The 141,100-nt window shown below is 44.3% G+C and overlaps 1 protein-coding gene across 1 annotated transcript; it reads right to left on the reverse strand.

Moving 5' to 3' along the window:
• Positions 1-26,555: 26,555 nt before the first annotated feature.
• Positions 26,556-116,005, reverse strand: opn4xa (opsin 4xa). The gene is made up of 10 exons (XM_046368157.1): positions 115,774-116,005; positions 77,452-77,599; positions 42,382-42,515; positions 41,962-42,165; positions 41,605-41,776; positions 40,095-40,256; positions 36,686-36,793; positions 34,641-34,815; positions 27,865-28,014; positions 26,556-27,489 (listed from the first exon to the last, which is right to left on the reverse strand). The coding sequence occupies exons 2-10, from the start codon at positions 77,595-77,597 to the stop codon at positions 27,103-27,105; spliced, it is 1,638 nt and encodes a 545-aa protein (XP_046224113.1). The 5' UTR covers positions 77,598-77,599; positions 115,774-116,005; the 3' UTR covers positions 26,556-27,102.
• Between the last annotated feature and the right edge of the window lie 25,095 nt (positions 116,006-141,100).

Below are 141,100 nucleotides of genomic sequence, written 5' to 3' on the forward strand. Positions count from 1 at the left end.
ACTGATGGAGACCAAAGTCTAAAATGGGGCATGAACATTGGCACTCTGTTCAATCAGGTGGAGGTAGACAGTGAAGTGGTAGACTACAAAAAGCAGAGTGAAGAGAGCATGTACTTGCCCTGGTCTGTAAATACCCTTGTGGCATAATTGGGTTTGGAAGAGAGAGTTTCTTGAGTGTATTTTACCCCCTTTTCCTCCCCAATTTCAATCTTGTTTCATCGCTGCAACTCCTCAACGGTCGAGTCATGCATCCTCCGAAACATGACCCGGCAAACCACACTTCTTAACACCCGCCTTCTTAACCCAGAACCCAGCCACACCAATGTGTCGGAGGAAACACTGTTCACCTGACAACCAAGGTCACCCTGCAGGGGCTCATCCCGCCACAAGGAGTCGCTAGAGCACGAAGAGCCCTCGGCCAAACCCTCCCTAATCCGGACGACGCTGGGCCAATTGTGCGCTGCTCTATGGGACTCCCAATCACGGCCGGTTGTAATACAGCCCGGGATCGAACCTGAGTCTGTAGTGACGCCTCTAGCACTGTGATGCAGTGCCTTAGACCGCTGCACCACTCAGGAGGCTCAAAGAAGAGAGGTTTTGAACCCACCGAGCTTCATTCCGTTCGTGAACTGCTCCATTGGCACACTTCTGTTTATAGAAGAGGAGATATGGATATAGGGCGAACGCGCATTACGGTGCATCAGACAGATAAAGGTAACGCAAAACTCATTAAAATGGCCGGCGCAGGATCCCCCTCCAACTGCAACAGGAAGCCGCAGACTACATTGACCCAATGCTATATCATGGCATCATCCGCCCCTCAGGTAGCTCTTGGGCAGCCCCTGTTGTTCTGGTTTAAAAAAGCGATGGAACTTGATGCTTCTGTGCTGATTACCAAAGACTCAATGATGTCACTGGGAAAGATGCTTACCCACTCCTAAGAATTGACAATGCTCTTGACAGTTTGAACAAGGCTTGCTGGTTCTCCACCCTCGACCTAACCATTGGCTACTGGCAGTGTTGTACCAGACAGGACCTGTTTGAATTCAACGTCCTAGCAGATTCACAGTGGACCACCTGTTTAGTTGATTTGGATGATATTATTGTGTTCTGTCATACCTACAAGAATATCGCTGTCTGGATGCAGTTCTTTCCAAGCTGCGCCAGGCCAATCTCAAGGTCAAACCCTCCAAGTGCAATCTCTTTTCCTCTCAAGTACAGTATCTGGGCCACATGACCTCAGCTGAAGGCGGGATGGCAGATCATGCCAAGGTAGAAGCTGTAAGGCGGTGGCCCGTTCCTAAGAACTTTACATATGTATGGAGTTTGGTGGGGCATCTTTGCATTAGCGGGTTGGCTGAAATATCTGGCCCACTGCACTAGCTTAATGATAAAGGATGACTGTCAAAACTGCCAGTGGGCATTCATTCAGTTGAAAGTTAGTCTACCTACTCCACCAGTCTTGTCCTACCCAGATCCTCACAAGACAGTGATCCGAGTTACTGATGCTAGCAATGAAGGAATAGGAGCTGTACTATCCCAAGAAGAGGGAGGATTGGAGCATGTGGAAGCATATGCTATTCGAGCTCTGACAAAGCAAGAAGTCAATTATGCTACAACCAAAAATAAGTTACTTTCACAAAATACTTGAAACATGACCTCTTAGGCAAAGAGTTCATTTTGCGTACCAACCACAACTCCCTACGATGGTTGCACTACTTCCAAGATTTAGAAGTGCAGCTAGCTCGGTGGGTGAGACAGTTGGCCAATTTTCAGTATAAGATTGTGCACCACCTCAGAAAGCAGCATTTGAATGCAGACGCCTGTATTCTCTGCCATGTTGCGTCAAGCCCCCACTCTGATCAGTGCCCTGTGATTCATGCATTGAGACATGTCAACCAGCTGGCAGGCCTAGAACAGGAAGCAGGGCTGGGGGTGACTTGGTACAGGCCCAACAAGAAGATGCGGAAATAAGTACATCATAGTAGTCAGAGACTATTTCTCAAAATGGACACAGGCATTTCCTCTTCCCAACCATTAAGCCTACTCCATCACCAAGGTTTTGGCAGAGGAGTGGATTTCACTCAGATCAGGGAAGCAATTGTGAATCCAATCTTTTGAACTTGGACTTTCTTCTACCGTATTTCATGATGGTCTATCGCAGTAGTGTTCTTGCAAGGACCAGGTTTTCCCGATACAAATTGCTGTTTGGTCAAGACATTGTGACCTGTTTCAGGAAACCAGGCGTGTGTCGCAAGTTACGACTTCACAGGGGAGCCATTTTAACGTTTTTAAATGATCTTTTATCAAAATGCGTTTTTTATTTTCTTCAGAAATGCCTTTTGGAACATGTAAACTTTCATGTGCCTTAATAACAAACGTGTATACCATCTGTAAATATGAATACAATTGTTAAATTACGAGCCTTGTTGGGTAAGCCACAGAAAAAGCCTGCAACCTTCCCACTAGCCATGATTGGCTGAGATAATGAGTGGGCTGGACATGAAGAGAGAGGAGTTTGGATTGGTCTGCCATATAGGGGCTTCTGTCTATTTGAGTTGGTCAGTCTGTGTTGGTAATCATGTCGATCGCTGCTTTTGTTATGTATTGTGTAGTGGAGCTGCATAAGTTTTGCTCTCCACTTTCTGGAGGATTGACTTTTAAAATCAGTGGAATTAGAGTATCATAGCTAAAGAGATGGAGAAAACACCTGTCTCTGAATTATATCTTCAAACTAAGGGCAACCATGGCATGGCATCCGTGACAGGGAGACGCTTCTATTATGCATGATGATGTCTGGCATTAGCTAGCTACATTTTCAGATATTACACGTTTCTAATTTTGACAGAAAGTGATTTCATTTCAAGCTAAAGTGTTGAATATGACCGGTGTCAGTAAACGTCGGCAAAAAAGCGTAATGAAATTGTTGGCTGCAGAGCTGGTTAGGCAGTTTTCATGTTATCCAGAGGTAAACAAATCATTGGCCAGAGCGTCAAATGTGCACTATGAATGCTTCGAGAGCGAAACTAGATGGGTGGGGCTAATGCTTAAGATGGTGTGGACGATGCTTAATGGGTGTAGACAAAAAAATAGCTTTTCACTAGATACAAAAACATTCAAAGGACATTTTCTCAAAACTGAGTTTACAAGTTGATCAACTTTCAAAGCATAATTACTTTCTCATTGTTCCTAAAAAAAATGCAGTGTATGGTATACCATTTTGTAGCTCTGAGTCTCTACTTTTATCCAATGTAAAAGTCACAATTTCAAATTTTGCTGTATAAGATCGAATCCAGGTGGTGAGTTCTTCCAGTCAATGTGATGCTAGACATAGATCACAGTGGACAAGTTGACACCTGTGAATATATATCGAGGCTGGTTGACACTTTGGGGACAGTGAAAAGACACCAAGCTAGAGCCTCTGGTCAACAGAAAGCTAACTTTGATTTTAGGGACAATTGTCAATATTGTTCTGTGGGTGACATTGGTTTGGGTTTGAAATAAGGCTAGGAAGTGGGGGTATGTCGTAGTTAGAGGCACTACAAAGGCACTTTCAAAGTGCTAGAGCGGGTTTCAGATGTCCTTTATCAGATAGCACTGGCGGATGGAGGTCCCGAAACTGTGGTGCATTTCAATCAACTTAAACCCTTTGTTCCTTGTTAGTTTGCTGGGGGGGAGAGAGATTTAGCAACTCCTGCCCAACCACCCCAGGCCTTCCTGCCATCCGGAATTCCTTCCAAACCACTCATTCTTGAATTTTCCATTTCCAACATGTTGTGCAATGTTTATGTTCAATGACCGATATCTATCATTTCTCTTCATTTGACAAGGATTAAAAAGGATTTGCCAATAGATTGTCAACCACAGAACACTGAACCAATCACGGTGCAACGCTCCATATTTTTGTCTGCTGGCTTGCCCCACCAACACCACAGAAAGCACTGAGCTAGGCTGAAACGCCTGTATTTTGGAGCTGCCTTACTCAAGAAAACAAAAAAGAGACAATGTTTATAATGCAGTTTACAAACTGATATGTGACACATATGCATTGTCCCTTTTTGGCGCGTTATCACATTTAATAGCCTGTGTGCCTTACACCTTCCATGGGTCATTTTAACAACTCCTGATTGGGCTACAGACTAAAGGAATTTAGCAGGTTGCCTGGAATTTCATGCACGCTGTCTGATGAAATCATGTATTTAATAAAGATCAATGTGTTGAGTTTTGGTGTGTCCTATCCTTTGATGCTGGACCCTACCGGTCAAATGAAGATGGTGGCAGCATCAGGCCACTCTGCTCAATCCAATACTTTCCCCACATCTCGGGAGATCTAGCGAGCTTCATAACAATACATATTGAATTTTGAAGTCTCCAGTTGAGTGTCCACAAAGCCACGGTATGTTATGAGGTTATACAGAAACAAAACACAGCTTGAGTGAGAGTGTGATTCACCAAGTGAAATATTCCCATTGATTTTATCAAAGAAGTATGCGGTGGGCGTTTCTGTGATGTCAGTCGGTGACAGTGTATCAAATTGTTGAGTTGCATCAGTGGGTGCTGATGTCATTCTTTCCATTGCATGCCTGCAGGGGAGTGAGAGGCTCATGCCAGCAGATGGCTAGGGGTTTATTTCAACCACAATGGAAATGGTAACATCTGAGAATGTCCTGTCTGACTGAGTAAAAATAGACCAGGAATGATGTTTAAAGCAGGACTAATGCATGTTTTGCATGTGAGGTACCCGTGCTTTGTTCAGTGCAGTGTTGCATGACTGGATGGCTTTACTGTTGCCAATTGGCCTCAGTATCAGGCTAGAAAGGTGTTGTGAGATGCTGAAAATAGGATCAGTCTCTTGTCATTAGGACTATTCTTTGTAATAATTTCAAGCTGGCAACCCAAAGGTTTTCAAGTAACTAAGATTTTGTATTTTCTCATTTCCAGTCATAAGCTGACAGTTACCAACCACAGATGAGGACCTATCACACACGTTTCCTCTTGCCGTTAGTTGAGCTCTTGGTTGAGGGACCTGTGTAAATGTGCAGTTTGTGCCCTCTGGTGGTCAAATAGAAAACATACACATTTGTATTTCTTCTTCAAGGCACAGTATTTCGAGACTGAAATTAACCCCACCAAACAAACAAACAAACTAGGATCGCAGGCAGTAGTTTTAAAGTCAGAGAAATCCTTGTGATCTTAGTTCAGGGGTTCCCAAAAATGTTTGGCCCAATCCCCCATTTTGATATCTGAAAAGTTTTCTCGACCCCAACCATTTTTTTAATAGCTATGGTAGTCAATTGAAACACATTGTAACAGTATTTCTGATTCTCGCCTCAACTCACCATCACACACTTGTATGTGGGCCTATGACAGCCAATTGCGAATTAGTCTGCCATAATGTCTCTTATCTCACCACCACTGATACTTGATGCATGAACCCGTCGGATATTCTGAAAGTCAGGTGGCGCGGTCGACAGTGGGCACCTCACCTCTGCTGTCGTATACAACCTGGATCGATATTTGGTTTTAATGCAAACTAGAGCAATTTAATCAGCTTCACACCGATCGTTCGTTTTATGATGCTTTCAAGACAAATAAGACGTCGGAAAAATACGAGGTCAAGTCGAAAAGTGGGGGCTTTAGAAAGAGGCCTCAGTTCCAAAATTGGAATTCTGAGATGGATTTTCCCCAGTCTGATTTATTTTTTATCCGATTTCTCAGTTATTGAACGCACTGAAGTGGGAGATTTCTGAGTTCCCAGTTATTTTGAACACGGTATTAATGCTCAGAGGGAGACGGCAGGGTTTTCCTTTTGAGTAAGGAACTCAAATTAATCAGTAGTGACCCGTGAACCCTTGTCTGCAGCCTTCGATTTCACTTACCGACATGTCAACTGAGCCATGATCACAGTCAAACGGATTGAGAAGTAGGTTCCAATGTGCTCTCCCAAGCGTTGGAGGTGAGCAGTCGACACTTACAGATGCTGATTTCTGTTAGAAACATGCACAGCCGAGGGAAGGGGGCATGGTTCTATTTTGAAGACCCTGTCAATAATAATAATTTCCTCTGAATCCACTGATTCGGTCACTAATCTGTAGAATATTTTATTATTTGGTCAGCATGCTTTCGTTCAGTTGATCAAATATGTATGTTACATAGGCAAGGAGACACATATTTTCATGACAGAGTCAACACTCCATTGTGAATGACAACAGTTTTTCTCTCAATGCGAAACATCTTTCCAACTTTCCCCCTCGACAACCACCAAGCCTCTGTGTGAAATATACTGAACAAAAAATATAAACGAAACATGTAAAGTATTGGTCCCATGTTCCATATGCTGAAATAAAAGATCCCAGAAATGTGCCATATGCACAAAAAGTTTATTTCTCCAAAATGTGTTTACGTCGCTGTTAGTGAGCATTTCTCCTTTGCCAAGATAATCCATCCACCTGACAGGAGTGAATAGCATCCCCCGAAATGTATAGCGAACAAAAGTCAATGCATGAGAATCACGGCCCACAACGCTAACGTCCATTTGGAGAGCATACGCTGGGGAGTTTGGGTCGTTCAGTCAGTGTCCTCTTGATTGCTAGCAATATCATACATTCTTAGTTTAACAGTGTTATCTGACAAAAGTATTTATGTGAGTTTCTGTGCCTCTGCCTCCCCACACATTGATTTCACCATATCAATTGCTTCTGGTAATATCAAAGTCTCCGCAATAGTGCGTGGTTTCATAGCGTAGCGGGCCAAGCCATTCACCGTGGGAATGAATGATTCTAGGGCGGCCTTTTCCCATGATCTGTTAGAATTGTATCTTTTAGATTTGAATCATTTGATTTTTTTTATATGAACCACATTACAATGATTTTGAGATACTCTGATTGAGGAGTTATGCTGCAATGTCAACGGACTATATATTTTCTTCCCACACAGCAATACCAACAATGCCCTGAACTGTATAAACTGAAAGGAGGAAGAAGCACACCCTGACACTGCTGACCCACTACTTTACATAACCTCTCGTTAAAGGCCAGAGCCATATAACCTATGAATATATATATATATATATATATTTTAACCTTTATTTAACCAGGCAAGTCAGTTAAGAACATATTCTTATTTTCAATGACAGCCTGGGAACAGTGGGTTAACTGCCTGTTCAGGGGCAGAACGACAGATTTGTACCTTGTCAGCTCGGGGGTTTGAACTCGCAACCTTCCGGTTACTAGTCCAATGCTCTAACCACTAGGCTACGCTGCCCCATATTCATGATTAGGGCACATAAAGAAGTGCCTGGTGAGGCTCAATAGAGCTTGTTGTTTTCATCTTATTTTACCTTCAATGCAGATGTGCCTTCTTTCTCTGCTTCTTTGCTCTAAATAGTACATTTTGTACATTTTTTCTGCACCTGTGAAGGGATTTATACACATTGTTTACAAGCAGTGAAGACCACAACCCTCAGAGTACACCCTTGGAGATATTCAACGGCAGTGCTTAAACTATTAAAATAATCCAGGTATAATAGTTTTGTCTTAAAATGTAATTCAGCAGGTTCTAGGCGTTTAAAGTGCCTGCCATCAAGTCGAACTACGAGTCACACCCTCAAAGGAAATTGAGAACCAAACATCAAATCAAATCAAATCAAATGTTATTTGTCACATACACATGGTTAGCAGATGTTAATGTGAGTGTAGCGAAATGCTTGTACTTCTAGTTCCGACAATGCAGTAATAACCAACAAGTAATCTAACTAACAATTCCAAAACTACTGTCTTATACACACAAGTGTAAGGGGATAAAGAATATGTACATAAGGATATATGAATGAGTGATGGTACAGAGCAGCATACAGTAGATGGTATCGAGTACAGTATATACATATGAGATGAGTATGTAGACAAAGTAAACAAAGTGGCATAGTTAAAGTGGCTAGTGATACATGTATTACATAAGGATGCAGTCGATGATGTAGAGTACAGAATATACGTATGCATATGAGATGAATAATGTAGGGTAAGTAACATTATATAAGGTAGCATTGTTTAAAGTGGCTAGTGATATATTTACATCATTTCCCATCAATTCCCATTATTAAAGTGGCTGGAGTTGAGTCAGTGTCAGTGTCAGTGTGTTGGCAGCAGCCACTCAATGTTAGTGGTGGCTGTTTAACAGTCTGATGGCCTTGAGATAGAAGCTGTTTTTCAGTCTCTCGGTCCCAGCTTTGATGCACCTGTACTGACCTCGCCTTCTGGATGATAGCGGGGTGAACAGGCAGTGGCTCGGGTGGTTGATGTCCTTGATGATCTTTATGGCCTTCCTGTAACATCGGGTGGTGTAGGTGTCCTGGAGGGCAGGTAGTTTGCCCCCGGTAATGCGTTGTGAAGACCTCACTACCCTCTGGAGAGCCTTACGGTTGTGGGCGGAGCAGTTGCCGTACCAGGCGGTGATACAGCCCGCCAGGATGCTCTCGATTGTGCATCTGTAGAAGTTTGTGAATGCTTTTGGTGACAAGCCAAATTTCTTCAGCCTCCTGAGGTTGAAGAGGCGCTGCTGCGCCTTCTTCACGATGCTGTCTGTGTGAGTGGACCAATTCAGTTTGTCTGTGATGTGTATGCCGAGGAACTTAAAACTTGTTACCCTCTCCACTACTGTTCCATTGATGTGGATGGGGGGTGTTCTCTCTGCCGTTTCCTGAAGTCCACAATCATCTCCTTAGTTTTGTTGACATTGAGTGTGAGGTTATTTTCCTGACACCACACTCCGAGGGCCCTCACCTCCTCCCTGTAGGCCGTCTCGTCATTGTTGGTAATCAAGCCTACCACTGTTGTGTCGTCCGCAAACTTGATGATTGAGTTGGAGGCGTGCGTGGCCACGCAGTCGTGGGTGAACAGGGAGTACAGGAGAGGGCTCAGAACGCACCCTTGTGGGGCCCCAGTGTTGAGGATCAGTGGGGTGGAGATGTTGTTGCCTACCCTCACCACGTGGGGGCGGCCCGTCAGGAAGTCCAGTACCCAGTTGCACAGGGAGGAGTCGAGACCCAGGGTCTCGAGCTTGATGACGAGCTTGGAGGGTACTATGGTGTTGAATGCCGAGCTGTAGTCGATGAACAGCATTCTCACATAGGTATTCCTCTTGTCCAGATGGGTTAGGGCAGTGTGCAGTGTGGTTGAGATTGCATCGTCTGTGGACCTATTTGGGCGGTAAGCAAATTGGAGTGGGTCTAGGGTGTCAGGTAGGGTGGAGGTGATATGGTTCTTGACTAGTCTCTCAAAGCACTTCATGATGACGGAAGTGAGTGCTACGGGGCGGTAGTCGTTTAGCTCAGTTACCTTAGCTTTCTTGGGAACAGGAACAATGGTGGCCCTCTTGAAGCATGTGGGAACAGCAGACTGGTATAGGGATTGATTGAATATGTCCGTAAACACACCAGCCAGCTGGTCTGCGCATGCTCTGAGGGCGCGGCTGGGGATGCCGTCTGGGCCTGCAGCCTTGCGAGGGTTAACACGTTTAAATGTCTTACTCACCTCGGCTGCAGTGAAGGAGAGTCCGCATGTTTTCGTTGCAGGCCGTGTCAGTGGCACTGTATTGTCCTCAAAGCGGGCAAAAAAGTTATTTAGTCTGCCTGGGAGCAAGACATCCTGGTCCGTGACTGGGCTGGATTTCTTCTTGTAGTCCGTGATTGACTGTAGACCCTGCCACATGCCTCTTGTGTCTGAGCCGTTGAATTGAGATTCTACTTTGTCTCTGTACTGATGCTTAGCTTGTTTTATAGCCTTGCGGAGGGAATAGCTGCACTGTTTGTATTCGGTCATGTTACCAGTCACCTAGCCCTGATTAAAAGCAGTGGTTCGCGCTTTCAGTTTCACGCGAATGCTGCCATCAATCCACGGTTTCTGGTTAGGGAATGTTTTAATCGTTGCTGTAATGCTCCGGGTGTCGTGGGTGTGGAGTCAAATGCAGGAGACAGAGTTCAATGCTGTGCGTCTTTACTAGCACCAACGCACCACAGGGTGCTCACAAAAGTAACGTTGCCAAACACAGGGGAAAAAGTACAATGGAAAAAATCACGACTAGGCACTAAGCACGTACCTCTACAACAGAGCCGAAGGTTTACAATGAAATAATCCCGCACAACAACCAGGCGGGCCGGCTGTCTAATAAAGACAAACTAATTAAACATGAACAGGTGCTACCACTAAACATACAAGGAGGGGGAGGAAAAACAATCAGTGGCAGCTAATAGGCCGGTGATGACGACCGCCGAGCGCCACCCGCCCGGGAAGGGGAAACACCCTCGGTCGGACTCGTGACAGTACCCCCCCTCTGACGCGCGGCTCCCGCAGCGCGCCGACACCGGCCTCGAGGTCGCCCCGGAGGACGAGGTGCAGGGCGATCCGGATGGAGGCGATGGAAATCCCTCAACATGGATGGATCCAAGATGTCCCCCACCGATACCCAGCACCTCTCCTCCGGACCGTACCCCTCCCAGTCCACGAGGTACTGCAGGCCCCTCACCCGGCGTCTTGAGTCCAGAATGGCCCGGATCGTGTACGCCGGGGTCCCCTCGATGTCCAGAAGGGGGGGAGGGACCTCCGGTACCTCACTGTCCTGCAGGGGACCAGCTACCACCGGCCTGAGGAGAGACACATGAAACGAGGGGTTAATACGATAATAGGAAGGGAGTTGTAATCGATAACACACCTCGTTTATTCTCCTCAGAACTTTAAAGGGCCCTACACACATGCGGACCCAGCTTCCGGCAGGGCAAGCGGAGAGGTAGGTTTCGGGTCGAGAGCCAGACCCTGTCCCCCGGTACAAACACGGGGGCCTCACTTCGGTGGCGGTCAGCACTCCTCTTCTGCCGTCCACTCGCTTGTCGTAGAGATTCCTGGACGGCCCTCCAGGTCTCCTTGGAGCGCTGTACCCATTCCTCCACCGCAGGAGCCTCGGTCTGGCTCGGATGCCATGGTGCCAGGACCGGCTGGTACCCCAACACACACTGAAAAGGGGACACGTTAGTAGAGGAGTGGCGTAGTGAGTTCTGAGCCATTTCAGCCCAGGGAATGTATCGTGCCCACTCCCCTGGCCGATCCTGGCAATACGACCGCAGAAACCTACCCACCTCCTGGTTCATTCTCTCCACCTGTCCATTACTCTCGGGGTGATAACCGGAGGTCAGGCTGACAGAGACCCCCAAGCGTTCCATGAACGCTCTCCATACCCGAGACGTGAATTGGGGGCCCCGATCAGAAACGATGTCCTCCGGCACCCCGTAGTGCCGAAAGACATGGGTAAATAATGCCTCCGCAGTCTGCAGGGCTGTAGGGATACCGGGCAACGGGAGGAGACGGCAGGACTTAGAAAACCGATCCACAATCACTAGAACCGCGGTGTTCCCCTGAGACGGCGGGAGATCGGTCAGGAAATCTATGGACAGATGTGACCATGGCCGCTGTGGAACGGGGAGGGGTTGTAGCTTCCCTCTAGGAAGGTGCCTAGGAGCCTTACTCTGAGCGCACACTGAGCAAGAGGAGACATAACCCTTAACGTCCTTAACCAACGTAGGCCACCAATACCTCCCCTGAAGGCTCCCCACTGTCCTCGTCACCCCAGGGTGACCCGAGGAGGGTAGGACGTGAGCCCACCGAATCAGTTTGTCCCGAACACCAAGCGGCACGTACCTTCGCCCCGCTGGACACTGAGGAGGCGCGGGTTCAGCCCGTAACGCCCGCTCGATGTCCGAGTCCACCTCCCATACCACTGGGGCTACCAGCTTTGAGGCGGGAAGGATGGGAGTAGGTTCGGTGGACCCATCCTCGGTGTCATAAAGGCGGGACAGTGCGTCTGCCTTCACGTTCTGGGAGCCCGGTCTATAAGACAAAGTAAACCGGAACCGGGTGAAGAATATGGCCCACCTTGCCTGACGTGGGTTAAGTCTCCTAGCTGCCCGAATATACTCCAGATTCTGGTGTTCGGTCCAGATGAGAAAAGGGTGCTTAGCCCCCTCAAGCCAGTGTCTCCACACCTTCAGAGCTCTAACCACCACTAGCAACTCCCGGTCCCCCACATCATAGTTACGCTCCGCTGGGCTGAGCTTCCTTGAGAAGAAAGCGCAGGGGCGGAGTTTTGGTGGCGTACCAGAGCGCTGTGATAGCACGGCACCCACCCCAGCCTCGGACGCGTCCACCTCCTCTATGAATGCTAGAGAGGGGTCCGGATGCGCCAACACGGGCGCATCAGTGAACAGCAACTTCAACTTGTTGAATGCTCTGTCCGCCTCTGCTGACCACTGCAACCGCACTGGGCCCCCCTTCAGCAGTGAGGTAATGGGAGCCGCTATCTGGCCAAAACCCCGGATAAACCTCCGGTAGTAGTTGGCAAAACCCAAAAACCGCTGCACCTCCTTTACCGTGGTTGGAGTCAGCCAATTACGCATGGCCCTAATGCGGTCACCCTCCATCACCACCCCCGAGGTGGAAATGCGATATCCCAGAAAAGAGACGGCTCGTTTAGAGAACACGCATTTCTCAGCCTTGACGTATAGGTCATGCTCCAGCAGTCTACCAAGCACTTTGCGCACCAGAGACACATGCGCGGTGTGAGTGGCCGAGTAGATCAGAATGTCATCGATATAAACAACCACTCCCTGCCCGCACAGGTCCCTGAGAATCTCGTCTACAAAGGATTGGAAAACGGCTGGAGCATTCTTTAACCCATACGGCATGACGAGGTACTCATAGTGGCCGGATGTAGTACTAAATGCGGTTTTCCACTCATCTCCCTTCCGAATACGCACCAGACTATACGCGCTCCTGAGATCCAGTTTTGTGAAGAACTGCGCTCCGTGGAACGATTCCACCGCCGTAGCGATGAAAGGTAGAGGGTAACTATACCCCACTGTGATGGCGTTTAGACCTCTATAATCGATACACGGACGCAAGCCTCCCTCCTTTTTCCTCACAAAAAAGAAACTCGAGGAGATGGGTGAAATGGAGGGCCGAATGTACCCCTGTCCCAGCGACTCCGTGACATATGTCTCCATTGCCAACGTTTCCTCCTGGGACAGCGGGTACACGTGACTCTTGGGAAGCGCAGCGTCCACCTGGAGATCTATCGTACAATCCCTTCCCGGTCGATAAGGTGGTAATTTAGTCGCTTTCACTTTACTGAAAGCGATTGCCAAATCGGCATACTCGGGGGGAATGCACACCGTGGAACCATGGTCTGGACTCTCCACCGACGTGGCACCGATGGAAACTCCCAAACACCTTCCAGAACACTCCTCTGACCACCCCTGGAGAACCCCCTGTCTCCATGAAATTTTAGGATTGTGCCGGGCCAGCCAGGGAGTCCCCAGCACCACTGGAAACGCAGGCGAATCAATAATAAAAAAACTGATACGCTCCCTATGATTCCCCTGCGTCACCATGTCCAGTGGGACCGTGGTCTCCCTGACCATCCCTGACCCTAATGGCCGGCTATCTAGGGAGTGCACGGGGAAAGGAGAATCTATCGGCACCAGCGGAACCCCTAACTTAAGGGCGAGTCCGCGATCCATAAAGTTCCCAGCTGCGCCTGAATCGACTAGCGCCCTATGCTGGGAAGAGGGAAAAAAGTGAAGGAAAGAGATTAAGACAAACATATGGCCAACAAGGGGTTCTGGGTGAGTATGATGCTGACTCACCTGGGGTGACCGAGAAGCGTTCCGCCTGCCATCTCTACTCCCAGACGGACCCCCCCAGCACCGATCAGACGTGTGCCCTCTCCGACCACAGTTGGTGCAGGGCAGGCCACCTCCTCCGGTACCCCTCGGCGTAGCCCCTCCCAACTCCATGGGAATGGGAGCGGAGGGGCTGGGTGGTGGAACGCACAGAACCCTCTCTGAACGCCCGCGGGCAGCCAGCAGATTATCCAGTCAAATGGACATGTCGATCAGCTGATCCAGTGACAGAGTGGTGTCCCGACACGCTAACTCCCGGCGGACGTCCTCTCGGAGACTACACCTGTAGTGGTCCATAAGGGCCCTGTCGTTCCACCCAGAACCGGCTGCCAAGGTCCGGAACTCCAGCGCGTAATCCTGGGCGCTCCTCTTCTCCTGCCTGAGATGAAATAGTCGTTCTCCCACCGCTCGGCCATCTAGAGGGTGATCAAACACGGCACGGAAGCGGCAGGAAAACTCTGTGTAGTGCTCCCGCGCTGAGTCTGGGCCATTCCAGACTGCGTTCGCCCACTCCAGAGCACGACCCGTGAGGCAGGAGATGAGGACACTCACCCTCTCTGCTCCTGAGGGAGTGGGTCTGATGGTGGCCAGGTATAGCTCCAGCTGAAGCAGAAACCCCTGGCAACCCGCCGCCGCTCCATCATAAGCCCTCGGTAGCGTGAGACGGAGGGTGCTGGAGTCGGGAGATGGGGAGTCCGGAACCGTGGGTGCCGAAGGTGGAGAGAGGAGACCACTCCTCTCCCATCTTTCCATTCTCTCCATCACTTGATCCATCGCGGATCCGATCCGATGGAGGACGGTGGTGTGGTGGAGAACCCGTTCCTCCATCGATGGGAGAGGGTTGGCTGCTGCTCCTGCTGACTCCGTCAATCTGATAGGTGCGGGATTCTGTAATGCTCCGGGTGTCGTGGGTGTGGAGTCAAATGCAGGAGACAGAGTTCAATGCTGTGCGTCTTTACTAGCACCAACGCACCACAGGGTGCTCACAAAAGTAACATTCCCAAACACAGGGGAAAAAGTACAATGGAAAAAATCACGACTAGGCACTAAGCACGTACCTCTACAACAGAGCCGAAGGTTTACAATGAAATAATCCCGCACAACAACCAGGCGGGCCGGCTGTCTAATAAAGACAAACTAATTAAACATGAACAGGTGCTACCACTAAACATACAAGGAGGGGGAGGAAAAACAATCAGTGGCAGCTAATAGGCCGGTGATGACGACCGCCGAGCGCCACCCGCCCGGGAAGGGGAAACACCCTCGGTCGGACTCGTGACAGTTGCTATGGGAACGACATCTTCAACGCACGTTCTAATGAACATGGAGATGGACCTAATTTATTGGAAGAGCTCAAGGACTTACATGTAAATGTAAGGAGGATCTTCAAAGAGGCTAATGGAGTGGAGCTGGGGGTAACCTGGGGCTAGGAAGAGAGTAACAGGGGAAGTGTTTACATTTACATTTACATTTAAGTCATTTAGCAGACGCTCTTATCCAGAGCGACTTACAAATTGGTGCATTCACCTTATGACATCCAGTGGGACAGTCACTTAACAATAGTGCATCTAAAACTTAGGGGGGGTGGGGTGAGAGGGATTACTTATCCTATCCTAGGTATTCCTTAAAGAGGTGGGGTTTCAGGTGTCTCCGGAAGGTGGTGATTGACTCCGCTGTCCTGGCGTCGTGAGGGAGTTTGTTCCACCATTGGGGGGCCAGGGCAGCGAACAGTTTTGACTGGGCTGAGCGGGAGCTGTACTTCCTCAGTGGTAGGGAGGCGAGCAGGCCAGAGGTGGATGAACGCAGTGCCCTTGTTTGGGTGTAGGGCCTGATCAGAGCCTGGAGGTACTGAGGTGCCGTTCCCCTCACAGCTCCGTAGGCAAGCACCATGGTCTTGTAGCGGATGCGAGCTTCAACTGGAAGCCAGTGGAGAGAGCGGAGGAGCGGGGTGACGTGAGAGAACTTGGGAAGGTTGAACACCAGACGGGCTGCGGCGTTCTGGATGAGTTGAAGGGGTTTAATGGCACAGGCAGGGAGCCCAGCCAACAGCGAGTTGCAGTAATCCAGACGGGAGATGACAAGTGCCTGGATGAGGACCTGCGCCGCTTCCTGTGTGAGGCAGGGTCGTACTCTGCGGATGTTGTAGAGCATGAACCTACAGGAACGGGCCACCGCCTTGATGTTGGTTGAGAACGACAGGGTGTTGTCCAGGATCACGCCAAGGTTCTTGGCGCTCTGGGAGGAGGACACAATGGAGTTGTCAACCGTGATGGCGAGATCATGGAACGGGCAGTCCTTCCCCGGGAGGAAGAGCAGCTCCGTCTTGCCGAGGTTCAGCTTGAGGTGGTGATCCGTCATCCACACTGATATGTCTGCCAGACATGCAGAGATGCGATTCGCCACCTGGTCATCAGAAGGGGGAAAGGAGAAGATTAATTGTGTGTCGTCTGCATAGCAATGATAAGAGAGACCATGTGAGGTTATGACAGAGCCAAGTGACTTGGTGTATAGCGAGAATAGGAGAGGGCCAAGAACAGAGCCCTGGGGGACACCAGTGGTGAGAGCGCGTGGTGAGGAGACAGATTCTCGCCATGCCACCTGGTAGGAGCGACCTGTCAGGTAGGACGCAATCCAAGCGTGGGCCGCGCCGGAGATGCCCAACTCGGAGAGGGTGGAGAGGAGGATCTGATGGTTCACAGTATCGAAGGCAGCCGATAGATCTAGAAGGATGAGAGCAGAGGAGAGAGAGTTAGCTTTAGCAGTGCGGAGCGCCTCCGTGATACAGAGGAGAGCAGTCTCAGTTGAATGACTAGTCTTGAAACCTGACTGATTTGGATCAAGAAGGTCATTCAGAGAGAGATAGCAGGAGAGCTGGCCAAGGACGGCACGTTCAAGAGTTTTGGAGAGAAAAGAAAGAAGGGATACTGGTCTGTAATTGTTGACATCGGAGGGATCGAGTGTAGGTTTTTTCAGAAGGGGTGCAACTCTCGCTCTCTTGAAGACGGAAGGGACGTAGCCAGCGGTCAGGGATGAGTTGATGAGCGAGGTGAGGTAAGGGAGAAGGTCTCCGGAAATGGTCTGGAGAAGAGAGGAGGGGATAGGGTCAAGCGGGCAGGTTGTTGGGCGGCCGGCCGTCACAAGACGCGAGATTTCATCTGGAGAGAGAGGGGAGAAAGAGGTCAGAGCACAGGGTAGGGCAGTGTGAGCAGAACCAGCGGTGTCGTTTGACTTAGCAAACGAGGATCGGATGTCGTCGACCTTCTTTTCAAAATGGTTGACGAAGTCATCTGCAGAGAGGGAGGAGGGGGGAGGGGGCGGAGGATTCAGGAGGGAGGAGAAGGTGGCAAAGAGCTTCCTAGGGTTAGAGGCAGATGCTTGGAATTTAGCGTGGTAGAAAGTGGCTTTAGCAGCAGAGACAGAGGAGGAAAATGTAGAGAGGAGGGAGTGAAAGGATGCCAGGTCCGCAGGGAGGCGAGTTTTCCTCCATTTCCGCTCAGCTGCCCGGAGCCCTGTTCTGTGAGCTCGCAATGAGTCATCGAGCCACGGAGCGGGGAGGGAGGACCGAGCCGGCCTGGAGGATAGGGGACATAGAGAGTCAAGGGATGCAGAGAGGGAGGAGAGGAGGGTTGAGGAGGCAGAATCAGGAGATAGGTGGGAGAAGGTTTGAGCGGAGGGAAGAGATGATAGGATGGAAGAGGAGAGAGTAGCGGGGGAGAGAGAGCGAAGGTTGGGACGGCGCGATACCATCCGAGTAGGGGCAGTGTGGGAGGTGTTGGATGAGAGCGAGAGGGAAAAGGATACAAGGCAGTGGTCGGAGACTTGGAGGGGAGTTGCAATGAGGTTAGTGGAAGAACAGCATCTAGTAAAGATGAGGTCGAGCGTATTGCCTGCCTTGTGAGTAGGGGGGAAGGTGAGAGGGTGAGGTCAAAAGAGGAGAGGAGTGGAAAGAAGGAGGTAGAGAGGAAAGAGTCAAAGGTAGACGTGGGGAGGTTAAAGTCGCCCAGAACTGTGAGAGGTGAGCCGTCCTCAGGAAAGGAGCTTATCAAGGCATCAAGCTCATTGATGAACTCTCCGAGGGAACCTGGAGGGCGATAAATGATAAGGATGTTAAGCTTGAAAGGGCTAGTAACTGTGACAGCATGGAATTCAAAGGAGGCGATAGACAGATGGGTAGGGGAAAGAGAGAATGACCACTTGGGAGAGATGAGGATCCCGGTGCCACCACCCCGCTGACCAGACGCTCTCGGGGTGTGCGAGAACACGTGGGCGGACGAAGAGAGAGCAGTAGGAGTAGCAGTGTTGTCTGTGGTGATCCATGTTTCCGTCAGTGCCAAGAAGTCGAGGGACTGGAGGGAGGCATAGGCTGAGATGAACTCTGCCTTGTTGACCGCAGATTGGCAGTTCCAGAGGCTACCGGAGACCTGGAACTCCACGTGGGTCGTGCGCGCTGGGACCACCAGAGTAGGATGGCCGCGGCCACGCGGTGAGGAGCGTTTGTATGGTCTGTGCAGAGAGGAGAGAACAGGGATAAACAGACACATAGTTGACAGGCTACAGAAGAGGCTACGCTAATGCAAAGGAGATTGGAATGACAAGTGGACTACACGTCTCGAATGTTCAGAAAGTTAAGCTACGTAGCAAGAATCATATTGACTAAAATGATTAAAATGATACAGTACTGCTGAAGTAGGCCAGCTGGCAGTGGGTGCGTTGTTGACACTACACTAATCAAGTCGTTCCGTTGAGTGTAATAGTTTCTGCAGTGTTGCTATTCGGGGCTAGCAGGCTAGCTAGCAGTGTTGTTTACGTTACGTTGCGTTAAAAGAACGACAATAGATGGCTAGCGAACCTAGAAAATCGCTCTAGACTACACAATTATCTTTGATACAAAGACGGCTATGTAGCTAGCTAAGTAGCTAGCTACGATCAAACAAATCAAACCGTTGTACTGTAATGAAATGAAGTGAAAATGTGATACTACCTGTGAATGCGACCGGGTAGTTGAGTTCTATACAGAAGACGTTGGCTAGCGTTGGCTAGCTAGCAGAGTCACCTACGTTAAGGACGACAAATAGCTGGCTAGCTAACCTCGGTAAATGGCTAGCTAACCTCGGTAAATTAAGATAATCACTCTAAGACTACACACTCTAAACCTAAACAACACAATTATCTTGGATACGATGATACGAAGACAGCAAAGACAGCTATGTAGCTAGCTAACACTAAACTAATCAAGTCGTTCAGTTGAGTGTAATAGTTTCTCCAGTGCAGCTAATCAGTGGACGTTAGCTAGCTGGCTAGTGAAGACTACGTTAGGACGGCGAAATACGATAATTACGCAATTATCTTTGATACAAAGACGGCTATGTAGCTAGCTGAGAAGAAATTGCTAAGATAAGACAAATCAAACCGTTGTGATATAATGAAATATAATGAAAAAGTTATACTACCCGTGGGAGCGTGGGAGCGAAGTGCAGATGCAGTGCAGGTGATGTGCACTGAAATAGAGGATCCGCTCAGAAGTTTGAGGAAGTATCCAGGGGATCATGTACTGTTATGAGTTGAGATTCAGGTCATCAGCTGATAAAGTCATGCTTTAACCGCAGGGGTGCAAAGGGCAGCATTTTTGTATTTTTTCAGCTGATTGCTCCTACAGCATAACTGATCAATGACACCCAGTGGAGAGAGAGTGAGAGAGAGAGAGTTCACTCACCTGGTCCTGGTCCAAAACATCAGCAGACTACTCTAAATGTTAAGAGAAAAGTCACTACCCAAAAACCTCTGCTCTAAAGGAATGTATTTATAGTTCAACCTTATTGCTGGAAAAGAGAGTCGTAACCTTCATCGCTGTTGTACTGTACTTTCATTAAAGATCTAGACAGAGATTAGCAACAGGCACACTTACTGTACAGTATAGAGGCCATAGCACAGTAATATCTGGAAATAAAAGCACTGCATGATCGGTGTTACATCATTTCTATGGTAGTGCTGCATTAGCATCAGCAATCGTTCCAAGTAGTTTTACCTAGATAAATGTGCTTAATCCCGAAGAAGATCAATGATTAATGTGCACGCAGCTCAGCATTTATTCAGTATCGCTCAGCAGTGATTCACATTTATCGAACATGATTCAGGAACAGGTGTCTCATATAATGTATGGTGTAATTACATAACTGTATACGCTGTAAAGTACTCAGGAAATTCTGGAGCAAGAAGTTCAAAGAAGTTCAGAGAATTTAGATGAGAAGGTGCCTTGCTGTGTCATGCCTCAAATCGGTTAGTCTTGTGTACCATGTACTTGAAAGAATTTCAAGGAAGTAGACATGGGTGCAATTTGAGTTTATGCAGTAGAAGTATTGCCTCATCTACAATTGCACATATCCTATAGGTAAAGATACCCAAACAAATATCCCTAGAGTTCTGTTAAGGGAATTTTGATCAATAATGACTAATTATGTATACATTTCAATCAGGACTGACTAATCAGAATACTATTATATTACTGTATATGTATGAATTTTCTTTATAATCCTAGTACTGAATATAATGTGCGTAAATATAATCAAGAATTAGAACAATGACTGTCTGTTCCTTGGTAGAAATGAATGAACTCATAGCCAGACTGGCTAGAAGGCTTATCTACACAGGCAGACCTTGGCTCGGTCGTATATTATCTAAATTAGGATAGATGTGGGAAGGCTTGAGAACTATACAGTCTTTGTACCAGTGTCAAGAAGAGACGGAACAGTTAGAAAACGCTGACGTCATTTTCAGTTTATAACCTGTGGTAAAATGTATCATGGGCAGTACTCTCGAGAATAAACGCTGCTGGTTGATTTTAAAGACTGGTCTCTGACCATTTTATACAAATAAGAGTCTTACAAATTCTTATGAATTGACAGAGTGTTTCATTTTAATTGGGTATTAATACATAGAGGAATTTAATTCCTGTAACAAGTTCCCTTCCAAAATATGAATTCCAAAATATGAATACGATTAAGGTTCGATCAGGGTTATTCCGGGTTTGGTATAGAAACCCCCACCCCTCTTCTCAAAGCCCATATACAGTAGCAGAAGCACCATGCCAATTTGGGGGCACAGGGGCACGTACCACCTCAGATTTGTCCTGTTTTATATGAAATACATTAATTGTTGTTGTTTCTCTGTAGTACCATTAACCACTGAGCAGTTTTATGAAGTTGGCTTTAGCCCAGATACACTACATGACCAAAAGTCATGACCGAACATCTCTTTCCAAAATCATGGGCATTAATATGGAGTTGGTCCCCCCTTTTCTGCTATAGTAGCCTCTACTCTGCTTGGAAAGCTTTGTACTCGATTTTGGAACATTGCTGAGGGGACTTGCTTCCATTCAGCCACAAGAGCATTAATGAGGTCGGGCACTGATGTTGGGCGATTAGGCCTGGCTCACAGTCGGCGTTCCTATTCATCACAAATGTGTTTGAATGGGGTTTAGGTCAGGGCTCTGTGCAAGCCAGTCAAGTTCTTCCACCCCAATCTCGACAAACCAGTTCTGTATGGACCTCGCTTTGTGCACTGGGGCAATGTCATGCTGAAACAGGAAAGGGCTTTCCACAAAATGGTGCTACAAAGTTGGAAGCACATAATTGTCTAGAATGTCTTGTGTGCTGTAGTGTTAAGATTTCCCTTCACTGGAACTAAGGGGCCTAGCCCGAACCATGAAAAACAGCCACAGACCATTATTCCTCTTCCACCAAACTTTACAGTTAGCACTATGCATTTTGGCAGGTAGCATTCTCCTGGCATCCACCAAACCCAGATTCGTCTGTCGGACTGCCAGATGGTGAAGTGAGATTCACCACTCCAGAGAATGTGTTTCCACTGCTCCAGAGTTTTTTGACGAACTGACTTGTTAGAAAGGTGACATCCTATAACGGTGTAAGGCCATTCTACTACCAATATGTGTCTATGGAGATTGCATGGTTGTGTGCTCAGTGTTATACACCTGTTAGCAACGGGTGTGGCTGAAATATCAAAACCCACTAATTTGAAGGGGTGTCCAAATTCCCAATCTCTCAACTTCATAACTAGCTACCAGGAAGCCATTTCAGGCTATCAATCAAGTTAGAGTAGCTAGCTTGTCTATATTAGCTGGCATGCCTATTGGCAAGGTTGGTATACTTTAGAAAAGCAAGCAATTACTAAACTGAATAAAGACTCACATTTCTCTCAATCTTGTACCCAGATTTTAGCAGAGAAGCATATTTAGTTTCTTTAATAAAAAAATAAACACCAGTCAGGAGGATACAGACAGCTCAAGAGGTATGCTTAGATAAAAAATAAACATATATATATATTTTTTTACATAGAATTAAGCATAGTGATTATGGCTCTAGATTGTAAAATTCTCCAATTTGGGACCCACCCCCCAGCCATCATGTCATTTGCTCCCCTTCAGATTTTGGGGTTTATGACACCCCTACCATGTAGTAAACTCAGCAAAAAAAGAAACGTCCCTTTTTCAGGACCCTTTCTTTCAAAGATAATTAGTAAAAATCAAAATAACTTCACAGAGCTTAATTGTGAAGGGTTTAAAGACTGTTTCCCTTGCTTGTTCAAACAACCATAAAAATTAAAGAACATGCACCTGTGGAACGGTCATTAAGACACTAACAGCTTACAGACGGTAGGCAATTTAAGGTCACAGTTATGAAAACTTAGGACACTAAAGAGGCCTTTCTACTGACTGAAAAACAGCAAAAGAAAGATGCCCAGTGTCCCTGCTCATCTGCGTGAACGTGCTTTAGGCATGCTGCAAGGAGGCATAAGGACTGCAGATGTGGCCAGAGCAATAAATTGCAATGTCCGTACTATGAGACGCTTAAGACAGCGCTACAGGGAGACAGGACGGACAGCTGATCGTCCTCGCAGTGGAAGACCACGTGTAACACCTGCACAGGATCGGTACATCCGAACTTCACACCGGCGGGACAGATACAGGATGGCAACAACAACTGAACAGGAACGCACAATCCCTCCATCAGTGCTCAGACTGTCCGCAATAGGCTGAGAGAGGCTGGACTGAGGGCTTGTAGGCCTGTTGTAAGGCAGGTCCTCACCAGACATCACCTGCAACAACATCGCCTATGGGCACAAACCCACCGTCGCTGAACCAGACAGGACTGGCAAAAAGAGATCTTCACTGACGAGTTGCGGTTTTGTCTCACCAGGGGTAATGGTCGGATTCGCGTTTATCGTCGAAGGAATGAGCTTTACACCGAGGCCGGTACTCTGGAGCGGGATCGATTTGGAGGTGCAGGGTCCGTCATGGTCTGGGGCGGTGTGTCACAGCATCATCGGACTGAGCTTGTTGTCATTGCAGGCAATCTCAACGCTGTGTGTTACAGGGAAGGCATCCTTCTCACTCATGTGGTACCCTTCCTGCAGGCTCATCCTGACATGACAATGCCACCAGCCATACTGCTCGTTCTGTGCATGATTTCCTGCAAGACAGGAATTTCAGTGTTCTGCCATGGCCAACGAAGAGCCCGGATCTCAATCCCATTGATCACGTCTGGGATCTGTTGGATCAGAGGGTGAGGGCTAGGGCCATTCCCCTCAGAAATGTCTGGGAACTTGCAGTCTGGGAACTTGCAGGCGCCTTGGTGGAAGAGTGGGGTAACATCTCACAGCAAGAACTGGCAAATCTGGTGCAGTTCATGAGGAGGAGATGCATTGCAGTACTTAATGCAGCTGGTGGCCACACCAGATACCGACTGTTACTTTTTTTTGGACCCCCCCTTTGTTCAGGGACACATTATTCCATTTCTGTTAGTCACATGTCTGTGGAACATGTTCAGTTTATGTCTCAGCTGTTGAATCTTGTTATGTTCATACAAATATTTACACATGTGAAGTTTGCTGAAAATAAACACAGTTGACAGTGAGAGGACGTTTCTTTTTTTTGCTGAGTTTATAAACCCATCAAGTAATAGGACTCTCATACCTACAGGAAATACAAGATTATGTGCACATACAACACAACATACAGTACTTGTGACAGATGATAAAGACATTCTCTACATTCCACGGGGGCTTACAAACCCAGTCGTAGACTGTTGGGGGGAAAATGAAGTGTCCATTAAAAACAGTCTAATCACGCACAAATACAACTGAAACATTTCAATAATGATTGTTTTTTTTCCCAAAGGTTAAATCACAGGAAATTACTAAATGTTATACACCCTAAGTAAAGTGTAGCGTATGTAAAAGTAACAGTGCTTGAGTCTAGATTATTTGGATTGGGCAGCATCATTTGGTTTGAATCAAGTTTGTCTTTTGGCTTATTGATTTCTGGTGAATCAGTTGGTCCTCTACCGATGTGCTGGTTGGTTTTTAGAATGTGCACATTCAGAATGAACCTTTGGGTTGGGCACCAAAAAGCAAGTCCATCCCAGTCTTTACAGTGTCTGTATGTATGTCCTGGTGTGGTGATGGTAGCTACTACGTAGGCTATAGCAGTAAAGCACAACCTACTCTGTGGCCTGCTGTAGGAGACACAATTATTTCTTTGTCATAAGACATAAGATCATACATAAGACAAACACATATACTTGGATAGAAGTGTGTCAAGATCATACAGTAAATCGTACATCCTCTGAAAGTTGTGAAAAAGTTAGTATCTGATTGGCTACACACAAAGACCAGATGATTGGCTATAGCTAAAAATACTTTAAAGTACTAAAGTCGTTTTCTGTGGTATCTGGACTTTAATTTACTATTAATATTTTTAACAACTTCTACTTCTACTTCACTACATTCCTAAAGAAAATCATGTACTTTCTACTCCATTCATTTTCCCTGACTTGAATGCTTAAAATGGTGCAATTCACACACTTATCAAGAGAACATCCTTGGTCATCTCTACTGCCTCTGATCTGCTTCCTTTGTAAATGATGTCAGAGTGTTTGAGTGTGCCCCCTGCTATACATACATTAAACAAGAAAATGGTGCTATCTGCTTTGCTTTATATAAGGAATTTGAAATGATCTATACTTGTACTTTTGATACTTAAGTATATTTTAGCAATTACATTTACTTTTGATACGTAAGTATATTTAAAACCAAATACTTTTACTCAAGTAGTATTTTACTGGGTGATTTTCACTTTAACTTGAGTCATTTTCTATTAAAGTGTCTTTACTTTTACTCAAATATAACAATTGTGTACTTTTCCCACCACTGCTGGCTACACACAGTTGCGACTGCGAGAACAGTAGTGATTACAGCTGATTGTATTTAACAGACATTGTAAAGGTGTTCCTTTAAATTGGACAGTAGCTTACATACAGTATAATTCTGTATTTCATATTACAGTACACTTACTTTAATATAAATATGGTATCAAAGCAAGTACTGCCCAATGACACACAGTACAATACTGTAAATTGACTGTATTATACTGTTTAAAAAGTATGTGCTACCATAATCGGAACAAATTAATGAATGGATGAATGAAATTCATCGAGGGGAGGGGTTTGTATTTCACAGTGTTTTACTGTAATTACAAGGGATTGGTACAAGCAGGTTGGTTGCTAGGTATATTTAAGCAATAAGAGGAAGAAGAGGTGTGGTATAATGCCAATATACCTCGGCTAAGGCAAAGGATCGTGGACTACAGGAAAAGGCGGGCCGAACAGGCCCCCATTAACATCAACGGGGCTGGAGTGGAGATTCAAGTTCCTTGGTGTCCACATCACCAACAAACTATCATTGTCCAAACACACCAAGACAGTCATGAAGAGGGCACAACAAAACCTTTTCCCCCTCAGGAGACTGAAAAGATTTGGCATTGGTCCCCAGATCCTCAAAAAGTTATACAGCTGCACCATTGAGAGCATCCTGACCGGTTGCAACACGACCTGGTATGGTAACGGCTCGGCATCTGACCGTAAGTCGCTACAGAGGGTAGTGCGAATGGCCCAGTACATCACTGGGGCCAAGCTTCATGCCATCCACGACCTATATAATAGGCGGTGTCAGAGGAAAGCCCATAAAATTGTCAGAGACTTCAGTCACCCAAGTCAAAGACCGTTTTCTCTGCCACCGCAAAGGCAAGCGGTACCGGAGCTCCATGTCTAGGACCAAAAGGCTCCTTAACAGCTTCTACCCCCAGCCCATAAGACTGCTGAACTATTGATCAAATGGCCACCGGATCAAATGGCCACCGGACCTCCTTATTTCTAATATAAACTGGTTACCAACGTAATTAGAGCAGTAAAAATAAATGTTTTGTCATAACCATGGTATATGGTCTGATATACCATGGCTGTCAGCCAATCAGCATTCAGGGATCGAACCACCCAGTTTATAATGATAAATATTTGGTGTTTTACATTACTTGCACTTCTGGAGGCCTTAACAAAGGCTTCCAAACTGGCAGCAACTACAGGACAAAACAGACCAAAAGGACATGGCAAAATGCTCAACCATTTAAGGTTTAAAGATGCACTATGCAGAAATCGCACCACCATTTCCTGGTTGCAAAAATTCTAATAGTTTGTTTTGTCATATAAACTGAAATTAGGCAAACAAGTATATTGTATATAGAATCACTGTACCATCTAAACTGCTGTGAAATATATTTTCCATAACCAAAACTATTGTATTTTCAGCTGTTTGAAGCTGGTATACAAAACCGAAAGTAAAATATTCAAAAACACAATTTATGAACAGGAAGCATAGAAATAACACACATATAACAGATCTACCACTTCTTAGACATGCTTTCAATGAGAATGACAAATCTATAAAATACATTTCTCTGTGAATTTGGTCAGGTTGCCCAAAAAGTTACAAATTGCAGCTATAATCTGGCCCCTGTACAAGTTGTAGGGACACTATAACCACATATTAGTTAAATTGGTGCAGCATTCTCACTCACGGGTGCAACAAAAATATATTTTTACAAGGCACACCTCAAAATATGTTAATGAGACAGAAACAGCAGTGCTGTGCACCCACCAGTGGTCAAAAGGTTTTTTGTACAGATGGAACGCTCCAAAGATACTGTACGGTACTGTATTCTGTGGGGTGGAATTACAGTACCATTCGAAATACAGCAACTCTTTCCTTGCCCACAACATTTTCCCACAATGCACCACAATTTACAGTATGCTGCAGAAAAATGTTTCAGATTATTTTACTGTTGATAATACCCAAAATGTGCATATAATTTACAGTTTTCAGTTACAGTGTATGTGTAACTTCCTTGGACCATAACAATCCTCACTTGCTCTCCTCACTTGCTTGTCTGTATTGTACAGTAATGTGACAGTAACACATCCACACATCATGCATACACCACAAAACCTTCAGACAGACTCAACAGGGGTGTTTCAGGAGAGGAATTTCTCTACCGACTCCAGCAGTTCAGTGGAGCAGTTTAAACTCTGCAGGCCCAGTAGCAAGTTCTTCTCACGGGTCTGTGCTCCATGCTCCTCCCCCTTATAGTCCCCCGTCGTCTCTGACGAGGGGATGATGATGATCTGGGAAACATTAGAGTGTCTGTGTTTGTTGTGGATCAGGGTCCTGGGGATCCTAAGGGGTGCGGCCGGCTCCACCTCAAGGGCTGACTGGGGGACTCTGTCCTGGGCCTTCTCCTTGTCCTGCTCCTGCCACCCCTTTCCAGCCTCCTCTCTGGTCATAAGGAGGGGCACAGTGGCCATGTTGACAGATTCAGACACCAGGTCGTGGTCACAGCTGCTCAGTGAGCCCCTCTCACACTATGAGAGCACCAAAATAAATGGGTCATGAATTACATTTTTACCATCCTTATAATTTTCAAGTGGTGACTTCTCAACTATATAACATTTTGAAAAACTCCTGTCTATGCCTCTGTTCCATTGCAAATGATTGCAAATTGCGTAAATAATGTATAAATAAATAAATGCATAATGTTAAAGCACCTGTGAACCTGAGTATACCAGGTACCAGCTGTTATTTAAATGTTGTATTACACTGTCATCCTGACAGATTCGTTTCATGTTCAGAAAAAGCATTACAGCGCCCCCCAAATGTGTATTTGAGTGACAGTTCGCCACAGAAACCGTGCAAAGTTCTACCCAGCCACCAACTCCTAGCTGGAACTCCAACCTTACCTTTTCCTGACTGTTGCTGTTCCTTATCTTGGCCCGCTGCTGGGATGACTGTCTGCACTCCTTCACCCTCAGAGCTCCAGAGGAGTGGCTGATTCTCAGAGACTGGCCCTGCTGGTCCATGGGGTCCAGCTCGACATCACTCCTCATCAGCTGTGGAGTTTACACACAATACGGGTCCAAGTCAGCCAGGTTCAAGTCATCCAGGTACAAGTCAGCCAGGTCCAAGTCATCCAGGTCCAAGTCAGCCAGGTCCAAGTCATCTAGGTCCAAGTCAGCCAGGTCCAAGTCATCCAGGTCCAGGTCATCCAGGTCCAAGTCATCCAGGTCCAAGTCAGCCAGGTCCAAGTCATCCAGGTCCAAGTCAGCCAGGTCCAAGTCATCCAGGTCCAAGTCATCCAGGTCCAAGTCAACCAAGTCATCCAGGTCCAAATCATCCAGGTCCAAGTCAGCCAGGTCCAAGTCATCCAGGTCCAAGTCATCCAGGTTCAAGTCAGCCAGGTTCAAGTCAGCCAGGTCCAAGTCATCCAGGTCCAAGTCATCCAGGTTCAAGTCAGCCAGGTTCAAGTCAGCCAGGTCCAAGTCATCCAGGTCCAAGTCAGCCAGGTCCAAGTCATCCAGGTCCAAGTCAACCAAGTCATCCAGGTCCAAGTCAACCAAGTCATCCAGGTCCAAGTCAACCAAGTCATCCAGGTCCAAGTCAACCAGGTCCAAGTCATCCAGGTCCAAGTCATCCAGGTTCAAGTCAGCCAGGTTCAAGTCAGCCAGGCCCAAGTCATCCAGGTCCAAGTCATCCAGGCCCAAGTCATCCAGGTCCAAGTCATCCCGGTCCAAGTCAGCCAGGTCCAAGTCAGCCAGGTCCAAGTCATCCAGGTCCAAGTCAACCAAGTCATCCAGGTCCAAGTCATCCAGGTCCAAGTCAACCAAGTAATACAGGTTCAAGTCAGCCAGGTCCAAGTCATGCAGGTCATCCAGGTCCAAGTCATCCAGGTCCAAGTCAACCAAGTCATCCAGGTCCAAGTCATCCAGGTCCAAGTCAGCCAGGTCCAAGTCAGCCATGTCAAAGTCATCCAGGTCCAAGTCAGACGGGTCCAAGTCAGCCAGGTCCAAGTCAGCCAGGTCCAAGTCAACCAAGTCATCCAGGTCCAAGTCAGCCAGGTCCAAGTCAACCAAGTCATCCAGGTCCAAGTCAGCCAGGTCCAAGTCAGCCAGGTCCAAGTCAGCCAGGTCCAAGTCAACCAAGTCATCCAGGTCCAAGTCATCCAGGTCCAAGTCAGCCAGGTCCAAGTCAGCCAGGTACAAGTCAGCCAGGTCCAAGTCAACCAGTTTTTTTGGGTGGGTCCTTTGTGTTTGGACAGAACTGTAGGAGGTTCAGTAGGTCCATATGTAGGAGGTCCAGGATATAGACCTCCTGCTGTTCAGCTGTGATTGTGCAGACTTAGCACTACAGTAGTGCTGAATCTGCCCAGGGCACCCTCCCCAGACCAGTGGACCACTGGACACACAGCTCTGAAGGGGCTCAGAAGGACACCCATTTCCCCTACAGACCTCTCCGATGGGTCCACAACAGCAAACACATACCGCATCAGAGCATCATACCCAGAGCTCCTGGTGTGCTGCTGGATGCATGTGTGTGTTAGCCAGTTAGTCAAGAGCCCTGGGGTGTGTCAGGGAGTTGTCTTGGCACCTAGAAGGCATTTTGGTCTTTGTCCTCACTCAGCAGCTGAGCTCTAATTCAGCATGTAAACACAAAGTAAAGTTATTGTGTGTTACACCAATGACGCATGAGACACGTCATAATGCTGGAATCCATAGCGATAAAACTGCCATGTCTTTTTGCTATATTACAACAAAGACGTTACTTCAAACTAAAGCACTGTTTTTCTCCTCAGACATCATTACACGCGAGATAGAACAGCAGACTTTACATCCTTTTTTTTTACCATGAAGCTGGATGTTCATCTCAAAACAAAAACAGTAACATATGTGCCTGGGGCAGCCTATGGGGCTATTTCACCTTTCGCAGCTTTAATCAGTTTAGGAGAATACATCTTAATACTGCTCCATTATATGGTATTTGTCTTGTGATATTGTTTACATAGTAATGTAGTGAAAAGATCTCACACGTGATGGTTTAGTCCAGTTCTCTCTAGAGCAGGTATTCCCAAACTGGGGTATGTGTACCCCCAGGGGTACGCACAATGCTTCCGGGGGTAGGCCAAATAAAAATGTGAACGATTTTTTTCATTTTTTTCCCCTTCACATTTTCAAACAGTACATTTATATTTTCCAACGGGGTTATACATTTGGGTGAGTTTTTAAAAATCGCCTGAGTAGCCTCGTTTTACTGCCAAAAATCAAATGAAACCATCTAGTGTTCAGCGAAATAACAAGACAATGTAAAATACAGGTATCCTAGTCAAATAATAGCAGGGCGCTGAAATGTTGCGCAATTTTTAACAGAATGTTCGAAAAAGTAGAGGGTCGACTGAAGAGGTTAATGAACGTTTGAGTTTTAATGAGTGCTATTAGCATTTAGCGTAGCGCATTTGCATTTCCAGATGGCTAGATGGCACGCCTGCGTGTCGGGTGCGCTTAAGAGGTTAACAAGGACAACACACAGGTCTTTCCATCATTGTATGATTTTTTTGTGTGCAAATGAACTCAAGCTTACGGACAATGTCAAACGTGATATACACTGCAGTGAAGCACTCAAGTGAGTTGGGTGCGCAATTACGCAGGTAATTTCCCGAAAGAGACGACACAAACAACTGGATTCGTTATCGGTTTCATGCCCCGCCACCAGTCCACTTACCGATATCTGAACAAGAGAGCCTCAACGAAATTGCAACAAGCGGTTCTGTGAAAAAGTAATTTAATCAGAAGCCACTGCCAGATTTCTGGATAGGGCTGCGCTCAGAGTATCCTGCCTTGGCAAATCGCGTGACCCTCATTAGCATGAAAACTAAATACAGGCACAGACTGTGTGGAAAAGGATTTAAGATTGAGACTCTCTCCAATACAACCCAACATTGCAGAGTTATGTGTATACTTTCAAGCATACCCTTCTCATTAACTTGTGGTGAGTTATTCACAATTTTCAATGAACAAATAAAGTTTTATATGTAAGATGGCTAAATAAAGAGCTAAATTATTGATTATTATTTGTGCCCTGGTCTTATAAGAGCTCTTTGTCACTTCCCATGAGCCGGGTTGTGACAAAAACTCACACGCATTCTTATGTTTAATAATGTATCGTATAGTGTGTTTGTGGCTGGCTTACAATTATGGCTAAAAATGACATTTGAGAGTGATCTGACCCTGGTGCTAGAGGGGGTACAGCTGGAGGTTGAATGTTTGAAGGGGTACAGGACTATAAAACGTTTGGGAACCACTGCTCTAGAGCACTGTGCTTTACAATGTTTTTCTTTTTTGTGATCAACATTTTAATACATTTTCTCAGAAACATACTTACAAAATAACAGATTGCAGTACAGAATGCAGTACATTGTTGCATTTGAATGTTTCTGTTTTTGTAGACTTGACTCCAGCCTTTGTGTATGCCTGGCAACATGAGACATCTATTCTCTATACTCTACCTCTACCCTCAACCCCTCCACTACTACGACCCACCCCTCTACCTCTACCCTCAACCCCTCCACTCCTACCACCCACTCCTCTACCTCTACCCTCAACCCCTCCACTCCTACCACCCACTCCTCTACCTCTACCCTCAACCCCTCCACTCCTACCACCCACTCCTCTACCTCTACCCTCAACCCCTCTACCTCTACCACCCACTCCTCTACCTCTACCCTCAACCCCTCCACTCCTACCACCCACTCCTCTACCTCTACCCTCAACCCCTCCACTCCTACCACCCACTCCTCTACCTCTACCCTCAACCCCTCTACCTCTACCACCCACTCCTCTACCCTCAACCCCTCTACCTCTACCCGCCACTCCTCTACCTCGACCCTCAACCCCTCCACTCCTACCACCGACTCCTCTACCTCTACCCTCAACCCCTCCACTCCTACCACCCACTCCTCTACCTCTAACCTCAACCCCACCACTCCTACCACCCACTCCTCTACCTCTACCCGCCACTCCTCTAAACTAAACTAAACCACTCTACCTCCACCCTGCACCCCTCTACCTCTACCCTCCACCCCTCTACCTCTACCCTCAACCCCTCTACCCCTACCACCCACTCCTCTCTCTCTACCCTCTACCCCTCCACTCCTACCACCCACTCCTCTACCTCTACCCTCAACCCCTCCACTCCTACCACCTACTCCTCTATCTCTACCTCTACCCTCACCCCTCCACTCCTACCACCCACTCCTCTACCTCTACCCTCAACCCCTCCACTCCTACCACCCACTCCTCTACCTCTATCCTCAACCCCTCCACTCCTACCACCCACTCCTCTACCTCTACCCTCAACCCCTCCACTCCTACCACCCACTCCTCTACCTCTAAACTCAACCCCTCCACTCCTACCACCCACTCCTCTACCTCTACCCTCAACCCCTCCACTCCTACCACCCACTCCTCTACCTCTATCCTCAACCCCTCCACTCCTACCACCCACTCCATTACCTCTACCCTCAACCACTCCACTCCTACCACCCACTCCTCTACACTAAACCACTCTACCTCTATCCTCAACCCCTCCACTCCTACCACCCACTCCTCTACCTCTACCCTCAACCCGACCACACCTACCACCCACTCCTCTACCTCTACTCTCAACCCCTCCACTCCTACCACCCACTCCTCTACCTCTACCCTCAACTCCTCCACTCCTACCACGCACTCCTCTATCTCTACCCTCAACCCCTCCACTCCTACCACCCACTCCTCTAACTCTACCCTCAACCCCTCCACTCCTACCACCCACTCCTCTACCTCTAAACTCAACCCCTCCACTCCTACCACCCACCCACTCCTCTACCTCTACCCTCAACCCCTCCACTCCTACCACCCACTCCTCTACCTCTACCCTCAACCCCTCCACTCCTACCACCCACTCCTCTACCTCTAAACTCAACCCCTCCACTCCTACCACCCACTCCTCTACCTCTACCCTCAACCCCTCCACTCCTACCACCCACTCCTCTACCTCTACCCTCAACCCCTCCACTCCTACCACCCACTCCTCTACCCCTACCCTCAACCCCTCCACTCCTACCACCCACTCCTCTACCTCTACCCTCAACCCCACCACTCCTACCACCCACTCCTCTACACTAAACCACTCTACCTCTATCCTCAACCCCTCCACTCCTACCACCCACTCCTCTACCTCTACCCGCCACTCCTCTAAACTAAACTAAACCACTTTACCTCTACCCTCAACCCCTCCACTCCTACCACCCACTCCTCTACACTAAACCACTCTACCTCTATCCTCAACCCCTCCACTCCTACCACCCACTCCTCTACCTCTACCCTCAACCCCTCCACTCCACTCCAACCACCCACTCCTCTACCTCTACCCTCAACCCCTCCACCCCTACCACCCACTCCTCTACCTCTACCCTCAACCCCTCCACTCCTACCATGCACTCCTCTACCCTCAACCCCTCCACTCCTACCACCCACTCCTCTACCTCTACCCTCAACCCCTCCACTCCTACCACCCACTCCTCTACCTCTAAACTCAACCCCTCCACTCCTACCACCCACTCCTCTACCTCTACCCTCAACCCCTCCACTCCTACCATCCACTCCTCTACCTCTAAACTCAACCCCTCCACTCCTACCACCCACTCCTCTACCTCTACCCTCAACCCCTCCACTCCTTACCACCCACTCCTCTACCTCTACCCTCAACCCCTCCACTCCTACCACCCACTCCTCTACCCTTACCCTCAACCCCTCCACTCCTACCACCCACTCCTCTACCTCTACCCTCAACCCCTCCACTCCTACCACCCACCCACCCACTCCTCTACCTCTACCCTCAACCCCACCACTCCTACCACCCACTCCTCTACCTCTACCCGCCACTCCTCTAAACTAAACTAAACCACTCTACCTCTACCCTCAACCCCTCCACTCCTACCACCCACTCCTCTACACTAAACCACTCTACCTCTATCCTCAACCCCTCCACTCCTACCACCCACTCCTCTACCTCTACCCTCAACCCCTCCACTCCAACCACCCACTCCTCTACCTCTACCCTCAACCCCTCCACTCCTACCACCCACTCCTCTATCTCTACCCGCCACTCCTCTAAACTAAACCACTCTACCTCTACCCTCCACCCCTCTACCTCTACCCTCAACCCCTCTACCCCTACTACCCACTCCTCTACCTCTACCCTCAACTCCTCCACTCCTACCACCCACTCCTCTACACTAAACCACTCTACCTCGACCCTCAACCCCTCCACTCCTACCACCCACTCCTCTACCTCAACCCTCAACCACTCCACTCCTACCACCCACTCCTCTATCTCTACCCTCAACCCATCCACTCCTACCACCCACCCCTCTACCTCTACCCTCCTCCCCTCTACCCATACCCACCACCCCTCTACCCCTACCCTCCACCCCTCTCCTCTACCCCTACCTTCCACCCCTCTCCTACACTCCTCCACCCCTACACTCCACCCCACTCCTACACACCTCTACCCCTACCCTCCACCCCTCTCCTACACTCCTCTACCCTCCACCCCTCTACCTTACACCACTCTACCCTCTACCCCTACCACCCCTCTACCCCCCAACCCTACCCTCCAACCCCACAGAAGCACACTAACTCACTGTGTCTTCGGTGGACATAGAGGACACTCTATGGAACTTTGTCCTGGAGGTGGAGGACTGTCTGCTGAGCATGGAGTCCCTGAAGGAGGACTCACTGTTGGACACAGAGATAAGGTCCTTCCTAGGGGTCTGGGCCAGGCAGTGCAGACAGGGAACCTTCTCTGCCAGAGTGTCTCTGTATGGGAGAGTCAACAAAAAAGAAAGGAAAGGAGAGGGTAAAAGGAGGAGAGAGGCAAGAGGAAGGAGGGATACAACATCAAGCATATAGTACACCAAATCTCCCTATTGTCATCACCAACGTCAGATGTAACAAGTCAGTTGTTATACAGTGCATTCGGAAAGTATTCAGACCCCTTGACTTTTCCCACATTTTGTTACATCACAGCCTTATTCCAAAACGGATTACATAAATGTTTTTCCTCATTAATCTACACACAATACCACATAATGACAAAGCGACAACAGGTTTTTAGAAATTGTTGCCAATGAAAAACAAAACGAAAACAGAAATACCTTCTTTTTGTAAGTATTCAGACCCTTTGCTAGAAGACTCGAAATTGAGCTCAGGTGCATCCTGTTTCAATTGATCATCTTTGTGATGTCTCTATGACTTGATTGGAGTCCACCTGTGGTAAATTCAATTGATTGGACAGGATTTGGAAAGGCACACACCTGTCTATATAAGGTCCCACAGTTGACCGTGCATGTCAGAGCAAAAACCAAGCCACAAGGTCGAAGGAATTGTCCTTAGAGCTCCGAGACAGGATTGTGTCGAGGCACAGATCTGGGGAAGGGTACCAAAATATTTACGCAGTATTGAAGGTCCCAAAGAACCCAGTGGCCTCCATCATTCTTAAATGGAAGAAGTTTGGAACCACAAAGACTCTTCCAAGAGCTGTCCGCCTGGCCAAACTGAGCAATCAGGGGAGAAGGGCTTTGGTCAGGGACGTGACCAAGAACCCGATGGTCACTCTAACAGAGCTACTCTGTGGAGATGAGAGAATCTTCCAAAAGGACAACAAACTCTGCAGCACTCCATCAATCAGGTTTTTATGGTAGAATGGCCAGATGGAAGCCACTCCTCAGTAGACAGCCTGCTTGAAGTTTGCCAAAAGGCACCTAAAGGACTCTCAGACCATGAGAAATAAGATTATCTGGTCTGATGAAACCAAAATTGAGCGGTCCCTTTGGTAAAGCATGCTGGAGGCAGCATCATGCTGTGGGGGTGTTTTTCAGTGGCAGGGACTGGGAGACTAGTTAGGATCGAGGGAAACATTAACAGAGCCAAGTACAAAGATTCTTGATGAAAACCTGCTCCAGAGCTGTCAGGACCTCAGACTGGGGTGAAGGTTCACCTTACAGCAGAACAATGCATGAGTAGCTTCGGGACAAGTCTCTGAATGTCCTCTGAGTGGCCCATTCAGAGCCCGGACTTGAACACGTTCGAACATCTCTGGAGAGACCTGAAAATAGCTTGTGAGGATCTGCAGAGAAGAATGGGAGAACCTCCCCAAATACAGGTGTGCCAAGCTTGTAGCGTCATACCCAAGAAGAATCGAGGCTGTAATCGTTGCCAAAGGTGCTTCAACAAAGTATGCACACATGACTGTAAGTCGCTTTGGATAAAAGCGTCTGCTAAATGGCATATATTATTATTATTATTATTATTATTATTATTACTGATTAAAGGGTCTGAATACTTATGTAAATGTGATGTTTCAGTTTATTTGTAAACCTTTTTTTACCTGTTTTTGCTTTGTCATTATGGGGTATTGTGTGTAGGTTAATGAGGGGGCGGGGGACTATTTAATACATTTTAGAATAAAGCTGTAATGTAACAAAATGTGGAAAAAGTCGTAGGGGTCTGAGTACTTTCATAATGCCCCGTAGGAGTCCAATCTGGACGGTCAAGCCCAATCACACCAAAGGATCCCTTAGGGCAACTTGCCAAAACAACCGTAGGTTATGAACGGTTAGGAAAGTAGATAAAATGGTGTTTTGAGTTCTAACCTAGGAGAGGGACACATTAAGACGACTATACTCACCGGTATTTGGAGTGGATGATGGCATAGATGAAGGGGTTATAGATGGCTGAGGCTTTGGCTATGACAGCAGGGACGGCCTTGGAGTAGGGACTGAGGGCACTTCCATAGCTGAAAGGAGAGCTAACATTTAGAGGAGACTACAAGCCTCACAGATAAAGTAATCAAACCTCCTCAGGTCTTACGGACATTTGGCAGTAACTTGTTTTGCTCTGCTTCCACCCTCTAAATAGAAGACTGGAGTCTGAACTCTGTGTTTGTTCAGTATGTCAGCGGATGGTCAGTCAGTGGGTGTCTGTTTGCACTGCCTGCCTAGTTGGCTCCTGTGCAGCCTGTTCGTATGGCTCGGCAGTGACCCAAAGGTGTTGTGGAGTGAGCAGGCGGAATCATATGCTTGATTATCCCTCCTCTCCGACAGACTGCACTCCATCACTTCACATCCACTCTCTTCACCTCTACTCTCGCTGCAGTACGTACAGTACATTCCCCACACAAAACTCAAAAAAACATCTATTTAAACTGTCTCTGACCCTGACAGCGTTTAAAAACTCTCAAAACAGACTCTCACCTCGTCAACCCATAGGTGCCTGCCATTCCGAACCAATCCAAGCCTCACTTTAAAATCATTTGTGGGATTCGGAATGAATGTATCCCATATTTTTCTGCATTAACCAAAGATCTGCAGTAACTACAGTCCAATCCTCAACTTCATATCTGAATCAACAGTCAGAAAAACATTTTCAAGACCCCTGATCCTTCATAATGTCCAGATCACATGCCCTCTAACCATTGCTCAAGCATCTCCACAACTAGATCTGGGCTTCATAAAGCATCTCAGAGGAGAAGTGATGATGTAGTATTAAGTTTCAAGTTTTAATTTACACATTCATTAGCTATTTAGCAGTCTTATCGCATGAGGACAGAAGCAGTTCAGAAGCCTGTTGGTGTCAGACTTGATGCACCGGTACTGCTTGCTTGCCATGAGGAAGCAGAGCGAACAGTCTATGGCTTGGTTGGTTGGAGTCTAACGATCGATGTGGATGGGGGCTTGCTCGCCCCCTCGTTTCCTGTAGTCCACGATCGGCTCCTTGGTCTTACTGACGTTGAGGAGAGGTTGTGGTTCCCGGGCCCACACTTCCAGGTCAGCGACGTCCCTTTAGGCTGTCTCATCGTCGCTGATGATCAGGCCTACCACAGTTGTGTTGCCAGAACTTTCAGTCCCAGGGACCTAAACTTGGTGACGAGTTTGGAGAGGACAATGGTGTTGAACGCTGAGCTGTAGTCAATGGATAGCATTCTCACATATATACGTATTCCTCTTATCTAGGTGGGTGAGGGTAGTGTGGAGTGCAATTGAGATTGTGTCGTCTATGGATCTGTCGGGGCGATATGCAAATTAAGTGGGTCTAGGGTGTCTTGGATGAGGGAGTTGATGTGTGCATAACCAGCCTCTCAAAGTACTTCATGATTACAAATTAGTTCTTTGGAACAGGAATGATGGTGGTCATGGGGATTACAGACTGGGACGAGGAGAGGTTGAAAATGACTGTGAATATACTTGCCAGCTGTTCTGCACATGCTCTGACAACAAACCCTGGAATACCATAGGGCCCGCGGCCTTGCGGGTATAGACCTGAATAAAGACTTTACTCACGTCGGCCTCAGAGAGCACGATCACCCTATCTTCCGGGTTGGTGGTGGCTCTCACACCCGACACATGTTATTGTCAAAGGGTGTATAAGTTTCTCTGGTAGAGCGGCATCGTTGGGCAGATCATGGCTGGGTCTTCCTTTGTAATCCATAATGGACTGTAGTCCCCGCCACGCTCGGCGGGTGTCGGAGCCTGTGTAATATGATTCCACCTTATTCCCATATTGTCCTTTTGCACATTTGATGACTCTGCCGTAGCCTCAGGGTTGTCTGCCGTAGCCTCAGGGTTGTCTGCCGTAGCCTCAGGGTTGTCTGCCGTAGCCTCAGGGTTGTCTGCCGTAGCCTCAGGGTTGTCTGCCGTAGCCTCAGGGTTGTCTGCGATAGCCTCAGGGTTGTCTGCCGTAGCCTCAGGGTTGTCTGCCGTAGCCTCAGGGTTGTCTGCCGTAGCCTCAGGGTTGTCTGCGATAGCCCTGTGCGCGGTAGCCCTATACGTTAGTTTAGCTCCAACCTCAGTGTTAATCCAGGGCTTTTGATTGGGTAAGCAGCAAACCTTAACTGTGGGGACAACGTCGCTTATGCATTTCCTAATGAAGCTGGTGATGGAGGTGGTTAGCTCATTGACGTTATCGGCAGAGTCCTGAAACACAGTCCTGGAACATAATCTCTGATTCTGGAGACCATTTCTCAGTGGAGCGAGTCACAAGTAATTCCTGTTTGAGATTCTGCTTGCAGACAGGTAGCAGGAGTACGGAGCCAATATCTGATTTGCCGAATGGTGGACAAGAGAGGGCCTTGTATGCTTGCTTGTAGGTAGAATAACAGTGGTCTAGGACTTTATCGCCGTTAGTCGTGAGGGAGACGTGTTGATGGAAGTTGGGCATCACGTCTCTTAAGGACACGGAATTAATATCACCCATAACCAGAAGAGCAGCTTCTGGATGTTTTCCTGCTTGGTTATACTGTAGCCTCGTACACTTTATTAAGTGCCAGCTTGTTATTTTTATGTCCTGAGGTGGAATGCATACAACAGTCATGATAACAGCTGAAAACTCCCTCGGGAGGTTAAATGGTCAGCATTTGACCATCAGGTATTCCAAGACGGGTGAACAATGGGCACTTCCATCACGCTTGAGTCAGCACACCAGTTGTTGTTGAGAAAGAGGCAAACCCCTCCCCCCTCGATTTCCCTGACTCCTCTTCCTGTCGGCACGGTAAATGAGGAATCCATCGAGTTGGATAGCCATGGGGGGGGGGGTGTCCGGATTGGAGGTTATCCATCTTATTATCAAGTGACTCTACATTGGCCAGTAGAATGGGCAGAGGAGGTGGCCAGTTCACCCTTCACCTTCATCTCTCCAGGATCCCCCCTCTTGCCTCTGTAACGTCTGCATTTCCTCTTGGCCCGTAAATTGGGTCGGATCTAGAGAAAGAGCCCAGGGCAGATGAGTTGAAGTTGAAGCCGGAATTGAGGTAAATAACGGCAGATCTGATGTTCAAAAGTTCTTGTCGGGTCGTAAGAAAGGAAAAAATTAAGTAGAAATTAACAACAAAAGAATCACAAAATAGCAAAGTTGGATTGGCGCTTGCAAAACGGCCGCCACCCAGGACAGCGCCATATTTCATCAGATACCCCCGTCCATGTAATCGTATTCATAATTATCGAAAAACAGGCAAAACTGATCCTAGATCAGCCCTCCTACTGAGACACTTTGTGATATGGGAACTGAACCCCATTCAAATTCATATGTAACACCATAGTTACCCAGCCCAGGCGATGAGGGTGACGCAGGCGTAGGGAGACCAGGACATCACATACACGATGATGACTACAAAGGCAATCTTGGCCAGCTTCCACTCAGTCTTGATGGACTGCTGCTGGATCAGGGTGGACTTCCTTACCTGACTGCCCAGCTTCTCCATGTCTCTGTGGGTATCGGAGAGGGGATGTTCAGGGTGTCAGAGGAAGATAAACAATGAGATGGCCCCATCATCTGGATCTGTGTTTTGATGGTGTGTGTGAGTGCATATGAGTGTGTGTATGCGTGTTTGTGTCCATGCGTGTGTGTGTGTATATATAAGTACAGTATACAGTTGAAGTCAGAAGTTTACATAAACCTTAGTCAAATACATTTAAACTCAGTTTCTCACAATTCCTGACATTTAATCCGAGTAAAGATTCCCTGTCTTTAACTTCCTGACTGATGTCCTGAGATGTTACTTCAATATATCCACATAGGTTTCCCTCCTCATGATGCCATCTATTTTGTGAAGTGCACCAGTCCCTCCTGCAGCAAAGCACCCCCACAACATGATGCTGCCACACCTGTGCTTCACGGTTAGGATGGTGTTCTTCGGCTTACAAGCCTCCCCCTTTTTCCTCCAAACATAATGATGGTCATTATGGCCAAACAGTTCTATTTTTGTTTCATCAGACCAGAGGACATTTCTCCAAAAAGTGCGATATTTGTCCCCATGTGCAGTTGCAAACCAGTCTGGCTTTTTTCATGGTGGTTTTGGAGCAGTGGCTTCTTCCTTGCTAAGCGGCCTTTCAGATTATGTCGACATAGGACTCGTTTTACTGTGGATATAGATACTTTTGTACCTGTTTCCTCCAGCATCTTCAGAAGATCCTTTTCTGTCATTCTGGGATTGATTTGCACTTTTCGCACCAAAGTATGTTCATCTCTAGGTGACAGAACGCGTCTCCTTTCTGAGCGGTATGACGGCTGCGTGGTCCCATGGTGTTCATACTGGAGTACTATTGTTTATACAGATGAACGTGGTACCTTCAGGCATTTGGAAATTGCTCCCAAGGATGAACCAGACTTGTAGAGGTCTACATTTTTTTCAGAGGTCTTGGCTGATTTCTTTTGGTTTTCCAATGATGTCAAGCAACGAGGCACTGAGTTTGAAGGTAGGTCTTCCACAGGTACACCTCCAATTGACTCAAATTATGTCAATTAGCCCATCAGAAACTTCTGAAGCCATGACATCATTTTCTGGAATTTTCCAAGCTGTTTAAAGGCACAGTCAACTTAGTGTATGTAAACTTCTGACCCACTGGAATTGTGATACAGTGAATTATAAGTGAAGTAATCTGTCTGTAAACAATTGTTGGAGAAATTACTTGCGTCATGCACAAATTAGATGTCCTAACCGACTTGCCAAAACTATACAATAAATTTGTGGAGTGGTTTAATTGACTCCAACCTAAGTGTATGTAGTATTCCGACTTCAACTGTATGTCTATGTGTGTGAATGTACCAACTGACCTACTACCGGTGCGTATGGCCAGGAACATGCAGAGGTAGCAGTAAGAGATGATACCCAGAGGGATGAAGAACACAAAGACGCAGAGCATTAGAGTGTAGCTCCTATTGGCTGGTGTGGAAGTCACATAATCCCACGTACAGGATGTCATCAGGCCCTCCGGGATATAGGAACCTGGATAGGAACAATGGTTTAAATGGTTGCTAGCCTGGTCCCAGATGTGTTTGGGCTTTTGCCAACTCCACTGGTGTCATTGTCTAGCAAAACATGGTATGACAATTCCATAAGGAGTTGGCAAGAGAGTAGAAACAGTCAGAAAACTGGCACCCAAAAGGGCGGTGTTAGTGGAGGGAACTCACTCCACCCCATGAGAGGCGCCAGGCTCCAGGCCAGCGAGTAGAGCCAGACTATGACGATGACGACGGAGGTGCGGCGTTTAGAGGTCCAGTGGAGGGCCTGCAGTGGCTTGGTGATGACGATGTAGCGGTCAATGGAGATAGCCAGCAGGTTGATCATGGAGGTGATCCCAAATAAGGCCCCACAGAAGGCGTACATCTTACAGCCTGAGCATAAATCATTTCAAGGAGACAGATAACAGAAATCTTACAATCTTAGTAATCTCAGAGATGGAATTTCCACAGAATTACTTTGGTGAGTGTTTTTGTACGGTGTGTACAGCATAATTCATCTCAAAATACCAATGTAGCTGAAGCCTTCAATTATGACAATTGATCTGATGCGGTTATTTTACCACATTTATGGAATGAAGGTAAAAGTACCTGTTTCTCCAAACACCCACTCCTTGTAGAGACAGTTGACAAAGAAAATGGGGGACTGTGTGACGGCCATGAGGAAGTCACTCACTGCCAGGTTCATGATGAAATAGTTGGGAGGCGTCCGAAGCTTCTTGTTACTGAAATATAGAACAAATAAACATATGCAGTGTTTGTTTAAAAAATGTTTTATTCATTGTTATTAGCTTACCGGTCATTTAAGATTCTACCTTTCACTTTATTACTAAAGCTTAATAATTATCAAAGAATAGTTTCTATCCAGATAATGAAATAAAGATCAGGTCAGAAAGCAACGATGCGATGCTGCACTTTCACGTTAGTTCAAAGTGAAACCACTAATTTAAGGAGAATTTCCCCTCTCTGATGCAAAAACTCAAGGCAAACATACAATTTTGGAGAACTCTCCCAATTTCTCTGCTCAGGAAGAATTAATGCCATTAAAATGGACTTCCTCCCACAACTGCTCTACCTATATCAGAACATCCCAGTATTCATACCTAAATCCTCTCATAAACAACTGGACTCAATTATCAATCCTTTCATCTGGGATTATACAACACACAGGATAGGTAAAAAACACCTCTGTAAATCCAAGATGGAAGGAGGATTGTCTCTCCCAAAATGTTATATTTTATTACTGGGCCGCTAACCTCCGCGTTGTTACGTTTTTTTTGTATGACGCACCTCCGTCATCCAGCTGGTTTAGTATGGAGCTTGAGGAGTGTCACCCCTTCTCTATTGGCGCTGTGATTCTGTCTCCTGTCAATCTGGAGATGTCACTTTATTGTAACAGTCCTATTATACATAGCACAGTCCGAATCTGGAAGCAAATTAAAGTCCACTTTGAGCTCAGACCAATGTCATTCATGCTCCCTGTCGCCAGGAATCCCTCCTTTGCCCCTTCTAACCTTGATAACACCTTTGAGCGATGGGGAGAGTTGGGGATAAGTACCATAGGGGATTTATACATAGAAGGGACCTTTGCTTCCTTTGAGTTGCTGAGGGAAACGTATAATCTTCCCAGAAGTAACTTTTTCAGATACCTACAAATTAGAGACTATGTTAGAAAACACCTCCCAACATTTGGGAATGCTAAACCTTCCATGTTTGACGGATGCATAAAAATATGCCCCACCTCAGATAAACTGATATCTCGTCTATATGATGCTTTTCAATCTGTTAGCACACCTTCTACAGATGCCATTAAGGCAAAATGGGAGGAAGAACTAGGGACTGACATTTGGGTGGCAGACTGGGAAGAGAGCTGGAAGTATATCCACACATGCTCCATTAACTCCAGACATGGTCTCATACAATTCAAGGTATTACACAGATTGCACTATTCCAAAACTAAACTGCATAGGATATGTCCTGATACATCCTCTACATGTGATAAATGTCAGGCTACGCAGGGTACACTACTCCACTGCTTTGCCCTATGCTCTAGCTTGTATGGTTATTGGTGTGGAATTTTTAGGATCCTCTCTGAAGTTCTGGAGACTTCAATAGACCAAGACCCACCTCTGATAATCCTGATTCCCTAAACGGATTAACCAGCCCCCAAAAACAACTAATCTCTTACAGTCTCATTTCGGCAAAAAAAAAAAAATCTTGTTGTTTTGGAAAAGGAGGGAAGCGCCCTCTACTAAATTATGGCAAACACTGTACACTTAGAAAGAATTAGATATATTCTGAACAATAAATGATCAACATTTGATCAAATCTGGCAGCCTTTCCTCTCCTACTTGGACCAGTCGACGCTGTGAATATGTACTTTTTAACGCACTCTAAATTGTAATGTTTTAATCTACCTTTGAGCAGCATGTGCTGGCCTCGCCACCCGGGCAGTCGGGAGGGGAATAGGGGGGAATAAGTGGGGGGTGGCATCTGCCCTCTTTCTTTCTACCTGTCCTTGTTCTGTATGTCGTGTTTTGTATTATCTGTTTTGTACCCAGAACTCTGGGTCTTGTTGTTCCTGTCTGCTCTTTTATGTTTAGATAAGAATTGTATACCTGTCTTTTATACCTAGACACCATTCTTGTGTGTGGTTAATAAACATATTTGAAACCCTGTCTCAGGATAGGTGGTTGAAGATATCCCTCTCGTGGTGTGGGGTCTCCAGTATTTATGCTATAGTTTATGTGTCGGGGGGGGGGGGGGGCACTATGGTCAGTCTGTTATAGATGGAACATTTCTCCTGTCTTATCCGGTGTCCTGTGTGAATAAAGTCTCTCTCACTCTCACACTCACACACTCACACACAGCCCTAGGACCATGCCTCATGACAACCTGGCTTGATGACTCCTTGCTGTCCGGCCATGGCAACCCACATTGTCCACCTGGTCGTGCTGCTGCTCCAGTTTCAACTGTTCTGCCTGTGGCTATGGAACCCTGACCTGTTCACCGGACATGCTACCTGTCCCAGACCTGCTGTTTTCAACTCTCTAGAGACAGCAGGAGCGGTAGAGATACTCTGAATGATCGGCTATGAAAAGCCAACTGACATTTACTCCTGAGGTGCTGACCTATTACACCCTCTACAATCACTGTAATTATTATTATTTGGCCCTGCTGGTCATTTATGAACATTTGAACATCTTGGCCATGTTCTTTTATAATCTCCACCCGGCACAGCCAGAAGAGGACTGGCCACCACTCATAGCCTTGTTCCTCTCTAGGTTTCTTTCTAGGTTCCGGCCTTTCTAGGGAGTTTTTCCACTTGCATTTGCTGTTTGGAGTTTTAGGCTGGGTTTCTGTACAGCACTTTGTGACATCAGCTGATGTAAGAAGGGCTATATAAATTCATTTGATTGATTGATTGATACTCTCACTTTACATCTCCGAAACCAACGTTTCCCACTTTCTGCCAACAATTGTAATTCAGTATGTAGAGTCTGAGTGGGTGAATTATCATTACATGCATGCATGACTGTTATTTTGATTACAGTTTCCCATTAATCCCACCACAAACACAATTCGGCATAAGTGATGTTCAGCGATCAGCCATCACCTGCTGACAGCCAGCCCCCTCCTCCTCCCTACCAGACCAATCCCTCGCTCTCGCCTTGCCTCGCTCAGAGTCCATGCATTCACTATTATCCCCTCCTAGCAGCATGGGTCATCCCCTACCTAGAAATACCTCCCATTTTCCAAGAAACTAGACAGGCTCACAGCATGAGGGGAAATCAGACCGGTCAGCCCAATACAAATACAGAGGGTCAATCAAAGAGAGTATTTCAAGAAATGTCCCATGGCATGAAAACAATCCCTGATTTGGCTTGGGTGAGTGAGTGCCCTCTGCCCTCCCCACTGTGAACATGGCCTTATTTTGTACAAATCAAAGAGGAGATGTGATCCAATCACCTCAATGGTCTCCACAGCCATCTTTCTCACAAAGGAACCCACGGCCTGTCGGTCACTCACACATTACTCACAGAGAGGACTTTGGTGTTTGGTGTTTAGAAAAGTAATAATGCTGTCAAGCCTACTCCTGCTCCCTCCCTCCGGCGCTCGACGTCGCCAGTCTTCTAACCACCGGCCATGGCAACCCACATTGCTTACACCTGGCAACTATCATTGCGCTCCACTGCTCCCTATCGTTAGGCACACCTAGATTTCATCACCAAACTGATTACTCTCCCTTCATATAGCCCTCACCAACCTCAGTCATCAGGCAGTATTGGTTCTGTTATCATGTCCAGACACTGCGCTTGTTTTGTAACGCGTTGGTTTTGTTATTAAACTCACCAGCTGCAGCTGCTTCTTGACTCCTTGCATCTTTGTTACAGAATACTGCCTCAGAAATGATGGAAGCAGCAGATAATTACACCATCTTCCAGAAGGTCGAGGAACAGGGTCATCTAGTCCACAACCACCTTGACTACAGTGCTCTCTATTTTTTCCTATCAGACGGGAGCCCCCACTACCTAGAGGTCCAAGGTTGTCCCAATCATTTCCCTGCTGTGGAGTGGGCTACAGCCGCCTGGGAGAGAGGAGGAGCTGGGTTCCTATGAGATGTTCTGTTCAGTGCGGTCTTCAACCATCCTCCAGAGGGCAGAGAGGGAGGTGAGCAACTTTTCCAACTCTGGCAGGGTGCCCAGACTGCTGCAGTGTATGTCATAACCTTTCGGACTGTGGCAGCCTTCGGCTGATGGAATGAGCCGGCTCTCCAAACTCTATTCCTCAGTTGACTGGGCAAAGAGGTCCAGACGGAGTTGGGATGACCACATGTCCTTTGATGCTCTCATAGCGATGGCCATCCGTCTGGATAACCTTCTTCGGGAGCGTCGTGTCCCCCTCGCCACTCACCTCCCTCCTTTGGTTGTCCTGAGGCAGAGCCTGAACCCATGTAGGTGGGGGCCACACACCTCTACGTGGTAGAGGGTAACACCACGATCCTGGTTGTTGTGGATCGGTTTTCTAAGTCCTGTCGTCTCCTCCCTTTGCCCGGTCTCCCTACGGCCCTACAGACTGCGGAGGCCCTGTTTACTCACGTCTTCCTTGCACTACGGGGTGCCTAGTTTCTGATCGGGGTCCCCAGTTCACGTCCCGGGCTTGGTGGGCGTTCATTGAGCGTCTGGGGGTCTCGGTCAGCCTGACCTCTGGTTTTCACCCCGAGAGTAATGGGCAGGTGGAGAGGGTAAACGAGGATGTGGGTAGGTACAGTGCCTTGCGAAAGTATTCGGCCCCCTTGAACTTTGCAACCTTTTGCCACATTTCAGGCTTCAAACATAAAGATATAAAACTGTATTTTTTTGTGAAGAATCAACAACAAGTGGGACACAATCATGAAGTGGAACAACATTTATTGGATATTTCAAACTTTTTTAACAAATCAAAAACTGAAAAAACGAGGCGGTCTTCTGGTCAGACTCCGGAGACGGGCACACCATGCACCACTCCCTAGCATTCTTCTTGCCAATGTCCAGTCTCTTGACAACAAGGTTGATGAAATCCGAGCAAGGGTAGCATTCCAGAGGGACATCAGAGACTGTAACGTTCTTTGCTTCACGGAAACATGGCTCACTGGAGAGACGCTATCCGAGGCGGTGCAGCCAACGGGTTTCTCCACGCATTGCGCCGACAGAAACAGACATCTTTCTGGTAAGAAGAGGGGCGGGGGCGTATGCCTTATGGCTAACGAGACATGGTGTGATGAAAGAAACATACAGGAACTCAAATCCTTCTGTTCACCTGATTTAGAATTCCTCACAATCAAATGTAGACCGCATTATCTACCAAGAGAATTCTCTTTGATTATAATCACAGCCGTATATATCCCCCCACCCCCCAAGCAGACACATCGATGGCTCTGAACAAACTTTATTTAACTCTTTGCAAACTGGAAACCATTTATCCGGAGGCTGCATCAACAACCCGGTCGCATTCCCTTCGCTCCACAGGTAGTATCACATTTTCATTTCATTTCATTACAGTACAACGGTTTGATTTGTTTGATCGTAGCTAGCTACATAGCCGTCTTTGTATCAAAGATAATTGTGTAGTCTAGAGCGACTTTCTAGGTTAGCTAGCCAGCTATTGTCGTTCTTTTAACGCAACGTAACGTAATCAACACTGCTAGCTAGCCAGTTAGCCCCCGAATGGCAGCACTGTAGAAACTATTACACTCAACGGAACGACTTGATTAGTGTAGTGTCAACAACGCAGCCACTGCCAGCTAGCCTACAAAGTCAACAACGCAGCCACTGCCAGCTAGCCTACTTCAGCAGCTGTATCATTTTAATCATTTTAGTCAATAAGATTCTTGCTACGTAAGCTTAAATTTCTGAACATTCGAGACGTGTAGTCCACTTGTCATTCCAATCTCCTTTGCATTAGCGTAGCCTCTTCTGTAGCCTGTCAAATATGTGTCTGTCTATCCCTGTTCTCTCCTCTCTGCACAGACCATACAAACGCTCCACACCGCGTGGCCGCGGCCACCCTAATCTGGTGGTCCCAGCGCGCACGACCCACGTGGAGTTCCAGGTCTCCGGTAGCCTCTGGAACTGCCGATCTGCGGCCAACAAGGCAGAGTTCATCTCAGCCTATGCCTCCCTCCAGTCCCTCGACTTCTTGGCACTGACGGAAACATGGATCACCACAGATAACACTGCTACTCCCACTGCTCTCTCTTCATCCGCCCACGTGTTCTCGCACACCCCGAGAGCTTCTGGTCAGCGGGGTGGTGGCACCGGGATCCTCATCTCTCCCAAGTGGTCATTCTCTCTTTCTCCCCTTACCCATCTGTCTATCGCCTCCTTTGAATTCCATGCTGTCACAGTTACCAGCCCTTTCATTTACATTTACATTTAAGTCATTTAGCAGACGCTCTTATCCAGAGCGACTTACAAATTGGTGCATTCACCTTATGACATCCAGTGGGACAGTCGTGTTAACAATAGTGCATCTAAAACTTAGGGGGTGGGGTGAGAGGGATTACTTAACCTATCCTAGGTATTCCTTAAAGAGGTGGGGTTTCAGGTGTCTCCGGAAGGTGGTGATTGACTCCGCTGTCCTGGCGTCGTGAGGGAGTTTGTTCCACCATTGGGGGCCAGGGCAGCGAACAGTTTTGACTGGGCTGAGCGGGAGCTGTACTTCCTCAGTGGTAGGGAGGCGAGCAGGCCAGAGGTGGATGAACGCAGTGCCCTTGTTTGGGTGTAGGGCCTGATCAGAGCCTGGAGGTACTGAGGTGCCGTTCCCTCACAGCTCCGTAGGCAAGCACCATGGTCTTGTAGCGGATGGCTTCAACTGGAAGCCAGTGGAGAGAACGGAGGAGCGGGGTGACGTGAGAGAACTTGGGAAGGTTCCTCTGGATGAGTTGAAGGGGTTTAATGGCACAGGCAGGGAGCCCAGCCAACAGCGAGTTGCAGTAATCCAGACGGGAGATGACAGTGCCTGGATTAGGACCTCGCTTCCTGTGTGAGGCAGGGTCGTACTCTGCGGATGTTGTAGAGCATGAACCTACAGGAACGGGCCACCGCCTTGATGTTAGTTGAGAACGACAGGGTGTTGTCCAGGATCACACCAAGGTTCTTGGCGCTCTGGGAGGAGGACACAGTGGAGTTGTCAACCGTGATGGCGAGATCATGGAACGGGCAGTCCTTCCCCGGGAGGAAGAGCAGCTCCGTCTTGCCGAGGTTCAGCTTGAGGTGGTGATCCGTCATCCACACTGATATGTCTGCCAGACATGCAGAGATGCGATTCGCCACCTGGTCAAGCTTAACATCCTTATCATTTATCGCCCTCCAGGTTCCCTCGGAGAGTTCATCAATGAGCTTGATGCCTTGATAAGCTCCTTTCCTGAGGACGGCTCACCTCTCACAGTTCTGGGCGACTTTAACCTCCCCACGTCTACATTTGACTCATTCCTCTCTGCCTCCTTCTTTCCACTCCTCTCCTCTTTTGACCTCACCCTCTCACCTTCCCCCCCCCCTACTCACAAGGCAGGCAATACGCTCGACCTCATCTTTACTAGATGCTGTTCTTCCACTAACCTCATTGCAACTCCCCTCCAAGTCTCCGACCACTACCTTGTATCCTTTTCCCTCTCGCTCTCATCCAACACTTCCCACACTGCCCCTACTCGAATGGTATCGCGCCGTCCCAACCTTCGCTCTCTCTCCCCCGCTACTCTCTCCTCTTCCATGCTATCATCTCTTCCCTCTGCTCAAACCTTCTCCAACCTATCTCCTGATTCTGCCTCATCAACCCTCCTCTCCTCCCTTTCTGCATCGTTTGACTCTCTATGCCCCCTATCCTCCAGGCCGGCTCGGTCCTCCCCTCCCGCTCCGTGGCTCGACGACTCATTGCGAGCTCACAGAACAGAGCTCCGGGCAGCCGAGCGGAAATGGAGGAAAACTCGCCTCCCTGCGGACCTGGCATCCTTTCACTCCCTCCTCTCTACATTTTCCTCTTCTGTCTCTGCTGCTAAAGCCACTTTCTACCACTCTAAATTCCAAGCATCTGCCTCTAACCCTAGGAAGCGCTTTGCCACCTTCTCCTCCCTCCTGAATCCTCCTCCCCCTCCCCCCTCCTCCCTCTGCAGATGACTTCGTCAACCATTTTGAAAAGAAGGTCGACGACATCCGATCCTCGTTTGCTAAGTCAAACAACACCGCTGATTCTGCTCACACTGCCCTACCCTGTGCTCTGACCTCTTTCTCCCCTCTCTCTCCAGATTAAATCTCGCGTCTTGTGACGGCCGGCCGCCCAACAACCTGCCCGCTTGACCCTATCCCCTCCTCTCTTCTCCAGACCATTTCCGGAGACCTTCTCCCTTACCTCACCTCGCTCATCAACTCATCCCTGACCGCTGGCTACGTCCCTTCCGTCTTCAAGAGAGCGAGAGTTGCACCCCTTCTGAAAAACCTACACTCGATCCCTCCGATGTCAACAACTACAGACCAGTATCCCTTCTTTCTTTTCTCTCCAAAACTCTTGAACGTGCCGTCCTTGGCCAGCTCTCCCGCTATCTCTCTCAGAATGACCTTCTTGATCCAAATCAGTCAGGTTTCAAGACTAGTCATTCAACTGAGACTGCTCTTCTCTGTATCACGGAGGCGCTCCGCTCCGCACTGCTAAAGCTAACTCTCTCTCCTCTGCTCTCATCCTTCTAGAACTATCGGCTGCCTTCGATACTGTGAACCATCAGATCCTCCTCTCCACCCTCTCCGAGTTGGGCATCTCCGGCGCGGCCCACGCTTGGATTGCGTCCTACCTGACAGGTCGCTCCTACCAGGTGGCGTGGCGAGAATCTGTCTCCTCACCACGCGCTCTCACCACTGGTGTCCCCCAGGGCTCTGTTCTAGGCCCTCTCCTATTCTCGCTATACACCAAGTCACTTGGCTCTGTCATAACCTCACATGGTCTCTCCTATCATTGCTATGCAGACGACACACAATTAATCTTCTCCTTTCCCCCTTCTGATGACCAGGTGGCGAATCGCATCTCTGCATGTCTGGCAGACATATCAGTGTGGATGACGGATCACCACCTCAAGCTGAACCTCGGCAAGACGGAGCTGCTCTTCCTCCCGGGGAAGGACTGCCCGTTCCATGATCTCGCCATCACGGTTGACAACTCCATTGTGTCCTCCTCCCAGAGCGCTAAGAACCTTGGCGTGATCCTGGACAACACCCTGTCGTTCTCAACTAACATCAAGGCGGTGGCCCGTTCCTGTAGGTTCATGCTCTACAACATCCGCAGAGTACGACCCTGCCTCACACAGGAAGCGGCGCAGGTCCTAATCCAGGCACTTGTCATCTCCCGTCTGGATTACTGCAACTCGCTGTTGGCTGGGCTCCCTGCCTGTGCCATTAAACCCCTACAACTCATCCAGAACGCCGCAGCCCGACTGGTGTTCAACCTTCCCAAGTTCTCTCACGTCACCCCGCTCCTCCGCTCTCTCCACTGGCTTCCAGTTGAAGCTCGCATCCGCTACAAGACCATGGTGCTTGCCTACGGAGCTGTGAGGGGAACGGCACCTCAGTACCTCCAGGCTCTGATCAGGCCCTACACCCAAACAAGGGCACTGCGTTCATCCACCTCTGGCCTGCTCGCCTCCCTACCACTGAGGAAGTACAGTTCCCGCTCAGCCCAGTCAAAACTGTTCGCTGCTCTGGCCCCCAATGGTGGAACAAACTCCCTCACGACGCCAGGACAGCGGAGTCAATCACCACCTTCCGGAGACACCTGAAACCCCACCTCTTTAAGGAATACCTAGGATAGGATAAAGTAATCCTTCTCACCCCCTTAAAAGATTTAGATGCACTATTGTAAAGTGGCTGTTCCACTGGATGTCACAAGGTGAATGCACCAATTTGTAAGTCGCTCTGGATAAGAGCGTCTGCTAAATGACTTAAATGTAATGTAAATGTGCATTCATTGTAGCTGGGGATTTTAACAAGGCTAATCTGAAAACAAGACTCCCTAAATTTTATCAGCATATCGATTGCGCAACCAGGGGTGGAAAACCCTTGGATCATTGTTACTCTAACTTCCGCGACGCATATAAGGCCCTGCCCCGTCCCCCTTTCGGAAAAGCTGACCACGACTCCATTTTGTTGATCCCTGCCTACAGACAGAAACTAAAACAAGAGGCTCCCACGCTGAGGTCTGTCCAACGCTGGTCCGACCAAGCTGACTCCACACTCCAAGACTGCTTCCATCACGTGGACTGGGATATGTTTTGTATTGCGTCAGACAACAACATTGACGAATACGCTGATTCGGTGTGCGAGTTCATTAGAACGTGCGTTGAAGATGACGTTCCCATAGCAACGATTAAAACATTCCCTAACCAGAAACCATGGATTGATGGCAGCATTCGCGTGAAACTGAAAGCACGAACCACTGCTTTTAATCAGGGCAAGGTGTCTGGTAACATGACCGAATACAAACAGTGCAGCTATTCCCTCCGCAAGGCTATCAAATAAGCTAAGCGTCAGTACAGAGACAAAGTAGAATCTCAATTCAACGGCTCAGACACAAACAAGAGGCATGTGGCAGGGTCTACAGTCAATCATGGACTACAAGAAGAAATCCAGCCCAGTCACGGACCAGGATGTCTTGCTCCCAGGCAGACTAAATAACTTTTTTGCCCGCTTCGAGGACAATACAGTGCCACTGACATGGCCTGCAATGAAAACATGCGGTCTCTCCTTCACTGCAGCCGAGGTGAGTAAGACATTTAAACGTGTTAACCCTCGCAAGGCTGCAGGCCCAGACGGCATCCCCAGCCGCGCCCTCAGAGCATGCGCAGACCAGCTGGCTGGTGTGTTTACGGACATATTCAATCAATCCCTAAACCAGTCTGATGTTCCCACATGCTTCAAGAGGGCCACCATTGTTCCTGTTCCCAAGAAAGCTAAGGTAACTGAGCTAAACGACTACCGCCCCGTAGCACTCACTCACGTCATCATGAAGTGCTTTGAGAGACTAGTCAAGGACCATATGTTATGCAGGTGAATGAGGACCCAAGAGCGACTTAACAGAAACAGAGTTTATTCCAGTCTTAACAAAAAACGACTAATCCTGAATTCTTTCACAGGTAATGTCCAAACAGGAATAACTGAAATCCCCTAGTCCGTAGAGGGGAACAACAGGAGAAGCGGCCACAGACTGCAGGTCGCTTCGGGTTGGCGCAGGCCGTAGCTGATAGAGACACCTGCTCACACGCAGCATCTGAAGAAGGCAAAAACACGACAGGACGGAACAAGAACACAGTACAGCAAACAAGGATCTGACAAGGACAGAAGCGGAAACAGAGGGAGAAATAGGGACTCTAATCAGAGGGCAAAATAGGGGACAGGTGTGAAAGAGTAAACGAGGTAGTTAGGAGAATGAGGAACAGCTGGGAGCAGGAACGGAACGATAGAGAGAGAGAGAGAGAGAGAGAGAGAGAGAGAGAGAGAGAGAGATAGAGAGAGGGAAAGAACCTAATAAGACCAGCAGGGGGAAACGAATAGAAGAGAAAGCACAGGGACAAGACATGACAATCTATGACAAAACATGACACCATATCACCTCCACGCTACCTGACACCCTAGACCCACTCCAATTTGCTTACCGCCCAAATAGGTCCACAGACGATGCAATCTCAACCACACTGCACACTGCCCTAACCCATCTGGACAAGAGGAATACCTATGTGAGAATGCTGTTCATCGACTACATTAAATAATAATGTTACTTACCCTACATTATTCATCTCATATGCATACGTATATACTGTACTCTATATCATCGACTGCATCCCTATGTAATACATGTATCACTAGCCACTTTAACTATGCCACTTTGTTTTCATACTCATCTCATATGTATATACTGTACTCGATACCATCTACTGTATCTTGCCTGTGCTGCTCTGTACCATCACTCATTCATATATCCTTATGTACATATTCTTTATCCCCTTACACTGTGTATAAGACAGTAGTTTTGGAATTGTTAGTTAGATTACTTGTTGGTTATTACTGCATTGTCGGAACTAGAAGCACAAGCATTTCGCTACACTCGCATTAACATCTGCTAACCATTTGTATGTGACAAATACAATACAATTTGATTTGATTTGATTTTTTCCCATTCCTCCTTGCAAAATAGCTCGAGCTCAGTGAGGTTGGATGGAGAGCATTTGTGAACAGCAGTTTTCAGTTCTTTCCACAGATTCTCGATTGGATTCAGGTCTGGACTTTGACTTGGCCATTCTAACACCTGGATATGTTTATTTTTGAACCATTCCATTGTAGACTTTGCTTTATGTTTTGTATCATTGTCCTGTTGGTAGACAAATCTCCGTCCCAGTCTCAGGTCTTTTGCAGACTCCATCAGGTTTTCTTCCAGAATGGTCCTGTATTTGGCTCCATCCATCTTCCCATCAATTTTAACCATCTTCCCTGTCCCTGCTGAAGAAAAGCAGGCCCAAACCATGATGCTGCAACCACCATGTTTGACAGTGGGGATGATGTGTTCAGGGTGATGAGCTGTGTTGCTTTTACGCCAAACATAACGTTTTGCATTGTTGCCAAAAAGTTCAATTTTGGTTTCATCTGACCAGAGCACCTTCTTCCACATGTTTGGCGTGTCTCCCAGGTGGCTTGTGGCAAACTTTAAACGACACTTTTTATGGATATCTTTACGAAATGGCTTTCTTCTTGCCACTCTTCCATAAAGGCCAGATTTGTGCAATATACGACTGATTGTTGTCCTATGGACAGAGTCTCCCACCTCAGCTGTAGATCTCTGCAGTTCATCCAGAGTGATCATGGGCCTCTTGGCTGCATCTCTGATCAGTCTTCTCCTTGTATGAGCTGAAAGTTTAGAGGGACGGCCAGGTCTTGGTAGATTTGCAGTGGTCTGATACTCCTTCCATTTCAATATTATGGCTTGCACAGTGCTCCTTGGGATGTTTAAAGCTTGGGAAATCTTTTTGTATCCAAATCCGGCTTTAAACTTCTTCACAACAGTATCTCGAACCTGCCTGGTGTGTTCCTTGTTCTTCATGATGCTCTCTGCGCTTTTAACAGACCTCTGAGACTATCACAGTGCAGGTGCATTTATACGGAGACTTGATTACACACAGGTGGATTGTATTTATCATCATTAGTAATTTAGGTCAACATTGGATCATTCAGAGATCCTCACTGAACTTCTGGAGAGAGTTTGCTGCACTGAAAGTAAAGGGGGCTGAATCATTTTGCACACCCAATTTTTCCGTTTTTGATTTGTTAAAAAAGTTTGAAATATCCAATAAATTTCGTTCCACTTCATGATTGTGTCCCACTTGTTGTTGATTCTTCACAAAAAAATACAGTTTTATATCTTTATGTTTGAAGCCTGAAATGTGGCAAAAGGTTGCAAAGTTCAAGGGGGCCAAATACTTTCGCAAGACACTGTATCTGCGGTCGTATTGCTAGGACCGGCCAGGTGAGTGGGCGATGTGCGTTCCAAAGGGAAGAGATGGCCCAGAACTCACTTCGCAACTCCTCAACTAACCTTTCGCCCTTTCAGTGCGTGTTGGGGAATCAGCCGGTCCTGGTACCGTGGCATCCGAGCCAGACCGAGTCTCCTGTAGTGGAGGAATAGGTGAAGCGCTCGAAGGAGACCTGGGAAGCCGTCCACGGAGCTCTGACCGCCACCACAGTGAGGCCCCAGTGTCGACCCGAAACCTGCCCCTCCGCCTGCCCTGCACCTCATCCTCCGGGTCGTCCTCGAGGCCGGCGTCGGAGCGCTGCAGGAGCCGCGCGTCAGGGGGAGGGGGTACTGTCATGACTTCCACTCCTCTCCCTTTTCGGGCGGTGCTTGGCGGTCGTCGTTGCCGGCCTACTTGCTGCCACCGATCCATTTTTCCTTTGTGTCTGTCTGTATTGTTTAAACCTGTGTCCTATTAGTTGATTTCGGTGGGTTTATTTACCTCCGCTGCCTGTTAGTCTTTGTGCGGGATTGTTTGCTGTGGTTACTGTGTTAGTTTTTTTTCTTTCACACGGCAGTTGTACCGGTTTGGTTTGTGTGTAGGAGTATGGGTTTCTCCCCCGTGTGTATGGTTTATTTTCCCTGTGTGTGGCGACCTTGTTTGGGCATATTCCCCCCCATGTTGTTGTTGAGTTGGGACTTTCGGAATAAACTATACTGAGATTTCCTTGCTCTCCTGCTCCCGATTCCTGCACCTCCCTCCTTCAAGGAGGCACTTAAGAGATGTCATGGCTTTAGAAGCTTCTGATAGGCTAATTGACATCACTTGAGTCAATTGGAGGTGTACCTTCAAACTCAGTGCCTCGTTGCTTGATATCATGGGAAAATCAATAGAAATCAGCCAAGATCTCAGAAAAAAATTGTAGACCTCGACAAGTCTGGTTCATCGTTGGGAGCAATTTCCAAACGCCTGAAGGTATCATGTTCATCTGTACAAACAAAAGTATGCAAGTATAAACATCATGGGACCACGCAGCCATCAGACCGCTTACGAAGGAGATGCGTTCTGTCTCCTAGAGATGAACGTACTTTGTTGTAAAAAGTGCAAAACAATCACAGAACAACAGCAATGAACCTTGTGAAGATTCTGAAGGAAACAGGTACAAAAGTATCTATATCCACAGTAAAACGAGTCCTATATCGACATAACCTGAAAGGCCACTCAGCAAGGAAGAAGCCACTGCTTCATAACCGCCATAAAAAAGCCTGACAACGGTTTGCAACTGCACATGGGGACAAAGATCGTACTTTTTGGAGAAATGTCCTCTGGTCTGATGAAACAAAAATAGAATTGTTTGGCCATAATGATCATTGTTTTGTTTGGAGGAAAAATGGGGAGGCTTGCAAGCCGAAGAACACCATCCCAACCGTACAGCATCATGTTGTGGGCGTGCTTTGCTGCAGGAGGGACTGGTGCACTTCCCAAAATAGATGGCATTGTGAGGATGGAAAATTATGTGGATATATTGAAGCAACAGCTCAAGGCATCAGTCAGGAAGTTAAAGCTTGGTCGCAAATGGGTCTTACAAATGGACAAATGACCCCAGGCATACTTCCAAACTTGTGGCAAAATGGCTTAAGGACAACAATGTCAAGGTATTGGAGTGGCAATCACAAAGCCCTGACCTCAATTCTTTAGAAAATTTGTGGGCAGAACTGAAAAGGTGTGTGCGAGCAAGGAGGCCTGCAAACCTGACTCAGTTACACAAGCTCTGTCAGGAGGAATGGGCCAAAATTCACCCAACTTATTGTGGGAAGCTCGTGGAAGGCTACCCGTAACGTTTGATCCAAGATAAACAATTTAAAGGAAATGTTACCAAATACTAATTGAGTGTATGTAAACTTCTGACCCACTGGGAATGTGATGAAAGAAATAAAAGCTGAAATAAATCATTCTCTCTACTTTTATTCTGACATTTCACATTCTCCAAATAAAGTGGTGATCCTAACTGACCTGACAATTTTTACTGAGATTAAATGTCAGGAATTGTGAAAAACGTTGTTTAAATGTATTTGGCTAAGGTGTATACAAACTTCCGACTTCAACTGTATGTGAGAATGCTATTCATTGACTACAGCTCAGCGTTCAACATCATACTCCACTCAAAGCTCATCAATAAACTAAGGACCCTGGGACTAAACACCTCCCTTTGCAACTGGATCCTGGGCTTCCTGATGGGTCAGCCCCCCAGGTGGTAAGGGTAGGTAACAACACATCCGCCACGTTGATCCTCAACACAGGGGCCCCTCGGGTGTGTGCTCAGTGCCCTCCTGTGCTTCCTGTTCCCTCATGACTGCACAACTTCAACACCATCATTAAGTTTGCAGATGACACAGCAGTGGTAGGCCTGATCACTGACAACGACGAGTCAGCCTATAGGGAGGTCAGAGACCTGGCCGTGTGGTACCATGACAACATCCTCTCTCTCAATGTGATCAGGACAAAAGAGATGATTGTCGAGTACAGGAAAAGGAGGACCGAGCACACCCCCATTATCATTGACAGGGCTGTAGTGGACTAGGTTGAGAGCTTCAGGTTCTTGGTGTCCACATCACCAACAAACTAATATGGTCCAAACACACCAAGACAATCGTGAAGAGGGCACAACAAAACATTTTCCCCCTCAGGAGACTGAAAAGATTTGGCATGGGTCCTCAGATCCTCAAAAGGTTATTCTACAGCTGCACCATCGAGAGCATCCTGACTGGTTGCATCACTGCCTGGTATTACATTTATTTGGCAACTTATGACTTACAAATTGGTGCATTCACCTTATGACATCCAACCACAATAGGCATCTAAAACATGATGGTATGGCAACTGCTCTGCTTCCAACCACAAGGCATTACATAGGGTAGTGCGAACGGCCCAGTACATCACTGGGGCCAAGCTTCCTGCCATCCAGGACCTCTGTACCAGGCGGTGTCAGAGGAAGGCCCTCAAAATGATCTAAGACTTCAGCCACCATAGTCATAGACTGTTCTCTCTGCTATCGCACAGCAAGCGGTACCGGAGCGCCAAGTCTAGGTCCAAGAGGCTTCTAAACAGCTTCTACTCCCAAACCATAAGACTCCTGAACACCTAATCAAATGGCTACCCAGACTATTTGCATTGCCCCTCCCCCTTTTACACCACTACTACTCTCTGCCATCTATGCATAGTCACTTTAATAATTCTACCTACATGTACATATTACCTCAACTAGCCGGTGCCCCCGCACATTGACTCTGTACTGGTATCTCCTATATATGGTCTCTCTATTGTTATTTTACTGCTGCTCCTTATTTACTTGATACTTTTATTTCTTATCCGTATTTTTTAAAACTGCATTAATGCATAGGGGCTCGTAAGTAAGCATTTCACTGTTGTATTCGGATCAGGTGACTAATACGATTTGATAGATATATTGTCCTTGTTCAGCCACAACTCTGAGAAACAGTATATTACAGTTCTTCAGGTCCCGTTGATAGGACGGGACCTGAAGTTCCAGTTTGTTCTCAAGTGATTGTAGGTACGCCAATAAAAGGCAGGGTGGAGGTGGTTTATGTTCTTGCCATTGTAGTTTGTCAGGGTGCCAGCAAGTCGGTCTCTCTTACGCCGCCTTTTTCTTTTCCTAGTCTCTGGGATTAGTCTGAGGTGAGCAGTAAGTCCTGCGCCTCCGACTCGTTGAAGTAGAAATCTTCATCCACATATATGTTAGTGATCACTGTTCTGACGTCCAGAAGCTGTGTTCCGTCATAGGATGCGAAACATTATGTTAAAAAAAAAGACACAAAATAGCGGAATTGGTCAGGAGCCCGTAAAACAGCAGCTATCCATTCCAGCGCCATTCTGTCTGGAAAAGGAGGAAACGACGAGGTAATTCCACCAAGGGTCCCAGCAACAATCTTTAACAACAACCAAAGCAAAAAATTGAATCAAAACATATACATCACAATCAGGACGTTGGGGCCCTTTGAAATAAAAATAAAAAAACACATTCTTAAACCAATTTTTATGTCCTGTCCCCAGTAAACAGGGGACATCCGGAGAACATTTCCATTAGGTCCCTTAAGGGTTTCGGCGTGACGTTGCGTGATCGTCCCAAGGGAATGTTCTCTGGGACTCTTTGTCTAGTTCCCAGGACGTCATAGAGGACCATGTATGGATCTTTTTAGGATGTTAATTTGACTAATCCTTAGGACATCGCATTATGGTCCCAAGGGAATGTTCTCTGGGGGACTTTTTTCTAGTTCCTGGTTTTGGGCAAATCCAATAAAACACATGACTGAGTACCACTCTCGATATTTTCAAGTATAGTGGTGGCTGTATCATGTTATGAGTATGCTTATAATTGTTAAGCTTCTGACGAGCGCTCAGGTAGAAATAGACAACATATTAGAATGGGATATCACTGTAGAGCTATCAACCGAACAAAGTGGATCACACATTTTTTTAAGCATTCATAGAAGTAGTCTGGATATGACTATCATAGGTATGTCATACCTAATTGGAAGAGAAAAGATATCTGCACTCTTAGATCAGATACAAATTTCTGTCATTTGATGTGCTAAGCTTTTGGTCAAAGCAGTAGTAGACCTAGCTACTACCTCAGCTCTGGCAAAGGTCTGTGATGGCAGAAAGCTTAGCACATGAAATGACTGGAATTTGCATTTGAACTAAGAGTGCTGAGAATTTCTTCTTCACTGGTCTCTTCTGGAAGTCTAAACGGTATCCTGCGAAGTCTCAACTCTGTCACCCCATCGAAGTTGAAATTGAAAACGGTTAATTAAGGTAAGGGTTAAAGTATTCTGTTAACTCATACCCAAATAATGGATAAATTGGAGAGAAAAAAAACACTTAAAAAAACCCACCTCAAACAGACTTTAAAAAAGGAATTACTATTGTCCATTAAATCTATTTTCCTACTGCATTATGTCATAAAAAAAAGGTTAAAACATTTAAAAAGACAATCAGTGGGCGACATTAATATTTAACATGACTAGTATACGGCCACATCATTCTGTTAGGTTACTCCCACATCATTCTGTTAGGGTACTCCCACATCATTCTGTTAGGGTACGCCCACATCATTCTGTTAGGATACGCCCACATCATTCTGTTAGGGTACTCCCACACCATTCTGTTAGGGTACTCCCACATCATTCTGTTAGGGTACGCCCACATCATTCTGTTAGGGTACTCCCACACCATTCTGTTAGGATACTCCCACATCATTCTGTTAGGGTATCCCCACACCATTCTGTCAGGGTACTCCCACACCATTCTGTTAGGGTACGCCCACACCATTCTGTTAGGGTACGCCCACACCATTCTGTTAGGGTACTCCCACACCATTCTGTTAGGGTACTCCCACACCATTCTGTTAGGGTACCCCCACACCATTCTGTTAGGGTACTCCCACATCATTCTGTTAGGGTACTCCCACACCATTCTGTTAGGGTACTCCCACACCATTCTGTTAGGGTACTCCCACACCATTCTGTTAGGGTACCCCCACACCATTCTGTTAGGGTACTCCCACATCATTCTGTTAGGGTACTCCCACACCATTCTGTTAGGGTACTCCCACACCATTCTGTTAGGGTATGCCCACACCATTCTGTTAGGGTACTCCCACATCATTCTGTTAGGGTACTCCCACATCATTCTGTTAGGGTACTCCCACACCATTCTGTTAGGGTACGCCCACACCATTCTGTTAGGGTACTCCCACACCATTCTGTTAGGGTACGCCCACACCATTCTGTTAGGGTACTCCCACATCATTCTGTTAGGGTACGCCCACACCATTCTGTTAGGGTAATCCCACATCATTCTGTTAGGGTACGCCCACATCATTCTGTTAGGGTACTCCCACATCATTCTGTTAGGGTACGCCCACACCATTCTGTTAGGGTACTCCCACACCATTCTGTTAGGGTACTCCCACATAATTATGTTAGGGTACTCCCACATCATTCTGTTAGGGTACTCCCACACCATTCTGTTAGGGTACTCCCACATAATTATGTTAGGGTACTCCCACACCATTCTGTTAGGGTACTCCCACACCATTCTGTTAGGGTACTCCCACATTTCTGTTAGGGTACTCCCACACCATTCTGTTAGGGTACTCCCACATTTATGTTAGGGTTCTCCCACATCATTCTGTTAGGGTACTCCCACATCATTCTGTTAGGGTACGCCCACATCATTCTGTTAGGATACGCCCACATCATTCTGTTAGGGTACTCCCACACCATTCTGTTAGGGTACTCCCACATCATTCTGTTATTCACACCATTCTGTTAGGGCCCACATCATTCTGTTACCATTCTGGGTACTCCCACACCATTCTGTTAGGGTACTCCCACATCATTCTGGGGTACGCCCACACCACGCCCACACCATTCTGTTAGGGTACGCCCACATCATTCTGTTAGGGTACTCCCACATCATTCTGTTAGGGTACGCCCACATCATTGTGTTAGGGTACTCCCACACCATTGTGTTAGGGTACTCCCACATCATTCTGTTAGGGTACTCCCACATCATTCTGTTAGGGTACTCCCACACCATTCTGTTAGGGTACTCCCACACCATTCTGTTAGGGTACTCCCACACCATTCTGTTAGGGTACTCCCACACCATTCTGTTAGGGTACTCCCACATCATTCTGTTAGGGTACGCCCACACCATTCTGTTAGGGTACACCCACACCATTCTGTTAGGGTACTCCCACATCATTCTGTTAGGGTACGCCCACATCATTCTGTTAGGGTACTCCCACACCATTCTGTTAGGGTACGCCCACACCATTCTGTTAGGGTACGCCCACATCATTCTGTTAGGGTACTCCCACATCATTCTGTTAGGGTACGCCCACATCATTGTGTTAGGGTACTCACACATTCCCACATCATTCTGTTAGGGTACTCCCACATCATTCTGTTAGGTACGCCCACATCATTGTGTTAGGGTACTCCCACACCATTCTGTGTTAGGGTACTCCCACATCATTCTGTTAGGGTACTCCCACATCATTCTGTTAGGGTACTCCCACACCATTCTGTTAGGGTACTCCCACACCATTCTGTTAGGGTACTCCCACACCATTCTGTTAGGGTACTCCCACACCGTTCTGTTAGGGTACTCCCACATCATTCTGTTAGGGTATCCCCACACCATTCTGTTAGGGTACTCCCACACCATTCTGTTAGGGTACGCCCACACCATTCTGTTAGGGTACGCCCACACCATTCTGTTAGGGTACGCCCACACCATTCTGTTAGGGTACTCCCACACCATTCTGTTAGGGTACCCCCACACCATTCTGTTAGGGTACTCCCACATCATTCTGTTAGGGTACTCCCACACCATTCTGTTAGGGTACTCCCACACCATTCTGTTAGGGTATGCCCACACCATTCTGTTAGGGTACTCCCACATCATTCTGTTAGGGTACTCCCACATCATTCTGTTAGGGTACTCCCACACCATTCTGTTAGGGTACGCCCACACCATTCTGTTAGGGTACTCCCACATCATTCTGTTAGGGTACGCCCACATCATTCTGTTAGGGTACTCCCACATCATTCTGTTAGGGTACGCCCACACCATTCTGTTAGGGTACTCCCACATCATTATGTTAGGGTACTCCCACACCATTCTGTTAGGGTACTCCCACATCATTATGTTAGGGTACTCCCACACCATTCTGTTAGGGTACTCCCACATTTCTGTTAGGGTACTCCCACACCATTCTGTTAGGGTACTCCCACATTTCTGTTAGGGTACTCCCACATCATTCTGTTAGGGTACTCCCACATCATTCTGTTAGGGTACTCCCACACCATTCTGTTAGGGTACTCCCACATTTATGTTAGGGTTCTCCCACATCATTCTGTTAGGGTACTCCCACATCATTCTGTTAGGGTACGCCCACATCATTCTGTTAGGATACGCCCACATCATTCTGTTAGGGTACTCCCACACCATTCTGTTAGGGTACTCCCACATCATTCTGTTAGGGTACGCCCACATCATTCTGTTAGGGTACTTCCACACCATTCTGTTAGGGTACGCCCACACCATTCTGTTAGGGTACGCCCACATCATTCTGTTAGGGTACTCCCACATCATTCTGTTAGGGTACGCCCACATCATTGTGTTAGGGTACTCCCACACCATTGTGTTAGGGTACTCCCACATCATTCTGTTAGGGTACTCCCACATCATTCTGTTAGGGTACTCCCACATCATTCTGTTAGGGTACTCCCACACCATTCTGTTAGGGTACATTCACGCCCACACCATTCTGTTAGGGTACTCCCACACCATTCTGTTAGGGTACTCCCACACCATTCTGTTAGGGTACTACTCCCACCCATTCTGTTAGGGTACCATTCTGTTAGGGTACTCCCACATCATTCTGTTAGGTACTCCCACACCATTCTGTTAGGGTACTCCCACACCATTCTGTTAGGGTACTCCCACATCATTCTGTTAGGGTACTCCCACACCATTCTGTTAGGGTACCCCACACCATTCTGTTAGGGTACTCCCACACCATTCTGTTAGGGTACTCCCACACCATTCTGTTAGGTACTCCCACACCATTCCACACATTCATTTTGTTAGGGTACGCCCACCATTCATTCTGTTAGGGTACTCCCACACCATTCTGTTAGGGTACGCCCACACCATTCTGTTAGGGTACTCCCACACCATTCTGTTAGGGTACTCCCACACCATTCTGTTAGGTACCCCCACACCATTCTGTTAGGGTACTCCCACACCATTCTGTTAGGGTACACCATTCTGTTAGGGTACTCCCACCATTCTGTTAGGGTACTCCCACACCATTCTGTTAGGGTACTCCCACACCATTCTGTTAGGGTACTCCCACATCATTCTGTTAGGGTACTCCCACATCATTCTGTTAGGGTACGCCCACACCATTCTGTTAGGGTACTCCCACACCATTCTGTTAGGGTACGCCCACACCATTCTGTTAGGGTACTCCCACATCATTCTGTTAGGGTACGCCCACACCATTCTGTTAGGGTACTCCCACATCATTCTGTTAGGGTACGCCCACATCATTCTGTTAGGGTACTCCCACATCATTCTGTTAGGGTACGCCCACACCATTCTGTTAGGGTACTCCCACATCATTATGTTAGGGTACTCCCACACCATTCTGTTAGGGTACTCCCACATAATTATGTTAGGGTACTCCCACACCATTCTGTTAGGGTACTCCCACACCATTCTGTTAGGGTACTCCCACATTTCAGTTAGGGTACTCCCACATCATTCTGTTAGGGTACTCCCACACCATTCTGTTAGGGTACGCCCACACCATTCTGTTAGGGTACTCCCACATAATTATGTTAGGGTACTCCCACACCATTCTGTTAGGGTACTCCCACACCATTCTGTTAGGGTACTCCCACATTTCTGTTAGGGTACTCCCACACCATTCTGTTAGGGTACTCCCACATTTATGTTAGGGTTCTCCCACATCATTCTGTTAGGGTACTCCCACATCATTCTGTTAGGGTACTCCCACATCATTCTGTTAGGGTACTCCCACACCATTCTGAAAAAGAAAAGCTGCTTTTTAACATACTTAATACCATTTTGTGGAAGGAAAACTATTTCACTCATATTGTAATTCATTATATGTCATATTTCATAGAAATCTGGGAACACTGGATAGTTACTTTAAGGTTAGGTAAGGGTTATGGTTAAGGTTAGGGTAACTGTAGGGGTTAAGGGTTAAAGTATGTAAGTCCCAAGGATCCCGGCTAGCTCTAACCCTTACTGTCCTGCACCCTAGCTACTTTACCCGAGTAGTAGAATATGTATTGTAGATTTATGTCATGCCTATGAAATGTCACAGTTCCTAGAGGAATGTATTATCTCGTAGGTACAAGTCTTGCCTGGCTACATAAAATGTATGCACGCACGACTAAGTCGCTTTGGATAAAAGCGTCTGCTAAATGGCATATATTAAATTATTACCCAGCAAGGTTGGGGAGTAATTTACTACATGTAATCAGTTACATCTAATTGGATTACGAAAAAATGAATTAATCAATTACGTTCCCAGAAAAACATTATAATTAGATATTTTTAAAAAACTAGATTACTTGTTGGTTTACTTTTTAAATTCAGAAAGGATGCCTGTGAAAAACATGACACAATTCTGTTTTCTAAATAACCAGGTTTCCATCCAACCTTTTTATGCCAGTAAAGTTCACATGGAAACAGCTAATCAATTTGTCGGTAAACTTTCCAAATGTCTACAACTAAATATGCAAGACAAGGTTGGTTGGTTCCTTTTGTCTCGGTAAAATTAATTATACGAGAAATGGCGGCGGAAACGCCTTTATTGAAGTAAATTTGAGTCATTCTTATGATATGTTGTGTGGTCGTCCCACTACGACTCGGGAAAGCATACAGTTTATTAGGTTACAGATTAAATGCATTAGGATGAACGTCACAGGGTGGTGAAAGTGCGCGGTGAAGAGTTTGGCGCTCCTTTCCAATAAATATTGAGGGTCTTAATCTGGTGACATAATCACCGATGCTTGGCTGCCGTTTAAATTTGTCAATCTCTCTCTTTTGTCCGTAACAATCTCATCATGTAGGCTATACCCGCACGGTATTTGCGAGCTGGTGCATAGAACGCACGTGCCTAGACCAGAGTGGCACATTCTGTATATAACGCAACCCTTTTTGTGTTTAAAACCATCAGTTGAGTTGAGAATGCAGTGGAGGACCATTTCAATTATATGTATTTTATTCGGTACATGGGGGTTTAACTTCAAAAGTACATTTTATGCGCACTACGCTATCACGCAGAGCTTTCTATCCAAAAACAAGTGCATTTGAAGCACATCTCTGGTGGGAAAATGCGCATATTGTTTTTATGAACCTTTTTGAATATGTGCACGAAAATCTGTCTGCAAATGTAATTCCAAGCTAGATATAGACATTCAATTCATCATTGAAAAAAAGTGAAAGTTGAAGTTTGTTCCACCTGAGCGAGTCTGACCAAAAGTCAGAGACCACTATGATGACAGACCAAATGCGTTTATTGGATCCTTTTTGTCTTGTTCTGATGCCGCTTAAAGGGAAAGTAATCCGATTACTTTTGGGTAATCAAAGTTAAGTAAATGATTACAATTTCAGACAGACGGCTGTGCCAATCGGGAGATACCCAGGGCACTGCATGTCAGTGCAAGAGGCGTCTCTACAGACCCTGATTCGATTCCAGGCTGTATCACAACAATTTGCCCAGTGCCGTCCGGGTTAGGGTTTGACTTGCCTAGTTAAATAAAGGTATAAAATAAAAATGACTATAACCAATGACATTTAGAAAGTCACCGACCCTAACCCTGCTACCCAGACTCATTGCTCTGGCCAAATGCCACACCACGCCCTCAAACCTTTATTTCTTCTCCGCAATGAGTCTGGATTTTACTTCCTCCCCGATCCTTCTAGAATTAGAACACATTCGGATCGTCTGATTAGTCCCAGAACCTGATGGGTTGGGACAGAGCCAGAACACACGTGGGTAAAGCAACGTTTTGAAAATGACCGGAAATAAAGCGTGTGACGCGACTTCCACTTTTGGACGTTAACAAGGCTGCATTAAGACATTAACTCCTCTCCACATTTACTAGATTAGTTGAACAGTGCAGAAAACATCCCAGGACAGTTTTATTTTTTCTTGTCAGGACCAGAAAGAAAAAAACGGCTGTTACATTAGGTTCATTCGATTCCCAAACCTAATAAGGATAGTCTTTATATAGACAACTGGAGACCCATTAGTCTGTTGAATAATGATGGGAAATTATTTGCCCTTGTATTTGCTAAGAGGTTTAAACAAGGCTTACTGCATATAATTGATGAATAACAATCTGGTTTTATGCATGGTCGACACATTAGTAAAAACATCAGGCGGATCTTATATATGATTGATTATAATGATCTCATCCTTGATGATAATTTTCTTATGTTTGTTGATTTTTTATATAAAGCTTTTGACACTGTATAACATGAGTTTATGTTCAAATCAATACGTTTTTGGGGGGGTTGGTGACTTTTTTTTTAAAGCAGTCCAAACTTTATGTAGGTTGTACTATCTCTGTAAAATTACCTCACGGGACATCCCAAAGATTTGAATGCGTGGCATTCAGCAGGGCTGCCCAATTAGTCCATTTTTATTGGTTACTCAAATTATTGCTCTTCGTAAGAAAGGGAATTTAAGGTGTTTCAGCACTTGGCAATGCATTTATACAATGTCAACTGGCTGATGATATCACCATATTTTTGAGAGACAGGAATGAGGTTTATAAAGCAGTTTCTGTTTTGAAACCAATTTTTTAAAAATCAGTCTTATTTCCACTCAAGGATTGTGTTTTACAGGAAGTATATGATATCCCAATTGAAGATAAGGTCACTTTTCTTGGAATTGTTATATTCAAGGATGAAAAACAAAGGAGTGAATTAAACTTGATCCCCATTATTGAGAAAACAAAGAAGAAATTGAACCTCTGGTAGATGAGCTATTTCATTATATGGTCTGGTATAGTCCAAAGCTGAAGGGTTATGTCTCGTTATCACTTGAATTATCCCCTAAAATTGTAAAGGACTTAGATAAGATTCTTCATCATTTTATTTGTCGGAATAAGCCTCACTATCTACGAAAATATATTCTCACTAATACCCAAGAACAAGGAGGTTTTAGATTGCAATACTTTAAATATTACTTTTAAAATAAATTGGATTCTGGAGTATATTAAGAACCAGAACAGTATTTGGAATGTCTTCTCTAAGTATTTATTTGACTCTGTTGTTGGTTTAGAATTTTTGCTTCGATGTAATTTTGATGTTGATAAAATCCCAGTAAAATTTGCCAAATTCCATAAGCAGGCAATTTTAGCTTGTATGTTAGAATATAAACACAATTTTCCACCTCACAGATACTTTCTATGGTACAGCAAAGATATACAATTTTAAAATAAGTATTTTCCATAACTGGTTTGAGAATTAAATTATTTTGGTTGGTGAGGATGGATATCTACTCTCATATGGGGAATTTATTGATAAATTAAACATTTCAATAACCCCAAAAGAATATGCAATTGTTTTTGATGCGATTCCAAGTGTCACGTTGTTCGTAATAATGATAGTCGGACCAAGGCGCAGTGCACTTCGAGTTCCACATATTTTAATGAAAGTCAAACTTAAGCTAATACAAAACAAAATAAAGAATACATTAACCGTGATGACAATGTAGTGCGAACAGGCAACTAAACATAAACAATATCCCATAACCCACAGGTGGAAAAAATGCTACTTAAGTATGATCCCCAATTAGAGACAACGATAACCAGCTGCCTCTAATCGGGAATCATACAAATCTCCAACATAGAAAATCAAACCTAGAACCCCACATAGAAAATATAAACTAGAACAAAAACCCCTAGTCACGCCCTGACCTACTCTACCATAGAAAATACAGGTTTTCTATAGTCAGGACATGACACCAAGGGGGGTTGTATCTTTTTTTAAATTCCTCTGTGGTTGATGTAAGTAACAGGTTTACATGAAAATATATTAATTGGCAATATTAACATCAAAAATAAATGTAGTAATAAACAGATTAGGAATATTGTTTGTTATACTACTATTTTCTCAGCCAGATTCTTTTGGTCAAATATCTATGGTGATATACCATATATATTGGGGGAAAGCATGGAAAATTGCTAACAAATATTATATCAGTAACCAGGTAAAGGAAGTTTCATTTAAAAAGTTACATAAAATTTATCCTGTGAAACATGTTTGGAAAGATTCAAGCTGAATACTGATTATAATTGTGATTTCTGTGGAAGGGAGGAGACCATTTTGCATGTATTCTTTGCCTGTGTTTTATAATAGAATGTTTTTGGGATTGACATATAGAATTTTATTCCAAAAGAAATATGACCGGTTGTACAATTTAATGGTTTTGATATAATGATTTATTTCAGAAATTCTGACATTGATAAAGATGTATTATATTTAATTCAACTGCTAATAATATTAGGTACATTTTCATATTCATAAACTCAAATGGTCTAAATCCAAACTGTACTTTCTTCACTTTATAAATGAATTTAAACAATATGGCACGACTTGAACTAAAATGAAAAACAAAGGCAATTAAAACGTGTTGTATTATTAATGAATATGATTTGTTTGTTTAGGATTCCTGGCAATGTAAATAGTTTGCATGTGACTAATCCTCTTTTGTTTTATATTTGTTAATAAAAAAAATACATGTTTGGGTAAATTCCTCATTGGCTTGTTCATACTCTGATTGGTTATAGATGATCCAATCGCTGATGACTTTGTTTTGTACAATTCCTCTCATCACCACAAATGACATTAAAAGATGGCAGATTCAGACTGAAGTGTGTAGCGATCGATAGAGCAGTGAAAGAATTCTGTGTGAGTCATCAGGCAAGTATGTATCCACACCAATTATAAAACACTTCCTGATTTGAGTTTAGGGATAAGAACTAGCTGGACAATGCGTGCCCACTTTCTGACACCCATCATTAGCACGCTTCACTCTGTCGCTCCCAGCACCAGCGAAAATAAGTATTGGTGTCAGAGCAGTACCATGTCAAAACACGTAACACTCAAGAGCACACCACCACCACTCTTCATATTGTTCAATCAAACATGAAAAAACAACACCTGTCATCCTGCTGCAAACATTGAGATTCACTTTCACTCAGTTAGCCAATGTTGAACCAGGTCCAGTGATTTATGAAAAGTGACTATTCTATTAGGAGGGGAATTCAGACCCATGTTACACACATGTAAATGGTAGTCAATTCCCTTTTTATTGGGCTCCTGAGTGGTACAGCGGTCTGCATCTCAGTGCTAGAGGCCCATAGGGCAGCGCACAATTGGCCCAGTGTCGTCCGTGTTTGGCCAGGGTAGGCCGTCATTGTAAATAAGAATTTGTTCTTAATATTTAAAAAACACCCTTTTGTTCAATTTTCTCCTAAAATAACATACCCAAATCTAACTGCTTGTAGCTCAGGCCCTGAAGCAAGGATATGCATATTCTTGGTACCATTTGAAATGAAATACTTTGGAGTTTGTGGAAATGTGAATTGAATGTAGGAGAATATAACACAATAGATCTGGTAGAACAAAATGCAAAGAAAAAAACCAACCAGTCTTTTTCTACCACCATCTTTGAAATGCAATGGAAAGGTCATAGTTCTAGCTATCACTCTGGTTGTAATTCCGATAGTGTCCACCAGATGGCATCAGTGTATGTTCAAAGAATGATTGACCTACAAGACTTTTAGTGTGAAGTCCCCAGGGACATTTAGTCAAATCATGAAGGAGACATTCACATTCATATTCCATTTTTCTGCAAGAATATCGTCAAATCTGTATACTTGGACTTTGATTTAGCTTTCCTAGTATTAGTAGCCATATTATAAGTTAAACATTTGCAAAACAACCAGTTTTCATAACTCTGAATATCCTTATCATTTTTGTCATTTTATGACATATACATGGTTTCCAGATACTTCCGTAAAGCCCAGCTCATTGGCTATCTAGCTAGCTTTGTTTGACCCCGATTGGTGCTTACATAATGATACAGCCGTTCAAGTGATGGCCGCCCGCGTCATCGGCGTGCCATGAAGTCGTCGCTCTCTGACCAAATATGGTGTCTTATAGGCTATACTACACCCCTAATGAAATAGTGAAGTCTTGTTACCTTCTAGGATCCACGAGGAATAGATATTAATGTGATTTGACTCGTTCAAACAACGTTTAGGATGAGATTTTCACAGATTCCTTTCTTTGCAAATTGAATGAGTGGAAATACAAAATCGATCGTGCGTGTTATATGGACCTTTTTTAGGATATGAAAAATGATTTTATCTAACAAAACGACACTTCATGTTATCTCTGGGACCCTTTGGATGATAAATCAGAGCAAGATTTCAGAATGTAAGTACACATTTATCAAACCTTTTGCATTAAAAAAGGGCTTTGTTGTTAGGAGCTCTCCTCAAACAATAGCATGGCATTTTGTTCGCAGTAATAGCTACTGTAAATTGGACAGTGCAGTTATATTAACAAGAATATAAGCTTTCAGCCGATATAAGACACTGCATATGTACCGATGTGTTGTTTCTCTAAAATCTGCGATCTTGAAAATAACGCGCTGCATGATAAACAACTGTTCCGTTGACGGAACGCCGATCCTTGACATGCCTAGTTCATTTGAAAAAAGCACCGTTCTCTCTATGCATATTGTCACCTTGAATGTAAGCATGAGGAAATGCATGTGCCAGACAGTTCTACATTTGGGGTGGAGATCCCAGAAATGTAGGTGTGGCAGAGGTGTCTACAGACACGCGTATTTTGACTTTAACTTAATTCCCTCATAATTACACCACCGTTACATGCAAGAAAAACATGAATAAGGTCGAGCAACCTATCAGTTCCATGTGGACAAACATAAACTTGATTTTTTTCTGATAAAAATAACACCAATCTCCATGTACTGTATTTTATCAATTTGTAACAGCTATTGATAAAGCTAAGTAAATGAGTCATCTGTTTGGATAAGGGGATTGTACACTGAACAAAAATATTAACTCAACATGCAACATTTTCAAATATTTTACTGTGTTACAGTTTATATAAGGAAATCAGTCAATTGGAAATAAATGCATTGGAACCTAATCTATGGACTTCACAATGACTGGGAATACAGATATGTATCTGTTGGTCACAGACATCTTTTTTTAAAGTAGGTGCGTGGATCAGAAAACCAGTCTGTGTCTGGTGTGACCACCATTTGCCTTATGCAGTGCAACACATCTCCTTCGCAGAGAGTTGATCAGGCTGTTGATTTTTTGCCTGTGGAATGTTGTCCCACTCCTCTTCAACGGCTGTAGAATGTTGTCCCACTCCTCTTCAACGGCTGTAGAATGTTGTCCCACTCCTCTTCAACGGCTGTAGAATGTTGTCCCACTCCTCTTCAACGGCTGTGGAATGTTGTCCCACTCCTCTTCAACGGCTGTAGAATGTTGTCCCACTCCTCTTCAATGGCTGTAGAATGTTGTCCCACTCCTCTTCAACGGCTGTAGAATGTTGTCCCACTCCTCTTCAACGGCTGTGGAATGTTGTCCCACTCCTCTTCAGCTTCCAGAAATTGTGTACAGATCCTTGCGACATTGTGCATTATCCTGCTGAAACATGAGGTCAATGGCAGTGGAGGAATGACACGACAATGGGCCTCAGGATCTCGTCACGGTATCTCTGTTCATTCAAATTGCCCTTGATAAAATGCAATTGTTCGTTGTCCATAGCTCATGCCTGCCCATGCCATAACCCAACCACAACCATGGGGCACTCTGTTCACAATTCTGACATCAGCAAACCGCTTGCGCACACGACACCATACATGCTGTCTGCAGTTGAAACCGGGATTCATCTGTGAAGAGCAAACGTGCCAGTGGCCATCGAAGGTGAGTATTTTCCCACTGAAATCGGTTACGATGCAGAACTGCAGTCCGGTCAACACACCGGTGAGGACAACGAGCATGCGGATGAGCTTCACTGAGATGGTTTCTGACAGTTTGTGCAGAAGTTCTTCAGTTCTGCTAACCCACAGTTTCATCAGTTCTTAGGGTTGCTGGTCTCAGACGATCCTGCAGGTGAAGAAGCCGGATGTGGAGGTCCTGTGCTGGCGTGTTCTCGAGGCGGGGTCAATACTTAGTGGATTGGGAGGGTTACGGTCCTGAGGAGAGGAGTTGGGTTCCGTCTCGGGGTCATGTGGCCTGCGGTTGGGAGGCCGTTGGACACACTGCTAAATTCTCTAAAATGACTTTGGAGGCAGCTTACGGTAGATAAATTAACATTTAATTATCTGGCAACAGCTCTGGTGGACATTCCTGCAGTCAGCACGCTCCCACAAAATATGTGTCATTGTGTTGTGTGACAAAACTACACATTTTAGAGTGGTGCACCTGTGTAAGTATCATGCTGTTTCATCAGCTTCTTGATATGCTACACATGTCCGTCGGATGGATTATCTTGGCAAAGGAGAAATGACCACTAACAGTGATTTCAACAAATTTGTGCTCAAAATTTGAGAGAAATACGCTTATTATTATTTTTTTCAACTCATGAAACATGAAACCAACACTTTATATGTTGAGCTTATATATTTGTTCAGTATAAATATACAGTACCAGTCAAAAGTTTGGACACACCTATTCATTCAAGGGGTTTTCTTTATTCTTACTATGTTCTACATTGTAGAATAATAGTGAAGACAACAAAACTATATGGAATCATGTAGTAACCAAAAAAGTGTTTAAATATATAAAAATATATTTGATATTTGAGATTCTTCAAAGTAGCCACCCTTTACCTTTGACAGCTTTGCACTCTTGGCATACTCTCAACCAGCTTCATGAGGTAGTCACCTGGAATACGTTTCAATGAACATGTATGCCTTGTTAACATTTCATTTGTGGATTTTTTTTTCCTTCTTAATGTGTTATAGCCAATCAGTTGTGTTGTGACAAGGTAGGGGTGGTATACAGAAGATGGTATTTTACAAGTCCATAATGGCAAGAACAGCTAAAATAAGCAAAGAAAAGTGATAGTCCATCATTACTTTAAAACATGAATGTCAGTCTATCCTGAAAATGTCAAGAATTTTGAAAGTTTCTTCAAGTGCAGTTGCAAAACCATCAAGCGCTATGATGGAATTGTCTCTCATGAGGCCTGCCACGGGAAAGGAAGACCCAAGAAGAAGAGATTTGCTTGGGCCAAGAAACACGAGCAACGCACATTAGACTAGTGGAAATCTGTCCTTTGATCTGCTGAGTCCAAATTTGAGATTTTTTGTTCCAACCGCCGTGTCTTTTTGAGAGATAGTAGGTGAACGGATGATCTCCGCATGTGTGGTTCTCACCGTGAAGCCAAGAAGTAAAGTGATGGAGTGCTGCATCAGATTACCTGGCCTCCAAAATCACCCAACCTCAACCCAATTGAGATGGTTTGAGATGAGTTGGACCGCAGAGTGAAGGAAAAGCAGCCAACAAGTGCTCAGTATATTTTGGAACTCCTTCAAGAGTGTTGGACAAGCATTCGTGGTGAAGCTGGTTGAGAGAATTCCAAGTGTGTAAAGTTGTCATCAAGGCAAAGGGTGGCTACTTTAAGAATCAAAAATCTAAAATATATTTCGATTTTTGATTACTACATGATTCCATGTGTGTTAATTCATAGTGTTGTTGTCTTCACTATTATTTAACAATGTAGAACATAGTAAAAATAAAGAAAAACCCATGAATGAGTAGGTGTGTCCAAACTTTTGACTTGTTCTATAATTGACAATTGTTTTGGATCCATTTTACCTTATGAATGCTAGAAACAGATTTCAGCATAATGAAAAGCATGTAAGCATGACAGATATTTCAGCCTCTTTTTCACAGTGGAATATAAATAGTTTTTCATTCTAGGCCTACGGCTTCATAATTGTGGGGGGTGAAATTCAAAGACCCAAGCCAAGGCTGTATCTTATGGAAATCTGTGTGCACTGACCATAGCACAAAACCTACCGAGTTGATTTATACTGTCTAGAATGTTTTCATTATATTCCCAGGCTTTTATTTTTTCATGTGAAATATTAGTCACTATTGGAAGCCACTGTCAGTAATACCCACATACATAATAATGGTCCCTTTCGTCTTAGTGTCCTTCAATTTGTAGCCATTTGTTTTTGCATTATATCATTAGATTACTTTCTTTCTTCTGTCATGTCCCAGATAGCAATGAGGAATCAGCCCAGAAGCGGCCCTCTCCCGAAGGGTGGAATTAGTTTAATTGGCCCGGAATCAGGTGTCGGACTGGGCCCAGAATCAAAATGAATGACTGCCCAGAATCGGCCCAAGTACATCGGGCTGTTTCCATCTACCGGAATGTAGCAGACTTTGCCAGGGATCTCACCAGCATCCCCCCAGAAGCAGCCCGATGCTAATTTAAATAAATGCATACAAAATTACAAGATTTAGTCATTTTAAATATTAATATTATACATTTAATGCATACAAATTATATCCATCCACCCCCAAAAAATATGTCGGAGGAAACACTGTACACCTGGTGACCGTGTCAACGTGCATGCACCTGGCCCGCCACAGGAGTCGCTACAGCACGATGGGACAAGGACATCCCGGCCGGCCAAACTCTCCCCTAACTCGGACGACGCTGGGCCAATTGTGTGTCGCCTCATGGGTCTCCTGGTCGCGGCTGGCAAGAGTATCGAACTAGCATCTATAGCAACGCAGTTTGCACTGTGATGCGGTATCTGAGACCGCTGGGTCACTCGGGAGGCTCCCTCCACAAAGTTTTTAATGCCTTGCACAAAGTATCAAAATACTAATATACTACTTAAACAGGACTGTTAAAGAATTTAATTTAAACATTTATTGTATTTTTTGATCACAGAAAATATGTGAAAATAAATAAATAATGAAATGTTATATAAAGCAGCCCGTGTAATCATGTCAGAGAGTAGCACCCATTGGCCCGAGCCCCAAGTAATACATTTGGGCCAGATAACTCACACCGGAATCGGCCCAAGCTCAATCCCACATTCTAGCCATAAGCAATACTGCTGAAGGCGGCCCAGACTCGGGCCACATGACGTCTGCCGAGTCTGACTCTCAGCCGCGTGCCTTGACTCTCAGCCGCGTGCCCCGACTCTCAGCCGGAATCGGCACACATCCGCTGTGCTAGCTGGGGTCCGTGTGGTTGTTCGTCAGAGTCGCCAGTAATAGTGGATAATATTAGGTAAATGTTTGAGACATGTAGTCTATCTGAGTCATTATGGAACCAAGATCACACATAGCAGTTTAATGTACTGGAGACCCTATTGAATGAAAACTCCACCAGAGAATCTGTTGGCCAGCAAATGGGAGGATTTTCAGCAGTTGAATTATGTTTATTCAGTGCATGCAAGGGAGCCACACCTGCACAGCCCATAACGTACTTGTATAAGGTAAGTCTGAGTACCAACTACTGAGAAGTGCTTTAAATCAAAATGTGAAAAAAATGCATTGATTTCCTACGTCTGAATCGGGCCCTTACTGAAGAGCTGAACACAAACAGTTTTGAGGAATTTAAACGGACAGGATGGCAAAAAGAACAGGCATATGAGGACAAATCGGAGAGCTAGAACCAAAGGGTGTGAAAATCTGTGATGATGCTTATTCTCATGCCTGTTCCCACAAAGATCTTCAAATGTCCTCTTTAAATACCATGCATGGTCAAATCTATCCTGTAAATAAACACTTCGTTATTACTTTGGTGAATCAAATAAGAGGTTTAGAGGAGAAAAAAAGGAAACAATTCAGCCTGGGTGCCAGTCTGAAAGAGAGCAGAAACAGACTGGTACCCAGGCTAGAAACACTTGCCCTCTCCCCTCCAACAGGTGATTTTCCCTCCTTCATTCCCCTCTTCCCTCAGGTACTGGGGCCTACCTGAAGAAGGCGTACATCACCAGGGCGTTCCCACCGACCCCTACTGCTCCAATCACCACGACAAAGCAGGCCACGATGTAATGTGCGTGGTCTGGCACATCCACCTTCCGGAAGAAACCTCGGTCCATGTTGTCCATGCCTGACATGCCTGGGACAAAGAGAGACGCAGACCTGACTCAGTCCATATGAACAATGTAATGGACAATACAACACTTTCACTAAACCACTTTCACCACAGAGCTCTCCCTCTCTTTCACAACATCTGTCTCTGTCTCTCTCTCTCTCTCTGTCTCTCTGTCTCTCGCTCTCTCTCTCTCTCTCTCTCTCTGTCCCTCGCTCTCTCTCTGTCTGTCTGTTTATTACATAACTGTCTTCCATGGTTTGCCTTGGCTCTATGATATCAGTAGTAAACATTGACTGTTTTCCATCCGATATAGGATGCAACAAGGTAGTAAGACAACAGCTCTCAGAATGAATCCAAACATCATATCTGACCTCCCATCATCCTCCAGGTGAAATGTGTCCTGTGGTTCAGATATTGATCCCTTCCAGGTAGAGCCTTGTGGCTGAGCTGCTGAGGTGTAGTCAACATACTGTAGCTCTGCCCAGACAGGGGTTCCTTACTCATTGGTGTGAAAGCATTGATCGGCTGCAAGCCACTGCACAACAATAACAATCAAAAACCTTTAGTTATCATGGATCTAAGTGCTTGTGACAAGCAACCATTTGGAAAGAGAATTTAGGAGAGACTGCACATACTATGAACAAAACGTCATGTTTGGGCATTTTTGTCTTATAAAAGTTTGCTACTTTTGGTGATAAAATTATACAATATGTGAAATCATAGACTTATGAAGTCATATACTATTTACTTTAATGCAGCATTTTTTTTCACTGTTAATAAATTATAATATTAATCACTGGGTTATGTCCATCCATAAAGCGAATGATTAAAGGAAGTGATTAAGCGGTGGCATTTTGTGATGATGAATATAGCCATGCAGACCCTGCAGTGTGTTGGCTTGGCTCTGGTTGACCGCAACCCCATTGAGGTACTGATTGTAAGAGGATTTGTTTATTTATGTTAATGTGATCAAATCAAGACTGCCCAAAGAGTCACGCAATGTAAAGCCATGTCTAGGGATGGGGAGTAATGGATTACATGTAAGGGATTACAAAAAAACGGTAACTATGTTACAAGCAAAAAATATTTTAATCAGAGTACAGATACTTTTGAAAAACTAGATGATTACTTCGAGGATTACTTACTTTACTAAATTCCGAAAGGATGTTAGCGAGAGAAAAAAATCATTGACACTTCTCTGTTTTCTCAATGACATTCAAATCACTATTGAAAAAAGGCGCAACTTTAAATTTATAACACCTGAGCGAGTCTGACCACAAGCCATAGACCACTTAGATGACACCAATGTGTTTGATGGATCGTGGGAAAAGAGCAAGCTTCAGTCCAAGATATGTCTTCCAATGGTGCGACTGCTGTCGGCATCCAAAGATTATCCCATTTGAATAAACGCTTGGAGGTCAGGATGACAGCAGTGGTGTAGTCTACGGCGATACGGATATCACTTATCATTGCTGTCTACATAGCACATTGATGTGAATCACACTGCTGCTCTTTCATTTAGCTATCTGCTCCTTACGGATTGTGGTTGTTGTTGATGGCTGTTCACAAATCTAACTGTGTATTTGAACCCAATAATGGTTGAACTCAAGAAGTTTAAGCTGCCTATCAATCATTGTTTTTGATACCAGTGGACAGCCAGTGAAAAATGCGCTCTTGCAACTGCTGCATAGTGCGGATCCCAGCCAATGGAATAAAAGTGGGGTGTTCAATCTAATTCATGCTGATAAAAAAAATCCATAGGCTTAATGGACACATGCTCAAACTCGCACACTTATGATAGACTTAAAGGGGAAATCTGTAGTTGCTACATCCATTTTTGGATTTATAAATTATACATATACAGTGGGGCAAAAAAGTATTTAGTCAGCCACCAATTGTGCAAGTTCTCCCACTTAAAAAGATGAGAGGCCTGTAATTTTCATCATAGGTACACTTCAACTATGACAGAAAAATGAGAAGAAAAAAAATCCAGAAAATCACATTGTAGGATTTTTAATGAATATATTTGCAAATGATGGTGGAAAATAAGTATTTGGTCAATAACAAAAGTTTATCTCAATACTTTGTTATATACCCTTTGTTGGCAATGTTTCACAAGGTTTTCACACACTATTGCTGGTATTTTGGCCCATTCCTGCATGCAGATCTCCTCTAGAGCAGTGATGTTTTGGGGCTGTTGCTGGGCAACACGGACTTTCAACTCCCTCCAAAGATTTTCTATGGGGTTGAGATCTGGAGACTGGCTAGGTCCCTCCAGGACCTTGAAATGCTTCTTATGAAGCCACTCCTTCGTTGCCCAGGCGGTGTGTTTGGGATCAAACACACCGCCCCATTCATTCTTTCCTTTACACGGATCAGTTGTCCTGGTCCCTTTGCAGAAAAACAGCCCCAGAGCATGATGTTTCCACCCCCATGCTTCACAGTAGGTATGGTGTTCTTTGGATGCAACTCAGCATTCTTTGTCCTCCAAACACGACGAGTTGAGTTTTTACCAAAAAGTTATATTTTAGTTTCATCTGACCATATGACATTCTCCCAATCTTCTTCTGGATCATCCAAATGCTCTCTAGCAAACTTCAGACAGGCCTGGACATGTACTGGCTTAAGGGGAAAGTCATTTAAAAGTAACTGAATGTAATCAGATTACGTTACTGAGTTTGGGAAATCCAAAAGTTATGTTACTCATGACAGTTTTGGACAGGTAACTGGTAATTGTAACGGATTACATTTAGAAAGTAACATACCCAACCCTGGCCATGCCTCCTCCCTTAATGTGTAGCCATTCAGCTAGTAGAGCAGAGTGGTGTGGGTGGGCACCATTCAACTGCTGTTTATCTGACTGCCTGACTGACTGAAGCCCCCTCATCAGTGTGGCTGTCCAAGAGTGTTTCACAGTAATCACAAGAGGCAATGGTTATTTTACTAATAGCGCAATCAGCACCTTTTGTTTGTGTTTTAGAAGCCATGTGTTTCAGAAGCTCTCCAAAGATGTGTGTTGGGGGAGGTGGGCAGATGCGTCACGCCCCCTCAGATCTGTCCTGTTTATTAAAAATATTTTTGTTGTTGCTTCTCTGTAATATTACTATCCACCTAGCAATTTTATGAAGTTGGCTTTAGCTAGCCCAGATAGGTTCCTAATCTCCCAACTTCATAACTTACTACCAAGAAGCTATTTGAGGCTGTCAAATTAGAGTACCTAGCCTGGCTAACTAGCTTAGCTGGCATGCCTGCTGGCAAGGTTGGTAGCAAGTAATTACTAAACAATTACTAACCAGATGCCTCACAATTCCTCAGCTGGCAGCTTCATTAAATAGTACCTGCAAACAACCAGTCTCAACATCAACAGTGTAGAGGCGACCCCGGGATACTGGCCTTCTAGGCAGAGTTGCAAAGCCATATCTCAGACTGGCCAATATAAATAGAAGATTAAGATGAGCAAAAAAACACAGACACTGAACAGAGGAACTCTGCCTAGAAGGCCAGCATTCTGGAGTTGCCTCTTCACTGTTGACATTGAGACGGGTGTTTTACGGGTACTATTTAAACAAGCTGCCAGTTGAGGACTTGTGAGGCGTCTGTTTCTCAAACTAGACACTCTAATGTACTTGCCCTCTTGCTCAGTTGTGCACCGCCCACTCCTCTTTCTATTCTGGTTAGAGCCAGTTTACGCTGTTCTGTGAAGGGAGTAGTACACAGCATTGTACGAGATCTTCAGTTTCTTGGCAATTTCTCACATGGAATAGCCTCCATTTCTCAGAACAAGAATAGACAAACAAGTTTCAGAAGAAAGTTATTTGTTTCTGGCCATTTTGAGCCTGTAATCAAACCCACAAATGCTGATGCTCCAGATACTCAACTAGTCTAAACGAGTCAGTTTTATTGCTTCTTTAATCAGGACAACAGTTTTCAGCTGTGCTAACATAATTGCAAAAATATTTTTTAATGATCAATTAGCCTAAGCTAACACAACATGCCATTGGAACACAGGAGTGATGGTTGCTGATAATGGGCCTCTGTACGCCTACGTAGATATTCCATTAAAACTCAGCCATTTACAGCTACAATAGTAATTTACAACATTAACAATGTCTACATTATATTTCTGATCAATTTGATGTTATTTTAATGGGCAAAAAATAGCTTTTCTTTCAAAAACAAGGACATTTCTAAGTGACCCCGAACTTTTGAACGGTAGTGTGTGTATATATATACAATACCAGTCACTAGTTTGGACACACCTACTCATTCAAGGCTTTTCTTTATTTAGACTATTTTCTACATTGTAGAATAATGGTGAAGACATCAAAATTATGAAATAACACATATGGAATCATGTAGTATCGAAGAAAAGTGTTAAACAAATAAAAAAAAAGTAATTATTGGTAAGGGTAGGTAAGGGATTGTGTTTTTTTTTTGTTAATTTATTTGCAACTTATTTTTTACTTATTTTGTACATAATGTTGCCGCTACCGTCTCTTATGACCGAAATTAAGTTCTAGACATCAGGACTGCGATTACTCACCACGGACTAGCAGAATCCTTTTTTTCATACCATGACTCGACGCGAATGATATACCTCGGGAACAGGCCCCGATCCCTGTGACCTGCGTGAAGAGGAGGTTGAGAAAGAGGGGCTGAAGGTCGGGTTGCCTTCTGAGAATTCATAGGCGATCGATTAAACCCCCACTTCCCTCTATTCTGCTAGCAAACATGCAATCTTTGGAGAATAAAATCGATGAGTTACGCGGAATATTAAACTACCAATGGGACATTAAAAACTGTAACATCTTAAGCTTCTCGGAGTCGTGTCTGAACGACGACAATATCAACATATAGCTGGCTGGTTATACGAGTAGAAGAACAGCGGCGTCTGGCAAGACAAGGGGGGCGGTCTTGGTATTTTTGTAAACAACATCTGGTGCATGATATCCAAGGAAGTCGTGAGCTATTGATCGCCTGAGGTAGAGTTTCTCATGATAAGCTGTAGACCACACTACCTACCGAGAGAGTTTTCACCTGTATTCTTTGTAGCTGTTTACATATCACCACAGTCAGAGGCTGGCACTAAGACAGCACTGAATGAGCTGTATTCCATCATAAGCAAACAAGAAAACGCTCACACAGAGGAGGCACTCTTAGGAGCTTGGGACTTTAACGCAGGGAAACTTAAATCAGTTTGACCAAATTTCTATCAGCATTTGAAATATGCAACCAGAGGGAAAAAACTCTGGACCACCTATACTCCACACACCGCATACAAAGCTCTCCCTCACCCTCCATTTGGCAAATCTGACCATAATTTTATCCTCCTGATTCCTGCTTACTAGCTAAAATGCAAGCAGGAAGCAACAGTGACTACAGCAATAAAAAATTGGTCAGAGGAAGCAGATGCTAAGCTACAGGACTGTTTTGCAGCACAGACTGGAATAATGTTCTGGGATTTCTCCGATGGCATTGAGGAGTACACCACATCAGTCATTGGCTTCATCAATAAGTGCATCGATGACGTCATCCCCACAGTGACCATACATACAAAGCCCAACCAGAAGCCATGGAATACAGGCAGCAACCCCACTCAGCTAAAGGCTAGTGCTACCGCTTTCAAGTGACACAAGCCTACCAGATGAGCAAAACTACTTCTATGCTGGCTTCGAGGCAAAAACACTGAAACATGCATGAGAGCACCAGCTGTTCCAGAAGACTGTGTGATCACGCTCTCCGCAGCCGATGTGAGTAAGACCTTTAAACTGGTCAACATTCACAAGGCCGCAGGGCCAGACAGTTTACCAGGAGGTGTACAGTGAGCATGCGCTGACCAACTGGCATGTGTCTTCACATTTTCAACCTCTCTCTGTCCAAGTCTGTAATACCAACATGTTTTAAGGAGACGACCAAAGTCCCTGTGCCCAAGAACACTAAGGTAACCTGCTTAAATGACTACCTACCCGTAGCACTAACGTCTGTAGCCATGAAGTGCTTTGAAAGACTGGTCATGGCTCACATCAACACCATCATCCCAGAAACCCTAGACCCACTCCAATTTGCATACCGCCCTAACAGATCCACAGAGGATTCAATCTATACTGCACTTCACGCTGCCCTTTCCCACCTGGACAAAAGCTACACCAATGTGAGAATGCTATTCATTGACTAGAGCTCAGCTTTCAACACCATAGTGCCCTCAAAGCTCATCAATAAGCTACGGACCCTGGGATTTAACACCTCCCTCTGCAACTGGATCCTGGACTTCCTGATGGGCTGCCCCCAGGTGGTAAGGGTAGGTAACAACACATCCGCCACACTGATCCTCAACACAGAGACCCCTCATGGGTGCGTGCTCATTCCCCTCTTGTACTCCCTGTTCACTCATGACTGCCGGCCATGCACGACTCCAACAGTGTCATTAAATTTGCGACGAGACAAGTCAGCCTATAAGGAGGAGGTCAGAGACCTGGCCATGTGGTGCCAGGACAACAACCTCTCTCTCAATGTGATCAAGACAAAGGAGATGATTGTGGACTACAGGAAAAGGAGGACCGAGCACGCCCCCATTCTCATCGACAGGGCTGCAGCGGAGCAGGTTGAGAGCTTCAAGTTCCTTGGTGTCCACGTTACTAATAAACTAACATGGTCCAAGCACACCAAGACAGTCTTGAAAAGGGCAGGACAAAACATATTCCACCTCAGGAGATTTGGCATGGTTCCTCAAAATGTTCTACAGCTGTACTATCGAGAGCATCCTGACTGGTTGCATCAATACCTGGTATGGCAACTGCTCGGTCTCTGACTGCAAGGCACTACAGGGGGTAGTACGAACGGACATTGGCGCCAAGCTTCCTGCCATCCACAACCTCTATACCAGCGGTGTCAGAGGAAGGCCCTAAAAATTGTCAAAGACTCCAGCCACCCTAGTCATAGACTGTTCTATCTGCTACCGCATGGCAAGCGGTACCAGAGTGCCAAGTCTAGGCCCCCCCCCCCCACCGACCCCCTATTTACACCACTGCTACTCTCTGTTGTCATCTCTGCATAGTCACTTTAATAACTCTACCTACATGTACATACTACCTCAACTAACCGGTGCCCCCCACACATTGACTCTGTATTGGTACCCCCCCTGTATATGGTCTCGCTATTATTATTTTACTGCTGATCTTTAATTACTTGTTACTTTTATCTTTTATTATTATCCATATTTTTTTAAATATTGCAGTGTTGGTTAGGGGCTCGTAAGTAAGCATTTCACCGTAAGGTTGTATTCGGAGCATGTGACTAATACAATTAGATTTATTTGAAAATATATTTTAGTTTTTAGATTCTTCAAAGTAGCCACTCACACTCTTGGCATTCTCTCAACCAGCTACATGAGGTAGTCACCTGAAATGGATTTCAATTAACAGGTGTGCCTGGTTAAAGTTCATTTGTGGAATTTATTTCCTTCTTCATGCATTTGAGCCAATCAGTTGAGTTGTGACAAGGTAGGGGTGGTATACAGAAGATAGCCATATTTGGTAAAAGACCAAGTCCATATTATGGCAAGAACAGCTCAAATGAGCAAAGAGAAATGACAGTCAAGAGAATTACTTTAAGTCATGAAGGTCAGTCAATCAGGAAAATGTTCAAAACTTTGAAAGTTTCTTCAAGTGCAGTCGCAAAACCATCAAGCACAATGATGAAACTGGCTCTCATGAGGACTGCCACAGGAAAGAAACACAAAAAGATACCTCTGCTGCAGAGGATAGTTAATTATAGTTGACTGCATCTCAGATTGCAGCCCAAATGAATGCTTCACAGAGTGCAATTAATAGACACATCTCAACATCAACTGTTCAGAGGAGACTGCATGAATAAGGCCTTCAGGGTCGAATTTCTGCAATGAAACCACTACTAAAGGACACCAATAATAAGAAGAGACTTGCTTGGGCCAAAAAACACGAGCAATGGACATAAGACCGGTGGAAATCTGTCCTTTGGTCTGATGAGTCCAAATTTGAGATTTTTGTTTCTAACCACTGTGTCTTTGTGAGACGCAGAGTAGGTGAATGGATGATCTCCGGATGTGTAGTCTCCACTGTGAAGTGTGAAGGAGGAGGTGTGATTGTGTAGGGGTGCTTTGCTGGTGACAGCGTCAATTATTTATTTAGAGTTCAAGGCACACTAAACCGGCATGTCTACCACAGCATTCTGCAGCGATACGCCATCCTATCTGGTTTGCGCTTAGTGGGACTATCATTTGTTTTTTAACAGGACAATGACCCAACACACATCCAGGCTGCGTAAGGGCTATCTGACCTAGAAGGAGAGTGATGGAGTGCTGCATCAGATGATGTGGCCTCCACAATTACCCGACCTCAACCCAATTGAGATGGTTTGGGATGAGTTGGACCGCAGAGTGAAGGAAAACCCTGTCACTCATCGGGACACTATTTCACTGCAAAATCTATGTGGAGAGCTCGAAAATAGATTTACATTAGGAGTGCTCATTCAAGAAGGCTCAAGGTCATAAAATGACGTCAAATCATGTTATATCTACATAGCTTTAAGTGGACTGATCATGTCAACATGATACTTTCAAAAATCTTAGCTAGCAAGCTAGACAAGCAGTCATCGTCATGAATCAAGTTGACAATCTACTGGCAAATCCTTTTCAATCGCTGTCATATGAAGATAAATTATAGATACAATGTATTGGTGCTCATTGGCCATTGGACATAAACATTACACAACAAGTTGGAAATCGCAAATTCAAAATTAGTGGTTTGGAAGGAATCAGTGGCTAACTGCAAGCTTTCCAAAGCAATCCCTAGCCTGTTATTCAGTGGAGTGGGTGTGTGGTCCAAGTCTGGGTTTAAGGGTCTCATTTCCAAGCTCCCAGTTGTCTTGAAAGCACCATAAATCCAGGGAACGCCAGGCTTTGATGACAAAATGTGCCCACATGAAGTGTGCCTGTTCAAGTGAGCACAGAACAACAAGGTGAGTCCAAAAATGTCTTGTAGGCTGATGCATAATGGTGTAATATGCCAGGGAGATATGTATACTGTAGCTTAGAAAGTAATACTAAGTGTAGGTTGTGTAGTAAGCTGTTAGTAGCCCATGTGCCTCACCCTAATAGTTTGTTCCCTTTCCCCCTCTTAACTTAGCCTACTGTTCTGACTTGGTGGTGCACATGTAACCTATAGCCTGTTTTAGAGAAATATAATCATTGAATATTGTAAGAGCTTTCATTGTCTGCTTATATGCCCCCTGTATTTATCCTACGGCTCTGACTTGGTGTACAGGGAGAATACTCTAAAAATGGCTCGTTCTGAATTCTGTCGCTGTACATTTCAAAAGTGCTGAACAAATAGGTATATTGACTACATCCGTCCTAACTCGCTCATTAATGTCTTAATCAAAATTACGGATGACCTTTTATCTGCTCGTCGTTCCCTTATGCCATAGTTTCTATGTCTCAAATTGTCCGTAGATAACACATTTGTTTCAGCAAGTCAGCCATTCCATTTGTTTTTTATATTTTACTTTTTTTTATTTAACCTTTATTTAACAATGCATGTCGCAGTCAGTAAAGGACGCTGAATTAACTGTTTCACTGCCAAATCACATTTTATTGGTCACATACACATGATTAGCAGATGTTAATGCGAGTGTAGCGAAATGCTTTTGCTTCTAGTTCGACCATGCAGTAATATCTAACAAGTAATCTAACAATTTCACAACTACCTTATATACACAAGTGTAAAGGAATGAATAAGACATATGAGATGAGTAATGTAGGGTATGTAAACATTATATAAAGTGTAATTGTTTAAAGTGACTATTGATACATTTATTACTTCCAATTTTTTATTATTAAAGTGTCTAGAGATTTGAGTCAGTATGTTGGCAGCAGCCACTCAATGTAAGTGATGGCTGTTTTTCAGTCTCTCGGTCCCAGCTTTAATGCACCTGTACTGACCTCGCCTTCTGGATGGTAGCGGTGTGAACAAGCAGTGGCTCGGGTGGTTGATGTCCTTGATGATCTTTCTGGCCTTCCTGTGACATCAGGTGGTGTAGGTGTCCTGGAGGGCAGGTAGTTTGCCCCCGGTGATGCGTTGTGCAGACCTCACTACCCTCTACCCGCCTTACGGTAGTGGGTGGAGCAGTTGCCGTACCAGGCGGTACGGCAAAGTTTGTGAGTGTTTTCGGTGACAAGCCAAATTTCTTCAGAGTTTGAGGTTGAAGAGGAGCTGTTGCACCTTCTTCACCACGCTGTCTGTGTGGATGGACCATTTCAGTTTGACCGTGATGTGTACACAGAGGAACTTAAAACTTTCCACCTTCTCCATTGCTGCCCCTCCCTGTAGGCTGTCTCGTCGTTGTTGGTAATCAAGCCTACCCAGTCAAAACTGTTCGCTGCTCTGGCCCCCCAATGGTGGAACAAACTCCCTCACGACGCCGGACAGCGGAGTCAATCACCACCTTCCGGAGACACCTGAAACCCCACCTCTTTAAGGAATACCTAGGATAGGATAAGTAATACCTCTCACCCCCCCCCTTTAAGATTTAGATGCACTATTGTAAAGTGACTGTTCCACTGGATGTCATAAGGTGAATGCACCAATTTGTAAGTCGCTCTGGATAAGAGTGTCTGCTAAATGACTTAAATGTAAAATGTAATGTAAATGTCGTCTGCAAACTAGATGATTGAGTTGGAGGCGAGCATGGCCATGCAGTCGTGGGTGAACAGGGAGTACAGGAGAGGGCTGAGAAAGCACTCTTGTGGGGCCCCAGTGTTGGCGATCAGCGGGGTAGAGATGTTGTTTCCTACCCTCACCACCTGGGGGCGGCCCGTCAGAAAGTCCAGTACCCAGTTGCACAGGGCGTGGTCGAGACCCAGGGTCTCGAGCTTGATGACGAGCTTGGAGGGCACTATGGTGTTAAATTCCGAGCTGTAGTCGATGAACAGCATTCTCACATTGGTATTCCTCTTGTCCAGATGGGTTAGGGCAGTGTGCAGTGTGGTTGAGATTGCATCGTCTGTGGACCTTTTGGGCGGTAAGAAAATTGGAGTGGGTCTAGTGTGTCAGGTAGGGTGGAGGTGATATGATCCTTGACTAGTCTCTCAAAGCACTTCAGGATGACGGAAGTGAGTGCTACGGGGCGATAGTCGTTTAGCTCAGTTATCTTAGCTTTCTTAGGAACAGGAACAATGGTGGCCCTCTTGAAGCATGGGGGAACAGCAGACTGGGATAGGGATTGATTAAATATGTCCGTAAACACACCAGCCAGCTGGTCTGTGTATGATCTGAAGACTCGGCTAGGGATGCCGTCTGCGCTGGCAGCCTTGCGAGGGTTAACACGTTTAAATGGTGTACGGATGATGGCTCTGGAGGAGATGGCTGCCCCTTCTGCGGTGCCGTTGTTTTGGGTTGCCTACTGGGATCCGATCCATTGTCCTGGGTGGTGGTTCAAACATAGGATCCGCTTAGGAAAGTCGTATTCCTGGTCGTAATGTTGGTAAGTTGACATTGCTCTTAAATACAATAGTTCTTCCCAGCTGTATGTAATAAGACTTAAGATTTCCTGGGGTAGCAATGTAAGACATAATACATTAAAAAAACTAAATACTGCATAGTTTCCTAAAAACGCAAAGTGAGGCGACCGTCTCTGTTGGCGCCATTCTATTTGGGTAGAGGACTACTGAAAAAGACAAGGCTCTGCTGATATCCAGGTGTAACGGTGGTAAGGATTCACTCCATGGTGCTGAAAAGAAAGCTCTGCTGTTGGGACAGCTTTATGTAGGCCCAAACAGTTTCTGGGCACCGTTTGTCACAGTTTTAGTGCAATTAATGCATTGTTTAGTGTTGCGTTGTGTAGGGGCTTTGCTGGCATATTTTTCCACACCAAGATTTACATGCCAAAATCGCTACTGCCTACACTACTATATACTACTATATACGCTCATCTGCCAGTTTATTAGGACTTCTCTTTTGCCTCCAGAACATCCTGAATTCTTTGGGAATGGATGCTACAAGTCTGAAACTTTATTTTCTCAATTGGTATTAAGGGACCTAATGTGTGCCATGAAAACATTCCCCACACCAGTACATCACCACCTACCAGGCAGGATGATTCCATGGGCTTTACGCCGAATCCCGACTATGCCATCAGCATGACGCAACAGGAACCGGGATATGTCGGACCAGGTGATGTTTTTACACTCTTCAATTGTCCAGTGTTGGTGATCATGTGCTCATTGGAGCCATTTCTTGTTTGTAGCTTATAGGAGTGGAACCCGGTGTGGTCTTCTGCTGAAATAGCCCATCCGTGACAAGGACAAGGATTTTGCGTTCCGAGATGCCATTCTGCACACCACTGTTATACTGTACCGTTATTTGTCTGTTTGTGGCCCACATGTTAGCTGGTACGATTCTTGCCATTTTCCTTCAACCACAGGACTGCTGCTGACTGGATGTTTTTTTCACACCATTCTCAGTAAACTGTCGATACTGTTGTGCGTGAAAAGCCCAGGAGGGGAGCCGTTTCTGAGATATTGGATCCGGCATGCCTGGCACTGACGATTATACTACGCTCAAAGTCACTTAGGTCACTTGTTTTGCCCATTCTAACGTTCAATCCAACAGTAGGTGAATGCCACGATGCCTTATATAGCAAGCCACGGCCATGTGACTCACTGTCTTTAGCAGCGATCCATTTTCGTGAACGGGGTGGTGTACCTAATAACCTGTCCGGTGAGTTTTGGTTAAACAAAAACATAAATATAGAAAAAAGGAGTTGCCTGGTAATGTGGATGTAAAATAGAAATTGTGTGAGCAATAATATCAGTGAAGACCACCACCTGTTCCAGGGAAATAGGAGACACTACATTTCCCTCAGCCAGAATAATTGTCTCTAAACCAATTTTGGATGGGGTGAAATGCTAGTGCCTGGGAATACAATTTAAAGTTTGGTACGGGTAGTCCTCCTATTTCTATCTCTCTTTGTAAGTGTGTTCATTTTAACCCGGGATCGTTTACCTTGCCATACACAGTGAAACCGCACGATACATTTTATCCCAGTAGCCAGAAGGGGGAACCATGGGAAGCATTGAACTACAGAAATTAAGCCATGGCAATATATACATTTTGACAACAGATATTCTTCTAATTAATGCAACTGGGATATTATTCCATCTACTGAGGTCAGATTGAATTGATTTGAGCGTTCGGTTAAAGTTTCTGCCAATGGTTTTATCTAAGGAAGGAAATATATCTACTCCCAAATATTTAAAATGGGAAACGATTGGGATTCCATAAGTAGAGATGGAGTCCTCCATCAGGGTCTTGAGAGGCATAGGGCTGATTTGGTTGAATCCATTTTAAAAGTTAGGTATCTATGATCCTTAATGTGTTTGGAAGCTATTGAGATACTTTGTCTAGATATAGCAAAATATTGTCTGTGTACAAATAATGAGATTAAGTAGATTCTCAGGAAATGTGTGTTATTTCCTTCGATTCATGAATTGCTTGGGCCAGGGGTTCCATGGAGTATATATAAACAGAAACATATTCAAATTACAAGTCAACTGACCATTGTTTATATATTTACAATCAGCCACTTGCTGCTATTTTATTTACTTGCACAAAGTGTTGCTTTTTCTATATCTGCCCACATTGACCGAAAAACATAACATATTACAAAACCCCATCTGTTACAACACTGAACACAGTGAGTGATGGTCTGACTCAAGTGTGTCACATCAATTCAGGGCTCCATGCTGTGCTCATTGATGTTGCAGCACATCTCTACACTCAGGTTGACGTCAGAGACACTTTCTATCACCTTGACACCTTCCTCCTGCTCCTCCTCCTCAAAACAAAACGTTAGCAAGCCAGTCTCAAACCCAGGCTAAATGTAAACCAAAATACTCAGCAAACCAATCAAAACCCCAGGTTAAAGGTAAACCAAAACATTTAGCAAGCCAGTCTAAAACCCAGGCTAAAGGTAAGACCAAAACATTTAGCAAGCCAATCTAAAACCCAGGCTTAAAGGTAAAACCAAAACATTTAGCAAGCCAGTCTAAAACCCAGGCTAAAGGTAAAACCAAAACATTTAGCAAGCCAATCTAAAACCCAGGCTAAAGGTAAAACCAAAACATTTAGCAAGCCAATCTAAAACCCATGCTAAAGGTAAAACCAAAATATTTAGCAAGCCAGTCTAAAACCCATGCTAAAGGTAAAACCAAAACATTTAGCAAGCCAATCTAAAACCCAGGCTTAAAGGTAAAACCAAAACATTTAGCAAGCCAGTCTAAAACCCAGGCTAAAGGTAAAACCAAAACATTTAGCAAGCCAATCTAAAACCCAGGCTAAAGGTAAAACCAAAACATTTAGCAAGCCAGTCTAAAACCCATGCTAAAGGTAAAACCAAAACATTTAGCAAGCTAGTCTAAAACCCATGCTAAATGTAAAACCAAAACATTTAGCGAGCCAATCTAAAACCCAGGCAAAAGGTAAAACCAAAACATTTAGCAAGCCAATCTAAAACCCAGGCTAAAGGTAAAACCAAAACATTTAGCAAGCCAATCTAAAACCCAGGCTAAAGGTAAAACCAAAACATTTAGCGAGCCAGTCTAAACCCCAGGCTAAAGGTAAAACAAAACATTTAGCAAGCCAGTCTAAAACCCAGGCTAAAGGTAAAACCAAAACATTTAGCAAGCCAATCTAAAACCCAGGCTTAAAGGTAAAACCAAAACATTTAGCAAGCCAGTCTCAAACCCAGGCTAAATGTAAACCAAAATACTCAGCAAACCAATCAAAACCCCAGGTTAAAGGTAAACCAAAACATTTAGCAAGCCAGTCTAAAACCCAGGCTAAAGGTAAGACCAAAACATTTAGCAAGCCAATCTAAAACCCAGGCTTAAAGGTAAAACCAAAACATTTAGCAAGCCAGTCTAAAACCCAGGCTAAAGGTAAAACCAAAACATTTAGCAAGCCAATCTAAAACCCAGGCTTAAGGTAAAACCAAAACATTTAGCAAGCCAATCTAAACCCTAGGCTAAAGGTAAAACCAAAACATTTAGCAAGCCAATCTAAAACCCATGCTAAAGGTAAAACCAAAATATTTAGCAAGCCAGTCTAAAACCCATGCTAAAGGTAAAACCAAAACATTTAGCAAGCCAGTCTAAAACCCATGCTAAAGGTAAAACCAAAACATTTAGCAAGCCAGTCTAAAACCCATGCTAAATGTAAAACCAAAACATTTAGCGAGCCAATCTAAAACCCAGGCAAAAGGTAAAACCAAAACATTTAGCAAGCCAATCTAAAACCCAGGCTAAAGGTAAAACCAAAACATTTAGCAAGCCAATCTAAAACCCAGGCTAAAGGTAAAACCAAAACATTTAGCGAGCCAGTCTAAAACCCAGGCTAAAGGTAAAACAAAACATTTAGCGAGCCAGTCTAAAACCCAGGCTAAAGGTAAAACCAAAACATTTAGCAAGCCAATCTAAAACCCAGGCTTAAAGGTAAAACCAAAACATTTAGCAAGCCAGTCTAAAACCCAGGCTAAAGGTAAAACCAAAACATTTAGCGAGCCGGTCTAAAACCCAGGCTAAAGATAAAACCAAAACATTTAGCAAGCCAATCTAAAACCCAGGCTAAAGGTAAAACCAAAACATTTATCAAGCCAATCTAAAACCCAGGCTGAAGCTAAAACCAAAACATTTAGCAAGCCAGTCTAAAACCCAGGCTGAAGGTAAAACCAAAACATTTAACAAGCCAATCTAAAACCCATGCTAAAGGTAAAACCAAAACATTTAGCAAGCCAGTCTAAAACCCATGCTAAAGGTAAAACCAAAACATTTAGCAAGCCCTAAAACCAAAACATGCTAAAGGTAAAACCAAAACATTTAGCAAGCCAATCTAAAACCCAGGCTAAAGGTAAAACCAAAACATTTAGCAAGCCAATCTAAAACCCAGGTTAAAGGTAAAACCAAAACATTTAGCAAGCCAGTCTAAAACCCAGGCTAAAGGTAAAACCAAAACATTTAGCAAGCCAGTCTAAAACCCAGGCTAAAGGTAAAACCAAAACATTTAGCAAGCCAGTCTAAAACCCAGGCTAAAGGTAAAACCAAAACATTTAGCGAGCCAGTCTAAAACCCAGGCTAAAGGTAAAACCAAAACATTTAGCAAGCCAATCTAAAACCCAGGCTAAAGGTAAAACCAAAACATTTAGCAAGCCAGTCTAAAACCCAGGCTAAAGGTAAAACCAAAACATTTAGCAAGCCAGTCTAAAACCCAGGCTAAAGGTAAAACCAAAACATTTAGCAAGCCAATCTAAAACCCATGCTAAAGCTAAAACCCAGGCTAAAGGTAAAACCAAAACATTTAGCAAGCCAGTCTAAAACCCAGGCTAAAGGTAAAACCAAAACATTTAGCAAGCCAATCTAAAACCCAGGCTAAAGGTAAAACCAAAACATTTTTAAAACCCAGGCTAAAGGTAAAACCAAAACATTTAGCAAGCCAGTCTAAAACCCAGGCTAAAGTAAAACCAAAACATTTAAACCAAAACATTTACATTTAGCAAGCCAATCTAAAACCAAGGCTAAAGGTAAAACCAAAACATTTAGCAAGCCAGTCTAAAACCCAGGCTAAAGGTAAAACCAAAACATTTAGCAAGCCAATCTAAAACCCATGCTAAAGGTAAAACCAAAACATTTAGCCAATCTAAAACCCAGGCTAAAATTAAAACCCAGCCAATCTAAAACCCAGGCTAAAGGTAAAACCAAAACATTTAGCAAGCCAATCTAAAACCCAGGCTAAAGGTAAACCAAAACATTTAGCAAGCCAATCTAAAACCCAGGCTAAAGGTAAAACCAAAACATTTAGCAAGCCAGTCTAACACCCAGGCTAAAGGTAAAACCAAAACATTTAGCAAGCCAGTCTAAAACCCATGCTAAAGGTAAAACCAAAACATTTAACAAGCCAATCTAAAACCCATGCTAAAGGTAAAACCAAAACATTTAGCAAGCCAGTCTAAAACCCATGCTAAAGGTAAAACCAAAACATTTAGCAAGCCAGTCTAAAACCCATACTAAAGGTAAAACCAAAACATTTAGCAAGCCAATCTAAAACCCAGGCTAAAGGTAAAACCAAAACATTTAAACCAATCTAAAAAGGCTGAAGGTAAAACCAAAACATTTAGCAAGCCAGTCTAAAACCCATGCTAAAGGTAAAACCAAAACATTTAGCAAGCCAGTCTAAAACCCAGGCTAAAGGTAAAACCAAAACATTTAGCAAGCCAATCTAAAACCCAGGCTAAAGTTAAAACCAAAACATTTAGCAAGCCAGTCTAACACCCAGGCTAAAGGTAAAACCAAAACATTTAGCAAGCTAAAACCCAGGCTAAAGGTAAAACCAAAACATTTAGCAAGCCAATCTAAAACCCAGGCTAAAGGTAAAACCAAAACATTTAGCAAGCCAATCTAAAATCCAGGCTAAAGGTAAAACCAAAACATTTAGCGAAAATCTAAAACCCAGGCTAAAGGTAAAACCAAAACATTTAGCAAGCCAGTCTAACACCCAGGCTAAAGGTAAAATCAAAACATTTAGCAAGCCAATCTAAAACCCAGGCTAAAGGTAAAACCAAAACATTTAGCAAGCCAATCTAAAACCCAGGCTAAAGGTAAAACCAAAACATTTAGCGAGCCAATCTAAAACCCAGGCTGAAGGTAAAATCAAAACATTTAGCAAGCCAGTCTAAAACCCACGCTAAAGGTAAAACCAAAACATTTAGCAAGCCAATCTAAAACCCATGCTAAAGGTAAAACCAAAATATTTAGCAAGCCAGTCTAAAACCCATGCTGAAGGTAAAACCAAAACATTTAGCGAGCCAGTCTAAAACCCATGCTAAAGGTAAAACCAAAATATTTAGCAAGCCAATCTAAAACCCAGGCTAAAGGTAAAACCTAAACATTTAGCGAGCCAGTCTAAACCCAGGCTAAAGGTAAAACCAAAACATTTAGCAAGCCAATCTAAAACCCAGGCTAAAGGTAAAACCAAAACATTTAGCAAGCCAGTCTAAAACCCAGGCTAAAGGTAAAACCAAAACATTTAGCAAGCCAATCTAAAACCCAGGCTAAAGGTAAAACCAAAACATTTAGCAAGCCAATCTAAAACCCATGCTAAAGGTAAAACCAAAATATTTAGCAAGCCAATCTAAAACCCAGGCTAAAGGTAAAACCAAAACATTTAGCGAGCCAGTCTAAGACCCAGGCTAAAGGTAAAACAAAACAAAACATTTCCATGCTAAAGGAGCCAGTCTAAAACCCAGGCTAAAGGTAAACCAAAACATTTAGCGAGCCGGTCTAAAACCTAGGCTAAAGTTAAAACCAAAACATTTAGCAAGCCAGTCTAAAACCCAGGCTAAAGGTAAAACCAAAACATTTAGCAAGCCAATCTAAAACCCATGCTAAAGGTAAAACCAAAACATTTAGCAAGCCAATCTAAAACCCATGCTAAAGGTAAAACCAAAATATTTAGCAAGCCAATCTAAAACCCAGGCTAAAGGTAAAACCAAAACATTTAGCGAGCCAGTCTAAGACCCAGGCTAAAGGTAAAACAAAACATTTAGCAAGCCAGTCTAAAATCCATGCTAAAGGTTAACCTAAACATTTAGCGAGCCGGTCTAAAACCCAGGCTAAAGATAAACCAAAACATTTAGCGAGCCGGTCTAAAACCCAGGCTAAAGATAAACCAAAACATTTAGCGAGCCGGTCTATAACCCAGGCTAAAGGTAAAACCAAAACATTTTTAAAACCCAGGCGAGCCAGTCTAAAACCCATGCTAAAGGTAAAACCAAAACATTTAGCAAGCCAGTCTAAAACCCATGCTAAAGGTAAAACCAAAACATTTAGGAAGCTAATCTAAAACCCAGGCTAAAGGTAAAACCAAAACATTTAGCAAGCCAATCTAAAACCCAGGCTGAAGGTAAAACCAAAACATTTAGCAAGCCAGTCTAAAACCCATGCTAAAGGTAAAACCAAAACATTTAGCAAGCCAATCTAAAACCCAGGCTAAAGGTAAAACTAAAACATTTAGCAAGCCAATATAAAACCCAGGTTAAAGGTAAAAACCAAAACATTTAGCAAGCCAGTCTAACACCCAGGCTAAAGGTAAAACCAAAACATTTAGCGAGCCAGTCTAAGACCCAGGCTAAAGGTAAACCAAAACATTTAGCAAGCCAGTCTAAAATCCATGCTAAAGGTTAACCAAAACATTTAGCGAGCCGGTCTAAAACCCAGGCTAAAGGTAAACCAAAACATTTAGCGAGCCGGTCTAAAACCTAGGCTAAAGTTAAAACCAAAACATTTAGCAAGCCAGTCTAAAACCCAGGCTAAAGGTAAAACCAAAACATTTAGCAAGCCAATCTAAAACCCATGCTAAAGGTAAAACCAAAACATTTAGCAAGCCAATCTAAAATCCATGCTAAAGGTTAACCAAAACATTTAGCGAGCCGGTCTAAAACCTAGGCTAAAGTTAAAACCAAAACATTTAGCAAGCCAGTCTATAACCCAGGCTAAAGGTAAAACCAAAACATTTAGCGAGCCAATCTAAAACCCAGGCTAAAGGTAAACCAAAACATTTGTTGAGCCAGTCTACAACACAGACTACAGGTAAACCAAAACATTTAGCAAGCCAATCTAAAAATCCAGGCTAAAGGTAAACCAAAACATTTTTTGAGCCAGTCTACAATACAGGCTAAAGATAAACCAAAACATTTAGCGAGCCAGTCTAAAACCCAGGCTTAAGTTAAGCCACAACATTTAGTGAGCCAGTCTAAACCCAGGTTAAAGGTAAACCAAAACATTTAGTCAGCCAGTCTAAACCCAGGCTAAAGCTAAAACCAAAATATTTAGCAAGCCAGTCTAAAACCCAGTCTAAAGGTAAACCAAAACATTTTGCGAGCCAGTCTAAAACCCAGGCTAAAGGTAAACCAAAACATTTTGCGAGCCAGTCTAAAACCCAGGCTAAAGGTAAACCAAAACATTTTGCGAGCCAGTCTAAAACCCAGGCTAAAGGTAAAACCAAAACATTTAGCAAGCCAATCTAAAACCCAGGCTAAAGGTAAAACCAAAACATTTAGCAAGCCAATCTAAAACCCAGGCTAAAGGTAAAACCAAAACATTTAGCAAGCCAGTCTAACACCCATGCTAAAGGTAAAACCAAAACATTTAGCAAGCCAGTCTAAAACCCATGCTAAAGGTAAAACCAAAACATTTAACAAGCCAATCTAAAACCCATGCTAAAGGTAAAACCAAAACATTTAGCAAGCCAGTCTAAAACCCATGCTAAAGGTAAAACCAAAACATTTAGCAAGCCAGTCTAAAACCCATGCTAAAGGTAAAAAAAACATTTAGCAAGCCAGTCTAAAACCCAGGCTAAAGGTAAAACCAAAACATTTAGCAAGCCAATCTAAAACCCAGGCTAAAGGTAAAACCAAAACATTTAGCAAGCCAGTCTAAAACCCAGGCTAAAGGTAAAACCAAAACATTTAGCAAGCCAGTCTAAAACCCAGGCTAAAGGTAAAACCAAAACATTTAGCAAGCCAATCTAAAACCCAGGCTAAAGGTAAAACCAAAACATTTAGCAAGCCAGTCTAACACCCAGGCTAAAGGTAAAACCAAAACATTTAGCAAGCCAATCTAAAACCCAGGCTAAAGGTAAAACCAAAACATTTAGCAAGCCAATCTAAAACCCAGGCTAAAGGTAAAACCAAAACATTTAGCGAACCAATCTAAAACCCAGGCTAAAGGTAAAACCAAAACATTTAGCAAGCCAGTCTAACACCCAGGCTAAAGGTAAAATCAAAACATTTAGCAAGCCAATCTAAAACCCAGGCTAAAGGTAAAACCAAAACATTTAGCAAGCCAATCTAAAACCCAGGCTAAAGGTAAAACCAAAACATTTAGCGAGCCAATCTAAAACCCAGGCTGAAGGTAAAATCAAAACATTTAGCAAGCCAGTCTAAAACCCATGCTAAAGGTAAAACCAAAATATTTAGCAAGCCAGTCTAAAACCCATGCTGAAGGTAAAACCAAAACATTTAGCGAGCCAGTCTAAAACCCATGCTAAAGGTAAAACCAAAATATTTAGCAAGCCAATCTAAAACCCAGGCTAAAGGTAAAACCTAAACATTTAGCGAGCCAGTCTAAAACCCAGGCTAAAGGTAAAACCAAAACATTTAGCAAGCCAATCTAAAACCCAGGCTTAAAGGTAAAACCAAAACATTTAGCAAGCCAGTCTAAAACCCAGGCTAAAGGTAAAACCAAAACATTTAGCAAGCCAATCTAAAACCCAGGCTAAAGGTAAAACCAAAACATTTAGCAAGCCAATCTAAAACCCATGCTAAAGGTAAAACCAAAATATTTAGCAAGCCAATCTAAAACCCAGGCTAAAGGTAAAACCAAAACATTTAGCGAGCCAGTCTAAGACCCAGGCTAAAGGTAAAACAAAACATTTAGCAAGCCAGTCTAAAATCCATGCTAAAGGTTAACCAAAACATTTAGCGAGCCGGTCTAAAACCCAGGCTAAAGGTAAACCAAAACATTTAGCGAGCCGGTCTAAAACCTAGGCTAAAGTTAAAACCAAAACATTTAGCAAGCCAGTCTAAAACCCAGGCTAAAGGTAAAACCAAAACATTTAGCAAGCCAATCTAAAACCCATGCTAAAGGTAAAACCAAAACATTTAGCAAGCCAATCTAAAACCCATGCTAAAGGTAAAACCAAAATATTTAGCAAGCCAATCTAAAACCCAGGCTAAAGGTAAAACCAAAACATTTAGCGAGCCAGTCTAAACCCAGGCTAAAGGTAAAACAAAACATTTAGCAAGCCAGTCTAAAAATGCTAAAGGTTAACCAAAACAGAGCCGGTCTAAAACCCAGGCTAAAGATAAACCAAAACATTTAGCGAGCCGGTCTAAAACCCAGGCTAAAGATAAACCAAAACATTTAGCGAGCCGGTCTATAACCCAGGCTAAAGGTAAAACCAAAACATTTAGCGAGCCAATCTAAAACCCAGGCTAAAGGTAAACCAAAATATTTTGCGAGCCAGTCTAAAACCCATGCTAAAGGTAAAACCAAAACATTTAGCAAGCCAGTCTAAAACCCATGCTAAAGGTAAAACCAAAACATTTAGGAAGCTAATCTAAAACCCAGGCTAAAGGTAAAACCAAAACATTTAGCAAGCCAATCTAAAACCCAGGCTGAAGGTAAAACCAAAACATTTAGCAAGCCAGTCTAAAACCCATGCTAAAGGTAAAACCAAAACATTTAGCAAGCCAATCTAAAACCCAGGCTAAAGGTAAAACTAAAACATTTAGCAAGCCAATATAAAACCCAGGTTAAAGGTAAAAACCAAATCATTTAGCAAGCCAGTCTAACACCCAGGCTAAAGGTAAAACCAAAACATTTAGCGAGCCAGTCTAAGACCCAGGCTAAAGGTAAAACAAAACATTTAGCATGCCAGTCTAAAATCCATGCTAAAGGTTAACCAAAACATTTAGCGAGCCGGTCTAAAACCCAGGCTAAAGGTAAACCAAAATATTTAGCGAGCCGGTCTAAAACCTAGGCTAAAGTTAAAACCAAAACATTTAGCAAGCCAGTCTAAAACCCAGGCTAAAGGTAAAACCAAAACATTTAGCAAGCCAATCTAAAACCCATGCTAAAGGTAAAACCAAAACATTTAGCAAGCCAATCTAAAATCCATGCTAAAGGTTAACCAAAACATTTAGCGAGCCGGTCTAAAACCTAGGCTAAAGTTAAAACCAAAACATTTAGCAAGCCAGTCTAAAACCCAGGCTAAAGGTAAAACCAAAACATTTAGCGAGCCAATCTAAAACCCAGGCTAAAGGTAAACCAAAACATTTGTTGAGCCAGTCTACAACACAGACTACAGGTAAACCAAAACATTTAGCAAGCCAATCTAAAAATCCAGGCTAAAGGTAAACCAAAACATTTTTTGAGCCAGTCTACAATACAGGCTAAAGATAAACCAAAACATTTAGCGAGCCAGTCTAAAACCCAGGCTTAAGTTAAGCCACAACATTTAGTGAGCCAGTCTAAACCCAGGTTAAAGGTAAACCAAAACATTTAGTCAGCCAGTCTAAACCCAGGCTAAAGCTAAAACCAAAATATTTAGCAAGCCAGTCTAAAACCCATGCTAAAGGTAAACCAAAACATTTAGCGAGCCAGTCTAAAACCCAGGCTAAAGGTAAACCAAAACAAGCCAGTCTAAAACCCATGCTAAAGGTAAAACCAAAACATTTAGCGAGCCAGTCTAAAACCCATGCTAAGGGTAAAACCAAAACATTTAGCAAGCCAGTCTAAAGCCCATGCTAAAGGTAAAACCAAAACATTTAGGAAGCCAATCTAAAACCCAGGCTAAAGGTAAAACCAAAACATTTAGCGAGCCAATCTAAAACCTAGGCTAAAGTTAAAACCAAAACATTTAGCAAGCCAGTCTAAAACCCAGGCTAAAGGTAAAACCAAAACATTTAGCAAGCCAATCTAAAACCCATGCTAAAGGTAAAACCAAAACATTTAGCAAGCCAATCTAAAACCCATGCTAAAGGTAAAACCAAAATATTTAGCAAGCCAATCTAAAACCCAGGCTAAAGGTAAAACCAAAACATTTAGCGAGCCAGTCTAAGACCCAGGCTAAAGGTAAAACAAAACATTTAGAAAGCCAGTCTAAAATCCATGCTAAAGGTTAACCAAAACATTTAGCGAGCCGGTCTAAAACCCAGGCTAAAGGTAAACCAAAACATTTAGCGAGCCGGTCTAAAACCTAGGCTAAAGTTAAAACCAAAACATTTAGCAAGCCAGTCTATAACCCAGGCTAAAGGTAAAACCAAAACATTTAGCGAGCCAATCTAAAACCCAGGCTAAAGGTAAACCAAAACATTTGTTGAGCCAGTCTACAATACAAGCTAAAGATAAACCAAAACATTTAGCGAGCCAGTCTAAAACCCAGGCTTAAGTTAAGCCACAACATTTAGTGAGCCAGTCTAAACCCAGGTTAAAGGTAAACCAAAACATTTAGTCAGCCAGTCTAAACCCAGGCTAAAGCTAAAACCAAAATATTTAGCAAGCCAGTCTAAAACCCAGTCTAAAGGTAAACCAAAACATTTTGCGAGCCAGTCTAAAACCCAGGCTAAAGGTAAACCAAAACATTTTGCGAGCCAGTCTAAAACCCAGGCTAAAGGTAAACCAAAACATTTTGCGAGCCAGTCTAAAACCCAGGCTAAAGGTAAACCAAAACATTTTGCGAGCCAGTCTAAAACCCATGCTAAAGGTAAAACCAAAACATTTAGCGAGCCAGTCTAAAACCCATGCTAAGGGTAAAACCAAAACATTTAGCAAGCCAGTCTAAAAACCATGCTAAAGGTAAAACCAAAACATTTAGGAAGCCAATCTAAAACCCAGGCTAAAGGTAAAACCAAAACATTTAGCAAGCCAATCTTAAACCCAGGCTGAAGGTAAAACCAAAACATTTAGCAAGCCAGTCTAAAACCCATGCTAAAGGTAAAACCAAAACATTTAGCAAGCCAATCTAAAACCCAGGCTAAAGGTAAAACTAAAACATTTAGCAAGCCAATATAAAACCCAGGTTAAAGGTAAAAACCAAAACATTTAGCAAGCCAGTCTAACACCCAGGCTAAAGGTAAAACCAAAACATTTAGCGAGCCAGTCTAAGAACCAGGCTAAAGGTAAAACAAAACATTTAGCAAGCCAGTCTAAAATCCATGCTAAAGGTTAACCAAAACATTTAGCGAGCCGGTCTAAAACCCAGGCTAAAGGTAAACCAAAACATTTAGCGAGGCGGTCTAAAACCTAGGCTAAAGTTAAAACCAAAACATTTAGCAAGCCAGTCTAAAACCCAGGCTAAAGGTAAACCAAAACATTTAGCAAGCGGTCTAAAACCTAGGCTAAAGTTAAAACCAAAACATTTAGCAAGCCAGTTTATAACCCAGGCTAAAGGTAAAACCAAAACATTTAGCGAGCCAATCTAAAACCCAGGCTAAAGGTAAACCAAAACATTTGTTGAGCCAGTCTACAACACAGACTACAGGTAAACCAAAACATTTAGGAAGCCAATCTAAAACCCAGGCTAAAGGTAAAACCAAAACATTTAGCAAGCCAATCTAAAACCCAGGCTGAAGGTAAAACCAAAACATTTAGCAAGCCAGTCTAAAACCCATGCTAAAGGTAAAACCAAAACATTTAGCAAGCCAATCTAAAACCCATGCTAAAGGTAAAACCAAAATATTTAGCAAGCCAATCTAAAACCCAGGCTAAAGGTAAAACCAAAACATTTAGCGAGCCAGTCTAAGACCCAGGCTAAAGGTAAAACAAAACATTTAGCAAGCCAGTCTAAAATCCATGCTAAAGGTTAACCAAAACATTTAGCGAGCCGGTCTAAAACCCAGCCTAAAGGTAAACCAAAACATTTAGCGAGCCGGTCTAAAACCTAGGCTAAAGTTAAAACCAAAACATTTAGCGAGCCGGTCTAAAACCCAGGCTAAAGGTAAACCAAAACATTTAGCGAGCCGGTCTAAAACCTAGGCTAAAGTTAAAACCAAAACATTTAGCAAGCCAGTCTATAACCCAGGCTAAAGGTAAAACCAAAACATTTAGCGAGCCAATCTAAAACCCAGGCTAAAGGTAAACCAAAACATTTGTTGAGCCAGTCTACAATACAAGCTAAAGATAAACCAAAACATTTAGCGAGCCAGTCTAAAACCCAGGCTTAAGTTAAGCCACAACATTTAGTGAGCCAGTCTAAACCCAGGTTAAAGGTAAACCAAAACATTTAGTCAGCCAGTCTAAACCCAGGCTAAAGCTAAAACCAAAATATTTAGCAAGCCAGTCTAAAACCCAGTCTAAAGGTAAACCAAAACATTTTGCGAGCCAGTCTAAAACCCAGGCTAAAGGTAAACCAAAACATTTTGCGAGCCAGTCTAAAACCCAGGCTAAAGGTAAACCAAAACATTTTGCGAGCCAGTCTAAAACCCAGGCTAAAGGTAAACCAAAACATTTTGCGAGCCAGTCTAAAACCCATGCTAAAGGTAAAACCAAAACATTTAGCGAGCCAGTCTAAAACCCATGCTAAGGGTAAAACCAAAACATTTAGCAAGCCAGTCTAAAAACCATGCTAAAGGTAAAACCAAAACATTTAGGAAGCCAATCTAAAACCCAGGCTAAAGGTAAAACCAAAACATTTAGCAAGCCAATCTAAACCCAGGCTGAAGGTAAAACCAAAACATTTAGCAAGCCAGTCTAAAACCCATGCTAAAGGTAAAACCAAAACATTTAGCAAGCCAATCTAAAACCCAGGCTAAAGGTAAAACTAAAGCATTTAGCAAGCCAATATAAAACCCAGGTTAAAGGTAAAAACCAAAACATTTAGCAAGCCAGTCTAACACCCAGGCTAAAGGTAAAACCAAAACATTTAGCGAGCCAGTCTAAGAACCAGGCTAAAGGTAAAACAAAACATTTAGCAAGCCAGTCTAAAATCCATGCTAAAGGTTAACCAAAACATTTAGCGAGCCGGTCTAAAACCCAGGCTAAAGGTAAACCAAAACATTTAGCGAGGCGGTCTAAAACCTAGGCTAAAGTTAAAACCAAAACATTTAGCAAGCCAGTCTAAAACCCAGGCTAAAGGTAAACCAAAACATTTAGCGAGCCGGTCTAAAACCTAGGCTAAAGTTAAAACCAAAACATTTAGCAAGCCAGTTTATAACCCAGGCTAAAGGTAAAACCAAAACATTTAGCGAGCCAATCTAAAACCCAGGCTAAAGGTAAACCAAAACATTTGTTGAGCCAGTCTACAACACAGACTACAGGTAAACCAAAACATTTAGGAAGCCAATCTAAAACCCAGGCTAAAGGTAAAACCAAAACATTTAGCAAGCCAATCTAAAACCCAGGCTGAAGGTAAAACCAAAACATTTAGCAAGCCAGTCTAAAACCCATGCTAAAGGTAAAACCAAAACATTTAGCAAGCCAATCTAAAACCCATGCTAAAGGTAAAACCAAAATATTTAGCAAGCCAATCTAAAACCCAGGCTAAAGGTAAAACCAAAACATTTAGCGAGCCAGTCTAAGACCCAGGCTAAAGGTAAAACGAAACATTTAAAGCCAGTTAAAATCCATGCTAAAGGTTAACCAAAACATTTAAGCCGGTCTAAAACCCAGCCTAAAGGTAAACCAAAACATTTAGCGAGCCGGTCTAAAAAGGCTAAAGTTAAAACCAAAACATTTAGCAAGCCAGTCTATAACCCAGGCTAAAGGTAAAACCAAAACATTTAGCGAGCCAATCTAAAACCCAGGCTAAAGGTAAACCAAAACATTTGTTGAGCCAGTCTACAACACAGACTACAGGTAAACCAAAACATTTAGCAAGCCAATCTAAAAATCCAGGCTAAAGGTAAACCAAAACATTTTTTGAGCCAGTCTACAATACAGTCTAAAGATAAACCAAAACATTTAGCGAGCCAGTCTAAAACCCAGGCTTAAGTTAAGCCACAACATTTAGTGAGCCAGTCTAAACCCAGGCTAAAGCTAAAACCAAAATATTTAGCAAGCCAGTCTAAAACCCAGTCTAAAGGTAAACCAAAACATTTTGCGAGCCATTCTAAAACCCAGGCTAAAGGTAAACCAAAACATTTTGCGAGCCAGTCTAAAACCCATGCTAAAGGTAAAACCAAAACATTTAGGAAGCCAATCTAAAACCCAGGCTAAAGGTAAAACCAAAACATTTAGCAAGCCAATCTAAAACCCAGGCTGAAGGTAAAACCAAAACATTTAGCAAGCCAGTCTAAAACCCATGCTAAAGGTAAAACCAAAACATTTAGCAAGCCAATCTAAAACCCAGGCTAAAGGTAAAACTAAAACATTTAGCAAGCCAATATAAAACCCAGGTTAAAGGTAAAAACCAAAACATTTAGCAAGCCAGTCTAACGCCCAGGCTAAAGGTAAAACCAAAACATTTAGCAAGCCAATCTAAAACCCAGGCTAAAGGTAAAACCAAAACATTTAGCAAGCCAATCTAAAACCCAGGCTAAAGGTAAAACCAAAACATTTAGCAAGCCAATCTAAAACCCAGGCTGAAGGTAAAACCAAAACATTTAGCAAGCCAGTCTAAAACCCATGCTAAAGGTAAAACCAAAACATTTAGCAAGCCAATCTAAAACCCATGCTAAAGGTAAAACCAAAATATTTAGCAAGCCAATCTAAAACCCAAGCTAAAGGTAAAACCAAAACATTTAGCGAGCCAGTCTAAAACCCAGGCTAAAGGTAAACCAAAACATTTTGCGAGCCAGTCTAAAACCCATGCTAAAGGTAAAACCAAAACATTTAGCAAGCCAGTCTAAAACCCATGCTAAAGGTAAAACCAAAACATTTAGGAAGCCAATCTAAAACCCAGGCTAAAGGTAAAACCAAAACATTTAGCAAGCCAATCTAAAACCCAGGCTGAAGGTAAAACCAAAATATTTAGCAAGCCAGTCTAAAACCCAGGCTAAAGGTAAACCAAAACATTTTGCGAGCCAGTCTAAAACCCAGGCTAAAGGTAAACCAATACATTTTGCGAGCCAGTCAAAAACCCATGCTAAAGGTAAACCAAAACATTTTGCGAGCCAGTCTAAAACCCAGGCTAAAGGTAAACCAAAACATTTAGCGAGCCAGTCTAAAACCCAGGCTAAAGGTAAACCAAAACATTTTGCGAGCCAGTCTAAAACCCAGGCTAAAGGTAAACCAAAACATTTTGCGAGCCAGTCTAAAACCCAGGCTAAAGGTAAACCAAATCATTTTGCGAGCCAGTCTAAAACCCATGCTAAAGGTAAAACCAAAACATTTAGCAAGCCAGTCTAAAACCCATGCTAAAGGTAAAACCAAAACATTTAGCAAGCCAGTCTAAAACCCATGCTAAAGGTAAAACCAAAACATTTAGCAAGCCAATCTAAAACCCAGGCTAAAGGTAAAACTAAAACATTTAGCAAGCCAATATAAAACCCAGGTTAAAGGTAAAAACCAAAACATTTAGCAAGCCAGTCTAACACCCAGGCTAAAGGTAAAACCAAAACATTTAGGAAGCCAATCTAAAACCCAGGCTAAAGGTAAAACCAAAACATTTAGCAAGCCAATCTAAAACCCAGGCTGAAGGTAAAACCAAAATATTTAGCAAGCCAGTCTAAAACCCAGGCTAAAGGTAAACCAAAACATTTTGCGAGCCAGTCTAAAACCCAGGCTAAAGGTAAACCAATACATTTTGCGAGCCAGTCAAAAACCCATACTAAAGGTAAACCAAAACATTTTGCGAGCCAGTCTAAAACCCAGGCTAAAGGTAAACCAAAACATTTAGCGAGCCAGTCTAAAACCCAGGCTAAAGGTAAACCAAAACATTTTGCGAGCCAGTCTAAAACCCAGGCTAAAGGTAAACCAAAACATTTTGCGAGCCAGTCTAAAACATTTACATTTACATTTAAGTCATTTAGCAGACGCTCTTATCCAGAGCGACTTACAAATTGGTGCATTCACCTTATGACATCCAGTGGGACAGTTTAACAATAGTGCATCTAAAACTTAGGGGGTGGGGTGAGAGGGATTACTTAACCTATCCTAGGTATTCCTTAAAGAGGTGGGGTTTCAGGTGTCTCCGGAAGGTGGTGATTGACTCCGCTGTCCTGGCGTCGTGAGGGAGTTTGTTCCACCATTGGGGGGCCAGGGCAGCGAACAGTTTTGACTGGGCTGAGCGGGAGCTGTACTTCCTCAGTGGTAGGGAGGCGAGCAGGCCAGAGGTGGATGAACGCAGTGCCCTTGTTTGGGTGTAGGGCCTGATCAGAGCCTGGAGGTACTGAGGTGCCGTTCCCCTCACAGCTCCGTAGGCAAGCACCATGGTCTTGTAGCGGATGCGAGCTTCAACTGGAAGCCAGTGGAGAGAACGGAGGAGCGGGGTGACGTGAGAGAACTTGGGAAGGTTGAACACCAGACGGGCTGCGGCGTTCTGGATGAGTTGAAGGGGTTTAATGGCACAGGCAGGAGCCCAGCCAACAGCGAGTTGCAGTAATCCAGACGGGAGATGACAAGTGCCTGGATTAGGACCTGCGCCGCTTCCTGTGTGAGGCAAACTCCGGATGTTGTAGAGCATGAACCTACAAACGGGCCACCGCCTTGATGTTAGTTGAGAACGACAGGGTGTTGTCCAGGATCACGCCAAGGTTCTTGGCGCTCTGGGAGGAGGACACAATGGAGTTGTCGACCGTGATGGCGAGATCATGGAACGGGCAGTCCTTCCCCGGGAGGAAGAGCAGCTCCGTCTTGCCGAGGTTCAGCTTGAGGTGGTGATCCGTCATCCACACTGATATGTCTGCCAGACATGCCAGATGCTCGCCACCTGGTCTCAGAAGGGGGAAAGGAGAAGATTAATTGTGTGTCGTCTGCATAGCAATGATAAGAGAGACCATGTGAGGTTATGACAGAGCCAAATGACTTGGTGTATAGTGAGAATAGGAGAGGGCCAAGAACAGAGCCCTGGGGGACACCAGTGGTGAGAGCGCGTGGTGAGGAGACAGATTCTCGCCACGCCACCTGGTAGGAGCGACCTGTCAGGTAGGACGCAAAAGCGTGGGCCGCGCCGGAGATGCCCAACTCGGAGAGGGTGGAGAGGAGGATCTGATGGTTCACAGTATCGAAGGCAGCCGATAGATCTAGAAGGATGAGAGCAGAGGAGAAGAGTTAGCTTTAGCAGTGCGGAGCGCCTCCGTGATACAGAGGAGAGCAGTCTCAGTTGAATGACTAGTCTTGAAACCTGACTGATTTGGATCAAGAAGGTCATTCAGAGAGAGATAGCGGGAGAGCTGGCCAAGGACGGCACGTTCAAGAGTTTTGGAGAGAAAAAAAGAAGGGATACTGGTCTGTAATTTTGACATCGGAGGGATCGAGTGTAGGTTTTTTCAGAAGGGGTGCAACCTCGCTCTCTTGAAGACGGAAGGGACGTAGCCAACGGTCAGGGATGAGTTGATGAGCGAGGTGAGGTAAGGGAGAAGGTCTCCGGAAATGGTCTGGAGAAGAGAGGAGGGGATAGGGTCAAGCGGGCAGGTTGTTGGGCGGCCGGCCGTCAAAACCGAGATTTCATCTGAGAGAGAGGGGAGAAAGAGGTCAGAGCACAGGGTAGGGCAGTGTGAGCAGAACCAGCGGTGTCGTTTGACTTAGCAAACGAGGATCGGATGTCGTCGACCTTCTTTTCAAAATGGTAAACCAAGTCATCTGCAGAGAGGGAGGAGGGGGAGGGGGCGGAGGATTCAGGAGGGAGGAGAAGGTGGCAAAGAGCTTCCTAGGGTTAGAGGCAGATGCTTGGAAAAGCGTGGTAGAAAGTGGCTTTAGCAGCAGAGACAGAGGAGGAAAATGTAGAGAGGAGGGAGTGAAAGGATGCCAGGTCCGCAGTTTTCCTCCATTTCCGCTCGGCTGCCCGGAGCCCTGTTCTGTGAGCTCGCAATGAGTCATCGAGCCACGGAGCGGGAGGGAGGACCGAGCCGGCCTGGAGGATAGGGGACATAGAGAGTCAAGGGATGCAGAGAGGGAGGAGAGGAGGGTTGAGGAGGCAGAATCAGGAGATAGGTGGGAGAAGGTTTGAGCGGAGGGAAGAGATGATAGGATGGAAGAGGAGATTTAGCGGGGGAGAGAGAGCGAAGGTTGGGACGGCGCGATACCATCCGAGTAGGGGCAGTGTGGGAGGTGTTGGATGAGAGCGAGAGGGAAAAGGATACAAGGCAGTGGTCGGAGACTTGGAGGGAGTTGCAGTGAGGTTAGTGGAAGAACAGCATCTAAAAGATGAGGTCAAGCGTATTGCCTGCCTTGTGAGTAGGGGGGAAGGTGAGAGGGTGAGGTCAAAAAGGAGAGGAGTGGAAAGAAGGAGGCAGAGAGGAAAGAGTCAAAGGTAGACGTGGGGAGGTTAAAGTCGCCCAGAACTGTGAGAGGTGAGCCGTCCTCAGGAAAGGAGCTTATCAAGGCATCAAGCTCATTGATGAACTCTCCGAGGAACCTGGAGGGCGATAAATGATAAGGATGTTAAGCTTGAAAGGGCTAGTAACTGTGACAGCATGGAATTCAAAGGAGGCGATAGACAGATGGGTAAGGGGAGAAAGAGAGAATGACCACTTGGGAGAGATGAGGATCCCGGTGCCACCACCCCGCTGACCAGACGCTCTCGGGGTGTGCGAGAACACGTGGGCGGACGAAGAGAGAGCAGTAGGAAAGCAGTGTTGTCTGTGGTGATCCATGTTTCCGTCAGTGCCAAGAAGTCGAGGACTGGAGGGAGGCATAGGCTGAGATGAACTCTGCCTTGTTGACCGCAGATTGGCAGTTCCAGAGGCTACCGGAGACCTGAACTCCACGTGGGTCGTGCGCGCTGGGACCACCAGAGTAGGGTGGCCGCGGCCACGCGGTGTGGAGCGTTTGTATGGTCTGTGCAGAGAGGAGAGAACAGGGATAAACAGACACATAGTTGACAGGCTACAGAAGAGGCTACGCTAATGCAAAGGAGATTGAATGACAAGTGGACTACACGTCTCGAATGTTCAGAAAGTTAAGCTACGTAGCAAGAATCTTATTGACTAAAATGATTAAAATGATACAGTACTGCTGAAGTAGGCCAGCTGGCAGTGGGTGCGTTGTTGACACTACACTAATCAAGTCGTTCCGTTGAGTGTAATAGTTTCTGCAGTGTTGCTATTCGGGGGCTAGCAGGCTAGCTAGCAGTGTTGTTTACCCACGCTGCGCTAAAAGAACGACAATAGATGGCTAGCGAACCTAGAAAATCGCTCTAGACTACACAATTATCTTTGATACAAAGACGGCTATGTAGCTAGCTAGCTACGATCAAACAAATCAAACCGTTGTACTGTAATGAAATGAAGTGAAAAAGTGATACAACCTGTGAATGCGACCGGGTAGTTGAGTTCTATACAGAAGACGTTGGCTAGCGTTGGCTAGCTGTTGGCTAGCTAGCAGAGTTGGCTAGCTAGCAGAGTCACCTACGTTAAGGACGACAAATAGCTGGCTAGCTAACCTCGGTAAATTAAGATAATCACTCTAAGACTACACACTCTAAACCTAAACAACACAATTATCTTGGATACGATGATACGAAGACAGCAAAGACAGCTATGTAGGTAGCTAACACTAAACTAATCAAGTCATTCAGTTGAGTGAAATAGTAATAGTTTCTCAGTGCAGCTAATCAGTGGACGTTAGCTAGCTGGCTAGTGAAGACTACGTTAGGACGGCGAAATACGATAATTACGCAATTATCTTTGATACAAAGACGGCTATGTAGCTAGCTGAGAAGAAATTGCTAAGATAAGACAAATCAAACCGTTGTGATATAATGAAATATAATGATGAAATATAATGAAATATAATGAAAAAGTTATACTACCCGTTGGAGCGACGTGCAGATGCGACCACTCTCTCCAACCGGAACCGGAAAACCAAAACATTTAGGCTAAAGGTAAAACCAAAACATTTAGCAAGCCAGTCTAAAACCCATGCTAAAGGTAAAACCAAAACATTTAGCAAGCCAATCTAAAACCCAGGCTAAAGGTAAAACTAAAACATTTAGCAAGCCAATATAAAACCCAGGTTAAAGGTAAAAACCAAAACATTTAGCAAGCCAGTCTAACACCCAGGCTAAAGGTAAAACCAAAACATTTAGCAAGCCAATCTAAAACCCAGGCTAAAGGTAAAACCAAAACATTTAGCAAGCCAATCTAAAACCCAGGCTAAAGGTAAAACCAAAACATTTAGCAAGCCAATCTAAAACCCAAGCTAAAGGTAAACCAAAACATTTGTTGAGCCAGTCTACAACACAGACTAAAGGTAAACCAAAACATTTAGCAAGCCAATCTAAAAACCCAGGCTAAAGGTAAACCAAAACATTTATTGAGCCAGTCTAAAACCCAGGTTTAAGTTAAGCCACAACATTTAGTCAGCCAGTCTAAACCCAGGCTAAAGCTAAAACCAAAATATTTAGCAAGCCAGTCTAAAACCCAGGCTAAAGGTAAACCAAAACATTTTGCGAGCCAGTCTAAAACCCAGGCTAAAGGTAAACCAAAACATTTTGCGAGCCAGTCTAAAACCCAGGCTAAAGGTAAACCAAAACATTTTGCGAGCCAGTCTAAAACCCAGGCTAAAGGTAAACCAAAACATTTAGCGAGCCAGTCTAAAACCCAGGCTAAAGGTAAACCAAAACATTTTGCGAGCCAGTCTAAAACCCAGGTTAAAAGTAAACAACAACAATTGAGTACTTCATTGAAAGAAAGTCTGTATTTGTTTGAAGAAAATACTCACATGTAAAAGTTTCATTCTGTTTCAATTAAATTGTTTTATAAAACATATTTTATGAACTTTCTGTTGCATGACAGTGGGCAGAGTATGTGTATTCTCACTGAAAGGTAAATAAAATAATGGTAATGGAAAGCAGTTGAAAGCAGAATGTACTGTGCTTTAAACATGACTTGTCATTTTACTGGGGTTGGTGTTAAGCTTGAAGCAAATTGATTAGATCAGTGGGAAACAAACAGGAGTACTAGGATCCCTGGGGGTACTTGGCCTATACATAGGAGGTACTTGAGAAGACTCATGAGATCATAGGCCTACTGGTAAAATGCACATGAGGGGATACTTCAGGGGTATTCTGGACAGAGCATTTGGTTGTACAGTAACTGAAAAAAGCTGAATTTATCTATGGTCCTAAATGCATTTGGGAGCAATTGAGATACATTGTCTAGATATAGTAAAATATTGTCTGTGTATAATGTGAAGTAGATCAGTAGATTTTAAGGAAATGTATGTTATTTCCTTCGCTTGATGAACTTCCTGGGCTAGCGGTTCCATGGATAATAAAAAATATCAAAGGTGAAATTAGATTGCCCTGTCTGCTGCTTCTAGTGATGCTGAATGGAGCACAGCAGATATTTCCATTATGTTCCAAGACAGACCAGAGATATGACCATTATAGATATCAAAAGTTTTTTCTGCATCGAGAGATAATACAGCTCAAGGAGCTGTTGTTTCTGATGAAGCATTTAAGACATATAATTATCCGCTCCCCCTCTATGGCACTCGAGGGCGCCAAGCGGCCCATCATTACGCACACCTGTCACCATCGTTATGCGCATCAGCACTTCATGGGACTCACCTGGGCTCTATTACTTTATTGATTGCCTCCCCTGTATCTGTCACTTCCTCAGTTTCTTCCTCGTGTCTGCCTTAATGTCGTTTTGTTCCCCCCGTCCAGACGCTGTCCTTGTTTTGTTTCATGTCCGTAATTGATTAAATATCCACTCCCTGTTCTTGCATCTGGTCTCCCAGAGTCTGTCCTTACAGTAAGAGCGTCTGCTAAATGACTTAAATGTAAATGTAAATGTAATGGTTGGTGGAGGTTATCCCGAAAATAAATGTTTTTTAACAAATCCGCTTTAGTCCGTGTGGGCCAATTTGGGTAATTAAGTCTCGAGACACGACAACAACATTTTGGAAAACAGTTTTATATATGTGTTTATCATAGATAGGGGGTTATAGTGAGAACACAGGGTGGCATCCTTAACTTTTTTTAATAAAAGCGAAATTAGTGATGTATTCACGTCTTTCCAAAATCAAGCTTTGTGAATGGCTGTATTCATCATTTCGAACAATAGTGGACCTTATTTATTTAAAAAAATGAAATGTGCCTTTATTCATGCTATCCAATGCCCTTTTGAGTTGAGAGAGATTTGGGCTCACAGCGATGTGACTTCTTCTGTTGTGAGAAGAGGAGTTCTTAATTATTTTAGAAAGGACTTATTCTGGCTTGGTGTGGATTTACAATCAGAGATGTACAGTTTTTTAATAATATTTTAATGATTCATTTGGGTTCTGACAGTAATTTCCCTGTTTTAGATTCAATAGTTACTATATCAGGTAACTGTTCATTACTGCAAAGTTTGTTGGCCAAATAAACGACTAGGATGATTACCATGTAAGTAATGGCTGAGTCTAACTCGATGGATGGTAAATTCTGCTTTATGTCTCATCAATAAATTAAGTTCTGTCTTGATTTTGAAAAGAGTAACTGGTCTGAAAAGAGTGTGTTGAGAACGCTCTAACACAGTTAACGACATTTCCATTTCAGATGTATTTTTAATTGCAATTTATTCAACCAGGTGCAAATGCAGCTGCACAACTTTTTATAAAACTTTAGTGGCATCCCATAGAATCCAGAGGTCGACTGAATTTTGATTGATCATTATGAATGAATTTAGTTACATTTCAAATTAATCAGAATGTAGGATTTTGTAGTATTGAAAGGTTGAAATGTCATCTTGTGGCTCTTTTAGTAGATTCTAAGATTTGAAGTTGGCAGCTGTTTGTGTGGTGATCAGACAAGCTCATAATAAGTCAGATTTCTATTTTCTTGATTAAAGAAAATACAGTTGTAGATAATTGTATGAAGTCAATTTGCGAGAATGTTTCCTTTGCTTTAAGATGATGTGCTTGCCGGGCATCAATGATGTTGTAATCAGAGAGTATACAGTATGCTAGAGAGCCTTGGTTGCATGTGGACTGTAGTTATTAGATTTGTCTCGCACGTCCAAAATGTCGTTAATGTCTGTCCGTATAACCAGATGGAATTCAGTTAATTATAACAATATGGTGTTCAGAGAATCAAGAAACGCAGGAACATATGAATTTGGAGCATACACATACAGGCTATAGTAGTAGGTGCCAGGCGCACCGGTTTGAGTGTGTGAAGAAGTGCAAGGCTGCTGGGTTTTTCACGCTCAACAGTTTCCTGTGTGTATCAATAATGGACATCCAGCCAACTTGACACAACTGTGGGAAGCAATTGGAGTCAACATGGACCAGCATCCCCGTGGAACACTTTCGGCAGCTTGTAGTGTCCATGCCCGGACGAATTGAGGCTGTTCTGAAAAAAGGGGGTGCAACTCAATATAAGGAAGGTGTTCAAAAGGTTTTTTGTACACTAACTGTGTATATTTGTTTAGGACTTATGCTATTCATAAATAAATGAAGTGAAACACAATAAGTAAGCATTTACCCATTCAGACTTGTACATTTAAGTTAGTAGACTTGATGACATATGGTGAGTAATAAAGGAAAAGGAGAAAAGTAGGCGAGATAAAACAACTGATATGCCTAAACAGTCAAATGGATGGCTGTACTGTAGGAGTAATATCCCTTGAGCCATAATCATTATTATTATTATTAGCAATATGGTTTAAATGACCATAAACATAAATGTACCCTAAATTTGTATTAAGCATTTAGGTGTTCTATACTACATTTTAAGTAGCGTAAAGGGAAGGGGACACTGATCAACAGGAAGAAGAAATAAGGAATTGTGTGGTAGCTCATATAGGACTGGCCATCTATCCTAAACAGTCGTACAATAAAAAAATAGCAGGGGAATAGCTTCCAATTTATATTGCCATATTTAGGCCACATATGGATGCAATGTGCTGTATCCCCACAATGAAGCCGCCCCAGTCTGTATGACACTTCAATATATTGTTCATTAATTGAAGTGGAGTCCTTATTGTCTAGATGTCCTGGATCATAGGCAATATAGTAAGAAGAAAGTCCAATGTTCAGCAATAATAGTATTAATAGTGTTCCTTTGACCCAAGTGAGGGGGTGTCCTCATCATTGTCTTATGCTGAGGGCAGCATCATAGCCATAGGCTAGGCTGTGTGGTTGTGCATGGATAGCATACCTGAATATTGAGCCAGTCAGATTGGGGTTAGCCTAGATCTGTCGGCTCGTTCCCATGTGTGTTGGGCTTGATGGGTTTCTCGAAGAAGGAATGTGAGCTTTATAATGGCCAGAGAATAGGGGAAATAGTCTAATTCAAATAATTCCAGACTTATTCAATGTATTATTTTTTAGAAGGGATGCCCTGCAGTGTAGTGAATGAAAGAAGGTTTTACAGAATAAACATAGCTTTCAACTCGCAATACTGCAAACATTTTGAAGACAGATTTGATCCAAGCTTCATCTTCAAATCACAAAATCCATCAATCAATCTATGTTAGCAGAGAGAAAATGACTGTGAACAAATCATAAACAAGTCAATTGCACATACCTGTTGCCCTAGTGATGTCCTCCTCCTCCTGTTGAGTGTGTTAGTGTGGACTGGTGGAGATGGGTGACTTTGGCTGCGCAGCATGTATAGGAAGTGCTGGAGAGAGCAGACAGACTGGAGGTTTAAATGTTGTGTAAGGTTCTAGACCCCAGCCTCTCTCTCTCTCTCTCTCTAATTCCTGGGTTAGGTGGAGCCTGACGTTTGTTCAGGTACTCTGATGATAATCACCCAAAGTTACAGGAATCAACTGCTCTGCTCACCACGACTCTGCTCTCACCTCAGCCTCCTCTCAGCCAGCCAGTCAGCAGAAAGATTAACAGTGAGAGAGCAGGAAAGCAGCCTCCCCCACCCCCGACTCCTCCCCTGCTTCCCTCCCTCCCCTGTCACTCTGCCCTCTGTTCTCACGCTGGTCATGTGTTACATTGATTTCCAATGTGCTTTTGGCAATATTTCTCATTGTTGCATGTAACCTTTAAATCTTAATTAGTTTTGGATTAGATTAGTTATTCACTTACTACGTAGACTTTGACTGAATTCCATGATGAGGACATTTGTGAGGAGTGCAGGTCTTGGCAGTGCTGCCAAGGAGAGGGGGTAGTCTGATCATGTCAGGCACAGGGACTACATTTCAGCAGGGGTCATTAAACTCGTTTTTCAACCACTCCACAAATTTCTTGTTAACAAACTATAGTTTTGTCAAGTCGGTTAGGACATCTACTTTGTGCATGACACAAATAATTTTTCCAACAATTGTTTACAGACAGATTATTTCACTTTGAATTCCCTGTATCACAATTCCAGTGGGTCAGATGTTTACATACACTAAGTTGACTGTTCATTTAAACAGCTTGGAACATTTCAGAAAATAATGTCATGACTTTAGAAGCTTCTGATCATAATTTGAGTCAATTGGAGGTGTACCTGTGGATGTATTTCAAGGCCTACCTACAAACTCAGTGCCTCGTTGCTTGACATCATGGGAAAATCAAAATAAATCAGCCGAGACCTCAGAAAAAAATTTGTAGACCTCCACAAGTCTGGTTCATCCTTGGGAACAATTTCAAAATGCCTGAAGGTACCACGTTCATCTGTACAAACAATAGTACGCAAGTATAAACACCATGGGACAACGTAGCCGTCATTCCGCTCAGGAAGGAGACATATTCTGTCTCCTAGAGATGAACGAACTTTGGTGCAAAAAGTGCAAATCAATCCCAGAACAACAGCAAAGGACCTTGTGAAGATTCTGGAGGAAACAGGTACAAAAGTATCTATATCCACAGTAAAAACGAGTCCTATATCGACATAACCTGAATGGCCGCTCAGCAAGGAAGAAGCCACTGCTCCAAAAAACCCATACAAAAGCCAGACTACAGTTTGCAACTGCACATGGGGACAAAGATCGTACTTTTGGGAGAAATGTCCTCTGGTCTGATGAAACAAAAATAGAACTGTTTGGCCATAATGACCATTGTTATGTTTGGAGGAAAAAGGGGGAGGCTTGCAAGCCGAAGAAAACCATCCCAACTGTGAAGCACGGGGGTGGCAGCATCATGTTGAGGGTGGTTTGCTGCAGGAGGGACTGGTGCACTTCACAAAATAGATGGCATCATGAGGAAAGAAAATTAGGTGGATATATTGAAGCAACATCTCAAGACATCAGTCCGGAAGTTAAAGCTTGGTGGCAAATGGGTCTTCCAAATGGACAATGACCCCGAGCATACTTCCAAAGTTGTGGCAAAATGGCTTAAGGACAACAAAGTCAGGGTATTAGAGTTGCCATCACAAAGCCCTGACCTCAATTATATTTGTGGACAGAACTGAAAAAGCGTGTGCGAGCAAGGAAGCCTACACACACGACTCAGTCACACCAGCTCTGTCAGGAGGAATGGGCCAAAATTCACCCAACTTATTGTGCGAAGCTTGTGGAAGGCTACCGGAAACGTTTGACCCAAGTTAAATAATTGAAAGGCAATGCTACCAAATACTAATTGAGTGCATGTAAACTTCTGACCCACTGGGAATGTGATGAAAGAAATAAAAGCTGAAATAAATCATTCTCTCTACTATTATTCTGACATTTCACATTCTTAAAATAAGGTGGTGATCCTGACTGACCTAAGACAGGGAATTTGTACTGGCATTAAATGTCAGGAATTGTTTAAATGTATTTGGCAAAGGTGTATGTAAACCTTCAACTTCCAACTGTAAATCCTGTCTTAAACCTCTTTGCCATACCCAATATTCCTTGGTAACACAGTGATATAAAGTCGTTTCAAGTGACATAAAAGTACATTGACTACAGTTTTAAATTATGCCACTTTTATTTATTTGTATTTATTTATTTAACCTTTATTTACCTTGGCAAGTCAGTTAAGAACCCATTCTTATTTACACTGCACGGCCCCACTTACCCAGCATGACACAGGATCACAGAGTTGCAGACTGGTATCAGACTGACTGGGTCAAGCAAAGCATGGAGGAACAGGTGCAACAGACAAAACTGCATTGGTCAATTACCTGAAGGCAGAACAGACAGGAGAGTGTTTATTGAACGGCACCTGTAGCCCACTAAGGCTGTCTGGCTCTCGGCTAGATAGTATGAGCTTTATAAGCATATATGTTGTGTCATTGCATTATGTAGGCTCAACAACATACTGTATCATTCCTAGACTCCATTCTCCATTCTATAACTACTGTAAATGCGGAACACCACCGATAATTCACTTCTAAACAGCGCTGTTCTTCTCTCTAACTCTGCGTGCCTTAATCAGATCTGAGTGTACATAGAGCTCCAGGGCCCAAGGTACATGGAAGGTGAGAGCAGTGTGGCCCAGCTTGGCTTCCTTCCAGAGGGGAGTAGGGACCGAAGCGCTCCAGCATGGGGATTCAGGGAGAATCAGCCCTTTTAAACCAGCATCAGGCCTGTTAAATGAGCAGCCATGTGTGAGGAAAGGTTAGTCCTGGGAGAGGAACAGATAAAAGCCTCCCCCACTTTTATCAAGTCACGCCCAAGTGAGCAAGCAGCTGCCGTTCCACTCCCCAAGACCCTTTTCAGACCGCTTTGCTCAAAAACCAAAATACTAAACTCGATTATCCTGGGTTCACCACAGGTCAGAACTCGCTAAAGGGTGTAAAAAGAGTTCCTTCGCCACTTGTAAAAGAGATAGCAGGTTCACGATGTACAGGGTTTGTCAGGACACAAGAGACTGTGGATAAAGAAAGAAAGGTGTTATTTAAACTCCACCCCCGAGGACAGTAAAAACGGCTGAATTCATTTGATTTGTTGCAAATATATAATATTTATCACCAGCTCCAGTGCTTTAGAATGTTCCATTCACAAAAATACCAATGCCACAAAATAGTTTTTTTCCCACTGGATGACAACTACATTGCCTTCAGAAAGTATTCGTACCCCTTGACTTAGTACACATTTTGTTACGTTACAGCCCTATTCTAAAATGGACAAAATTAGAAATGTTCCTTATCAATCTGCACACAGTGCCTCAAAATGACAAAGAAAAACCATTTTTTATTGAATAAGTATTCAGAGGCCAACTGTTTTCAATTGATTGGACATGAGAAATACCTGTTTGGAACCAGCATGACAGAGCAAAAACCAACTCTTCGAGAGCTAGAAGCACAGTTGGTCTCTACAGCATTGAAGGTCCCCAAACTTAGCCTCCATCATTCTTAAATAAAATTGGAACCACCAAGACTCTTTAATTGGGGGATTATTGTTTTCTTTACGTATTATTTCTTACATTGTTACCACAGAAAATCGTCTAGGCCCCTTTTTTCTCAATTTCCGCCTGAATGTATTTGGACTTGTTGAAACAAAGTTTTAGAAATGTTAAAATAATGTAATAGAATATTACAATAGATATGGTTCAAACAGATTTTTTTGAGAGAGAGAGACCATGTTGAATGGAAAGTATAGGGGGATTACTCTATGGCTTCCACAGGAAATTCCAAAACAAGTAAGATGGTACAGGGACACAGTCTTGGAAACTTGAAGATAAGATAAACAGACTGAGAAGAAAATAAAAATGTATTTTTTGGCATATATCGATGGTGCCAACTAAACAGACTTTTTGGCATATAAAGAAAGATTTTATCTAACCAAACAACACTACATGTTAAAGCTAAGACCCTTTGGATGACAAATCAGAGGAAGATTTCCAAAAAGTAAGTGAATATTTAATTTATGAAACCTTTATGAAACCTTTATGAATTTTTTAAATGAAACCTGTGCCGGTGGAAAAATATTTTGATGTGGGGCGCCGTCCTCAAACAATCACATGGCATGTTTTCGCTGTAATATACTGTAAATTGGACGGTGCAGTTAGATTAACACTAACTTAAACTTTCAACCGATATGAGACACTTGTATGTACCTAAATGTTTAATATCCATAATTGTTATGAATATTTATTTGAATTGCGCGCCCTCCACTTTCACCGGAGCTGTCCCGCTAGCGGAAACGCCTTTCCCTTTAAGTCTTATTACATACAACCGGGAAGAACTATTGGATATAAGAGCAACGTCAACTTACCAACATTACGACCAGGAATATGAAATTCCCAAAGTGGATCCTCTGTTTGGACCACCACCCAGAACAATGGAACAATTCCAGTAGGCGATCCAAAACAACGCCGAGAAGGTGCACATCGCACCCGCTCCCGAGTTTACTACTAGCCAATGTCCAGTCTCTTGACAACAAGGTAGACAAAATTCGAGCAAGGGTTGCCTTCCAGAGAGACATCACAGAAACAGGGCTCTCTTGAGATATGTTGTCGGAATCGGTTCAGCCACCGGGCTTCTCCATGCATCGTGCCGACAGAGATAAACACCTCTCTGTGAAAAGGAAGGGTGGGGGTGTATGCTTTATGATTAAAGACTCATGGTGTAATCATAGCAACATACAAGAACTCAAGTCCTTCTGCTCATCCGATCTAGAATTTCTTACAATCAAGTGCCGGCCATTTTACCTTCCAAGAGAATTCTCGTCAGTTATAATCACAGATGTGTACATTCGCCCTCAAGTAGACACCAAGACAGCCATCAAGGAACTTCACTGGTCTATGTGCAAACTGGAAATCATACATCCTGAGGCTGCATTTATTGTAGCTGGGGATTTTAACAAAGCAAATTTGAGAACAAATCTACCTAAATTCTTCCAGCATATTGATTGCGCTACGCGCATGTTCAATACCCTCGACCACTGCTTCTCTAACTTCCACGATGCATACAAAGCCCTCCCCCGCTCTCCCTTCTGTAAATTCGGCCACGACATCATCTTGCTCTTTCCGTCAAAAACTCAAACAGGATGTACCAGTGATGAGAACCATTCAATGATGGTGCGACCAATTGGAAGCCACGCTTCAAGATTGTTTGATCACGTGGAATGAAATGTGTCCCGGCCAGTCTCAGAGAACAACATCGACCTATACGCTGACTCTGTGAGTGTGTTTATAAAGGAGTGCATTGGAGATGTTGTACCCACTATGTCTATTAAAACCTACCCTAACCAGAAACCGTGGATGGATGGCGGCATTCGCGCAAAACTGAAAGCGCGATCCACCGCATTTACCAATGAAAACCAGCTTTTCCCTCCGCAAAACAATCAAACAAGTGACATGCCGGAACAGGGAACACGGAACATGGCTCAGACATGAGGAAATCATGGACTCCAAAAATAAATCCAGCCATGTCAAGGACACCGACGTCACGCTTCCAGACAGACTAACCACCTTCTTTTCCCGCTTTGAGGATAATACAGTGCCACCGTCGTGGTCCGCTATCAAGGACTGAACCCCCCCCACCCCCTCCTTCCCCATGGCTGACGTGAGTAAAGCATTTAAACGTGTTAACCCTCGCAAGGCTGCTGGCCCAGATGGCATCCCTAGCCGCGTCCTTAAAGCATGCTCAGACCAGCTGGCTGATGTGTTTACGGACATATTCAATCGCTCCATATACCAGTCTGTTGTCCCCACATGCTTCAAGATGACTACCATTGTCCCTGTACCCAAGAAGGCAAAGATAACTGAACTAAATGACTACCGCCCCATAGTACTCACTTCTGTCATCATGAAGTGCTTTGAGCGACTAGTCAAGGATCATATCACCTCCACCTTACCGGCCACCCTAGACCCACTTCAGTATGCATACTGCCACGACAGGTCCAGAGACGATGCAATCGCCATCACACTGCACACTGCCCTATCCCATCTGGACAAGTGGAACACCTATGTAAGAATGCTGTTCATTGACTACAGATCAGCATTCAACACCATAGTACCCTCCAAGCTCATCATCAAGCTGGAGGCCCTGCCCTGTGCAATTGGATCCTGGACTTTCTGACGGGCCACCTCCAGGTGGTGAAGGTAGGAAACAACATCTCCACTTTGCTAACCCTCAACACTGGGGCCCCAACAAGGCTGCGTGCTCAGCCCCCTCCTGTACTCCCTGTTCACCCATGGCTGTGTGGCCATGCACGCCTCTAACTCAATCATCAAGTTTGCAGACGACACAACAGTAGTGGGCTAGATTACCAACAACGACGAGACAGCCTACAAGGAGGAGGTGAGGGCACTCAGAATGTGGTGTTGGGAAAACAACCTCTCACTCAATGTCAACAAAACAAAGGAGATGATCATGGACTTCAGGAAACAGCAGAGGGAGCACCCCCCTATCCACATCGAAGGCAGCAGTGGAGAAGATGGAAAGTTTTAAGTTCCTCGGCGTACACATCACAGACAAACTGAAATGGTCCACTCACACAGACACTGTGGTGAAGAAGGCGCAAAAATGCCTCTTCAGCCTCAGGAGGCTGAAGAAATTTGGCTTGTCACCCAACACCCTGACAAACTTTTACAGATACACAATCGAGAGCATCCTGTCTGGCTGTATCACAGCCGGGTACGACAACTGCACCGCCCTCAACGCAAGGCTCTCCAGAGGGTCGTGCGGTCTGCTCAACGCATCACCGGGGGCAGAATACCTGCCCTCCAGGACACCTACAGCACCCAATGTCACAGGAAGGCCAGAAAGATCATCAAGGACATCAACCACCCGAGCCACTGCTTGTTCATACCGCTACCATCCAGAAGGTGAGGTCAGTACAGGTGCATCAAAGCTGGGACCGAGAGACTGAAAAACAGCTTCTATCTCAAGGCCATCAGACTGCTAAACAGCAATCATTAACTCACAGAGGCTGCTGCCTACATTGAGACCCAATCACTGGCCACTTTAATAAATGGATCACTAGTCACTTTATACAATGCACTCTAAATAATGCCACTACTCATATCACATGTACTGTATATACTGTATTTCTTTTACCATTTATTGCACCTTGCCTATGCCGCTCGGCCATCCCTCATCCATATACTTACATGTACATATTCTCATTCACCCCTTTAGATTTGCGTGTATTAGGTAGTTGTTGGGTAATTGTTTGATTATTTGTTAGATATTACTGCACTGTCGGAACTAGAAGCACAAGCATTTTGCTACGCTGCTAACCATGTGTATGTGACAAATAAAATTTGAACGCGATGGTCACTCTGACAGGGCTCCAGATTTCCTCTGTGGCGATGGGAGAACCTTCCAGAAGAGCAACCATCTCTGCAGCACTCCACCAATCAGACCTTTATGGTAGAGTGGCCAGACAGAAGGAACTCCTCAGTAAAAGGCACGACAACCCACTTGGAGTTTTCCAAAAGGCACCTAAAGAACTCTCAGACCATGAGGAACAAGATTCTCTGGTCTGATGAAACCAAGATTGAACTCTTTGGCCTGAATGCCAAACATCCCGCCTGGAGAAAACCTGGCACCATCCCTACGGTGAAGCATGGTGGTGGCAGCATTATGCTGTGGAGATGGTTTTCAGCGGCAGGGACTGAGAGACTAGTCAGGATCGAGGGAAAGATGAATGGAGCAATGTACAGAGAGTTCCTTGATGAAAACCTATTGCAGAGCACTCAGGACCTCAGACTGGGGGTGAAGGTTTACCTTCCAACAGGACAATGACCCTAAACACACAGCCAAGACAATGCAGGTGTGGGTTCGGGACAAGTCTCTGAATGTCCTTGAGTGGCCCAGCCAGAACCCAGACTGGAACCTGATAAAACATCTCTGGAGAGACCTGAAAATAACTGTCCAGCGTCGCTCCCCATCCAACCTGATAGAGCTTGAGAGGATCTGCAGAGAAGAATGGGAGAAACTCCCCAAATACAGGTGTGCCAAGCTTGTAGCATCATACCCAAGAAGACTCTAGGTTGTAATCACTGCCAAAGGTGCATCAACAAAGTACTGAGTAAAGGGTCTGAATACTTATGTAAATGTAATATTACATTTTGTGTGTAGATTTATGAGGAAAAACAACAATTTAATCTATTTTAGAATAAGACTGTAACGTAACAAAATGTGGAAAAAGTCAAGGTGTCTGAATACTTTCCGAATGCACTGTAAGTATTCACACCCCTGAGTCACTACATGTTAGAATATCTGCAGCTCTGTTGATGGGTAGCTCTGTGGACCGGTTTATTTTAGGCCGAACACAGCCAGTCCATGGTTGTGATTACCAGCTGATCCACTGGCAGAGGTTTATCATTGCTGAAACAAAGCCAACTAGTGTTCCTGGACATAGCGGAGACAAGAAGCCCTCTCCGAACGCTGCATCATGAAAGGAGCTCTCCAGGCATCTTACACGCATTTCCCCCTACTGCTACAGCACTATGGGCTGTGAGTGTCTGGGTCTTTGGGCTCTATGGGCCCTGGTCAAAAGTATTGCACTATATAGGGAAAAGGGTGCCATTTCGAATGGCATTTAGACTAATTAGAGGTCAAGGACACAGCCAGAGGAAAGTCACATAAGACTGTATGGCCTGTAGCATTAGGTTATGTTATGTTATCTTAATGGTGTGGGGCAGAATCTCAAATATAGCTTTGTGATATTTGCCATATCATCATAACCATTTTATATTTCAGTTCTTACCACCTCATGTTTTAGGGCCACAGATGGTGCTGTGATTACATCCATGATTACATGTCCATCTTACTGGCCACCCCAGCCACAATTTATTCTAACGCTGAATAAAAACATGTTTTTTTAATCATTATAAAATAACTGTATATCATTCATCCCTGATATCTGATTTCAGGAGTGAAATAACTGTATTCCAAAATGCCTCATCTGTGCTAGTGACATATGCCATTGCAGCCTGTTTGGGACAGGTCTCCCTCCCTGCTGTCTCTGCTGTGGGTAACAGGCCATCTGATTGGTCTGTCACCCTCTGCTCTGGGTCCACTAGGTGTGAAAGACAGCTATAGCCCACACATACACATCATCTAGCCCACCACAGCAGAGGTCAAATAAATGCACTTTAACTTACTGACTTAGGTTGACGTTGTGTGTGCGTGTATGTGTGTCTGTGTGTGTGTGTTTGCGTGCATGTGTCCCTGCGTGGGTGCCTGTGTGCGTGCGTGTGTGTGAAAGTCACAAAGGAAAGGGTGTGTGTGTGTGGGGGGGTGAATTCTAAGAGTAAGGCCATATTCTGAGAAGAGGCAGCAAGATGTAAGCGCTTCTGAGAAAAGGCATTGTAACTTGGGTATGTTGTGGTGAGACTGTGTTTTAATTTGAGAACCACTGAGGACAGGTAGGTGTGGGTGTGAAAGTTTATGGAAAGGGAACCTCTGATTTCTTTAACACATTTCCCAAATGTGTTGAAGGTGAGAAGTACTTAGCCGAACTGACAGGTAGGGCACTGCAAATGCCTGCAGAAGAAAGTAATTTGTAAGTCTACATTTTAACATTTACATTTTAGTAATTTAGCAGACACTCCTATCCAGAGTGACTTACAGTTAGTGTATTCATCTTAAGATAGCTAGGTGGGACAACCACATATCTCAGTCATAGTAAGTACATCTTTCCTTGATAAAGTAGCTATCAGCAAAGTCAGTGCTAGTAGGTGCTAGTAGGTAAAGATCATGTGTGAGTGTTAGTTTACGAAAGGCAAGAGTGATAAAGGCAAGAGTGATAGTGTAACATGTGCGCTGAGAGTCGGGAAGCATGTTCAGGGAGTGAGTGTTTTAATAAATAAACGCAACTAAATACAAAACAAGAAACACAAACAACGCACAGACATGACACTGGAACAGAAACACAAACAACGCACAGACATGACACTGGAACAGAAACACAAACAACGCACAGACATGACACTGGAACAGAAACACAAACAACGCACAGACATGACACTGGAACAGAAACACAAACAACGCACAGACATGACACTGGAACAGAAACACAAACAAGCACAGACATGACACATGATGGAACAGAAACACAAACAACGCACAGACATGACACTGGAACAGCACAGACATGACACTGGAACAGAAACACAAACAACGCACAGACATGACACTGGAACAGAAACACAAACAACGCACAGACATGACACTGACACTGGAACAGAAACACAAACAACGCACAGACATGACACTGGAACAGAAACACAAACAACGCACAGACATGACACTGGAACAGAAACACAAACAACGCACAGACATGACACTGGAACAGAAACACAAACAACGCACAGACATGACACTGGAACAGAAACACAAACAACGCACAGACATGACACTGGAACAGAAACACAAACAACGCACAGACATGACACTGGAACAGAAACACAAACAACGCACAGACATGACACTGGAACAGAAACACAAACAACGCACAGACATGACACTGGAACAGAAACACAAACAACGCACAGACATGACACTGGAACAGAAACAGAAACAACGCACAGACATGACACTGGAACAGAAACACAAACAACGCACAGACATGACACTAGAACAGAAACACAAACAACGCACAGACATGACACTGGAACAGAAACAAGGACGCCTGGGGAAAGAACCAAAGGGAGTGACATATATAGGGCAGGTAATCAAGAAGGTGATGGAGTCCAGGTGAGTCTGATGATGCGCAGGTGTGCGTAGCGATGGTGACAGGTGGGCGCCATACGAGCAGCCTGGTGGACCTAGAGGCTGGAGAGGGAGCATATATATATTGCTAACAATAGCAGATTAAAATACTTTTGGACAAGGGATCTGTGTTAAAAGCTTAGAGGGTGCAGTACAATACAATGCAATATTAATAATCCACAATTTATGTTCTAAACCCTTATATGCACATCATGGGCCTGGAACGCTCACAGGGATATTGGTATCCACAGTTCCACCAATTAGATGCCTTTTGAGTAGTGTGACTTGGTAAATAAAAACAAAAAATGTTATTTCAGATAATTTTAACATTGTCATTAAAAGTACATGTTCAACTTAATAAAAAACAAGTTTTCCCATCTCAAAAGGTTAAATAAAACAATTACTATAGTGCCTATTAAGTGCCAAATATAGTAACAGCGTTGACTGTAACAGAGTTGACTGTGACAGGGTTGACGATTTCATCATTAAACAGTCATAAATCTAGGGATTTGAAAGGCAATTGAAAATAATCTTCACAAAAAAAAGTTACAAGTTAAAACATCTCTGTCTATCTATGGGCAATACGGTCTGCATTGTTGGAAAATGACCCGTAAGTAAGCATTTCCCTGTTAGTCTACATCTTTTGTTTACGAAGCATGTGACAAGTCCAATTGGATTAACTTCCACCACAAAATAGCAGAACATGGCCAAAAAGAATAGAACCAGCTCACCTCCTTTTACACTATGGCTTGACTATTAGATGTTTAATGTTCTTCTGAATTTTTTTTTAAAAGGAATAATTTCCCTCAGTTCGCATAACAGGGTTGATCTTAAAATGAGGGACAGATGTAAATTAATAATCTTCAGAAATGACTAGGCCTTTACAATGACAGTGAAACCTTAAGTGGGTGAAAGCCCCCATTTAGTCTTTGTAATTGTATTTTAAAATCATCACCGTGTCTCTAATAAATCACTGTGTGTGTTTGTTTAAGGATCCGCCTCTTTATAAATAAAATTGCCTAAAACGACATACCCAAATCTTACTGCCTGTAGCTCAGGACCTGAAGCAAGGATATTCTTGATACCATTTGAATTGAAAGGAAAGGAAATTTGTGGAAATGTGAAATTAATGTAGGAGAATATAACACATTAGATCTGGCAAAAGAAAATACAAAGGAAAATTAACTGTTTTTTTGTATCATCATCTTTGAAATGCAATAGAAAGGCCATAATGTTTTATTCCAGCCCAGGCACAATTTAGATTTAGATAGATGCCAGCAGTGTATATGCAAAGTTTTAGATTGATCTAATGAACCATTGCGTTTCTGTTCAAAATGTTGTATCAAGACTGCCCAAATGTGTCTAATTGGTTTATTAATAACTTTTCAAGTTCATAACTGTGCACTCTCCTCAAACAATATCATGATATTCTTTCACTGTAATAGCTACTGTAAATTGGAAAGTGCAGTTAGATTAACAAGAATTGAAGCTTTCTGCAAATATCAGATATATCTATGTCCTGTGAAATGTTCTTGTTACATCCTCATGCTAATCACATTAGCCTACATTAGTTCAACCGTCCTGCTGGGGACCCACCAATCCAGTAGAGGTTTTAATGAAAATAAAATATATTTTTTATCATTCATTTCCCTGTGCCTTCTTTGGCCCTTGAAATACTCAGTCTGATGGTGTGGGCATTCTGAAAAAATGTGGAAGATATTTACATACACAGCCCTAATTGGCTGATAGGATGGTCTAGTCGCTCTGGATAAGAGCGTCTGCTAAATGACTTAAATGTGTTAAATGTGTAAAGCCTGCCCCCTTAACCAGATGAACAGTCATTGGTTTAATATAATCAGATCACATTGTGATGTCATGATGTGGGCCAAAAGATCCATCACACCTGAACAGGCTGAAATTCCAGTCATTTCTTTCAAACAGCTCTTACACAAAATGACATTATCATAATTTTCCCAATTTCAAACTGATGAGGGATCGGCAACATTGTAGTTACTCCACAAATGTAACCTAAATGACAGAGTGAAAAAAAGGAAGAATGTACAGAATAAAAATATTACAATTACAATTATTATTGCTTTCCAACAGACACTGGGAGACAAATTCACGTTTCAGCAGGACAATAACCTAAAACACAAGGTCAAATATACACTGGAGTTGCTTACCAAGACAACATTGAATGTTCCTAAGTGGCCTAGTTACAGTTTTGACTTAAATCGGCTTGAAAATCCATTTCAAGACTTGGAAATGGCTGTCTATCAATGATCGACAACCAACTTGACAGAGCTTTTTATTTTTTTATTGAACCTTTATTTAACCTTTATTTAACGAGGCAATCTTGAAGAATAATATGCAAATGTTGTACAATCCAGGTGTGCAAATCTCTTAGAGACTTACCCAGAAAGCCTCCCAGCTGTAATCTCTGTCAAGGTGATTCTAACGTACTTACTCAGGGGGTGTGAATACCTATGTAAATGAGATATTTCCGTATTTCATTTTCAATATATTTGCAAACATTTCTAAAAACATGTTTTAACTTTGTCATTATGGGGTATTGTATGTAATGTGTGAGAAAAAAATAGATTTATTCCATTTTGAATCCTGGTCGACAGCACCCCCACCCCAAAACATCTTCTCTCAGACACCTGTCACTCTATCCTTGTGACAAACACATCTTGGGCCAAATGAGACACTACCGACACTCAAGCTATGGATGGATAAATAAGTCTGCCAATGACGGGGCATTGTCGGTAAGTTGAGCAGCTACAGTAGACCAGGGTCAAATACCTTCAAATATTTCAGGTGCACTTGATTTAGCTGGACCAGAATGCACTTTTAGGACTATTCCACGGCTTCCATTACGCCAAGGAAGTGAAGCACATATTTGAAAGAAAACAAAGACCCACGACAAATATCAGCGCCTGAGTATGAGCATGAGTCATTGTTCTGTGAGCTTATTGCACCCTTGGTTCTCTCAGATGCTATTTCCTACTGCACCAGCTGTTTTTCCAGCCCAGCCCCAGAGGCAGTCTGAGAGAGTGCCACAGAGGATCACCCATCAGCAGTATCATCCGGGTCTTAAACATCTCTAAGGGGGCACGCTGCCCTGGGATACCAGAAGGATGAGAAGAAGAGGACTGATTCAAGGCTACACTTCTCACCACCCCCACACCACATTGTTCCTGTGACTCCCTACCTCTATCTCTGTGTGTGTGTGCGTGCGTGTGTGCGTGCGCGTATGGATGCGTGTGCGTGTGTCAGACCTGGGTTCAAATACTATTTATGGCATTTCAATTACTTTGATAGACATTTGGAAGTAAGTATTTAAATATTGAAAAGACAAGTAGTTGAACATTGGAATATATTTGGAAATGCACATGGAAAGTATTTGAAAATACTCAAATAGACACATTTAACCCAGGTATTTAAAAATAATATTTGAAGTAGTTGATTCGGGCCACATTATTTGAAAATACTCAAATACACAGAAAATGAGTATTTAAATAACAACTGTATTTGAATCCAGTTCTGGTGTGCGTGAAGCACAGGCCAGGGCTAGGCGATGGACCAGAGCAGAGAGAGAAAGAGAATAGGTTATTGATCGGGTGACACAGACTTTTAATTAGACTGACCAGGCAGTCATTGACAGATACTGAATAGCCTTCAGGACACAGGCTGCATTCACACAGGCATGCCAATTCTGATAATTTTTTCCACAAATTGGTCTTTTGACCAACCACATCAGATTTTTTTCAGAGGTGATCTGATTGGTCAAAAGACCAATTAGGCTGCATTTACACAGACAACCCAATTCTGAAATGTTTTCCACTAATTGGTCTTTTGACCAATCACATATTTTTCAGAGCTTATCTGATTGGTCAATAGACCAATTAGTTAAAAAATATATCCGAATTGGGCTGCCTGTGTAAATGCATCCATAGTGAATAAAAAGATCAGAATTGGGCTGCCTGTGTAAATGCATCCATAGTGAATAAAAAGATCAGAATTGGGCTGCCTGTATAAATGCATTTACCAATCAGATCAGCTCTGAAAAAGATCTGATGTGAAAAGATCTGATGTGATTGTCAAAAGACCAATTAGTTTTAAAAAAAGATCAGAATTGGGCTGCCTGTATAAACGCAGCCATAGTCATTCTGACCATTCAGTCAGGAAGGTACGATGGGGTAGAGAAACCAGTTGAAAGATTTTATGTGATTTAAAGGAATTACTTATTACAAAACCAATTACAACACTTCCTTATTCAATATAGTCCTTGTTACATACATTATTATAATGAAGTAGAAATCCATGGTAGATTGTCATGTAAAATATGGTGATTTTCACTGAAGATATCATGAGAAGCGCTTGGCAGCAATCTCAAGTGGACAGCTTGTATTCAACAACTCAGTGGGGTTCTAATCAATATTCTGTCCTAGCAGAGCCAGAACCAGAGGGTTACTGGTGCACCCGCTCCGAATACTGGTCTATCATTAAGTGAAACATGTTATCTAATAGCAGTGGTGACCAAGCTGTCATTCATGTTAGGGACTGATACTGTGCTGTCAGTATAGATTAGTATGGATTTGGCTACAGCCAACGGCAACGCACAGCCAATTCATGACAGATTATCAATAAGGAAACTACCAATGACAGGAAGCACAGTCAGCAACAGGTTTCAAACGGATCGTTACTGAGACGTTTGGAATTCATAACTCAGGACACACATCTGTTCGAAGCAATTTACACGGACATTCTGGAGAACATATTAGCCAATTGTATCTATCACAGCAGCATATACTAAGCATTTCAGACTGCTGTGCCTGGCTGAATAATGTGAGGAAGTCAGCTAACTTCAACATTAACAGTCCATTTGCGTAACCATTCAACCATACTGCTACTGTTGCTGGTAAAGGAAACCTCGGGACGGAATCACTGTATGCACATAACTTATACCTGAAGGACTCACGTAGCAGTATACCATCTGATCATCTTAATTCAACGATGGATCTCTGCGCCAAGCCATAGGAAAGGACACTGTAAAAGAAAGGAACCATTAACCTGAAACTTCTCAGTAGCATGTGCCTCTATTGTACACCAGAGAATAACACATAATGGTGAGTGGGTAAGGAGTGGTGAGGTCATGGGAGTGGATGGTGGTGAAAATGGAGGAAGAGTGCCCAAGTCTCAGCCTGGGAAAACCAGGGGTTGAAGAGAAACAGAAACAGAGAGAAGGGGAGAGAGAGGGAATGAAGCCAGAGCTATTAGGCTGGAGAACAGAGGAGCTCCTTAGGAGGGGAGGAAGGAGAGGTTTAGGAGGAGTGTCAGATGGGATCACCACAATGCAGTCTCTCTCTCTGTAGTTACACCCAGAGAGGATCATCATCATCATCATCATCATCATCATCATCAGTTTAAGCACTGTAGGGCAAACCCCATGACAGAGAGAGCAACAGACGTAAACCGTCCTCCCGCACAGCATACAGCATCAAACAAACAAAACAACTTTAGAATCAGCTCTGTCTCTCTGAGATTTAACACAGAATTCTCAGATACTATACAATTTCTCTGAATTTCTTCTCCCCGTGACATTCAAGCTTAGGCTGTTTACTTAAAAAATATACACTGCTCAAAAAAATAAAGGGAACACTTAAACAACACAATGTAACTCCAAGTCAATCACACTTCTGTGAAATCAAACTGTCCACTTAGGAAGCAACACTGATTGACAATAAATGTCACATGCTGCTGTGCAAATGGCATAGACAACAGGTGGAAATTATAGGCAATTAGCAAGACACCCCCAATAAAGGAGTGGTTCTGCAGGAGGTGACCACAGACCACTTCTCAGTTCCTATGCTTCCTGACTGATGTTTTGGTCACTTTTGAATGCTGCCGGTGCTTTCACTCTAGTGGTAGCATGAGACGGAGTCTACAACCAACACAAGTGGCTCAGGTAGTGCAGCTCATCCAGGATGGCACATCAATGCGAGCTGTGGCAAGAAGGTTTGCTGTGACTGTCAGCATAGTGTCCAGAGCATGGAGGCGCTACCAGGAGACAGGCCAGTACATCAGGAGATGTGGAGGAGGCCGTAGAAGGGCAACAACCCAGCAGCAGGACCGCTACCTCCGCCTTTGTGCAAGGAGGAGCACTGCCAGAGCCCTGCAAAATTACCTCCAGCAGGCCACAAATGTGCATGTGTTTGCTCAAACGGTCAGAAACAGACTCCATGAGGGTGGTATGAGGGCCCAACGTCCACAGGTGGGGGTTGTGCTTACAGCCCAACACCGTGCAGGACGTTTGGCATTTGCCAGAGAACACCAAGATTGGCAAATTCGCCACTGGCGCCCTGTGCTCTTCACAGATGAAAACAGGTTCACACTGAGCACATGACAGATGTGACAGAGTCTGGAGACGCCGTGGAGAACGTTCTGCTGCCTGCAACATCCTCCAGCATGACCATTTTGGTGGTGGGTCAGTCATGGTGTGGGGTGGCATTTCTTTGGGGGGCCACACAGCTCTCCATGTGCTCGCCAGATGTAGCCTGACTGCCATTAGGTACCGAGATGAGATCCTCAGACCCCTTGTGAGACCATATGCTGGTGCGGTTGGCCCTGGGTTCCTCCTAATGCAAGACAATGCTAGACCTCATGTGGCTGGAGTGTGTCAGCAGTTCCTGCAAGAGGAAGGCATTGATGCTATGGACTGGCCCTGCTCGTTCCCCAGACCTGAATCCAATTGAGCACATCTGGGACATCATGTCCCGCTCCATCCACCAACGCCACGTTGCACCACAGACTGTCCAGGAGTTGGCGGATGCTTTAGTCCAGGTCTGGGAGGAGATCCCTCAGGAGACCATCCGCCACCTCATCAGGAGCGTGCCCAGGCGTTGTAGGGAGGTCATACAGGCACGTGGAGGCAACACACACTACTGAGCCTCATTTTTACTTGTTTTAAGGACATTACATCAAAGTTGGATCAGCCTGTAGTGTGGTTTTCCATTTTCATTTTGAGTGTGACTCCAAATCCAGACCTCCATGGGTTGATTAATTTGATTTCCATTGATCATTTTTATGTGATTTTGTTGTCAGCACATTCAACTATGTAAAGAAAAAAGTATTTAATAAGAATATTTCATTCATTCAGATCTAGGATGTGTTATTTTAGTGTTCCCTTTATTTTTTGGAGCAGTGTATATATGTTGTCTTTGCTCAAAAACTATAAATATGTTATATATTTTAACCCTGATAAATACATTCTTATATCCTTGTGCTTGAGGGTGTGAATTGAATTAGACAAGGGATAATAAAAAGCTGTGTATGCTCTTTGTGCAGTTGAGTGGTGGACACCCCAGGGCAAAGTCTTCAATAACCTCTATCCACCAACAGTTAATCTGGCATGTCTTCTCAAACAGCTACGACTATATACACATTCACACATCTAGTCTTCTCTTGAGTTCGGCTTGGGGATTGAACATCTGAGCTTGTGGTTGTGTGAGCTTCCTGGAGGTCTCCCCAGTCTGGTGGGTCCTGTGGCAGCCCCACGCACCAGGCTGTCTCTCTGTCTCCTCCTTACAGGTTCTCCCGTCTGTCCAGAGCTGCTAGAGTCTCCCGTCTGTCCTGAACCGCCAGAGCCGCCAGTCTGTCATGAGCCGCCAGTCTGTAGAGCCGCCAGTCTGTCATGAGCCACCAGAACCGCCAGAGCCACCAGTCTGCCAGGAACCGCCAGAGCCGCCAGTCTGCCAGGAGCCGCCAGTCTTCCAGGAGCCGTCTGAGCAGCCAGTCTGCCAGGAGCCGCCAGAGCCATCAGTCAGCCAGGAGCCGCCAGAGCCATCAGTCAGCTAGGAGCTGCCAGAGCCGTCTGTCACGCCGGCGATGCCGGAATCGCCCTTCACTCCGGAGCTGCCGGAGTCGTCCTTCACCCCGGCGCTGCCGGAGTCTCCCGTCCGTCCGGCGCTGCGGGAATCCGAGGTCGGCGGCGAGGGTCACCATGTTTAGGAGGCCACGGAGGTGGACAATGAGGCGGAGAAAGACTGCGGTGGGGTCCACGTCCCGCGCCAGAGCCGCCACCGCAGACAGATGCCCACCCAGATCCTCCCCTATAGGTTCAGGTTTTGCGGTCGGAGTCCGCACCTTTGGGGGGGGGTTACTGTCACGTTCTGAGATGCCGCCCGCGCCGGGGTGAAGGATGATTCCGGCAGCTTTGGACTAAGGGGCTCTGGTGCCTCTGGACTGACAGGCTCTGACGCCTCTGGACTGAGGGGCTCTGGCGCCTCTGGACTGACGGGCTCTGACGCCTCTGGACTGACGGGCTCTGACGCCTCTGGACTGACGGGCTCTGACGCCTCTGGACTGAGGGGTGGAAGCTCTGGCAGCGCTGGAGAGACGAGGCACACTGTAGGCATCTCAGGGCGAGTGCGAGGAGGAGAAACAGGGAGTACTGGGCTCTGGACAAACACAGGATGCCTGGTGCGGGGAGCTGCCACCGGAGGGCTGGTGCGTGGAGGTGGCACTGGATAGACTGGCCCGAGAAGGCGTACTGGAGGTCTCGAGCACCGAGTCTGTCCAACCTTACCTGGTTGAATGCTCGCCGTAGCCCGCCCAGTGCGGCAAGGTGGAATAGCCCGCACTGGGCTGTGCAGGCGAACCGGGGACACCATGCGTAAGGCTGGTGCCATGTATGCCGGCCCAAGGAGACGCACTGGAGGCCAGATGCGTAGAGCCGGCTTCATGGCACCTGGCTCGATGCTCAACCTAGCCCGGCCGATATGAGGAGCTGGGATGTGCCGCACCGGGCTATGCACCCGCACTGGGGACACCGTGCGCTCCACAGCATAACACGGTGCCTGACCAGTACTACGCCCTCTCTCACTCCAGTGGGCAGGGAAGCTGGCGCAGGACTCCTACCTGCCTTGGCCACACTCCCCGTGTGCCCCCCAGCAAGATATTTTTGGGGCTGCCTCTCGGGCTTTCTTACCAGCCGTGTTCCCTCATATCGCCGGTTCCTCTCTCCGGCTGTCTCTGCTCTCCTAGCTGCCTCCACCTGTTTCCATGGGAGGCGATCCTTTTCCGCCAGGATCTCCTCCCATGTGTAGCAACCCTTGCCGTCCAAAACGTCCTCCCATGTCCATTCCTCCTGCTTGCGCTGCTCCTGCTGCCGCTGCCTGTTACCACGCCGCTTGGTGCTTAGTTGGTTGGTGATTCCGTCACGATCGTCGTATGAAGCGGACCAAAATGCAGCGTGGTATGTGTTCATGATGATTTTTAATAAAAGAAAGCACTGAACACTGAATACAAACTATACAAAACAATAAACTAAATAATGACCGTGACGCTATAATGAGAACTGTGCTGACACAAGCAACTAACATAGACAATCACCCACAAACAAACAGTGAAACCCAGGCTACCTAAGTATGATTCTCAATCAGATACAACTAATGACACCTGCCTCTGATTGAGAACCATACTAGGCCGAAACATAGAAATTCCAAAATCATAGAAAAACAAACATAGACTGCCCACCCCAACTCACGCCCTGACCATACTAAATAACGACAAAACAAAGGAAATAAAGGTCAGAACACCTAATGAATTTATTTAAATTGACTGATTTCCTGATATGAACTGTAACTCAGTAAAATCTTTGAAATTATTGCATGTTGCATTTATATTTTTTGTTCAGTGTATACAGTGCCTTGCGAAAGTATTCGGCCCCTTGAACTTTGCGACCTTTTGCCACATTTCAGGCTTCAAACATAAAGATATAAAACTGTATTTTTTTGGGAAGATTCAACAACAAGTGGGACACAATCATGAAGTGGAACGACATTTATTGTATATTTCAAACTTTTTTAACAAATCAAAAACTGAAAAATTGGGCGTGCAAAATTATTCAGCCCCTTTACTTTCAGTGCAGCAAACTCTCTCCAGAAGTTCAGTGAGGATCTCTGAATGATCCAATGTTGACCTAAATGATTAATGATGATAAATACAATCCACCTGTGTGTAATCAAGTCTCCGTATAAATGCACCTGCACTGTGATAGTCTCAGAGGTCCGTTAAAAGCGCAGAGAGCATCATGAAGAACAAGGAACACACCAGGCAAGTCCGAGATACTGTTGTGAAGAAGTTTAAAGCCGGATTTGGATACAAAAAGATTTCCCAAGCTTTAAACATCCCAAAGAGCACTGTGCAAGCCATAATATTGAAATGGAAGGAGTATCAGACCACTGCAAATCTACCAAGACCTGGCCGTCCCTCTAAACTTTCAGCTCATACAAGGAGAAGACTGATCAGAGATGCAGCCCATGCAACCCATGATCACTCTGGATGAACTGCAGAGATCTACAGCTGAGGTGGGAGACTCTGTCCATAGGACAACAATCAGTCGTATATTGCACAAATCTGGCCTTTATGGAAGAGTGGCAAGAAGAAAGCCATTTCTTAAAGATATCCATAAAAAGTGTTGTTTAAAGTTTGCCACAAGCCACCTGGGAGACACACCAAACATGTGGAAGAAGGTGCTCTGGTCAGATGAAACCAAAATTGAACTTTTTGGCAACAATGCAAAACGTTATGTTTGGCGTAAAAGCAACACAGCTCATCACCCTGAACACAATATCCCCACTGTCAAACATGGTGGTGGCAGCATCATGGTTTGGGCCTGCTTTTCTTCAGCAGGGACAGGGAAGATGGTTAAAATTGATGGGAAGATGGATAGAGCCAAATACAGGACCATTCTGGAAGAAAACCTGATGGAGTCTGCAAAAGACCTGAGACTGTGACGGAGATTTGTCTTCCAACAAGACAATGATCCAAAACATAAAGCAAAATCTACAATGGAATGGTTAAAAAATAAACATATCCAGGTGTTAGAATGGCCAAGTCAAAGTCCAGACCTGAATCCAATCGAGAATCTGTGGAAAGAACTGAAAACTGCTGTTCACAAATGCTCTCCATCCAACCTCACTGAGCTCGAGCTGTTTTGCAAGGAGGAATGGGAAAAAAATTCAGTCTCTCGATGTGCAAAACTGATAGAGACATACCCCAAGCGACTTACAGCTGTAATCGCATCAAAAGGTGGCGCTACAAAGTATTAACTTAAGGGGGCTGAATAATTTTGCACGCCCAATTTTTCAGTTTTTGATTTGTTAAAAAAGTTTGAAATATCCAATAAATGTTGTTCCACTTCATGATTGTGTCCCACTTGTTGTTGATTCTTCACAAAAAAATACAGTTTTATATCTTTATGTTTGAAGCCTGAAATGTCTCAAAGTTCAAGGGGGACGAATACTATCGCAAGGCACTGTATACATACATACATACATACATACATACATACATACATACATACATACATACATACATACATACATACATACATACATACATACATACATACATACATACATACATACATACATACATACATACATACATACATACATACATACATACATACATACATACATACATACATACATACATACATACATACATACATACACTTCCGTTCAAAAGTTTGGGGTCACTTAGAAATGTCCTTGTTTTTGTCCATTAAAATAACATCAAATTGATCAGAAATACAGTGTAGACATTGTTAATGTTGTAAATGACTATTGTAGCTGGAAACGGCTGATTTTTAATGGACTACCTACATAGGTGTACAGAGGCCCATTATCAGCAACCATCACTCCTGTGTTCCAATGGCACGTTGTGTTAGCTAATCCAAGTCTATCATTTTAAAGGCTAATTGATCATTAGACAACCCTTTTGCAATTATGTTAGCACAGCTGAAAACTGTTGTCCTGATTAAAGAAGCAATAAAACTGGCCTGTTTCTCAAACTAGACACTAATGTACTTGTCCTCTTGCTCAGTTGTGCACCGGGGCCACCCACTCCTCTTTCTATTCTGGTTAGAGCCAGTTTGAGCTGTTCTGTGAAGGGAGTAGTACACAGCATTGTACGAGATCTTCAGTTTCTTGGCAATTTCTCGTATGTAATAGCCTTCATTTCTCAGAATAAGAATAGACTGACGAGTTTCAGAAGAAAGGTCTTTGTTTCTGGCCATTTTGAGCCTGTAATAGAACCCACAAATGCTGATGCTCCAGATACTCAACTAGTCTAAAGAAGTCTAAAGAAAATCTGCCGTTTCCAGCTTCAATAGCAATTTACAACATTAACAATGTCGACACTGTATTTCTGATCAATTCAATGTTATTTCAATGGACAAAAAATGTGCTTTTCTTTCAAAAACAAGTACATTTCTAAGTGACCCCAAACTTTTGAACTGTAGTGTATCTATATGGGGAATGGAAATTATGCAAACATTTACATTGACAGATTGTGGGTTCTATCTGCAATATTAAAGCTGATCTAACCTCCTACAAAAAACAAACAGTCTCGAGAATGTGTTGACAGTTCCTTTTTTTCAGTGGTTCTCAAGAAAAGCTACAGTACAAGCAACTTGAGGTAAGACCATGAGAAGTGGATTGCAGCCACAATGCTTTACTGTTTTGTTCTGTGGTGTCCACAGGATCTCAGGCCTCTATGAACAGCTCTCAGGGAAGAGATCTATCAAACCCACACTGGCTCACATCATACTGTACTTGTAGCTTCTGATTGTCAGCATAATCGTAATGAGTCGGAGAGAACATCTCAGCATCTTTGACCAGGCTGTCAGTCTTTGTCTCTCTGTATGCCTCCCTCTCTTTATATCTCACCTAAATCTGTGTTTGACATTTGTATCCCCAGGTAACTGGAATGTGAGGTGAGATGGGAGTAGTGGGGTAAGATGGGGCCACCACTCTGCTCACGGACCCCTGGAGGCCGCCCCCTCCCCCAGAACCAGACAGACTGTCTCCCTCTATCTGGGCTCAGTGATGGGAGAGCAAAGTGATTTAGAGCAGACCCATCATTACCGCTTGGTAAAACTGCACAGATAACATCGTATTATTAGCTTATCCAGCTGAAATACAGAACACCTTAATTAACTGTGGCAGTCTGCTTAACGACAGTAAATGACAAGGATCTCGCCATATACACACCTTGTTAACAGTTGACCTGGGATGTCATTGTGACTAAATCTGAAACGTCAGATCTCGGCTATTTATACTTCTCCGGTTACAATGAGAGGCTGAGGAGGATGTTTTTCCAGCTGAGTACATGCTTTTGCCTTATATAAGTTGATCAGCGAACAATGCATTCTTTCTGTCATTTGCAAGTGTTCGGGTTGAGGTATTGTTAAGCTGGCAACACTACTTTTTACAGTATGAGTATTATACAGTATGAGTAGTAGGAGTATTACACCGAGTATTGTACCGCATGAGTATTATACGGTGAGTATTGTACAGCATGAGTATTATACAGTGAGAGTATTATACACTGAGTATTGTCCAGAGTGAGTATTGCACAGTGAGAGTATTATACACCAAGTATTGCACATCCTGAGTATTGCACAGTGAGAGCATTATACACCGAGTGTTGTACAGTGTGAGTATTATACAGTGAGAGTATTATACACTGAGTATTGTACAGCGTGAGTATTGTACAGTGAGAGTATTATACACAGAGTATTGTACAGCATGAGTATTGTGCCGCGAGTATTACACGGTGTGAGTATTATACACTGACTATTGTACGGCGTGAGTATTGTACAGTGAGAGTATTATATACTGAGTATTGTACAGTGGGAGTATTGTACAATGGGAGTATTATACACTGAGTATTGTACAGGGAGAGTATTATACACTGAGTATTGTACAGCGAGCATTATGCAGTGTGAGTATTATACACAGAGTATTGTACAGCATGAGCATTGTGCCGCGAGTATTACACAGTGTGAGTATTATACACTGAGTATTGTACGGCGCGAGTATTGTACAGTGAGAGTATTATATACTGAGTATTGTACAGTGGGAGTATTGTACAGTGGGAGTATTATACACTGAGTATTGTACAGGGAGAGTATTATACACTGAGTATTGTACAGCGAGCATTATGCAGTGTGAGTATTATACACAGAGTATTGTGCAATGAGAGTATTATTCACTGAGTATTGTACAGCGTGAGTATTGTACCGTGAGAGTATTATACACTGAGTATTGTACAGCGAGCGTATTATACACTGTGTACTGTACAGCGTGAGTATTGTACAGTGAGAATATTATACAGTGAGTATTGTACAGCCTGAGTATTGTACAGCCTGAGTATTGCACAGTGTGAGTAGTATACACTGAGTATTGTACAGCGTGAACATTGTACAGTGAGTTTTATACACTAAGTATTGTACAGCGTGAGTATT

This window comes from Oncorhynchus gorbuscha, linkage group LG11, assembly GCF_021184085.1.
Source record: "Oncorhynchus gorbuscha isolate QuinsamMale2020 ecotype Even-year linkage group LG11, OgorEven_v1.0, whole genome shotgun sequence".
Lineage (NCBI taxonomy): Eukaryota > Metazoa > Chordata > Actinopteri > Salmoniformes > Salmonidae > Oncorhynchus > Oncorhynchus gorbuscha.

Coding starts and splice junctions, on each gene's coding strand:
- opn4xa (XM_046368157.1), bottom strand. CDS start 77,597: ATGTCAGGCATGGACAACATGGACCGAGGTTTCTTCCGGAAGGTGGAT. Junction 42,516..77,451: donor GTGATGTACGCCTTCTTCAG/GTAGGCCCCAGT, acceptor TCTATATTTCAG/TAACAAGAAGCTTCGGACGC. Junction 28,015..34,640: donor CTATGTCCACCGAAGACACA/GTGAGTTAGTGT, acceptor TAAACTCCACAG/CTGATGAGGAGTGATGTCGA.